The sequence below is a fragment of the Myxine glutinosa genome, chromosome 13 (genome assembly GCF_964187855.1).
Source record: "Myxine glutinosa chromosome 13, kmMyxGlut1.1, whole genome shotgun sequence".
NCBI classification, from domain to species: domain Eukaryota; kingdom Metazoa; phylum Chordata; class Myxini; order Myxiniformes; family Myxinidae; genus Myxine; species Myxine glutinosa.
In genome coordinates, this window is record NC_136273.1 from 59,804,274 (window position 1) to 59,948,452 (window position 144,179).

The 144,179-nt window shown below is 47.8% G+C and overlaps 2 protein-coding genes across 6 annotated transcripts; both read right to left on the bottom strand.

Annotated features, from left to right (window-relative positions):
- Positions 1-5,980: 5,980 nt before the first annotated feature.
- On the bottom strand, positions 5,981-46,686 carry LOC137438936 (uncharacterized). 4 transcript variants are annotated; one of them, XM_078767567.1, is made up of 8 exons: positions 12,937-13,115; positions 10,952-11,398; positions 10,671-10,863; positions 10,261-10,405; positions 8,019-8,161; positions 7,028-7,183; positions 6,649-6,869; positions 5,981-6,516 (listed from the first exon to the last, which is right to left on the bottom strand). In XM_078767567.1, exons 2-8 carry the CDS (start codon positions 11,371-11,373, stop codon positions 6,129-6,131), a joined length of 1,668 nt encoding a protein of 555 aa, XP_078623693.1. In that variant the 5' UTR covers positions 11,374-11,398; positions 12,937-13,115; the 3' UTR covers positions 5,981-6,128. The 4 variants fall into 4 exon arrangements, with proteins under 4 accessions (XP_078623693.1, XP_067990523.2, XP_067990524.2 ...); XM_068134422.2 differs by lacking the exon at positions 12,937-13,115 and adding an exon at positions 46,567-46,686 and having other exon boundaries at positions 5,990-6,516; positions 8,019-8,164; XM_068134423.2 differs by lacking the exon at positions 12,937-13,115 and adding an exon at positions 46,567-46,683 and having other exon boundaries at positions 5,990-6,516.
- A 1,228-nt stretch (positions 46,687-47,914) lies between these two features.
- Positions 47,915-98,640, bottom strand: LOC137438940 (uncharacterized). Of its 2 annotated transcripts, none has more exons than XM_068134432.2 (4): positions 98,507-98,640; positions 88,387-88,439; positions 74,974-75,085; positions 47,915-49,629 (listed from the first exon to the last, which is right to left on the bottom strand). In XM_068134432.2, exons 1-4 carry the CDS (start codon positions 98,520-98,522, stop codon positions 49,013-49,015), a joined length of 798 nt encoding a protein of 265 aa, XP_067990533.2. In that variant the 5' UTR covers positions 98,523-98,640; the 3' UTR covers positions 47,915-49,012. The 2 variants fall into 2 exon arrangements, with proteins under 2 accessions (XP_067990533.2, XP_067990532.2); XM_068134431.2 differs by having other exon boundaries at positions 98,501-98,618.
- Positions 98,641-144,179: the final 45,539 nt, after the last annotated feature.

Below are 144,179 nucleotides of genomic sequence, written 5' to 3' on the forward strand. Positions count from 1 at the left end.
ACGTCACTACGCCGCATATTGCACAAGGATTTAAACTTTTATCCCAATAAAATTCAAACTGTCCAGGAATTAAGCCAAGATGATGATTGCCCGCAATAATTTTTGTGAGGGAATGCTTTCATTTATGGACGGAAATGAAAACCAAAACATTGCTAACAATTTGTTCATGTCTGATGAAGCACATTTTCATTTGTGTGGCTTTGTCAACAAGCAGAAAACTCGTTTTTAGGCAGCCGAAAACCCAAGAGAAATGCACACGAAACCGTTACACAGTCCCAAAGTCAGTGTGGTGTGCACTTTCGTCGTTCGGCATCATAGGGCCTTACTTCTTTGAGAACGATAACGAAATGCCGTCACTGTTACTGCAGCTCGATATACCGACATGGTTTTTAACTTCCTCTCCAGAGAATTAAACAGATTAGCATAAGTGAGCCCAATGACGTGGTTTCAGCAAGATGGTGCAACCTCCCACACCGCCACAGTGTCCATGACTACTGTAAGGGCGCTCTTTCCAAAGCATGTCATTTCCAGAAACGGCGATATTCCATGGCCAGCGAGGTCACCCGATGTGACTGCATGTGATTATTTATTCTGGTCATATCTAAAGGACAAAGTGTATGTTGATTAACAGTCCACAAACTCTTCATGAACTTAAGGAAAACATCAGACGCGAAATCAATGGTATCAACGTGGCCATGTTGCAGAACATCATGAATAATTGGCATCCAAGATTGGAGGAATGTGTCAGACGAAATGGTGCGCATCTCCTAGATGTTATTGTCCCCCGTCGCACCGCGGAGCGAAAGGGGGACTATGGTTTTCCCCTCCGTCCGTGTGTCCGTCCATCCGTCCATCCGTGCGTGCGTGCATCCGGGTGTGCGTGCGTACGTGCGTGCGTGCGTAAGCAAAGGACCGAATTCTAATTTGGTGTGTGGGTGCAACCCACGTCAAAATCGAAGATGGCCACCGCCATGTATGTCTGATGCCATGAATGTCTGAACCTTGTGAGCGGAATATCTTGAAAAATAAGCGAAGTACCAACTTCTAATCTGGTGTGTGGGTGTATCTAGGCATAAGGAAGAAAGCTATTGAAAATTGGGTCGCCACGTCAAAATCCAAGATGGCCGCCGCCATGTATGTCTGAACCTTGTGAGTGGAATATCTTGAAAAATAAGCGAGGTACCAACTTCTAATTTGGTGGGTGGGTGTATCTAGGCATAAGGAAGAATGCTATTGAAAATTGGGTCACCACGTCAAAATCCAAGATGGCCGCCGCCATGTATGTCTGAACCTTGTGAGCGAAATATCTTGAAAAATAAACGAACTACTAACTTCTAATCTAGTGTGTCATTGTAAAACTACCAACATTGTAAAAACTACCAAGTCAACAGTTAAAAGGATTTTGAGCCGATAGGTGTTACGGCCTCTGAAAGATCGATGGAGACAGCGATCTGTTGGCTTATACACCGCCCAAATAGCTATGTGGAATTCTCTCATGTAGGGATTAAACCCACGTCGTTTGAACTTTGGCCAAGGTCATTATTTACTTTTAATGATGTTTATATACGAATCAAAAAGAAGATAATTTGTTTTGGGTCATCCTTTCCGCATATCTCGTGGGATTGTGAGTTGGAGAGACGGCCGTGATGGCGGGGAGGAGGTTGGCATTCTCTCAGGCAGGGATTCAACCCATGTCCTTCCAAAAGGTCTTTGTCCAAGGTCACCGAGTCCGATCGGTGCAGCCGTTTGTGCGGGACCCGGGAAAATAACGTTATGCGGGAGTCCAAACCTGAAAATGCTGGAGGCCAAAGCTGAAATTGGAAAAACAATATAGCCTATTGTACTCCAGGCGATCCCAGGATTACCCACCCAAAATATTGTTGCGATCGGTTCAGCCGTTTTTGCGGTACCTTCGAACGGACGGACGGACAGAGACAGACGGACAGACATTTGGTGAATTATAGTAAGATAAAATTATATTTAAAATTATCCCTCAATCATAGACTGACAACTGTAGACAGACAGACCGAAAAAGGTGACCCAATTGCTTAACCTCACTTTTAACTTCACGTGCCCTCGGGGTAAAAAAAGAATCCTTTATACCACGTTGTTGCTGCTGCTGCTGTTTTCCTGGGTGCGGTGCACCGGTGGTGGTTGTTTTTGTTTGTGTGTGCCTTCCGTGTACTATTATATATATTTCTCTTTGAGAAGTATTACGATAAATAATTTTGTGTGCTTCTTCCGTATCCATCACACTTTATTGTAAAGCGTTCGTGCTATCTTATTGTTAGAACCGAGCTACATTAAAGCTACAGGTCCGGCTTCTTCTTCTTCAATCATGGAAAGATGGGCTTTTAAGACCAGCACCCCTGTGATTAAACGGACACAAATTATTGTTCAAAGTCCAACTTTTGTCGAAAACTCTTCCCAGTAAGCTGGTACTCATTGTGCCTACCTCAGAAGGATGACAGGCTGAGTCAACCCACCTGGTGTTAATTCAACGGCTGACAGGGGCTCAAACTCAAGACCTTAAGATCTCCAAACCAGCTTCCTTATCTGTTAAGCAAACACCAGGCTTCATACAGTGCGTTCAGGAAGTATTCAAACCCCTTCACTTTTTTCACATTTTGTTATGTTGCAGCCTTATGCTGAAATCGTTTAAATTCATTTTTTCCCTCATCAATCTGCACTCAATACCCCATAATGACAGAGAAAACAGGATTTTAGAAAGTTTTACCAATTTATTAAAAAGAAAAAACTGAAATATCACATTGACATAAGTATTCATACCCTTTGCTATGACACTTGAAATTTAGCTCAGATGCCTCCCATTTCTCTTGATCATCTTTGAGATGTTTCTCCACCTTGATTGGAGTCCACCTGTGGTAAATTCAATTGATTGGACATGATTTGGAAAGGCACACACCTGTCTATATAAGGTCTGACAGCTGACAATGCATCTCAGAGCAAAAACCAAGCCATGAGGTCGAAGGAACTGCCTGCAGAGCTCAGAGACAGGATTTTGTCGAGGCACAGATCTGGGGAAGCCTACAAAAAATTTTCTGCTGCATTGAAGGTTCCCAAGAGCACAGTGGCCTCCATAGTTCTTAAATGGAAGAAGTTTGGAACAACCAGGACTCTTCCTAGAGCTGGCCACCTGGCCAAACTGAGCAATCGGGGGAGAAGGGCCTTGGAAATAGAGGTGACCAAGAACCCGATGGTCACTCTGGCTGAGCTCCAGAGGTCCTGTGTGGAGATAGGAGAAACTTCCAGAAGGACAACCATCACTGCAACACTCCACCGATCTGGGCTTTATGACAGAGTGGCCAGACAGAAGCGTCTCCTCAGTGAAAGACACATGAAAGCCCGCTTGGAGTTTGCAAAAAAGCACCCAAAGGACTCTCTGACTGTGAGAGACAAGATTCTGTCTGATGAAACCAAGATTGAACTGTTTGGCCTCAATTCTAAACGTCATGTCTGGAGAAAACCAGGCACCGCTCATCACCTGCCCAATACCATCCCAACGGTGAAGCATGGTGGTGGCAGCATCATGCTGTGGGGGTGTTTTTCAGCAGCAGGGACTGGGGGACTGGTCAGGGTTGAGGGAACAATGAACGGAGCAAAGTGCAGAGATATCCTTAATGAAAACCTGAAACTGAGCGCTCAGGACCCCAGACTGTGGCGAAGGTTCACCTTCCAATCGGACAATGACCCGAAGCACACAGCCAAGACAACGCAGGAGTGGCTTAGGGACAACTCTGTGAAGGAAGGTCCTTGAGTGGCCCAGCCAGAGCCCTGACTTGAACCCAATCGAACATCTCTGGAGAGACCTGAAAATGGCTGTCCACCGATGGTCCCCATCCAACCTGACAGAGCTTCAGCGGATCTGCAGAGAAGAATGGCGGAAAATCCCGAAATCCAGGTGTGCAAAGCTTGTCGCGTCATACCCAAGAAGACTCGAGGCTGTAATCGCTGTCAAAGGTGCTTCAACTAAGTACTGAGTTAAGGGTCTGAATAGTTATGTCAATGTGATATTTCAGTTTTTTGTTTTTAATACATTTGCAAAACTTTCTAAAATCCTGTTTTCTCTTTGTCATTATGGGGTATTGAGTGTAGATTGATGAGGGAAAAAATGAATTTAAACGATTTCAGCATAAGGCTGCAACATAACAAAATGTGAAAAAAGTGAAGGGGTCTGAATACTTTCTGAATGCACTGTATATGCAAGGAGTGAACCTAATCCGTAATTGAATCCTGGCTGAATATGCGTTTGATAGATAGACTACTAAGTTCAATTACTTCACAATTAAAAGTTCATCATCTGGAAGGAAGAACAAGTAATACTAGTGAAGAACGGTCCTTTCTCCCAAAGTGACATTAGAAAGAAGAAGAAGCTTTTGCCAAGCATGAATGTGAGGTGTACTCACTTGATCAAGGTGACCTTTTTGAGATGCTTGCAGTAAATATTCACCACCTAAAGCAAGTGAGTACACTATCAAGAGACTGCACGACACAAGTTTGACTGTATTTAGCAAAACATTAAGGGCTCGTCAAAATTTTGGCTTTAAATGAAGGCCTTCACCAAGGCCAGGCATGGGTAGGGAAACGGATTTAATTTTACCAACAATGTCGACTACGTATGTGATAGCGTATCAACATTGATCGTAAAAAATAACACACAATCAATGTTAAAGATCCCACGGTGTCTTTTTTTGAAGAGTAGGTGAGCTACCACTGGCACCCTCAACAACCGCTGGGAAGGCAAACTTCTTGAATAACCAAACCGCCCGGCATAACCCTCACCGAGAGAGTCTGGTACATTGACGATAGTCATAACAGAAGTTTGGATAGGCCTATAAAAAGCAAGCTGCTTCAATGAAGATAGGTCCAGCTTTTTAAATATCGAAAAGTAGGCAACACATTGAACCGGATAAAGGTTTACTCAGAGACAATGTCTCAACTATATATTTAATGACAGAGAAGGAAAGATACTGTTACGATGGTTGCAACTTGCTCAAGCAAGTAACAGCAAATGAAAATTTCAACATCTAATTTCAGCAGTGATGTAAAAACTTAACAGCGCAGGTATTTTTCCAACACAGATAGGAAACATCAATAAATACTTCAACGTAGATAAGAAGAGATATACATGTTCAGGGTCGTCATCGGTCGACATCTGAAGGTTAAATTAGCAACGAGGCGCAGCCTCGGTACGGAGAGCTCAAAATGAGGCACAAGATTGAAAAAAGCGACAAAATACTGAGCCGAAGTGCAAGGTGCATGTGGTTTAGGTGACGCAAGAGTGAGCGAGAGGTCACCGAGGTCGAAGAACGCGGAGCTGTTTTGCAACTGAAAAAGCACAACGAACACTGAACGGTTTAAAAATTCGCATTCGTAAAACAAAAAAAATGTACATCAAACACTTCCGAACAGGAAAAGTTCTTCCTCCTGGATTCATCAAATCCTGATGCACTGCTATGCTGAAAGCAAAGCGATGGATGTGAGCATGGCTATGCATAATTTTCCCATTTAAGATAATAATAATAATAATAATAATAATAATAATAATAAACAATTTTCAAACATTAAATACGTAACACTGCCCTTTGTGACATCAATGTCAAAAAATCGGAACACATCCTCCGCTTTGATGTCATAGGTCAATCGGATGCATTGTTCGGGCCTAGATGCCAAAACAGAAATCGTCACCAACATCAGTTACATCCACTGATGGGGTCGAAGCAATTTCCAACCTAGAGGTTTCTACATAGACGTAGTTACAATTCTCCACTTGGATGTAGCCGGAGAACCGCACCAACATCCCCCAATGATTTTCTGTAAAGGTGGCTGTAAAAGCATTCTTCTCTAAAGACACTCGTTCTATGCAACAAGACAATCGTTTGTATAATTTAAGATGAAAAACTTCCTTATTAATGAGGAGCCTGCTCCATATTCAGTCTCAATTCTATTAAAACTTCACAATAGCTCTTCTAAATCGAATCCTCACTACAATCCTACAATTATACCCTCAACTATCCTCGTCTTTTATGATAACCTGACCAAATTTTCTTGTTAATCTTTCCATCCTTGTCCACTTCCACAGTTCCAACGCTCGGCCATCGCACCAATCAAATGAGTATCTCCACACCAACCCCGACACGGCGTGCGCTACGAGTGCTTGAGGCCGCAGAACTGAGCTCCGACGTCATATCTGTCTGCGTTACTCCATCCTTCAGCTCGCTCGAGGTGCTGTCCCTCTCATCGGTCACCTCCTCTCCAACCAAAATGCCGGAATCTCGGGAAGGCTCACGACCGACAAGGTGCCATCGGCCACAGTGATCAACTTTGGGTGCACGGCCTGGTGCAGCCCTCAGCCAATTTTTACAATCGGGTTCCTTATGTACAGATGATGTGTGAGTGGTTGTAGAGCGATGAGAAAGACAAGCGGTTGTAGATCGAGGAAGGACATGGAAATTCTCTTGCTCCTTCTGTAGCTGGCTTTTTGGGGCCTCAAGTCTGTCACGGTTAAGAAAAAGAAAATAAAGGCCATGGTAAGAAAATAAGATAACAATAGGATGAAATCTTTACATTACTTGCTTAAACAGGTAAAATATTTCAAATGTATCAAGTTTACTGTGAAGATCTCACCTTTGTTCCCTCATTGCTTTGGCCTCAACTTCTTGTCTTACACTCTCTTCATGGAACTTGAGCTTCCAAAGCACAGCTTCATTACTATTATGTGCCGATTGACTTTTGCTCTGTACTAGGTGCCGGCATACGTCTTCTGTCTCAGACTCAACATCTCTTGTTATGCCTTCGGCCTCTTTGCCCCGACACCATGCCTGAGCCATTTCCCTCAATGCTTGTTGCTATACCGACACAAAGGGAACAATTTAGTACTGCAAACAATACTGCAAGACATAATCAATCAGCCAATTAAACAGAAGTGTAACTACAGATGACCACCTCTGTTGTGGAGTTCAGCAAATACATATTTTGTATTCCCAAAGAATGGTGGGCGTCCCACCTTTGCCTCTTGCCGTGCAGCATTTCCGGCATTTTGCTCCAGCTGCTGCTGAAGTCTGCACTCCAGATGCGCTCGACGTTCACTCTTCTCCTTCAGCTTCATGAGCACTGCCTGTAGGGCTTCTACTCTTTTCTCACAATCTTCCCGACGTTCTACCTGTCACGTGACACATGACGTCACTTCCTACCATATATAAAAACGCTTTACTGTCTATAAAATAAACACATTTGATGATCACATCGTTATTCTGTAATCTTTTGCACCTTGATGAAAATTGCATTATTTTGTCCAATCTTTTGAGCGTTTAGATTTCATTATCTGCTCTCCATCATATTGTCCTTTAAGCCTGGTGTTGGCTTAGCAGTTAGGGTGCGGCTTGGGATCCTGGGTTCGAATCTCAGTTCGATCGCTGAATTAACACCAGGGGGGGGGGGGGGGGGTTGACTCAGCCTGTCATCCTTCCGAAGTTGGCAAATTGAGTCCCAGTTCACTGGTAATTCCCTGTGTGTCGCAAGAGGCGGCCAACAGGGTTGGTGGCAGGAAGGGCATCCGGCCATAAAACATTGCTTAAAAAAGGGGACCAAGGTGCCCAAAAAAGGCCAACCCCTGCTCTGCGGGGAAAAATGGCCTCGAAAGGTGGTTTTTTTCTTTCCTCATATTGTCCTTTCGTGGTGTTTTCAAGTCCTGGCAGATCAAAGTAATAATTTAATGCCTTAACACCAGCGTTTATCTCACGCCATCTGATTGTACAATGCATTCCACGTCAGTCACGTATTGATAATCGCACAAAAAGTTATTCACAGTGAGATCTATCTATGATAGACAATGAGGAATGCAAAGAAACAACTTGTTCCTGCTTCTGTTATCACTGGAAAATAAAGGATGGTTCAAAACTAGAGTCAGAACAAACAGAAAAAAGACTAAAATAAAAACGACTGAAAAGCAAACTCAGCTCTCCAATTGAAAAATAACTAACTTTTGTCCAAACTACCTCGACTTGCAGACGAGCAATCTTCTCTTGTGACCGTGCCAGAGCTGTTTCCAATATCTGGTTTAGTTTTGATTGCTCCAAGTCTTTTGCCCTCAGTTCCGCCACCTCTTTCTCAAGTGCATCTCGATCTTCCATCACGCCTTCTGCTGAGGCAATGTGTAAAATGTCAACATGGCCATCAAAACCACCAGTCCATCGCTATGCCTGTAGTCACTGCTAACGATTACATGACTTTTATTACGACGTCACTTGACTTGTTCAGCCAAAATGCACCACAAGTATCACAGTGTCAACGAGAACAGCACTCGGTAGAGCGCATACCTCCGCCAGGCTGAACAGTTAACATTTTGTATCCCACTGACAGGTAAGATCTGGATCTGGACCTGAACCAAAATCTGATCGGCTTGTTCCTGTGATCTAACCAACTCATCCACCTAGTTTTGTCATAAGTCATCCACAACAGTTTGAGATGTCCTGCTCACAGGCAGACAGACAAACAGACAGGGGTGAAAACACAACCTCCATCCATCTTCGACAACGGAGGTAACTATTATTCATTTACTGTGACCCGTCTTCTGTGGATACTTTGAGAAAAGGACGTTCCATTAATAAAGTTAATGGGCAAAGTTAAAACAAAGTTTTAATCTCATTAAAACGAATTAGTTGAATCGGTGGTATAATGGTTAGAGCATACGGGAGGTAAGTGGTCTGGGACGTAAGTGGTTCGAACCCCACCCCACTATCATGCACCGAGTCGTAGCTAATACGTTAAAAATGTTATGTGCTGCTTCCTTGCTCGACACTCAGCATTTAGAGGTTAGAGAATGGACAAATCCAGTCGGCGGAGGAGGGGGGATTTTGGGGGGGAAGGGGTGGGAGGGGATTTCCACTTGATTGCCACACTGACTGCAGAGAGAGAAAAGTGGTATCAGAAACATAGTGTCGCCAGGGAAGGCACTTGCTCGTGTTCCACAGGAAGTTACATCACTTCCCCCAATTCCAGCCACTGTGTTTGTCTTGAGTGAAGTGTCTTTGTCTGCGAGTCGTGTTACAGATCTCAAATGATCCTTAGACTCTATATATATATATATATATATATATATATATATATATATATATATATATATATATATATATATATATATATATATATATATATATATATATATATATATATATATGTATATATATATATATATATATACATATATATATATATATATATATATACATACATATATAAATAAATGCCATTCGAGATGAATTTTGATTAAAAAAAAAAGGCAAAACAGAAATAAGCAAAAGTAACTTCGTTATCATTTTAAAAAACTCATCTCCGAAAATTTGTTTCTTAAAACCAATATACGGGAGAACAGATAACAACAACCACAATAGATTCCTTCACTTTAGATTAGGTTTAACAAAGCAATAATTACAAAGACTGCAAAGCCAATCTGGTTCATGTTTAGAATCCAAAGTTTAATCAGACTCAGTGGCCCCAAGTCTGGAAGGTCGGTGGTTCAAATCCCATCCGAGTCTTTAATAAATCCCAAAGATCATAGGTTGGCACCAAAGACCAAAGTCTTTAATCCCAAAGACTTTAATAAATGGTATGTGTAGCTTCCTTACTTGACGCTCAGCATTTAAAAAGGATAGAGCATGGACAAAGAGCCATAGGTTGGCAACTATTGCACAGACCTGATGGGCCTAATGGACTTCTACGTCAAAGTTAGGTAGGTGGGTCATGTTAATGTATTTATTTTTACTAGCACCATAGCAGAGTGCCCATCTTGTTCCAAGCGTGCAACACATTTTTCTGACAAGGCCCTTTATCTGGGTGGTGTATAGGCAACACACCGCTGCCTCAATCGCTCTCGAAAATAAAATTAGCCGGGTTACGTATATGAAGCAAAAACATGCATATTGCTCATGTGCATATACAATACATTGTGGTTAGATAGCTCGGATAATTCCAATTGCACGCACTCTGCGCCCTCCCCCATCCACCACCCAAAGGAAACAAAGAATGTCAAGATGGGATAAAACATTTTTTCCAAAACTTGATGGAATCAAACAAAACTCGCACATGCAGAACTTCAGGGTGCCCACATTAATCCCTTAGAGTTTCAGCTTCCAGGTCAAATCCATAGAATATATACATGTTATGTGACACTTTGCATGATAAGTCCAATTAGCAATGAAATCTCTTTTAGCACAAATAGAGACTATTTAGATTGCAAACCTTGCAAACATTTGTTGTATTCGACCTGCTGCCTCAGCTGCGCTTCCAGTTTTTCCCTCATCGACTTCTCCAGAGCTTCTCGCTTCGTTGATGTCGTGACCAGACCTCTGTAGGCCTCAGCCAATTGAAACAGCTGCACCTCACACTGCACAGGAAGAGAGGTGGGTAGGGAGAGGGACACCATTTTACCTCTCTACTGCCTGATCATATCAGTCATGGGGAATGTAACTACACACATTTTATTGCATTTATACAGTTTATGAAAAAATGTGGCCGCTCTTGCATAAATACATGAGAGGCAGTTCATGGGTATAAATACAAATCACGTTTTAGTACCAATTTATGATGGTAGTGGCAACATTTATGATGGTAATCACAACTGGCTAGTGGTGACACTTCATACTACTGACCTTTCCCAGTCTTATGGACTTTCCTCGTTGCCGTTCCAGCTCCTGTAGAAGAGAAATATTCTCCAAAAGTAGCCTCTCCGTTTCTTCCTGTCCAGTAGCCTGCCAGCTGAACCCCCCTGAAGCACTGCACTGATTTGGGATCCCGGTGCTGGAAAACCGCCTGGCAGGCTGCACGTATTCTGTTTCTTGAAACCTGCAGATCGTGGCCTCGCATTATAAGAATGCACACATTGAACAATATCGAGATTTAAAGGGGGCACGATAAACAAAAAGCACTTTACCTCCCAGCAAGCACCTCTGGTTTTGAAAGCTGGCTGTGATTTTTCCACATTGTGGGATCACTGTAGTAAGGCCTGTGGCCGAGCGAAGCTTCATTCGGAACCTGCGGTCCCATCACCATCGAAAGAGCGAACCCTTCATGTTCGTTCCAAGAGTGGCCACCTTTCCCTCCATTCGATGCTCCGATTGATCGGGGACTACAGTATGGCGGTGGTGGCTCGCTTACAAGTATGCCTTCCTCCTCCTGACCCTGTGGCTCTTCCCGTGAGGTCTGCTCTTTAGCTGGTATAAAGTCTTTTGGTAAGGGGGCAAGTGCCTTGCCAGAAGCTTGTTCCTGCAAGGCAAGCAGAGTGGCCGTGGCAGCAGGATCACCTTGTCTCAGAGAATCCTTGATGAGGCGACAAATGAACGAGTTGTTTTCCATCTTCACTCGAACTCCAGCCGCCCCTCTGTGGAAGCGACATTGTTTACTGCTGTTAATGTCATTATGAAAATTTACCCAGCTTCAAATGTCAGACAACTGTTGTTTATCTTCGATAATTGTCTCCATCTGCTCCTGTCCTGCTGAACTAGCCATCTGTCGCCCGTGCATTCAAACTCGATTACCCGCAGCTGAAGCCACCAGGCTTTCCTGCTTCACCACATCGACGGAATATTTTTGAACAAATATTTCTACCATCTATCATTGCACTGAAGAATCCAAGACTCGTAATTAGAGCTACACGTCAGCTGACAATTCATGACAACATCATACCTGAGGCTTGGCAACATTTAAATTTCAACATGTGCAATCCGGATGCCATTATCTCTACGCCAACCGAGAGGCATTCAGTTAATCCTGAACATGAACTAACTCACGTACACCGCATGTGGTGTCAGACTGGATTTCACCACCATACCGTAGGCCTAAGGATAGCCCTGTGGATGGCGAGCTCTCCAAAAGGAGTTCCCAGATACATTTCCATGAGACACACATAGTTGCTTACATCAAATCGACTGTCCGAAGGTTTTTTTTTTCCATTGCGATTTGAAGAGTAACCAAAACACTCAACTCCTTACTTTATCGGTCTTCCTCATTCCAACCAAATATGCCAAAGAAGTCACAACATTCCATGCACCAAGCTCACCGGAGTGATACAGTGGTTCAAATTGGGAGTAGGACGAGTCAAGTTTACCGCCCGTTCGACATCCTTGAAAGGAATAATGTGTCCACATTTAATTGAAATCCCAATTTCAATAATTTGATTGAAAATCGAATCAATCTTTCAAGTTACCTTCATGAAAAAAAATTGACAAAACAACACATGGTATTCATGTCACGAAGAGCAACTAACTGAGTGTGTAGTATTCAAGATTTACAGTAAATACCACAAAAGGCCATTATGTTCACATCGTAGCTTACACAGGCACAGATGGTCGCACAAAGGAAGTGGCACGCCCATCGAGCTTTGTAGAGCCGATGTCACATCCAAAAGATGCCTCATGTGAGCAAGCCTTCAATGTACATTTAACGTCAACCTTCCGACGTGTGCATTTGGAGCTGAGGTACCTCATACAAAGAGCTGAGGTACCTCAAAGTACCATGTTTGTAGCGCATGAGTAACACCGGAAAATGTGACAGAGCAGAGCGTACCGGTAGGCAGGAAGATAATGGCAGTGTAATAAAGGTCTAACTGCGAATGTTTCAAGCCATTTTAAGCATCCTTTGATTGTTAGAATCCGAGCACAAACTTAAAAAGGAAACGTGTCGAAATAAAAACTTCCACCTCGAGGAGCTTCACCATTACAGTTGGACCATGCCCTAAATTCAGGGCAATTTAATTGGTCCAAAACAAATCGGGCTAGAGAGGACACAAAGTTAGCCAGGAGGAGATTGCTTTTAAACTTACAAAAGAACCACAACACAGGAAATGGGACGGTAGGGAGAACTAGACAAGACGAGGAGAGGCCAGGGTGAAGAATGTCAAAAAATGATTGTCTCTCTTACCTGATGTTATTGGAGTCAAAGATGTAAAGACAGACGAAGAAAACTCAAAATCTCAACAGCTTTTGTGTTGAGAAAGAGGAAGTGAGAGAGAGAGAGAGAGAGAGAGAGAGAGAGAGAGAGAGAGAGAGAGAGAGAGATGCGAGTGGAACGCTCACTCAAGCACACAAACACGCGCGAGTACACGCATCGCCGTTTCTATCCGCTGGAAAGGAACGCGAGGAATTCCCTCCACCCGCTCCCCAACCGCCGACTTCTGAATCAGGTCCAAAGGGCAGGGGGTTTGGCTAAGCAGATGGACACATTCCAGCTTTTGCTTTTTCGGCTAAAGGGGTATCATTGCTTTTGGGAAATTTTATCGGTTCGATTCCAACATCACCTGACTTCAAATAATCTCAGAAAGTTTGATCTGAATACACTGGGTTATAGATATAGAGACAGAGACAGACAAACATATTTAGAATGGATGCTTATTAGAAACAAACTTCCCATGAAATTGAGGGACCAATCCCCTTCTTCTTCCTCCCCAACCCCCAACTTCCAACAAGACATGTGTGACACATCATGGACCTCAGATCATCACATCAGGGGCCGTTAAAAGTTAAAATAAAGAGATAATTTGCTGCTCATCCTACAAAAAGATACATTGAGATATCTTAACAAACACCTGGTCATTTGCACCACCATCTCTTATCTTCCCCCATCCAAAACCTTGATCTTTTCTACCCCTGCTAATTTCACCCCAATTCCACTTTTTTGAAATACCAACTTCTGTCCTGGAAGTCCTTGGTGTCCTTGTGTTTTATACTTCTCCCTCCCCCCCCCCCCCTTCCCACACCTCCTCCCCCCAAGCCCTCTCCCTTCCACACATCTCCCTGCTCTCAAATGTTGTGTTTGTGTGCTTCCCCTTCTCTCCCCATCTTGTTTTCCGCTCCCTCTTTTTATATATTTTGTTTGTGAAGTAAATGTTAGCTCTTTCACGAGCCTCGATTCAGTATACAAAACAAAAAAAAAATTGATCCAAAATATCAAACACTTGTTCGTGGTTCAGATCTTTCAGTTACTGATGCTTCCTCGGTCATGTGCACGAGCTAGCTGTGTGCACGATCATCCGGTTTTGTCTAAGAGTGTCAGGAAGCCTGGGTTTTATTACCAAGAGTCGAATCAGATTAACACTGTTGCCATTTATGATGCCAGTAAAGATTTCTGCACCATAGACCACACATTTCTTCAAATGTGGTGTTAAGCAGGCTGTCCTTTTTGCAATCATGTGCATGCAATTCTGCGAAACATGATGTTTACATCCTTTGGTCTGGTTCCTTGGCCACCTTGATCCGAATGATGGAATCAATAAGTGTGTGTATATAGATATATACATATACGTATACAGTCACGTGAAAAAGTAAGTACACCCCATGTAAAGTTTTGACTTTTTCAACATATTTCAACATACAGCTATTTGATCTTCATTTCAACAATATTGATATATAACGGTGATATAATACAACAAATATCATGAAATATTTACATTTTGTAGTCCATTGTATAATTTAAATCTATCTATAATTCCAGTAATCTCTGTACGTTTGTACGTTTGTCTGTGACCGCTGTTTCTCGACAACCACGGGTCCGATATACTTTTAACTTGCCAGGTATATTGCTGGGGACCCGAGGATGTGCCTTTTCAAGGTTTCATATTAATCGGACAATTACTTACCGAGCTATGTCCAAAAAACGATTCAACCAATCAGAGAGCAGCGAACTATCGCGTGTGCCGAACGTGGCGGACACACTCTGCCTCGGATGGCACATTTGACAGCGTATTCATTTATTTCACGTTTGCAAACTATGTTGGCGTTAAACTATGTTTTAAAACTAATAATAAAACTAATAAAAACGAATTTGCGATTCATTCGCTTTCCTGCGCGTTTGTGCACGCGATGGCGATTTCTTTACCAAACTCCGGAAGCCGTTCGCTTTGGACCAAACCATTTCATGTAAATAGAGGGGGGGGGTTCTGTGGTCGTTGCGAATGGACCAAACCATTCATGTAAATAGAGGGGGGGGTTCTGTGGTCGTTACTGCCACGTGGTTTCAAAGTTTTTTTTTGTTGTTGTTGTTTGCACGCATGTTTTTTTGCACCCACGTACGGGCACGCCCTAGGATGTTTACACACACACACCCCTACACAAATTTTTTTTTTTTTTTTTTTTTGGCAAGGAACGGGCACCCACGTACGGGCACGTCCTAGCTTATATATAGTACGGGCATGCCCTAGTAATTTAAATAAACATAAATGCAAATTTCGCATGTGGAAAAAGTAAGTGCACCCCTACATTTATCACTACTTCAAATACCTAAAATTAGAATCACGTGCACCAGCTCAGGTGCAAATGATTAGAACATCGTTAGAGAGGATCTTGGAGGAACCTGCCTTATTTAAACCTCAGACATTTAATTTGGTTTGCTCTTTGTTGTTGAAGTGTGCGGCGTCACCATTCCGAGATCAAAAGAGCTCTCTAGAGGCCTTCAGAAAGAAGGTTATAGATGCCTACGAGTCTGGGAAGGGATTTAAAAAGATCTCCAAACAATTCGAAATCAATCATTCGACTGTCCGGAAGATCATCGACAAGTAGAGAAGATTCCAAACAACTGCCAACTTGTTCAGGCTAGGCCGCCCGAGCAAGTTCAGCCCGAGAGCAGACCGCAAGATGCTGAAAGAAGTCTCTAAGAACCCCAGAATGTCATCACGGGACCTACATGTAGCTCTTGCCACTGTTGATGTCAAAGTGCACGAGTCTACCATTAGAAAGAGGCTGCACAAATTTGATCTACATGGGAGGTGTGCCAGGAGGAAACCTTTGCTGTCCAGAAAGAACATGAGGGCAAGACTAAAGTTTGCCAATGAACACCTGGGCAAAGACCAGCACTTCTGGAACAATGTGCTCTGGACAGATGAGTCAAAGGTAGAGCTATTTGGCCACAGTACCAGAAGACATGTTTGGCGAAAACCAAAGACAGCATTTGACCACAAGAACCTGATACCAACTGTAAAGCATGGTGGTGGAAATATTATGGTTTGGGGCAGCTTTGCTGCATCAGGGCCTGGGCAGCTCACCATCATATAATCCACTATGAAAGAGGGTGCTTGTACCAGAGGGTGCTGGCCATCTGTCATAATGTGAGGCCATCTGTCGGAAAGTTGAAGCTCAACCGAAGGTGGACCTTGCAACATGACAATGACCCCAAACATACCAGTAAATCCACCAAGGAATGGCTGAAAAGAAAGAAACGGAGGGTTCTGGAATGGCCAGGTCAAAGCCCGGATCTAAATCCCATCGAGATGTTGTGGGGGGATTTGAAACAAGCTGTTTTTTTGCAATCGTGCATGCTGTGCAACAATTTTTTGTTGAATATATTATTGCAAAGTCAATTTGTCATTGTTTTTTGTTCAATTAGATCACCTTTATCGATAGATACTGTTTAAATGAAGATCAAATATTGATATGTCCACATATACAACACAACAACAACATGCATTTTAAAGGCCATTTTCCCTGCTAGAGCGGGGGTTAGCCTTGCAGTCCCCATGACAATCTTCTCCATTTTGCCCTATTTTCTGCATCTCTCCTTGTTAACCCCCTTGCCCGCATTTCTTCTTCCACCATCTTTAGCCAAGTCTTTCTCGGTCTTCCCCGTCTTCTACTTCCTTCTACATTCATTTCCATCACTCTTCTCAACCAGTCACTTTCATCCTTCCTCAACACATGACCAAACCATCTCAACCTGTTCCTCTTCACAGCATCAATCATAGGCTCTATTCCCATCATCTTTCGCAATTCATCATTTGTCTTCCTCTCTCTCAACGATACTCCGCACATCCGTCGAACCATTCGCATTTCCACCCTTTCCAACCTTCGTTGCTGCTCTACGTTCATTACCCATGTCTCGCTCCCATAAATCATAACACTTCTCACACATGCAGCATACACCTTTCCCTTCAGCTTCAACGACACTCCCCTCATCATCAGCACGCCACTCAATTCCCGAAACTTCTTCCATGCACATCTCACTCGAGCAACCGTTGCCGAGTCTGATCCACCTTCTCCATTCAGCATGTCTCCGAGGTAGCAAAATGTTTTCACACCTTCCAGCTTCACACAATCTCCAAGATCCAACTCAACATTTCCTCCATCTGCAGCTCCCTCTGTGCACACCTTACATTTGAATGTAGCTGCCACACTGGTTAATGACCCTCTCAGACCACTACATTTTTGATGAACCCACTCAGCGCACATTGTACACTGAATGGAGTTCACTCCGACACCCTTCCTACACACAGCACAGGGCCACTTCCCAGTTCTTTCCACCTCACCACATGCTTTACCACTTGCCATCACCTTCGTCTTTCCGATATTCACCTTCAGACCTTTTGTCTCCATACATTCCTTCCATGTGTTCATCTTTTCCTTCAGTCCATCCATACTTTCCGCAATCAACACCAGATCATCTGCATACAACAACTCCCCACGGTAAACCCTCCTTTACGTTCTGAGCCAGCACCTCCATCACAGCTACAAATAGTAGTGGACTTAGTACCGACCCCTGATGCACTCCCACCTTCACCTCAAACTCACCACTGTTCCCGTCCTTCGTCCTTACAGCTGTGCGCGCTCTTTTGTACATTGCCATCACTACTCTGATCAACCATTCCTCCACTCCTAACTTCCTCAATGCCCATGTCAATACTTTGCGTGGAACCCGATCGAATGCTTTCTCCAGATCAACAAACCCAAGAAACAACTTCTTCCTCTTCTCCATGTACTTCTCCTGCAACTGCCTCACAATGAAAAGTGCGTCTGTCGTTCCTCTTCCTGGCATAAATCCAAACTGCATTTCGTCGATCTTCACTTTCTTCCTTATCCTCCTCTCCAACACCCTTTCCAATACCTTCATTCCATGCTCCAATAACTTTATCGCTCGGTACGAGCCACACTCCAGAGGGTCACCTTTCCCCTTGTATAGAGGGACGAGGGTACTCAGTTCCCAATCCACTGGAATGCGGCCTTCTTTCACCACCAGATTACAGATCTCTGTCATTCTCGTCACACCCCAACTTCCTGCTGCCTTCAACATATCTCCCACAACTCCCGTCGGCCCTCCCGCTTTTCTACCCTTCATTGCTTTTATCGCTTCCTCAACTTCCTTCTCAGTTATCTTCTCTGCCGGTCCTAAAACTGGGTTACTCTCTATGTTGCCATCCCATTCATTCTCTGTATTCAACAGCATTTCCATATATCTTTTCCATCTTCCTTTAATTCCATCTGGGTCGACAACGATTTGTCCCACTTCATCCTTCAAGCAGCTCACCCCCATCACATCACACCTCTCTTTCGCGATCTGCTTTGCAATCCTGAATACCGCTCTCTGACCCTCTTCCGAATCAAAGCGTTCTCCGAACATTTTCCTACATGCCTCCTGCGCCTTTGCTACCTCTTTCTTTGCAGCCTTCCTGGCTGCCTTAAAACTTTCATGCTCTGCTGTTTCTGCTCCCGTACCCTTCGCCTTCTGCCACTCCTTGAACTTCTTCCTCTTCTCGTCAATCCTCTTTCCAACTTCATCATCCCACCACCATGTTTCCGAGTGCCTCGGTGGTCCTTTTGTCCATCCACATACCTCACCAACGGCTCCCAACAGACTAGCTTTCATTGACATCCAACCACTTTCAAGCTCAACCACATCATCCTCGACCCTACTCAGCCTCTCTTTTAATGCCTCCCTTACTGTCACCTCTTTCAACCTCCACACCTTCATTCTCGGTTGGTACTTCACCCGCCGAGCTCTCCTCGCACCTTTCATCCTTACGTCGCAGACAACCAAGTGGTGCTGTGAAACAGCCTCCTCCCCCGGGATTACCTTTGTGTCTCGGAGGTGCCCCCTATCTCGCCTACGCACCATCAGGTAGTCAACGGTTGTCGTCGACCCACTTGACGTGTATGTAACAAGCTTATTATCCTCTTTCTGGAACTGAGTATTACAAATCAACAAATCAGCTCCATCAGCAAACTCCAAAATCCTTTCACCTTCTCCATTTCTCACACCATATCCGTAACCCCCATGAACTCCGTCAAAACCATTCATACTCCTTCCCACATGTCCATTTAGGTCTCCTCCTACCACAACAACTTCCTCATCTTTCACGTTTTCCATCAGCTTCTCTATCGCACACCAGAACTTGTCCTTCTCTTCATCGCTCCGACCAACCTGCGGAGCATATCCCGAGATGACGTTCACCAAGAGCTTTCCAATCATCATTTTCACCATCATCAACCTATCACTCACTCTAGTCACACTCACCACACTGTCTACAAACTCCTCAGAAAACAGGACACCAACACCATTCACGCCCTCCAGGCACCCTTGCCACACTAACTTGTATTTCTGTCCCTGCCTACCCTTCACCATTCTCACACCACTTCCCTTCCATCTCGTCTCTTGCACACAACATATGTCCACTCTTCTTCTGACCAATACTTCCACCACTTCTCCTGATCTCCCTGTCATTGTCCCTACATTCCATGTCCCAAACCTCAGAAACCGATCTCCACTTCGGGCTGTACCCTGCCCACATGTAGTTGTAATTGTCATGGTTCTCTTTTTGAGGCAATGTTTTTTTTATGGCCGGATGCCCTTCCTGACGCCAACCCTCTTAGTCGCCTCCTACGACACGCAGGGATACGGCGTACCTATTCTTATCCAGGGTACACACTGGGAAACGTTTAAAACATGGAAATCCTGGGGCGGGGGGGGGGGAGGGGGAGGGGGGATCACCGCTGCGGTTTAAACATATTTAAATAAATATTTAAACAAAACCATGAAAACAATCTGGGAAAAGTCTCTAAGTGAGAACGTGGATTTGAGAAAGCAGGAGCAGAGGTGAAAGAACAAATGAGAATATAGGGGGCGGGGCACAAGTCGAGACGAGGAGGCCGCACGAGACACCAGGCCGCACGAGGCGCGGACAAAGAAACGACTAATTACACACAAATTTGCAACAACTACAAAACCAAAACCAAATAGAAACACACAATAACACATACACAACAAAATACGCAGCGGAAATTTGACAAAGAAACGAACGGGAAAACACTCAAACTTTGATGTCGTGGAGAGATCAAAGCAAGCCCCGTCGCTCGAGGGACCGGAAGCGGAAACTTCATGTCCACATATGTCCACATATGTTTAAAATATTTTTAAAAACATTTCATGGGGTGTACTTACTTTTTCCACATGCGAAATTTGCATTTATGTTTATTTAAATTATACAATGGACTACAAAATGTAAATGTTTCATGATATTTGTTATATTATATCACCTTTATCGATCAATATTGTTGAAATGAAGATCAAATAGCTGTATGTTGAAATATGTTGAAAAAGTCGAAACTTTACATGGGGGGTACTCACTTTTTTACGTGACTGTATATATATATATTATATATATATACACACAAAAAATATATATATATTGTTGCGGATCTCCCGAAGCCCGTTACACGTTACAAAGGGGGGATTAAACCCCTTTTTTCCCCCTGGGTCTTCATGTCCAAGAGGCCGAATAGCCACTTCCGCAGCAAGCGCGAAAAAGGGTATCGGGTCGACGCCGCACGTACCTTTAACCCACGCTGCCACGAAAGCGGGGACCGGACCTCGCACAAGCCATGCTTAATCGAGTACGCCCAAGCGGTATGCGTATCACGTGACTCATGCCGTTACTTTTATGGAACCCGATTCGAGCGGTTCTATTCGTACCATGCGAGGCCAATTAATGGAAGGGACGGGAACGGTCAAATAAGAGGAATAACACAATTTATTATTTATGTACAGGATTCGAAGAGACACAGAGCAGGCACTTAAACAATGTTAACTTATCCCCAGACAAAGGGCCCACTCACTCACACGGGGAGAAGAAGAAAAGAAGTTCGCATGCCAAACTCGCTTTGCCGTCGGTCGCTCCGGGACAGCTCGCCCGGCGTGGCCCTCTGGCGGTCACGGCAAGTATGCAGGAAAAGGCAGGCACGAGGAGATCGTGCGTCTGTGGCCCGGAACGGGTCGTCTTCTCGAACGCGTGATTAATACAGCGCAGAGCGCAGGGCACGGAGCACGGGGGATTCGTGTACCGTGCGGCTATTTCAGTGATTCAAGTCCAACACCGGACTCGTTCTCTTGCGCGTTCTCTCTCTCTCTCTCTCTGACTCGCCCTCCAGCTCAACTCCTTGCGTTCTCCTGGATTCTGACTTGCACTCCTCGAATGAACGGAACTCCAACTCCGACTGAGGCAGGGGGCTCGGAGCAGGGTTTTATGGCTCCGCCCCGGCCTTACTCGAATGTTCCAATCCCCACCTCTCGTCGCCGTGGTAAGCCACTCCCCTTGAGCCCTGATTGGCGGCTCGTTGCTTACCGGACACTCCCCCTGCAGCTCCTCCCTTTGGCCTTGCCAGACTTGTTCAGGCCTGCCACGTGGCATTTCAGCACCAAAAGCCACCCTACTCACGGGCCTGCTCAACGCAAAACTAACACAGGAAAGGACTACGCTTACATTCACAAAGAAATAACTGAACTATCGCGAGGCTTCATGTTGTGGTGCGTCTACCTATGAGGGGATTATCCTTTATTCCAAAACCGTAACACTACACCCCTCTCTCACGGAAGACAAACGGTTCAATCTTGGTTTCATCAGACCACAGAATCTTATTTCTCACAGTCTGAGAGTCCTTTCGGTGCTTTTTTGCAAACTCCAAGCGGGCTTTCATGTGTCTTTCACTGGGGAGAGGCTTCCGTCTGGCACTCTGCCATAAAGCCCAGATCGGTGGAGTGTTGCAGTGATGGTTGTCCTTCTGGAAGTTTCTACCATCTCCACACAGGATCTCTGGAGCTCAGCCAGAGTAGCCATCGTGTTCTTAGTCACCTCTCTTACCAAGGCCCTTCTCCCCCGATTGCTCAGTTTGGCCGGGCGGCTAGTTCGAAGAAGAGTCCTGATTGCTCCAAACTTCTTCCATTTAAGAATTATGGAGGCCACTGTGCTCTTGGGAACCTTCAATGCAGCAGAATGTTTTTGGTAGGCTTCCCCAGATCTGTGCCTCGACACAATCCTGTCTCTGAGCTCTGCAGGCAGTTCCTTCGACCTCATGGCTTAGTTTTTTCTCTGATATGCATTGTCAACTGTGAGACCTTATACAGGTGTGTGCCTTTCCAAATCATGTCCAATCAATTGAATTTACCACAGGTGGACTCCAATCAAGGTGTGGAAGCATCTCAAAGATGATCAAGATAAATGGGAGGCACCTGAGCTAAATTTCAAGTGTCATAGCAAAGGGTATGAATACTTATGTCAATGTGATATTTAAGTTTTTTTATTTCAATAAATTTGCAAAACGTTCTAAAATCCTGTTTTCTCTTCGTCATTATGGGGTATTGAGTTCAAATAGACGAGGGAAAAAATGAATTTAAACGATTTCAGCATAAGCTGCAACAAAACAAAATGTGAACAAGCGTTACGCCTAGGTCCCCCGTCGGTGAAGTGATGCGAGTTGACAAAGTGGAAGACGCAAGGCGGCCATCTTGGATTTTGACGTGGCGACCCAATTTTCAATAGCGTTCTCCCTTATGCGTAGATACATCCACACACCAGATTAGAAGTTAGTAGTTCGTTTATTTTTCAAGATATTTCACTCACAAGTTTCAGACATATATATATGGTGGCGGCCATCTAGGATTTTGACGTGGCGATCCAATTTTCAATAGCGTTCTTCCTTATGCCTAGATACACCCACACACCAGATTAGAAGTTGGTACTTCGCTTGTTTTTCAAGATATTCCGCTCACAAGGTTCAGACATACATGGCGGTGGCCATCTTGGATTTTGACGTGGCGACCCAATTTTCAATAGGGTTCTTCCTTATGCCGAGATACACCCACACACCAGATTAGAAGTTGGTACTTCGCTTATTTTTCAAGATATTCCGCTCACAAGGTTCAGACATACATGGCGTCAGACATACATGGCGGCGGCCATCTTGGATTTTGACGTGGGTTGCACCCACACACCAAATTCGAATGCGGTCCTTCGCTTACGCACGCACGCACGTATGCACGCACGCACGCACGCACGCACGGACGGAGGGGAAAACCATAGTCCCCCTTTCGCTCTGTGGTGCGACGGGGGACAAAAAAGTGAAGGGGTCTGAATACTTTCTGAATGCACTGTACAATCATTCAAACTCCTGGTTCTCACTATCAGCCATGATCTTTCTTGGGCAACCCACATTTCAACGTTTGCCTCCAAAGCCAGCTGCCGACTGGACATCCTCCATCATTCAAAGTCCTTTTTTGTATACAAGATCGAGGCTCGTGAAAGAGCTAACATTAATCACACAAAAAGTCAAACCGACACATAAAACCCAAAATAAGGGGAGCGGAACACAAGATGGGGAGAGAGGGGGAAGGACACAAACACAACATTTCACACACACACACACAACACACAACACTTTCCTGGCTCACCTGAACTCCTATCCACGTACAAGGCCTTTGTCCGCAGCTTGATGAGTACTACTCTCCAAACTGAGCTCGCTCCTCTGCTTCACATCTTGCTCAACTTGACGCCTTGAAAACGAAATCCTTCAAGATCAATGGAATCTCACGCACTGAAGTGTAGTCTATGGGCTTATGGCTTTGCCATCGCAAACAGGTCAGTGGTCTCTCTGACTTCTACCTCCTCCTTTCTGGCCTTGCACCCTCTGCTCTTTCTGTGCTTTGTCCCTTCTTCCTCCCCTCAGATTTCTACAGGGCTCCCAAGGTCCACCAGCAATCCCTTTCTGGTGAAACTACCCAAATCCAGGATCACTGCTCACCTCCACTGATCTGTTCCTCTTTTCCCCCACCTGTGGAATCAACTTCCACATTCCTCGTCAATCTCATTCCTCCATCCAGGTCTTCCAGACAGCTGTTAACCACCATCTCAAATCGTCCCAATCACTCCTCCTTCTAACTTTCCAGTTTTTCCACCTGAAAATTCCCTTCTATATTAATGTTGTCAATGCCATGAATACATCCTCTCCTGCCCCCCATTCCTCCCCACACCAATTGGTTGTCTGCCTCCCTGTGTCTTGGTCTTTGGCTCTGTTGTTGGTGTTTCCCCCCTCCCCCTTCCTCTTCCTCTCTCTCTCTCTCTCTGCTGTTCCTTTTGTCCTCCTGCCTACTGATCGATTCAGTGTACGAGTACTAGCTCTTACACGAGCCTAGACTATGTATACAAAAAAAAAGAAAGAAAAACCTTTCACCATAACCATCCTAACCCATAACGTTTTAATGAGAGTTTGCTAGAGGTACAAAAAGTAAGTAAATGTTATACTGACGAAATTAAAAACTATTTTCGTGTAACTAGATGTTGATAATGTATCGGAAAATGAGGTGAAAAGCATCTCATAGTTAAAATCTTTTTTTTAAGCTCAAAGACAAGTTATGGAATGTAAACATATTAGAGGGTCACAAGGTGCTGCAATAGGTTCTGATGGGACAAGATCATGGAGAGGGCGGAAGTGAATTCCAGAAGGAACATAGGAAAGAGACAAAGAATGTGGGCGATTTGAGAGAGGAAACCATTGAGGACAAAGGGTGCGGGGAGGGGGGGGGGGGGTAAGCCAGACTAGAGGGGTGGTATTTCACACAGCTAGCAGCAGACAGTGGACAAATGATGCTCAGTAATCAAGGTGTCGAGCAACACAAAATAAAATCTGTACATTGAAAATCCAATTTAAAGTTGTCAAAACCTCAGGTGGGCATAATTAAAGCTCAAAGCATGAGCAAGGCCATGTTACATGTGTTGAAACGCAAACGAGTAAACACAAGAGCACAGGATATTCCCAAACAATGAAATCTAAAATGAACGTAATGGTTCCATTTTGGTGTTCGACGTGTACTTACATTCTTTTTCAGATTATACCATTGCATACACGATATAAAGATATATTTGAGTGTTGAGAAACATCCTGTTACTTTCATGATGACCTTTTCCGGTATGCAACGGCTTTAAGCAATCATCTCTCAGCTCGGGTCTCTCATGAGACTGCTATGTGATTCTGTTTGTGGTTTTAAAAACTTATTTCATGATATGATGAGTCATTTCAATACATGTCATTTCATCATATTACCAGTCTACACCCCCTTTCAATTTTTTCATCTTTTGTTGCCTTATATAATTATGAATGAATGAATGATCGTTTTAAGGCCATTTTCCCCGCTAGAGCGGGGGTTAGCCTTGCGGGCCCCATGACAATCATGGTTCCCTGTTTGAGGCAATGTTTTTATGGCCGGATGCCCTTCCTGACGCCAACCCTTGGTCGCCTCTTACGATGCGCAGGGATACGGTGTACCTATTCTAAATCGGGGTACTCACCGGGATCATTCATCCCAGCAAGCTGGTACTCAATTTGCCGACCTCGGAAGGACGACAGGCTGAGTCAACCCCCCTGGCGTTAATACAGCGATCGACCGGGATTCGAACCCAGGATCCTAGGATCCCAAGCCGGCACCCTAACCGCTAAGCCAACACCTGTTGCCTTATAGACAGGAATTAAATTGCATGAAATCAGACTTTTTACACATTTATTTACACATTGTAACCCACAACTTCCAAGTGAAAACAAATTCTACAAATTTCAGAAATTTAATTAAAAATACAAAACTACAATATCTTGGTTGGATAAGTTAATACACGCGGGGGTGGAGAAGGGGGCGGAGGATGCCAAAGAGCTTACCTTCACGGATCCCCCAATGTCCTCGACCCTGCAATAAATTAACTCAAACAACACAAGTTTAAAATGCACAAAAATAAACTAGATTTATTAAAGAAAATGCCGGTAACAAAGAAATGCACGATAAAACTAGATTCCTAAATTGAGGGACCCTCCACACAGACAAAGGGAAATATAAAAGAACAAAAAAAATGTGTGCGATTTATTGTGGGGACTTAGCTCAACTCGGCTGGTATGTCTCGCCAGGAATCGCCAAAGATCGTCTCAGTCTTTGGTGGGAAAGTGCACTCGTTCACGCGGGTTAGGCCTCACTGCGCGTCTTTTCACTCCGGGCCTCGCGCGTGAATCGAACAGGCCGGGCCTGTCCACTCGCCGTTCCCACTTGGAAACCTGCGGTTCCCAGTCCGTGGCTCGTCCTCCTCACGACCACCAGCAAGTTCTCCTAACACGGCCGCTCATGTTGGTGTCCAAATCATAAGGGGCGAGAAGATGTTGGCACACAATCGTCCGCTATGGCATCCATAACGAGAAGGCAGATGTCCGCCGCTCCAATTATTTTGTAACCGTGGCTCTGACATCTTCTGTCCTGCTTCACCAATCAGCGAGTCCCTTCTTACTAGTGCTTTCTGTCAATCAAAACGCCGACCATTCACTGCTCTTCGGGGCGTGGCTCTCGGCCTGCCCATCCTGTGTCCTCTTAACAAGTCGGGATAATCAGCGGTAGTACTTCATGCCTGGCTTCTGGTGATTTTTATTACCTTCGCAAAAGCGGAAGGTTATGTTTTGATCGCTGTGTATTTATTTGTATGTCTGTGTGTGTGTATGTTAATCGCATAACTCAAAAAGTATTCAACCGAATTGCATGAAATTTGGTGGGATGATTGGTTATTATACGGGACACATTTGATTAGATTTTGGGAAACAGATTTGCTCAAATTCTGACTATTTTTAACTCGATCGTATTTCACTCAAAGTTATGAGCGACTGAAGAAGAAGATGTCCATCCAGGACGTCATCACTATAACGCGATCTCCCGCGATCATTTCAACCTCAAAAAAAATTATAATTGCAGATTTGACAATAGATGAGGCATATTAACAAACGAATGAAACAGATTTGCTCAAATTCTGACTATTTTTAACTCGATCGTATTTCACTCAAAGTTATGCGCGACTGAAGAAGAAGATGTCCATCCAGGACGTCATCACTATAACGCAATGTCCCGCGATCATTTCAACCTCAAAAAAAATTATAATTGCAGATTTGTCAAGAGATGAGGCATATTAACAAACGAATGAAACAGATTTGCTCAAATTCTGACTATTTTTAACTCGATCGTATTTCACTCAAAGTTATGATTTGTATGTCTGTGTGTGTGTGTGTGTGTGTGTGTATGTTATTCGCATAACTCAAAAAGTATTCAACCGAATTGCATGAAATTTGGTGGGATGATTGGTTATTATACGGGACACATTTGATTAGATTTTGGGAGCAATCGGGTCAAAGGTCAAGGTCAAGGGCAAGTACAGAACAGTAGCTGCGGCGAAGGTATGCGCTCTACCGAGTGCCCGTTCTAGTTAATTAGTGCGTTTAAATCCGGGATTCTGGCAAGGTGTCTAGTGCAGTGTCATAAGGAACAAAGGAATAGATTACAGAGGTAACAGACACACAGGGGATTAATTTACCCATAATCCCTCGCTAATTAACAAGTCCCACCCCTCGTGATGGGGACGGAGATACAAGCTTACCCGACATCCATTCTACACAAATTTGACCTACTTATGGTACATCAAGGTTTCTTCTTATTCACGACAGTCGGAGCACATTACCTATGCACTCTACCTGAACTAAGGTGCCATTACCACCACCCCACCCCCCCCACAAACGCAACAATATATATATATATATATATATATATATATATATACACACATATATATATATATATATATATATATATATATATATATATATATATATATATATATATATATATATATATATATATATATATATATACACAGTCACGTGAAAAAGTAAGTACACCCCATGTAAAGTTTTGACTTTTTCAACATATTTCAACATACAGCTATTTTATCTTCCTTTCAACAATATTGATAGATAAAGGTGATATAATATAACAAATATCATGAAATATTTACATTTTGTAGTCCATTGTATAATTTAAATAAACATAAATGCAAATTTCGCATGTGGAAAAAGTAAGTACACCGTTGGCTCTAATAGGTGGTATTGCCCCCTTTGGCAGAAACAACCTCAAGTCCGCGTTTCTTATAACTGTCTACCAGTCTCTGAAATCGACTGTGAGAATTTTTTGCCCACTCGTCCATGCATAATTCTTTCAGCTGTGCGATGTTTGAGGGGTTTCTTGCATCCACAGCTTGTTTCAAATCCCCCCCACAACATCTCGATGGGATTTAGATCCGGGCTTTGACTTGGCCATTCCCGAACCCTCCATTTCTTTCTTTTCAGCCATTCCTTGGTGGATTTACTGGTATGTTTAGGGTCATTGTCATGTTGCAAGGTCCACCTTCAGTTGAGCTTCAACTTCCCGACAGATGGCCTCACATTATTCTGAAGCACCCTCTGGTACAATGAAGAATTCATAGTGGATTATATGATGGTGAGCTGCCCAGGCCCTGATGCAGCAAAGCTGCCCCAAACCATAATATTTCAACCACCATGCTTTACAGTTGGTATCAGGTTCTTGTGGTCAAATGCTGTCCTTGGTTTTCGCCAAACATGTCTTCTGGTACTGTGGCCAAATAGCTCTACCTTTGACTCATCTGTCCAGAGCACATTGTTCCAGAAGTGCTGGTCTTTGCCTAGGTGTTCATTGGCAAACTTTAGTCTTGCCCTGATGCTCTTTCTGGAAATCAAAGGTTTCCTCCTGGCACACCTCCCATGTAGATCAAATTTGTGCAGCCTCTTTCTAATGGTATACTCGTGCACTTTTACATCAACAGTCGCAAGAGCTACCTGGAGGTCCCATGATGACATTCTGGGGTTCTTCGAGACTTATTTCAGCATCTTGCGGTCTGCTCTCGGGCTGAACTTGCTGGGGCGGCCTGGCCTGAACAAGTTGGCAGTTGTTTGGCATCTTCTCCACTTGTAGATGATCTTCCGGACAGTCGAATGATTCATTTCAAAATGTTTGGAGATCTTGTTAAATCCCTTCCCAGACTCGTAGGCATCTATAACCTTCTTTCTGAAGGCCTCAGAGAGCTCTTTTGATCTTGGCATGGTGACGCCGCACACTTCAACAACAAAGAGCAAACCAAACTAAATGTCTGAGGTTTAAATAAGACAGGTTCCTCCAAGATCCTCTCTAACGATGTTCTAATCATTTGCACCTGAGCTGGTGCACCTGATTCTAATTTTAGGTATTTGAAGTAGTGATAAATGTAGGGTGTACTTACTTTTTCCACATGCAAAATTTGCATTTATGTTTATTTAAATTATACAATCGACTACAAAATGTAAATGTTTCATGATATTTGTTATATTATATCACCTTTATCTATCAATATTGTTCAAATGAAGATCAAATCGCTGCATGTTGAAATATGTTGAAAAAGTCAAAACTTTACATGGGGTGTACTGACTTTTTCACGTGACTGTATATACGTATATTTTGCCATTTTTAAATTTTGTTGGTTAAAAATAGAGAACACCCCAAGGGCTCTCCGAGAGGTGGGGCTGAAGATGGGCCCAAACGGACAGATAAAACGGATAAAGACCCCTATACTGATGTTGACAAACTAGAACGGATTGTGGATGCAAGTCTGGTAAGGTGTCAATGTGGACGTGAGTTCAGATCCATCAGAGGGTTGAGGATCCATCAGGCCAGGAAAGGGTGTGGGAGTGATCGTGTGGGAGATGTATATCTATGGGGTGATGGTGTGCATGTGGAGGCAGGGCAGGTTCGAGAGAAGTGTGGGTGTGGATGTGAGTTTGAGTCGGTGAGAGCATTGCATGTCCATCAGAGCCGAATGGAGTGTGTGCGTAAGGTGGGTGAGGAGGAGGTACAGCAACGCAGTGCCTTTGAAAAGGGGACACGTAAGACGGCCGGGAGAAACAGCCAGGTAGCAAGCCACAGTGTTGTATGTCCAGGGGTTGTACTTCAACAGGGAAAGGATATGAGGAGGAGAGTGAAATGGCCAGGTATGGGAGAAAGGGAAGTATGGGAGAGAATGGATGGAGTGATGTGTGGGGCGCTTAATAGGTTGAAAGGAAGGGTGGAAGATAGATTGAGAAAGATGAATGAGATTGTGTTTGAGTATGCATGTGTCACGTTTGGAGTGAAAGAGTGTGTAGAGAGGGGTGAGAAGGAGGCATGTTTGAGCAGGTGGCAGAGGGAGATCCATGAATTGAGGAGTTTGAATGGAATATGGAAGAGGGCAGTGGAAGGGGAGAGGAATGGGCTTGAGGTGTTGACGAAGCAGGTGATGATGAGGTTGGTGAAGTTGAAGAGAGTGGAAAGGATGAAGAGGCGAAGAAAGGAGAGGCAGAGGAAGAGAAAGAGGTTCTTTGAGAAGCCTTTTCAGTTTATGAAGGATCTGTTGGAGCCGTCTCGAGGTGGTGTACTGAAGGTACCAAAGGAAGAGTTGGAAGGTCACCTGCGTGTCACCTATGCAGACACAAGGAGGAACGAAGTGGTGGAGGACATCGAAGGATTGATGAGACCGACAGAGCCAGGTGTTCCATTTGATTTGTCAGAGCCAAAGATGTCTGAGATTGAGGCAGTTTTGAGGAAGGCACGGGCGGCATCGGGGCTCCAGGACCAAGTGTAGTGCCATACAAGGTGTTTAAGAGTTGTGAAGGCATCAGGCAGTATCTGTGGAAGGCTCTGAAGGTGGTATGGAGGCAAGGAGTGGTGCCCAGTCAATGGACTAGGGCGGAAGGAGTTTATATTCCAAAGCAGGAGGAGGCTGTGACACTGGAGCAGTTTAGACCAATATCATTGCTCGATGTAGATGGGAAGATATTGATGAGTGTCTTTGCGGCACAGCTCTCAGGCTTCATCAGAGGGAATGGTGTTGTGGATGGTTCTGTGCAGAAGGCAGGAATACCAGGATCACCAGGATGCATTGAACACTAGGCAATGGTCTGGCAAGTGTTACAGGAGGCAAAGAGGCAAAGGAAGGATGTGGCGGTGGTATGGCTGGATTTGGAGAATGCATATGGGTCAGTGCCGCATGCCTTGATCAGGTATGCCATGGATTTCTTTCGGGTGCCACGGAGATTTAGGGATTTTTTGATGGCATATTATGATCAGTTTTGGATGCGGTTTGCGACACAGTCCTATGTAACAGAGTAGCAGAAGTTGGAAGTGGGGATCCCGATGGGATGTACCATCTCCCCGATTTTGTTTGTGCTGGTTATGGAGTTGTTGATACGTGCGGTGAGTGGACATGGGAAAGAAGTGGAGCTAGCCCCTGGCCAGAGGTTGCCAGCAATGTTTGCTTTCATGGATGACCTGACAGTTGTCCAACAGTCCGCTGATGCAGCAGTAGAGGTACTGGGACGACTGGAAAGGTTGATGCGGTGGGCAAGAATGGGATTTAAAGCAAGAAAGTCGAGGAGTGTGGTAGTGAGACGAGGAGTGGTGGATAACATGCATAGGTTTGAGCTGGGAGGGGAGGTGGTTCCATCATTGGTAGAGGCCCATGTGGAGTTTGGGAAGATGGTATACAGTGGAGTTGAATGATGTGGGAAGAGTGGAGGAGGTCAGAAACAAGCTTTTGAGAGGTTTGAAGAGGATTGATGGATGTGGTTTGCCAGGTAAGTTGAAGGTATGGTGTTTGAAGTATGGATTGATGCCACGAGTATTGTGGCCATTGATGATGTATGATATTGCAATTGGGCATGTGGAGAGGATGGAGGTTGTGGTGAGCGGGTTTGTGAGGAGGTGGTTGGGAGTGCCACACTGTTTGACAAACATTGCCTTTTATGGTCAGGGTGGAAAACTCCAGTTTCCCTTGACATCATTAACCGAGGAGTTTAAGGTGGAGAGGGTGCGGGAGTTCATGATGTTGCGGGATTCAAGTGATGCAGTGGTAAAGAATGCTCTCCCAGAGAAGAAGGGAAGTCGGAAGTGGAATGCAAGAGCAGAGGTGGAGGAGATGGAGGAGCGGTTGCAACAGGAGGTCATGGGGATGGTACAGCATGGGAAGCATGGCTTGGGGTGGATGAAGCATGAGCGATGGGGAAAGGCATGTGTGAAAGAGGCGGAAGATGGTTGAGAGGGAGGTGAGAAGAAAGGAAGAGGAGGGGAGATATGTGAAAGCAGTCGGTCAGGCACAGCAAGGTGCTTGGACAAAGTGGGAAGGTGTGCGGATGAGGATATTGAAGTGGCAAGAGATTTGGAGGATGGAGCCAATATTGTTGAATTTCCTGTTGCGGGCAATGTATGATGTGCTACCATCACCAGTAAACTTGAGATTGTGGGGGTTGTTGCAGGAGGAGAGATGTTATTTGTGTGGAGGTGTGGGAACAGTGCAGCATGCACGACAATACAGGTGGCGACATGATCAGGTGCTGGCAGTGGTGGTGCAGATGGTGCAACAAGAGGTGCCGAGGTCGAGAGAAAGAAGAGTGGAGAAGGAGACTGATGGGGGAGAGGTGTGGTTTATCAAAGAGGGCCAGGTGGTAAGAGGTGGAAAGAGGAGGAGGTGGAAAGCAAGAGGGCTGTCAGATGCTTGTGATTGGCAGGTGGTGGCAGACCTAAAGCCACAATTGGTATTCCCAGAGGAGATCTGTGTGATGAGGTTGCGGCCTGACATTGTCATTTGGTCAGGTGCAACAAGACAGGTCATCTTAGGGGAATTGTCGGTACCTTGGGAAGAGAACATGGAGGAGGTGCATGAGAGGAAGAGTGAAAGTACAGTGAGCTGGAGGCAGAGTGCCGGGAGAAGGGTTGGCGAGTTTCGTGTCAGCCATTTGAGGTGGGGTGTAGAGGGTATATTGGCAATTCCTTTTCTGCATTTCTTGCTCGGCTTGGAGTGTGTGGGACAGAAAGAAGGAGGATGTGTGACAAGGTGGCCCAGGTTGCCTTGAAAGGCTCATTTTGGATATGGAGGAAGTTTATGGAGGCATGTCGAACGGTGTAGGTTGGTTGTGTGGTTTTTTTATTTTTTATTTTTTTGTTACTATTATTATTTCTTATTTTGTGTATATGAGTCAGTGGGTGAGGGTGTGTTTTTGCATGAATTAATTTTTGCATGAGTGTGTGTTTTTGTATGTTGAGTGGTGTATGTTGTAAGGGTAGGTGGTTGGTTGTGTGTGTGTGTGTGTGTGTGTGTGTGTGTGTGTGTGTGTGTGTGTGTATGATCTGGTGTGTTTTGTTGGTGAGTGGTGAAGGGTATAAAGGTGGGTGTTTGAGTGTTCCACCATGTTTGTTTGGTGCTGTGGATTCTGGATGCGGAGGTGTTGTTGTTGTAGTCTGTGTTCGCACTGGCTGGGGGTGGGGGTATGTACGCATCCAGGTGTAGTTGCTGCATGTGGATGTGTATGTGCCCCTGCTGGCCCACCTTGGCTGACCGTATCGAGGTTGAAGGGCCGAAACGGGATGATGCTGAGGACCTCGACTGAGGACCCGGTCAGTGCAGCACACTTGTGACCAGGTGTGTTTTGAACTTATATATATATATATATATATATATATATATATATATATATATATATATATATATATATATATAAAAATATAGTCGTGGCCAAAAATATTGGCACCCTTGCACCTTTTTCAAATAACTCACAATTTTCTCGAAAAATAAGTTGAAATTGACAAAAGTATTTGGTCTCCAAAATTCTTTATTTCACTGTTAATACTACAGAATCTTTGTTTTTGATTCAGAACTTAATATATCTATCTATAATTCCAGTAATCTCTGTGTGTTTGTTTGTTTGTCTGTGACCGCTGTTTCTCGACAACCACGGGTCCGATATACTTTAAACTTGCCAGGTATATTGCTGGGGACCCGAGGATGTGCCTTTTCAAGGTTTCATATTAATCGGACAATTACTTACCGAGCTATGTCCAAAAAACGATTCAACCAATCAGAGAGCAGCGAGCTATCGCGTGTGCCGAACATGGCGAACACACTCTGCCTCGGATGGCACATTTGAGAGCGTATTCATTTATTTCACGTTTGCAAACTATGTTGGCGCTATGTTGGCGTTAAACTATGTTTTAAAACTAATAATAAAACTAATAAAAACTAATTTGCGATTCATCGTAACTGCGATATACGACCTTCCGGAGCTCCTGTGAGAGCGTGCGCCATTACGGATAGTACGGGTACGTGCATGCCATATGTTGGCGTTAAACTATGTTTTAAAACTAATTAAACGGACAAATTTCATGTCATGTTTCATGTAAATAGAGGGGGGGGGGATTGTCACTGTACTCGCAAGCCGTTCGCCGTTCGCTTTGGCGTTGCGAATGGACCAAAACATTTCATGGACCAAATCATTTCATGTAAAGCGTTCGCCGTTCGCTTTGGCGTTGCGAATGGACCAAAACATTTCATGGACCAAACCATTTCATGTAAATAGAGGGGGGGATATAATTTTAGATATAGATATAGTACGGGCATGCCCTAGTCCTTTTAAATGAGATAATTTTTTTTTTTAATTGCATTGACAAAATTATTGACACCCTCGACTTAATACTTGGTAACACGGCCTTTGGACAAAATAACTTCAGTCAAGCGCTTATAATAGCCATGAATGAGCTTCCTACACCTCTCTACTGGCAGTTTGGCCACTCTTCTTGTGCAAACTGCTCCAGTTCTCCCAGATTTAAAGGGTGCCTTCTCCCAACTGCTGTTTTCAGATCTCCCCACAGGTGTTCAATAGTATTAAGATCTGGACTCATTGATGGCCACTTCAGAACAGTCCAGCATTTTGTCTTTAACCATTCCTGGGTGCTTTTTGAAGTGTGTTTGGGGTCATTGTCCTGCTGCAAGACCCATGACCTTCGACGGAGACCCAGCTTTCTGACACTGGGCTGAACATTGTGCTCCAAAATGCCTTGGTAATCTCCTGATTCCATGATGCTATGCACACATCAAGGCACCCATTGCTCGAGGCAGCACAGCAACCCCAAAACATCACTGAACCTCCTCCATGTTTGACTGTAGGGAAGGTGTTCTTTTCATTGAAGGCTTCATTTTGTTTTCTGTCAATAGAGATGATGTGTTTTACCAAAAGGCTCTAACTTGGTCTCATCTGTCCATATGACATTCTCCCAGAAGTATATTGGCTTGTTCAGGCGTTTTGGAAATTCCAGTCGGGCTTTCTTATGTCTCTCTCTCTCAGCAGTGGTGTCCTCATGGGTCTCCTACCATAGAACCCCTTTCATCGAGTTGGTGACGGATGGTGCGAGTTGAAACTGTCGTACCTTGTGTCTGAAGGTCAGCTTGAGTCTGTTTGGCAGTTGATCAAGGTGCTTTCTCCACCATTCGGACAAGGCTTCGCTGCAATCTTTGATCAAGTTTTCTCTTGCGGCCAAGTCCAGGGGGGTTGGCTACAGTGCCATGGGCCTTAAACTTCCTGATAACATTGCGTACAGTGGACACAGGAACATCAAGGTCTCTGGAGATGGACTTGTAGCCTTGAGATTGTCCATGCTTGGCTACAATCTTGTGTCTGACCTCCTCAGACAATTCTCTGGTTTTCTTTCTTTTCTCCATGCTCATTGCAGTACACACAGTGACACAAAACAGCAGAATGACTCCTTTTCTCCATTCAAACTGGTTGAATGAGTGATTTTTATATTGCAGCACCTGCAACTCACCATAGGTGAGTTCAATTCCAAAATAAAGGAGAATCATCTGCTTGAAATCTAATTATTTCTAACTTCTAAAAGGTGGCAATAATATTGTCTGGCCCATTTTCGGATTTCTGTGTGGAATTAAGCTAAAATTTATTAATCTTTTCAGCTTTTTTTGTTTTGTTCCACTGTAAACCAAAGAAATACATATGTGGATACCAAATTATTTTAATTTCAACAATTTTCTGGAAGAAATGGTGCATTATTTGAAAAAGATGCAAGGTTGCCAACATTTTTGCCAATATTTGTGCAAGGCAATCTCGATGTATGCAAGTGGAAAAACTGTGAGCTTCCGGTTGTTTATGTGTTCTCCACACGGGGGATGGGGGGGTGGGGGGGGTGGTGGGAAGCCATGCTAATTAGCTCCAGGGTTTAAAATTAATCTACCCAGTATGTGATTGCCTCCTGTGATTTCCCCTATGTTCTTACAATTATAACAAGCTGGCCATAAAAGCCCACATCGTTAAAAAAAAAACAAAGAAAAACAACAAGACAACAAAATTACTACTACTTCTTCTTCTTCTGCTTCTTCTTCCATAAATGCCGACAGAAACCCAAACATTCCCGATCAGGCTAAGCCCCACCATCGCCGACAGTTCCCGGACATTACGATCTGCAAGTAAACCCCACCTCCAAAGAATCGTAAGAGACGATTAACCCCTCCCCACCAACCGACTAAGGAAAAAGGCCCCACCCAATGGAGTTGGAGAATCGATGGGCGGTCAAGCGGGCCGAGGCCCCGCCCCCGAAGTGCATGATTGGGGGTGATTTCATCAAGAGACTTCGAGAACGGAGGAGGAAGAATCTGTCCTCTGTCTCTGTCTCTGTCTCTGTCTCTGTCTCTGTCTCTCTCTCTCTCTCTCTCTTTTGTGCTGGCGGTTCCTGGCTCGTGTGCGAGCGTGAGAACTTTGTGAAGCTCGTGTGGACTTTTGCGATCGTGAGGAGGAGGTGTTAGTGGCGGTTTGTGGGTCCGCGATGTGCTTCCCCGGACAGCAGAGGGACCCGAGGGAGGACTGCCCTCAAAAAGGGCCTCACGTTCATGGTGCCGAGGAGCGGCCATCTTGTGCACTTCCCGCCTGTGGGGCTTTGAGCTTCACCGACCAGCAAGCTCCTAAAAAGCCTCATTGAGCAAGCTGCGTGCCGGCCGTCTTAAAACGAAAAAAAAAAAATTATTTAATCTTCCCTCATGTCTGTATTTGTGTCTGAATGGAGACGTCTCAAAGTAGGATTTATTTTACCTCAACATTCTTTTTATCGTATTGCATTTAGTTTCATTAAATTCTCGTGTTGCATTCTATTTATTGTGTCGTGTTTCTCTGTTTGTGGGTCCAAGGATAACCCATGTGGCGGCCGTTGAAGGAAAGCACTTTGGTTCTGTCCTGCACGCGCCATAAAAGTACCGCCAATTTTCGGCTTGATCACCTTCGGTAAGACCGATCGGCTATCCGTCATCCTGTGGTGTTAATCACGGGTGACACAACAATATGTATATTGATAGCATTTGAAAATTGTAATTTGTATAACTGCAAAATGTGATTTTAAAATCTCGATGAAAATTTACGTAAAAACTGTAAATGCATCAGTAAAATAAATAATAATAAAAAACCGAAATTGATATCCAGCAGCAGGTCGGTGATGCTTGTCTATATAATCATAAAGCTTCCATTTATTATGTACCTACGTACAAGCATGGTTTGTTATTGCTTACACAATGTGTAAGCATACCCCACTAGTGTGTGTGTATATATATTATATATATATATATATATATATACAGTCACGTGAAAAAGTAAGTACTGTCGGGGTCCCCCCTCTCCCCCCCCCCCCCCCCCCCCCCCCGCCTTACCCCTGGGCTCGGTGGACCTCCGGACCCTCAGGGGAGATGTTTTTATCCCTCACTGGAACCAGCAAATGAAAGTCGAGTCAAATGATGCAACCACACCCGGTTATAAGCAAACCATAATATATTATAAATCCCACACAAAGAGCCATACCGCAATGGGGCAAGCCATACAGCAATGGGGCAATCACCCCTACTTTCCAATCCTACGATAATATCCTTATCAAGCCCCTCAACCCCACACTCACGGCACCTCCCCCAATGTCTCTGCTCCACTCCCAGGCGAAGTCCCAATGTCTCTGTGCGCTCCCGCGATCAGGGAGTCGAGGCCCGATGGCCAATTGGGGCGTCGATGAGCGAGACGACCCCGAGGTCGCATGCTCAGCCCCCAGCAGCACAGCGGTGGAGAGGAACCTCAAAAAGATTCGAATTGAGGCGTCGACGAGTGAGACGACCCCGAGGTCACGTGCTCAGCCCCCAGCAACACAGCGGTGGAGAGGAACCTCACAAAGATTCGCTCCGATGTACACGTTGCGGTTCAACCCGCGAACCTCCGTAGAATTTGCACGTGACCCTCTCTGGCACGGCCGTTCCCGGCAATCCACCAGGGAATAATGCCCAGCCGACACGACGAAAGCCTGTTCCCTGCAGGGTGCTCGCGTGGCCAGAATGGCGGGCGGCTTTCACTCCAACCCGGGTTCTCAAGGTCTGGATCCTCCGGAACCTTGCTGAGAATACCCGGCGACACCGGCTCCCCGCACTCCAGCGATATTTCTTATCGACCGAACACCCTTTAAAGGACGCAAGGTTCCCTCGCACTGTACGTCGAGCGCTCGGCCCGGAGCCTCCACCACCACCTCTTTCCGGTCTCCTCCCACCTCCTTTTCTTCGCTCCACCTCTTCCTGTCTCGATCCGGATTTTTTTCACATTGTACCAGGAGTGCTTGTAAATCTTTTACTCACAACAACCCGTTCCCTTAAGTCACCAAAAGCATAATATCTAGAATACTTCGAACCAACAGCAATACTCATAACCACAATCATTAATCCGTAACACTTCCCCCCCTCAAGAAAGAAAGTTTGACCACCGCAAAAACTTTCTTTGCAGGCCAACTTGCCAACAAACCACTTATTGCCTCCTGATAGCACTTTTCCCCAGGAGGCCGAGTTGAGTATTCCCTACATGGACGCCTTTAGGAATGTGAAGTTCACGGTTAGTCCGTGCAGGAATGGTTACTACATGGACGCCTTTAGGAACGTGGCGTTCACGGTTAATCCGTGTAGGAAAGTTCACTACCTGGACACCTTTAGGAACGTGGCATTCACGGTTGATCCGTGTAGGAATTTTGGCTCGGCTGCTCCGCAGCATTCAGTGCTTCACCTCTTTCCAACTTCCCTAAGATTCATGGTTGGACCACCTGTCACTGTAGTCACGTGAATAACGGTCTCCTTCTCGGCCGCTATCCTGATAGTCGTCCTTTCGGGAGCTGCCGTAACTCTGGGAGCCTCCATAGCAATATCGGCTGCGGCCACCACCAACACTACCGCCAAGTTGTCCTCTTCTGTAGCCTACTCGACGCCGACGAAATGCCTTCCCTACTGTTATGGTCTGACCCTCCAACTCCTGGTTATTCATATCCTTTTCTGCATTTCTGGCGTCCTTCGAGTTTTCAAATGTGACAAAGCCAAACCCTCTTGACTTTTGGCTCTCCCTGTCTTTTATCAGCAGCACTTCCAAAAGCAGTCCATATTTGTTGAAGGTAGACTCCAGAACCTCTTCCTTTGTTTTGAAGTTCAGTCCACCTACAAAAAGCTTGCCAACTTTGCCTCCATCCCTGACTGGTGTGGTGGTATTTCCCATATCGGACTTTTTCACAACCATCAGGTTACTAGAAACTTGACCCCCGGCCAAATCATTCCCAACCACAACTGATACTCCCTCTACAGGAAGAGTGGCTTGTAACCCCACGGTGACCGGTCCTGACACCAAATCAGACTCTAGATTGATGACATGAAGGGGAGCGCTAACCCAGCCACCGATCCCTTGTAACTGAACACTATCACCAGTTGCTGTACTCTCCGACAATGGCAAAGTGCCGTCAAGCATTAAGGATTGATGTGCTCCTGTGTCCCTGAATACCCTAACAGGTCTTGGGTTAGTCGCGTCTCCCTCCAGTGAGACAAACCCCTCATAAATAAATGGTTGGTAACTCTTCTGCGGGCGATTTCTCACGTTTGCCATCGCATTCGGAGTTGTACTAGTCAGACTCCGCTCCTGATTTTCCTTTCCCAAAGCATGACAGTGGGACATCAAGTGTCCTGGTTTATGGCAAAAAGCGCAAGTAGGCCCGGAGGAGAACCTCGTGGTCTGCCTCGAGGCCCACGGAGGATACGTCTGCCTTGAAACCGTTGACTTCGGACCTCTAGAAGTCATGCTATCAGAGTGGTCTTCCTCTCGAGGCCGCCCCCATGAAATTTCGTTCTCCGCCCCTGCCGTACCATAGCTCCCCTGGCTAAGTCTAGGCGAGAAGTTGGGGTTGCGGAACCGCATCCTGTGGGATAAGGCATAGTCATCTGCCATGGTCGCTGCTTCATACAACTTTGGTACTTTCCTTTCCTCCAGGTGTATTTTAATGTCCTCGTGGACACACTGTTGGAATTCCTCCACCAGGATCAATTGTCGCAATAGTTTGAAGTCTTCCCCAACTCCTTTCGAATCGCACCACCTATCAAACATGGTTTCTTTCAATCTGGCAAACTCCACGTGGGTCTCACTCTCCCTCCTCCTGGCATTCCGGAATTTCTGCCGGTAAGCTTCCGGGACCAATTAATAGGCTTTGAGAATGTGTTTCTTCAATACCTCATAATCTGCACATTGGTCAATCGGTAAAGCCGAATAAATCTCTTGAGCTTTACCCACCAGAACACTTTGCACTAGTATGGACCAGTACTCCTCAGGCCAGTTTAACTGTCGAGCCACTTTCTCAAAGTGTGGAAAGAACTTGGCTACCTCCTTCTCATTGAAGGGTGGGACCAGCCTCACGTCTGCCAATATCCCAGGTGTTCTGACTAGGTGTCGAACCAGTCAGCAGGGATGATACCTCTCCCCGTTCTCTTATTAACTCCAGCTCCTTGACTTTAATTTCCTGCTGACGCGCCAATTCACAGTCCTTTAACTCCCTTTCGGCTCTTCTCTCCTCTGCTTCGAGGTCTCTTTCCACTCTCCTTTCCTCTCTTTTTTTGTCTTCTAACCTCTCCTGGAGTTCTCTTTCCAGTACTTTTAACCTTTCCTGGAATTCTCTTTCCAGTGCTTTTTCCCTTTCCTGGCTCCGTAATTGCATCTCCAGTTTCCGGAGCTCCACATTGTCTTGTTCTTCTGGTAACCAATCCCAGGCTACCTCTTCCCATGCTTTTAATCCCACCATAGATTGTATCACCACTGTCTGCAACTCTGCCTTCCTCATATTAGTTCGGACCTCCAAGCTAAAATGTTTGGCCAATTTCCAGAGGTCCGATTTTACTAACGCTCTGAACTGTGTGTGCTTCACTCGGGGTCACCGTAAACTTGTCTGCGTCAAACGCCATAGTGACTACTGGTAACACCTGTTAACCTTCACACAAAAAATTTCTAACAAACAAAAACAAAAGTATCTATATATATTTTTGTTGTTGTTGTTTGTTTTTGGAAAAAACTTGGGAATGTTAGAAAAAGTTCCAAACTTGGGAATTCTTTCCCGGACTAAATTTAGGAATTTTTTTAGATCCTGGACGCAGGCCCAATTTCGAGTCCACAAATATCAATTTGGACGAGCCCCCAATTTCTGTTACGGGGTCCGCCCCCGCCTTACCCTGGTCTCGGTGGACCTCCGGACCCCGAGAGGGTCCCTGGCAGAAATATGTTTTTATCCTTCACTGGAACCAGCAAATGAAACAGTCGAGTCAAATGATGCAACCACACCCGGTTATAAGCAAACCATAATATATTATAAATCCTACACAAAGAGCCATACCACAATGGGGCAAGCCATACAGCAATGGGACAATCACCCCTACTTTCCAATCCTACGATAATATCCTTATCAAGCCCCTCAACCCCACACTCACGGCACCTCCCCCAATTGTCTGTGCGCTCCCGCGATCGGGGAGTCGAGGTCCGATGGCCAATTGGGGCGTCGACGAGCGAGACGACCCCGAGGTCGCGTGCTCAGCCCCCAGCAGCACAGCGGTGGAGAGGAACCTCACAAAGATTCGAATTGAGGCGTCGACGAGCGAGACGACCCCGAGGTCACATGCTCAGCCCCCAGCAACACAGCGGTGGAGAGGAACCTCACAAAGATTCGCTCCGATGTACACGTTGCAGTTCAACCCGCGAGCCTCCGTAGAATTCGCACGGGCCCCTCTCTGGCACGGCCGTTCCCAGCAATCCACCAGGGAATAATGCCCAGCCGACACGACGAAAGCCTGTTCCCTGCAGGGTGCTCGCGTGGCCAGAATGGCAGGCAGCTTTCGCTCCAACCCGGGTTCTCGAGGTCTGGATCCTCCAGAACCTTGCTGAGAATACCCGGTGACACTGGCTCCCCGCACTCCAGCGATATTTCTTATCGACCGAACTCCCTTTTAAGGACGCAAGGTTCCCTCACAATGTACATCGAGCGCTCGGCCCGGAGCCTCCACCACCACCTCTTTCCGGTCTCCTCCCACCTCCTTTTCTTCGCTCCACCTCTTCCGGTCTCGATCCGGATTTTTTTCACATTGTACCAGGAGCGCTTTTAAATCTTTTACTCACAACAACCCGTTTCCTTAAGTCACCATAAGCATAATATCTAGAATACTTCGAACCAACAGCAATACTCATAACCACAATCATTAATCCATAACAGTACACCCCATGTAAAGTTTTGACTTTTTCAACACATTTCAACATACAGCTATTTGATCTTCATTTCAACAATATTGATAGATAAAGGTGATATAAGATAACAAATATCATGAAAGATTTACATTTTGTAGTCGATTGTAGAATTTAAATAAACATAAATGCAAATTTCGCATGTGGAAAAGGTAAGTACACCCCTACATTTATCACTACTTCAAATACCTAAAATTAGAATCAGGTGCACCAGCTCAGGTGCAAATGATTAGAACATCGTTAGAGAGGATCTTGGAGGAACCTGTCTTATTTAAAGCTGACATTTAGTTTGGTTTGCTCTTTGTTGTTGAAGTGTGCGGCATCACCATGCCTAGATCAAAAGAGCTCTCTGAGGCCTTCAGAAAGAAGGTTAAAGATGCCTACGAGTCTGGGAAGGGATTTAAAAAGATCTCCAAACAATTTGAAATCAATCATTCGACTGTCCGGAAGATCATCTACAAGTGCAGAAGATTCCAAACAACTGCCAACTTGTTCAGGCCAGGCCGCCCTAGAAAGTTCAGCCCGAGAGCAGACCACAAGATGCTGAAAGAAGTCTCTAAGAACCCCAGAATGTCATCACGGGACCTACAGGTAGCTCATGCCACTGTTGATGTCAAAGTGCACGAGTCTACCATTAGAAAGAGGCTGCACAAATTTGATATACATGGGAGGTGTGCCAGGAGGAAACTTTTGCTGTCCAGAAAGAACATCAGGGCAAGACTAAAGTTTGCCAATGAACACCTAGGCAAAGACCAGCACTTCTGGAACAATGTGCGCTGGACAGATGAGTCAAAGGTAGAGCTATTTGGCCACAGTACCAGAAGACATGTTTGGCGAAAACCAAAGACAGCATTTGACCACAACAACCTGATACCAACTGTAAAGCATGGTGGTGGAAATATTATGGTATGGGGCAGTTTTGCTGCATCAGGGCCTGGGCAGTTCACCATCATCAAATCCACGATGAATTCTTCATTGTACCAGAGGGTGCTTGAGGATAACGTGAGGCCATCTGTCAGAAAGTTGTAGCTCAACCGAAGGTGGACCTTGCAACATGACAATGACCCTAAACATACCAGTAAATCCACCAAAGAATGGCTGAAAAGAAAGAAATGGAGGGTTCTGGAATGGCCAAGTCAAAGCCCGGATCTGCATCCCATCGAGATGTTGTGGGGGGATTTGAAACGAGCTGTGCATGCAAGAAACCCCTCAAACATCGCACAGCTGAAAGAATTCTGCATGGAGGAGTGGGCAAAAAATTCTCCCAGTCGATGTCAGAGACTGGTAGACAGTCATAAGAAACGCCTACTTGAGGATGTTTCTGCCAAAGGGGGCAATACCACCTATTAGAGCCAAGGGTACTTACTTTTTCCTCGTGCGAAATTTGCATTTATGTTCATTTAAATTATACAATGGACTACAAAATGTAAATGTTTCATGATATTTGTTATATTATATCACCTTTATCTATCAATATTGTTGGAATGAAGATCAAATAGCTGTATGTTGAAATATGTTGAAAAAGTCAAAACTTTACATGGGGTGTGCTTACTTTTTCACGTGACTGTATATATATATATATATGTATATACAGACTTGGCATTTAATATGGAATTTTTTTTTTCTTGACTTGGATTTACTTTCTTAACTCGGTATATCAATCTGGTGAGTTTCTTTTACACTTTGGTGATTTATTTGTTAAAAGAACCATGTCACTGATTGTCTGTCGCAGCAAGAACTCAACAACAGGATTATATCACAGGTGGCGTGGCAAAATGTACGGACAGGTGCATTTGATGATTGGCTTCACAGTCGGGCATACAAGGGTTGTTGCGTTCTGCATTAGTGGAAAACAACTGCTGCACGTCTCCAAAAGTTATTGCTGCTTCCTCTGGAGATGGTCCGTCAACTCGACAATGCTGTTTGTCATGGAGTGGTGGCTTTACGAAATTACGGCATGAAACAGCGTGCTATTGCTCGGCAGTATGGCATCACTCAAGGTCAGGTGTCAAAGATCCTGAAACGAAATGCTCAGAAGGGTGTCCCTACTCCAATACCGAGGCCAGGACCTCCCCGCAGTACCACAAGGAGGGATGATCGCCAGCTGCACCGGTTAATCCGCAATGGCCGTACCAAGTCAGCTAATCAGCTTAAGGCTGAGTGGCAGCAACTGACAAATGTGCCTGTATCCAGAAGGCGAGTCAACCAACGACTGGTTCAAGCAGGCTATCGTGCCAGGCGTCCCCTGAGAAAGCCACGCCTGACAAGACAACACCACCAGCGCCGATTGCAGTCGGCCAGAGAGCACCGTCAATGGCAGCCAGGACACTGGAATCACGTGATCTTCAGTGACGAGTCCAGATTTCTGGTCTATCGTCAAGATGGCCGTGTTCGAGTGCGCAGACAAGTGCATGAAGCCTACAACAAAGATTGTATAGTGCCAAGAGTCCAAGCTGGAGGTGGAGGGGTGACCGTTTGGGCTGTTTTTCATGCAGGGGGCAAAACTGACCTGGTTGTTCTGAATGGAAACCTGAACCAGTTCAAGTACAGGGCCATTCTGGAAGAAACATTGCTTCCATTTGCTCGTGCAGCCTTTCGAGGAAACTTTGTCTTCCAAGATGACAATGCACGGCCTCATCGTGCTCGCATGATCCAACACTTTCTTGCTGACCGTGGTGTGGAGCATATTGAGTGGCCTGCCATGTCCCTCAATATGAATCCGAGAGAGAACTTTTGGGCAGAATTAACGCGTCAAATCGACCACTTGGACCAGCAGCCGACCTCTGTGCGTGAATTGCAGCAGGCTATTGTAACTGCATGGCAAGCGATTCCTGTCCAAACCTTGGCAAATCTTGTGAACAGCATGCCTCAACGTGTACGTGCTCTCCTGAATGCTCGTGGGGGTTACACGAAGTACTGAACTGTAATTTTACTGTCCGTAATCCCAGTCGTAATTTAACTTTTGTTTTTGTTAAAAAAAATTTTGACTAATGTGCAAAATAAAGAGATACTTCTGGAAAACGTACAGAAGTTTAACACAGTACTGTCCATGAATTGAGTTCGATATCAGTTTCCATCAATTTCAAGGATCAATTTATTTTTCGGAATGTCAAATGTGGTTTTTGTTTCTTTTAAAGGTCACATTAACAAAATCTAGAATAATTTCAACATAATTACAATGAACTTTTGGTTCTAAGACAACTTGAAAAGTAAGTTAACCCCCACAAAAAAAATATTCCATATTAAATGCCAAGTCTGTGTGTGTGTATATATATATATATATATATATATATATATATATATATATATATACAAATAACTTTTACTTTTTAAGGAAGTCAAAAGCCAAGTTTTTGAATGATACACCTGCATTGCAAGGTCAGAACTGATAACCTTCAGGACTTGGTTATCATCTGACTTCTCAACCTCTTTGGACTTGGATCTTTGTACGAACAGTACACAAAGTCAGAAAACGACTTATCAGCCAAGACTGTGGTCTGCAGTTATGGCTGCTATGCCAAGAATGCCACTAGCAGCTTGAGTGTGATGGTTAAAATGGCTGCTTGCCAAATCTTTAGAATAGCTTCTTTATTTCAATGCAACAGCACCCTTGTGCAAGTCACAGCCCTTGCCCCCTCCCCCCTTAACATGCCTTAAGGTGTGTGCAGAGTGCCTTTTACCTCCTGACCCCCTCCCTCCCAAACTCCAAGCCAAAACAGTGGCATCCACTCAAGTGTTAAGTTATTGTTTACCGACATATTATCAAAATGTTTTCCTACCAAGAGAACTTGGTTATAGTCAAAAAAACAAAACTCTCCATGGCACAGGAATCAGCAGGGTTCCGCTCCCAAGCTCATTTTTCCCACTGCCTGGCTTGTCCTGGCAATGTCTGTTTGGATAAAGAGTTCTCTTGGGATTGAGTGTTATTCTAGGAATGGCTGTGCGGGAGGGTTTTTTTTTTTTTTCGCTTCTTGACATTGATGGAGAACATTCCATTCCAACATGCAATGCTTAACACTTGAAATCTTTTCAAGAAGTTTTTGACAATTTATGGGGAAAATATTTACAATGTGTTGCAGCAACGACATTATTGGGCCAAGTTATTGCAACTATGACTGGAAAAAGGAAAACGTTTATTGGAATAACCACTTCGGTAATGTTTTAGACAGCACCTCCATCCTCGAATCGAAAGGAACAATAAAGCACTTACTTGATCACTATAGACTTTGATGCCAGGAAAGACCACTTCTCACTTTGTAGCATCACCAAGGCTCTTGGCTCTTACAAAAGTTGGAAAAGGAAGGCGTGGGGGTAAATTTGAGAGAGAGAACAAAGTGGGGAGAGGGAGGAGGAAGGGGGGGGGGGAGAGGGAGGAGGAAGGGGGAGGTAGAGGGGGAGTGAGGTTAATGTCAACCCAGGCCAACTGAAGAATAAGTTACATCCACCCCTGGAATCATCTCCACCACTGGAACAAACTCCACCACTGGAACAAACTCCACCACTGGAACTAATAATCGGGACCAGAAAAGACAGATACACATTACATTAACATTTATGAGTTTAAAAAGGTCAGAACAAAATAAACAAGAAAGAGCAATCAGAGATTGCAGACCCTCGCCAGGACATGTTTGTGTGGTGTTCATTAGCTGCTGTGTTTCTGTGATTTACTGACGACATAAGTTTATGTACATCCAAGATGGCTGGCAAACCACGTGACCGATGCTGTCGTCATTTTAATTCTCCTGTACAATCTTTGTGTAGATCATGCTCAAGAAATTTCAAACTGATCGGATCAAGCATTCTACTTGTCTAATTATGACGTCATAAAGAAGACACCTATGACATCATTATAAATATATATATATATTGTTCCCCATGGGGAATACTTGACAATGAGCCATGTTTCAATTTTCCCCATCGAGCTGTTTCGGAGATATAGAGGTGCAATGTTTCTCGGTTTTTCCAAGATGCCATTTTGTGCGCCCGTACCACGTGATATGACATCATAATTATCATTTTAAAAATCTCCAGGAGGCATCTCTGGAGAGAAAATTTCTGGTCAAAAGCACTCACATTCTGTGCGGACAAACAAACACACAGACAGACAAACGGACCCAAATGCAATACCCTCTCCTCTGGCGAGGGTAATAAACTTTCGTGCAAACAACAGTATATTACCGGTAGTGCAGCGGATGCAATGCGACTCTGACTCGTCCCCCATCCAAAACCATCTTTTCTACCCTTGTTAACCCCCCCCCCCCCCCCCCCCCACACTACACCCTCCCGACACCCCAGCCCTCCTCCTTGCAAATTTCCAATTTTTCCTTCCTGAGAGTTCTTCTGCATCCATCTTGTACACCCCCTGCATTCTCTCCTGTCCCCCAATCTTCCCCACACCCATTGTGTTTATCCAAGTCTCCCTCTATTTTGTCCTTCGACCCTGCTGTTGGTGTCCACCCTCTCCGCACTGTTCCTTTTGTCCTGATCCGTTCAGTGTTCCAGCTCTTCCGCGAGCCTCGACTATATACCCAAAATAAAAACACAAAGAAAACCCTGAGTAATAGGAAGATTCCATTTATTCTTTAAAATAAGTCGTTCTCATTATTGCCATATAACTTGTGTTTATTCTTTCACTAACAGTACATAAGGCTCGTGGAGGAGCATGACCATCACTCGCAAGACAAGGACATTAGGAGTGCATGGATAAACCAAAAGACTATCATGGGATGTGGAACTAGTGTTGCTCTTGAAGTCAAGTGTCGGCGGACAGGTAGAACAACTGATGAAATCCACCGGACGTTGCTCAAGGTGTGCTATCCGCCGTGTGAAGAGAGGGAAAGCCGACGTTTCGGGCGTTAACCCTTCATCCTGCTTTTTTGCTCTGACGAAGGGTTAATACCCAAAATGTCGACTTCTCCTCGCCCCCCATGGGGGTTAGCATCCCGCAATCAACCTCCTGTCGGTTTCATCCATTATTATGGGATGTGATCACAAGATAAGTGTTCAGAAGGAAGTGCGAGATATTTTGTGACTTGGAAAACAACTGGCAGCAAATATGAGAACAAAAAAATGAATGAGTTGATGAAAAGATCGACGAGCAAAAGTAAATACAAGAGGAAAGACGAGAGGATGACGTCACACTTCTTACCTTTACCTTCCATTTGGATTTGTAATGCTAGAGCATGAGACCTAATGACATTGTTTGACCATTGCGAGTTCACTTATTCCTCAACGTGATTTAATCGATCTGCAAAATGACAAGTTATAGAGATTCAGGTCATTCATAGAACACGTCACCATTTAATAACACAAATCGACATTTGGAACAAATGTCTAGCGGCCATCTTTATCCGTTTTCAAGTGTTATGGCTTGACCATCAATAATTTACAATTCCGCACAATGCATCAGGCCAACTAGGCGGATTGCATTATCCTGCAATCAAGAGTTGGATTTTCTACGACGGGTGGCAGGTGACTCAATTCGATTAAAAACACGACATTGACGCAATCTGGTCACCCCAATGCAGTCCGTCTATAAAATCTACATTTGACTGGAATCTATTTTACCAATTTGTTTGACGAGTGGAACTGTTACTAAAGAGCACCTACACCACTGATGAAGTGACTCCATCATTTATAACAGGAACGTAGGATGTTCAAAACTTTGTTCCCTCATGATCCAACACAACAAATCCTTGAGTGTCCTCAAATAAGTCTGGGATCTCAAAGCATTCCCTGCCAACCCATTGGGGAAGTGTCATAGTGACATCATTGTCCTGAGGTATTGCCAAATCCCCAATACCTGTCGTTTTGTTTTCGATACGAGGTGCCGTTATAGGATCAGCACCCTTCATCGCCGTATCTTGCCCACAGTCCTTTTCAGAGTTCTTTTGTTGCCAGTAGCCCTCTTCGTGCTGTACCCTCTCCTTGGCCCAAGGTCTAGGCACGACGGTAAGTTGCCTCTTTACCTTAGGTGGATGTACCGGTAAGTCACAAAAGCAGGTCGTCCCGCTTGAAGGGGATTGATAGGACTCGATGCTTTGTGGAAGCAGATTGCTGGAGAGAGATTCTCCGGCATTCTCACTAACAATCACAGGCTTCAAGATATTCCCTTCTGCCGGATCCTCAGCAGAGTTTTCCATCACAACTGTTTGGCGAGACACTGCTTGAACGCAAGAGTCCTGTGCGAGGAAACCTGGTGAAGCAGCTTCTTGCCAATGGCTTGGGTTGGTGCAGGTGTATTTCTCCTTCGATTCTTCCAGACTCTGTTTGCCTGGAAAATGTAACAGGAAAATGTAAAATGTAAAACTCAAAATTAACCCAACCAACCAGCACGTGCATACTTTCCCACAATGCAAGGCAGCACATGCTTAACAAAGTTGTTCAGCGGGTATTGAAACTCGGCTGTAATCAAGATGCCAAGAGGCAAAGAGCCAAATGACCTTCAACATGGAATGGTTATCGGGTGCCAGAGGTCCCCGACATTGCCATCACAACGGACCTTTCAAGGTCAACTTTGGGTAATGTCATTAGGAAATGGAGGATAACAGGTTGTGCCAAAGTTGGGTAAAACAGCCAGGCTACAATTGACAGATATGGCCAGGAGAACCTTGAAATGTTAAACACCAATATACATATCAACAGTTGCTACAAAGTGATAGTGACACCTCCTTCCTCTCACCTGATCACCGAGTATCTCCACCACTTTGTATTAACAGCATATTTGTACCTCCGCCAACGAAAGTGGGCAGGGGTTATGTTTTCACGACTGTCTGTGAACAGGATATCTCAAAACGTTACAGACGGATTCAGACGAAATTTGGTGGAGAGGTTGGGTACAGTCACGTGAAAAGGTAAGCACACCCCATGTAAAGTTTTGACTTTTTCAACATATTTCAACATACAGCTATTTGATCTTCATTTAAACAATACTGATAGATAAAGGTGATATAATATAACAAATATCATGAAACATTTACATTTTGTAGTCCATTGTATAATTTAAACTAGAGCTTCCAGGGAAGCAGAACATAACTAAACTGATTGGACAACTTTAAAGTAGGTCTGTTGTCTGTACTAGATTTGACTTAAGATAGCAACCTACCTTGTGTGGTAAGAGTCTCACACACAAAGTTTGATCAAAATCCATAAATATTTGTGGACGTTAAAGTCTTAACGTCGTTTTGGAGCTGAAAACAATATGGCGGCCTATGGCGGCCATTTTGTGATGGATCGGGTTGGAATGCAATAGCAACCTACCCTGTGTGGTAAGGGTTAAACATTCTTAGTTTGATCAAAATCTGTTAATATTTGTGGACGCTAGAGTGTTTACGTCGTTTTCATGACCAAAAACAAAATGGTCGCCTAAGTCCGCCATTTTTCAACGGATCGGGCTGAAATGTAATACCAACCTGGTCCTTGGGGAAAGGATGCTGCATGTCAAGTTTGATCAGAATCGGTTGATATTTGTGGACCCTGGAGTGTTAACGTCGAAAAGTTAACAGACGACAGACAGACGACGACGGACGCCAGAGGGTTTAGTATGTGATGAACTCAACTGGACAGTAGTCCAGTTGAGTTAATAAACATAAATGCAAATTTCGCATGTGGAAAAAGTAAGTACACCTTTTTTTTTTTTTTTTTTGTATACAAGATCGAGGCTCGTGAAAGAGCTAACATTAATCACACAGAAAGACAAACCGACACATAAAACATACAACATGGGGAGCGGTAGACAAGATGGGGCGAGAGGGGGAGGAACACAAACACAACATCTGAGAGCAGGGACATCGAGAGATCTGTGGGAGGGAGGGCTTTGGGGGGGGGAGGCATGGGAAGGGGGGGTGGGAGAGGTATAAAACATATGGACACTGCCGGGACTTCCAGGAAAGGAGTTGGAATCTCAAACAAGGTAGATCTGGGGTGAATTAGTGGGGGTAGACCAAAAGAAATAACCAAAACATAATAACCAAAACACAGCTAACAATAACAAACAAAACACAGCTAACAATAATAAACAAAACACAGCTAACAATAATAAACAAAACACAGCTAACAATAATAAACAAAACACAGCTAACAATAATAAACAAAAACAGCTAACAATAAGAAACAAAAACAGCTAACTAACAGCTAACAGATATTGCCCCCTTTGGCAGAAACAACCTCAAGTAGGCATTTCTTATAATTATAACTGTCTTCCAGTCTCTGACATCGACTGGGAGAAATTTTTGTCCACTCCTCCATGCAGAATTCTTTCAGCTGTGCGATGTTTGAGGGGTTTCTTGCATGCACAGCTCGTTTCAAATCCCCCCACAACATCTCGATGAGATTTAGATCCGGGCTTTGACTTGGCCATTCCAGAACCCTCCATTTCTTTCTTTTCAGCCATTCCTTGGTGGATTTACTGGTATGTTTAGGGTCATTACCATGTTGCAAGGTCCACCTTCGGTTGAGCTTCAACTTTCCGACAGATGACCTCACATTATCCTCAAGCACCCTCTGGTACAATGAAGAATTCATAGTGGATTAGATGATGGTGAGCTGCCCAGGCCCTGATGCAGCAAAGCTGCCCCAAACCATAATATTTCCACCACCATGCTTTCCAGTTGGTATCAGGTTCTTGTGGTCAAATGATGTCTTTGGTTTTCGCCAAACATGCCTTCTGGTACTGTGGCCAAATAGCTCTACCTTTGACTTATCTGTCCAGAGAACATTGTTCCAGAAGTGCTGGTCTTTGCCGAGGTGTTCATTGGCAAACTTTCGTCTTGCCCTGATGTTCTTTCTGGACAGCAAAGGTTTCCTCCTGGCACACCTCCCATGTAGATCAAATTTGTGCAGCCTCTTTCTAATGGTAGACTCATGCACTTTGACATCAACAGTGGTAAGAGCTACCTGTAGGTCCCGTGATGACAAGCTGGGGTTCTTAGAGACTTCTTTCAGCATCTTGTGGTCTGCTCTCGGGCTGAACTTGCTGGGGCAGCCTGGCCTGAACAAGTTGGCAGTTGTTTGGAATCTTCTCCACTTGTAGATGATCTTCCGGACAGTCGAATGATTGATTTCAAATTGTTTGGAGGTCTTTTTAAATCCCTCCCCAGACTCGTAGGCATCTATAACCTTCTTTATGAAAGCCTCAGAGAGCTCTTTTGATCTAGGCATGGTGACGCCGCACACTTCAACAACAAAGAGCAAACCAAACTAAATGTCTGAGGTTTAAATAAGATAGGTTCCTCCAAGATCCTCTCTATCAATATTCTAATCATTAGCACCTGGGCTGGTGCACCTGATTCTAATTTTAGGTATTTGAAGTACTGATAAATGTAGGGGTGTACTTACTTTTTCCACATGCGAAATTTGCATTTATGTTTATTAACTCAACTGGACTACCGTCCAGTTGAGTTCATCACATACTGAACCCTCCGGCGTCCGTCGTCTGTCGTCCGTTAACTTTGACGTTAACACTCCAGCGTCCACAAATATTAACAGATTTTGATCATATTTAGAATGTTTAACCCTTACCACACAAGGTAGGTTGCTATTGCATTCCAACCCGATCCGTCACAAAATGGCCGCCAAAGGCCGCTATATTGTTTTCAGCTCCGAAAGGACATTAAGACCTTAACGTGCACAAATATTTATGGATTTTGATCAAACTTGGTGTGTGAGACTCTTACCACACAAGGTAGGTTGCTATCGCATGTCAACCCGATCTGTCACAAAATGGCCGCCATAGGCCGGCATATTTTTTCAGCTCTGAAATGACGTTAGCAATCTAGCGTCCACATATTTTGACGAATTTTCATCAAACTTGGCATGTGAGACCCGACCTACTTTAAAGTTGTCCAGTCAGTTCAGTTGAGTTCTGCTTCCCTGGAAGCTCTAGTTTAAATTATACAATTGACGACAAAATGTAAATGTTTCATGATATTTGTTATATAATATCACCTTTATCTATCAATATTGTTGAAATGAAGATAAAATAGCTGTATCTTGAACTATGTTGAAAAAGTCAAAACTTTACATGGGGTGTACTTACTTTTTCACGTGACTGTATGTGACAAGGATAAAATTATTAGATTTTGGTGAAGATCCGGGTCCGGATACTAGAATTTTAAAGTGATTCTTCATAATTGAGTGATAGGGTTAAAAAGGAAATACCATATTGTAGCGGTTACCGCTGGATGCACACAATCGCCTTGCACCGGCCAGAACACGGCCAGAGGCGCCTCTCCCGGGCATGCCCGGACTCACTGTTCCCGGGCACGCCCGAACCTCCCGGGCACGCCCGGTCTCGTCTTTCCCGGGCATGCCCGCTCTCGCCTTTCCAGGGCTCGCCCAGAGCGTCCGGGCATGCCCGCTATCGCCTTTCCAGGGCTCGCCCAGAGCGTCCGGGCATGCCCGCTATCGCCTTTCCAGGGCTCGCCCAGAGCGTCCGGGCATGCCCGCTATCGCCTTTCCAGGGCTCGCCCAGAGCGTCCGGGCATGCCCGCTATCGCCTTTCCAGGGCTCGCCCAGAGCGTCCGGGCATGCCCGCTCTCGCCTTTCCAGTGATCGTCCAGAGCGCCCGGGCACGCCCAGCCTCGACTTGCCAGGCCGCAGCCAAACACGCCCGGGCAGGTCCAGACTCGCCTTTCCAAGGCTCGCCCTTGACACCCGGGCATGCCCGGTATAGCTTTTGCCGGGCAAACTTCCCGACATAAATGTGTATATATATTGCTGCCCGATAAACGGGCTTTTGGGGTCAGAATACCTGAGCTGTTTTGTTTCAATAAAGCAACTCGGACGAATTCCGTCTTTGGTCACGTCACTTCTTTCGACTCGCGTTGGAGCGCAGCTCCTTCACTGGTGACCTACCGACATGGACACGGCAGTGACTCTTAAACTGCCTACCTTCTGGGAGGCTCACGCGGCTGTTTGGTTCGCCCAGGCGGACTCCCAGTTCGCCCTGCGAGGCATCACCGCGGACGACACCCGCTTCCACCACGTCGTGGCAGCGCTCGGTTCTGCCACCGCGGCCCGCGCCCTGAGCCTCCTCGAGCACCCGCCGGCTGCCGACAAGTATGACGCGCTGAAGACGCTCCTCCTCGACGCTTTCGCCCTCTCACCAGCGGCACGCGCACGGCGCCTGCTCGACCTGCCCGAGCTCGGCGACACGCGCCCGTCCGAGCGCATGGACTATATGCTCTCGTTGCTCGGTGAGCACTCTCCGGATTTTCTGTTCCGCGAGTTGTTCCTTCGCCAGCTGCCTCACCCGGTACGCCTCGCCCTGGCTGGCACGTCGATCACCGATCCCCGCGCCCTCGCCAGGGAAGCCGATAAGATCTCCTCGGCGGGCCAACACATCGGCGCGGCTACCTGGAGCCTGCCGCCGTCCGAGGCGACGCCCACGACGCCCGAGCGCCCTGCGCGGTTGGAGGCCGAACTGCCGGTGAAACTGGCGGCCGCCATGCCGCACCGACCGCTTCCGACACGACGGCCGGGGCCTCCACCTGACCAGGCGTGGTGTTATTACCACGCCAGGTTCGGACACAAGGCTCGGACGTGCCGACCCCCGTGCACTTTCGGCAAGTCAGGAAACGGCCGGGCCGGCGTTCATTCCCAGCCATGAGCGCCGGCCACTCGGGCAACTTGCTTTTTATTCGGGACAAAGCGTCCGGGCGGCGTTTCCTTTGTGACACCGGCGCCCAACTGAGCGTCATACCCGCCTCCGAGCAGGACAGGCCCCTCTTTGGCTCGGCCATACGCACTTTCGGCCCGCGCAACGTCACCCTCTGCTTCGGCAGCCAGCGCTTTCAGTGGACCTTTGTGACCGCCTGCGTCCCCATGGCTTTGCTGGGCGCCGACTTCCTCTGCGCGCACGGGCTGCTGGTCGACGTCAAACGTCGTCGCCTTGTCAACGCCGAGACCTTCAGCTCCCTGGCGTGCACGATGAGAAGCTCCGCGCCGACCGAACTGGCGTGCGCCCTCCCGACGGCGAACGAGTTCGCTCGCCTGCTCGCGGAATTCCCGGCCCTCACACGGCCGACGTTTTCGGCCGTCGCAGTGCGGCATGGGATCGAGCACCACAGACCCACTACAGGCCCGCCGGTCTACGCCAGAGCCCGCCGCCTCGACCCGGCCAAGCTCGCCGTGGCGAAGGCCGAGTTTGACGCGTTGGAGCACCTCGGCATCGTGCAGCGCTCCAATAGCGCGTGGGCCTCACCACTGCACATCGTGCCAAAGCCGGGGGGCGGATGGCGCCCGTGTGGCGACTACCGCCGCCTCAACGACGCTACCACCCCCGACAGGTACCCGATCCCGCACATCCAGGACTTTTCCGCCCGTTTGGCGGGACGGGTCATATTTTCCAAAATTGACCTGATACGGGGATACCACCAGGTACCTGTCCGAGCGGCCGACGTCCCGAAGACGGCCGTCATCACGCCGTTCGGCCTGTTCGAATTTTTGAGGATGCTGTTTGGCCTCAAGAACGCGGCCCAGGCGTTCCAGCGCTTAATGGACGGCGTGCTGCGCGACCTGCCATTTCTTTTCGTCTATCTGGACGACATCCTCGTCGCCAGCACGTCCCGCGCCGAGCACCTCCTCCACCTCCGAACACTGTTCGGTCGCCTCAGCGAGCACGGCTTAATTGTCAACCCGGCCAAATGCCACTTCGGCACGACGACCGTTGACTTTTTGGGCCACCGCATCACCAAGACCGGGGCCGTGCCGCTGCCGACCAAGGTCGAGGCCATCACCACGTTCCCGCGTCCCCGTTTCATCAAGGCCCTACAAGAGTTCCTCGGCATGGTGAATTTTTATCACCGATTTGTGCCCCGCGCTGCTCAGCTCATGCGGCCCCTTTACGAGGCCCTCCGGGGCAAGCCGGCCAAGCATGACATCGTTTGGTCCGCGGCCATGGACGCGGCCTTCGCGAGCGCAAAACGGGCCCTCGCCGACGCAACGCTGCTGGCTCACCCGGTGCTCAACGCGCCCATCGCCCTCACTACGGATGCCTCCAACTACGCGGTGGGCGCCGTCCATGAACAATGGGTGGACGGGGCTTGGCAGCCACTCGCTTTTTTCAGCCGGCAGCTCCGGCCGAACGAGTTAAAATACAGCATGTTCGACCGCGAGCTGCTCGGTCTATTCCTGGCCGTTCGCCATTTCCGACACCTCCTGCGCAGGGCCGCCCGTTCACGGCTTTCGTCGACCACAAGCCGTTGGTCTACGCAATGGCCAAAGTCACGGAGCCGTGGTCGGCCCGCCAGCATCGCCACCTCTCCGCCGTGTCGGAATTCACCACGGACATCCGGCACGTCGCCGGCAAAGACAACGCTGTGGCCGACTGTCTTTCTTGGGCCAGCGCGAACGCGGTTCACCTCGGCGTGGACTTCGCGCTCATGGCGGCCGACCAGACCACCGACACCTCGGTGCAGGCCCTCCGGGCGGCGGACACGGGCCTCCGCCTGGCCGACATCCCCTTCGCGGGCACCGTCCTGCTCTGCGACGTCTCCCAGGGCCAGCCTCGCCCCATCGTGCCCGTTTCCTGGCAGCGCCGCATCTTCGCCTCCATCCACGGTCTTTCTCACCCAGGCCGGAAAGCTTCTCAGAAGCTGGTGTCGGCGCGTTTCGTCTGGCATGGCCTTCGACGGAACGTCCGCGACTGGGCCAACGCCTGCACGGCCTGCCAGCGGGCCAAGGTCCACCGCCACACCCAGGCCCCGCTGGCACCTTTCACCGTGCCTGCACGGCGTTTCGACCACGTCCACGTGGACCTGGTGGGTCCCCTGCCCCCATCGCAGGGGTTCACCCACCTGCTCACCATGGTGGACAGGACCACCAGGTGGCCGGAGGCCGTGCCCCTCACCTCCACCACCACCGCCGACGTGGCGCAGGCGTTCATCGGCACCTGGGTCGCGCGCTTCGGCGCACCGGCGGACATCTCGTCCGACCGCGGCCCACAGTTCACGTCCGAACTTTGGGGTGCGGTCGCCCGCTCGTTGGGGGTCACGCTGCACCGCACCACGGCCTACCACCCCCAAGCCAACGGGTTGTGCGAGCGGTTTCACCGCTCCATGAAGGCCGCACTCATGGCCGGCCTTCAGGACGACGGTTGGACCGACCGGCTGCCGTGGGTCCTTTTGGGCCTCCGCACGGCCCCCAAGGAGGACCTCCGGGCGTCCGCCGCCGAGCTCGTCTACGGCCAGCCGCTCCGCGTCCCGGGCGAGTTCGTGCCCGACGCTACCAGTCCCTGGTCCGCCGCACACCAGCGCTCGGACCTCCAGGAGGCCGCCCGCCGATTTGCCCCCGTGCCAACGTCCCGCCACGGTGGCCCCCAGTCCTCCGTCCCCCCGGCGCTTCGCACAGCGGAGTACGTCTTTGTGCGTCATGACGCGCACCGGGGGCCACTCCGGCCGCCGTACGACGGGCCTTTCCGGGTCCTGCGACGGGTCGACAAGTCCTTTGTCGTCGACGTTGGCGGCCGGTCGGACCGGATCTCTGTGGACCGCCTCAAACCGGCGCACATGGACGTCGACCGACCACCACGGTTGGCCCTTCCTCCGCGGCGAGGCCGCCCCCCGTCCACAGTTCCCCCCGCTCGACCACCCACCACCACGTCGGACCCCTCCCCACGACCCTCCAGGGGTCGCTGCGGCCGGGTCATCCGGACCCCCCTTAAATTGACCCTGCCGGTGCAGGTCGATTCTGGAGGGGCGTGTGTAGCGGTTACCGCTGGATGCACACAATCGCCTTGCACCGGCCAGAACACGGCCAGACGCGCCTCTCCCGGGCATGCCCGGACTCACTGTTCCCGGGCACGCCCGAACCTCCCGGGCACGCCCGGTCTCGTCTTTCCCGGGCTCGCCCAGAGCGTCCGGGCATGCCCGCTATCGCCTTTCCAGGGCTCGCCCAGAGCGTCCGGGCATGCCCGCTATCGCCTTTCCAGGGCTCGCCCAGAGCGTCCGGGCATGCCCGCTATCGCCTTTCCAGGGCTCGCCCAGAGCGTCCGGGCATGCCCGCTCTCGCCTTTCCAGTGCTCGTCCAGAGCGCCCGGGCACGCCCAGCCTCGACTTGCCAGGCCGCAGCCAAACACGCCCGGGCAGGTCCAGACTCGCCTTTCCAAGGCTCGCCCTTGACACCCGGGCATGCCCGGTATAGCTTTTGCCGGGCAAACTTCCCGACATAAATGTGTATATATATTGCTGCCCGATAAACGGGCTTTTGGGGTCAGAATACCTGAGCTGTTTTGTTTCAATAAAGCAACTCGGACGAATTCCGTCTTTGGTCGCGTCACTTCTTTCGACTCGCGTTGGAGCGCAGCTCCTTCAATATAGCACTATATTTCAAAAAGTTGTGGACGGATTCGGACGAAAGTAGGTGGATGATTTGGTTAGGTGACAAGAACAAGCCGATTCGATTTTGGTTCATGTCCGGATTGACAGCTTGTTCAGACTGATTGACAAATTGACAGGCAAATCCCCTTCTGTATCTTCAATTCAAAATAAGTGAAAGTCCAAACCGTGTTTGTTGCCAGAGATGGAGCGATGCCCTTTGAGAAATTAAATAATATGGCACATATTATTAGACTTTTGGTAATATCATGCATGTAGATACAGGAGTGGCTCAATTAGTACGATTTCTCTCGATGAAAGGCCTCCCCACTACCTGATGCAACACTCAGGCAACTGTAGCCCGGAAACTGGCACAAATGCTGAAAGCGATACAATCATGACGGAATGACAGGATTATTGAGGTGCAGCGGTACCAAGTTTACAAAAGCAATATATTACTAAAAGGAGACGTGTGCATGTGTCTTATGTGAAGAAAGAGAGGAAGAAGAAGAAGACGAAAATAATAAGAAGAAGAAGATTAAGAAAAAAAGCACACGACCTCGAGCTTTAGTGGTTCCAACTGTCATATAATAATCAATTTACTTGGTTTGAAAGGTAATAATCAATTTACTTGGTTGGAAAGGTAATAATTTATTTAATTGGTTGGAAAGGTAATAATTTATTGACTTGGTTGGAAAGATAATAATCTTCTTACTTGGTTAGAAATGTAATAATTTATTGACTTGGTTGGAAAGGTAATAATTTATTTAATTGGTTGGAAAAGTAATAATTTATTTACTTGGTTGGAAAGGTAATAATCTTCTTACTTGGTTAGAAAGGTAATAATTTATTGACTTGGTTGGAAAGATAATAATCTTCTTACTTGGTTAGAAATGTAATAATTTATTGACTTGGTTGGAAAGGTAATAATTTATTTAATTGGTTGGAAAAGTAATAATTTATTTACTTGGTTGGAAAGGTAATAATCTTCTTACTTGGTTAGAAAGGTAATAATTTATTGACTTGGTTGGAAAGGTAATAATTTATTGACTTGGTTGGAAAGGTAATAATCTTCTTACTTGGTTAGAAAGGTAATAATTTATTTACTTGGTTGGAAAGGTAATAATCTTCTTACTTGGTTAGAAAGGTAATAATTTATTTACTTGGTTGGAAAGGTAATAATCTTATTACTTGGTTGGAAAGCTATTACCGTTGTGCCATGTGGTGATAATAACTACTGAGTTTGAGGAATTTCTGCACAACCATTTAGGAGATAGCATGATGGATGGACAGACAGACAGATGGAGCCAATAACAATATCCACCTGTTTGTTTTTCAAAAACCATGGGGATAAATATATAAAAGTACACAAAAGGAGCACACAAACAACAACAACAACCACACCAATAACTACGTTATAAAACTAGATGGTATTCATAGAATACTTACCCCGTGCAGTTAACTTGATACGAGCCAACTGTTTTTGAAGGGTTTTTTTTTCTTTCTTTGATCCAATATGGCTGCCAGATCACATGAGCGATGACATCATACGTTTATATTCTCTAACATAATTGTTGCGTAGATCACGCTCAATAAATTTCAAACTGATCAGACCAAGCATTGTCCCTGTCAAATTATGACGTTATAATTAAGGCATCAATGACGTCATCGTTAGCAACACTTGTTCCCCATGCGGAGCTCATTACAATGAGCCACATTTCAATTTTTCCCATGGGGCGGTTTCGGAGACATCGAGGTGCAACTTTTTCGGTTTTTCGAAGATGGTGCTTGTAACACATGACCAATAACATCATAATTATCATTGAAAAAATTATGAGGAAGGTGAAGAAGGTGCTCCTATGGTGAAGATTGCATGTCCATCTGACTAACAGTTGCAGAGAAATTTTTTTGATGACTGATGACATTTGAAAAACTGATGACATCATTAACATATCTTATTCCCCATGGGATGTACTTGATAATGAGGCATGTTTCATCTTTTTTCATCGAGTGGTTTTGGAGATATAGAGATGCAACTTTTTTCCAAGATGGCATCTGTACCAAGTGACCTATGACATCATAATTATGAGTAAAAAAAAATGTTGAGGCGCTCCTCTGGTAAACTTTCGTGTCAATTGGACCAACAGTTGCCGATAAAATGCATTTTAAAAATTCAGACATGCACATATGTACGTACAACGTACGCCACACATACGCACGCCACACATACGCACGCACGCAACCGATCACTCAACCCTGCTTCTCACTTCGCGAGCGCAAGGTAAAAACATTTTCATGTGTTTCAATTAATGTTACATCCTCAAACACCCACAGATAGACATGCAATGTGTTTGTTAAGTACAACATGCAGTACTTTGATTAAATCCATCAGCGCAGAAACGGGTAGGCCCAGCTAGGATAATTGAAACAGATGAAAAGCCATAAAAGCTACAGCCATGAGGAAAGGAATTACTTTGAAGTCAAACTGAGTTCTCACAATCACACAGAACAGTCTTCTTCTTACAATGACTTTGATCATAACAATAAGCTTCTGCAGCAAGCCTCAAGTATACGATTAATTAAAATACCAGAGCAGCAACAGTCGACTTTGAGAACAGCAAGCTGAGAAAAACAAGTTTAACATTACAATTGATACAAGCAAAGGGGACTTCCATGTAAGGAAAATAAAGACAACCCATCGATGTAAGGGGAAGTTTTTGATTAAAAAGTGAATGTTCTATAAAGATTAGCACCAAAAGGTTTTGTCATGATATAACGCGGAAATTGCATCATCTGCAGCACGACACCAGATGCCCTTGGACAAAAATTTAATTCAGAGTATTTCCTTACACCCATCCCTGCGGCCCCCATCAACTCCCAACCGTTTCCCCACAAGTTAATTCCATGAAGTGCATTTTATTTGGTGTAAATGTTTTGAGCTTTTGGTGCAATGCACCATGACAGCATAAAATTATTGGCTGACGCAGAAAGGGAAAGGCTCAGAGGAAGCAGACCAAGCATGAGTCGTAACAGTTGAGTTTATAACTTATCTTAAGAGAGATATGTCTGGTCTTGAACCTTGTTTTGAGTATCTCTCACCATCTCCTCTCCCAAACTCCTTTTACCCTACTCCTGTCCATTGCAGGACAAATGCTTCCGTAAAGTCATGTTAAAGCATGGTAGTAGTGTGAGGAGGGAGGAGGGGAATATGTTTGGCATTCTCACCATGCTTGCCAAGTGTGGATTGGCTAGAGATCAATGGTGCCACATACACCCACAACATGGCACTCACACCACAACAGCACTCACACGCACCCCCACCCGCACCTGGAACTCTCATCCGCACCGCATCGAGGCACTCACACCACGAAACTCACACCCTGGGCCATACAGTGGAAAAAAGAAATGTCTTTCAGCATTCATCCAATCAGTGATCTCAATTATTGTTTTGTTTCTTAATAGCCCTGTCTAACATAATCGATGTACAACCCCCCTCCTCCCATCTTCTCCCCTACCCCACTCTCCTCCCCAATCACCCTTCCTCCTCCCTCTTATCCAAAGATGGCAACTGAAATCGGCCATTTTATAAAGGGACATTGAGTAAAAAAGTACTTAAACTTGTAAGTACATGCAGTGCCTTTATAAAGTATTCACACCCCTTGACTTTTTCACATTTTGATGTGTTACATGCTGAATTAAAAATTGATTAAATTGACATTTTTTGTCACTGATCTCCACATCATACTCCATATGTCAGTCGAATTAAAAAAAAAATTTTTTTTATTTTTACAAAATAATTTAAAATGAAATACAGAAATATCTAATTTATATAAGTATTCAACCCTCTTACTGAATACTTTTCTACCATTCTTCCTTACAGATTTACTCATGCTCTGTCAAGTTGATGGGGAGTGTCGATGAATCACAATCTCCATGTCTTTCCACAGATTATCAATGGAATTCAAGTCTGGACTTTGGCTGGGCCACTCAAGGACTTCCACGTTCTTGATCTTGATCTGAAGCCATTCCAATGTTGCTTTGACTGTATGATTGGGGTCATTGTCCTATTGGAACGTAAATCTTCACCAAAACCTAAGGTCTTTTGTACTCTGAAGCAGGTTCTCCTCAAAAATTTGCCTGTAGTTGGCTCCATTCATTCGTTCCGCTATCCTTACAAGTCTCCCGGTCCATACCTGCTGAAAAGCATCCCCATAGCATGATGCTGGATCTGGATACAGACCTGAACCAAAACCTAATCGGCTTGATCTTGTCACCTATCCAACTCATCCATCAAGTTTTGTCATAATCCATCCACAACATTTTAGAGTACTAGGGCATGCCCGTACTATATATAAGCTAGGACGTGCCCGTACGTGGGTGCCCGTTCCTTGCCAAAAAAAAAAAAAAAAAAAAAATTTTGTGTAGGGGTGTGTGTGTGTAAACATCCTAGGGCGTGCCCGTACGTGGGTGCAAAAAAACATGCGTGCAAACAACAACAAAAAAAAACTTTGAAACCACGTGGCAGTAACGACCACAGAACCCCCCCCCCCCCCTCTATTTACATGAATGGTTTGGTCCATTTGCAACGACCACAGAACCCCCCCCCCTCTATTTACATGCAATGGTTTGGTCCATTCGCAACGCCAAAGCGAACGGCGAACGGCTAAATCGCCATAGCTCGGTAAGTACTTGTCCGATTAATTTCAAACCTTGAAAAGGCACATCCTCGGGTCCCCAGCAATATACCTGGCAAGTTTCAAGTATATCGGACCGGTAGTTGTCGAGAAATCGTTGTCGCATACACACACACACACATACACACACACATACACACAGAGATTAATGGAATTATAGATAGATTATGCCATATATCATTTTGGGACCAATCTCTTAATGAAGAATCACTTAAGAATTAAACAAAACGGCACTCTTTGACGTCGCGGCGTTGACCGATATGCCTCCATCCACATTACTATATAATTATACATGCTTGCATCAAGTTTGATGAAAATCCCTTCAGCTGTTTTCAAGTATCCTAACATGACTTTTGACACCAAAATCTGATCGGTTCATCTTTGCATCATAATATATATTTTTACCAAGTTTGGTCAAAATCCCATCACTGGTTCACAAGTCATCTCCAGAACAGAATTTTTACCTGACGGGACATCTGACCTCTTGACCCCATAATCTAATCAGTTCACCTTCACATCATTCATTATACATGCCTGTACCAAGTTTGACTTGGATCCCTTCAGCTGTTATCAAGTTATCGCGGTATCAAGTTATCAAGTTATCTTCTCTTCTGGACTTGGTTATGACTAACTTCCCTGAAAATGTCTGCTGCTCTTCTTCTGCTCCGATCGGATCATCTGATCATGTCCTTGTTAAAGTGGACATCTCTCTGACCATCCTCAGGGAGCCTGCTCAGCGTCGACGAGTCTGGCATTTCACTCAGGCCAACTGGCACGGTCTTCAAGCAGCCATCAATCATCTGGACTGGTCTCCCATCTCTACCACCTCTGACATCAACTCATCCTGGGAATTCTTCCAAAGTAAATTGCTCTCTCTCATGCACAGATTTATCCCATCTCGTCTTCAGTTGTCATACCCTTCCTCCCGTCCATGGTACACGGAATCTTGTGGTGAGGCTGTTGCCCAGAAACAACTTGCCTTCGTCTCCTGGAAAGCAAATCCAACGGAAGGAAATCTCATTTCCTTTCACAAAGCCCGAAACAAGTGTGTGTCCACCCTCAGGAGAGCCAGGAAACAATATCTCTCCGTTCTCAAGACCGAACTCTCTTATCTGTCTCCCTCTTCCAAATCCTGGTGGCGTCTGGTCAAATCCGTTTCTGGTGTTTGTTCCCCATCCATCCCCTCCCTTACCTCAAACGGCTACACAGCTGACTCCGCACGTGAAAAAGCTGAATGCCTCAACTCTGTGTTTGCCTCTAAATCTTGTGTCCCAAACCCATCCCTCTCTGTACCCACCATACCCAGTCGTACCCTGCTGCTCCTGGACTCCATGTCCTTTCCTCCTGACAAGGTGGAAAAGTTTCTGTCAACCCTCGACTCTGATTCTGCAACTGGACCCGACGGCATCAGCCCACGGGTCCTAAAATCCTGCTCTGCTGCTCTATCTCAACCTCTCTCTGTTCTCTTCACCCTCTCTTTTGCTCAAGGTCAACTGCCATCTGCTTGGAAATCAGCCAACATCACCGCTTTGCACAAAAAAGGTGCAAAAACAGATCCTAGCAACTACAGACCAATCAGCCTTCTCCCAATTATCAGCAAAGTCATGGAATCCATCATTGCTTCGGATATGAAATCTTTCCTCTTCTCCAATGGCTTGATCTCTGATCATCAATTTGGTTTCAGACCAGGTCACTCTACTCTGGACATGCTGCTTCTGCTGTCTCAACAATGGATGGAGGTCCTCAATGCCAAACAGGAAATTAGAGCTGTCTCCCTCGACATATCACGTGCCTTCGACACGGTCTGGCACCCCGCTCTGCTCACCAAACTCTCCTCCTTTGGTATCCATGGAAATCTCCACGCATGGCTGGCGGACTTCCTCTCTAGTCGTCGTCAACGTGTGGCCCTGAATGGGTTTCTCTCATCTCCTCTTCCTGTTCAGGCTGGAGTTCCCCAAGGCAGTGTTCTGGGCCCCGTGCTTTTTCTGGTCTTCATCAATGATCTCTCTGACTCTCTCGAAAATCCTCTCTATCTCTTTGCTGATGACTCCACTCTCTGCCGCTCCATTCCTCTTCCCTCAGATCGGCAGTCTGCTGCCTCCTCACTCTCTGAAGACCTGGACAAAATCACAGACTGGTCAAACAAGTGGAACATGTCTTTCAATCCTGACAAATCTCACACTCTTACTATGTCTCTCCGAAAAGATCGACTGGACAACCCTCCCATCTACTTTCTCAACAATCCTCTCCAAGAAGTTCTGTCGCTCAAGATTTTGGGTCTCACTATCTGCCATGATCTTTCTTGGGAAAACCACATTTCCAAGCTGGCCTCCAAAGCCAGTCGCCGACTGGGCATCCTCCGTCGTGCGAAGTCCTTCCTCGGCACACCTGAGCTCCTCACCACATACAAGGCTTTCATCCGCAGCTCAATGGAATACTGTTCTCCCCTATGGGCCGGTGCTCCTGCCTCACACCTAGCTCGGCTTCACGCTGTTGAAACCAAAGCTTTCAGAATTATTGGAATCTCCCGCGATGAAGCTATCTCCGAGGGCCTTTCACTCACTCACCGCAGGCAGGTAGGTGGTCTTTCTGTCTTCTACCGACTCCTCTCCGGCCTTGCACCCCCAGCTCTCTCTGTGCTCTGTCCCCCAAATATTCCTACAGGTCGCACAAGATCTGCCAGCAACCCTCTGATGGTTAAACTGCCGAAATCTCGGCTCTCTGCTCACCTTCACTCTTTCATTCCTCTTTTCTCCCGCCTCTGGAACAAACTCCCTCACTCCCTTCAATCCCACTCCTCCCTCCAGGTCTTTAAAACAGCTGTTCACCACCATCTTTTATCTTCCCCCATCCAAAACCTTGATCTTTTCTACCCCCGCTAATTCACCCCAGATCCACCTTGTTTGAAATTCCAACTTCTTTCCTGGAAGTCCTGGCAGTGTCCATATGTTTTATACCTCTCCCACCGCCCCCTTCCCATGCCCCCCCCCCCAAAGCCCTCGCCCTCTCTCAGATCTCTCGATGTCTCCATGTCTCTCGGTCCCTGCTCTCAAATGTTGTGTTTGTGTCCTTCCCCCTCTCTCCCCATCTTGTCTACCGCTCCCGATGTTATATGTTTTATGTGTCGGTTTGTCTTTCTGTGTGATTAATGTTCGCTCTTTCACGAGCCTCGATCTTGTATTATAAAAAAAAAAAAAAAAAAAAAAAAAAACACTCCCTTTACAAAATGTATTGTTTTAACAACTTTACAACTTGTATTGTTTTAGGTAGTAGGTTGTAGACAGCAACTGCCCAGGGTAGCAATATATATGGAAAGCTGAACTGACCTGACTTAGGAGAGTTAAAGTGGTGCCCCGAACAATCTTACACTCTCCGTGTCAGGATTGTTGTTGTTACTTTCTGTCTAACTTGCGATATCTCGCCAGATCTTGCCGACGAGGTTACGTTTTTTCGAAGCTGCCCACGCTCTCCACGCTATCGAAGTTAAGTAATTGTTCACATTTGTATTTTTGTCGAAACTGTATTTATCCTACGGTGCGTGTACCTACAGTGTGTCCCAAGGAAGATTCTCGGTGTTAATCTTTCATACCTGTATAAAATCGTCGGTTATTTTGTGCCATGTTATTTGTGGCCTAGTACTTTGTTTCTAACCTTGAGTCTTTGTTTTTCTCTCAGCAGTTGATTGTGGTCCATTTACTTTCGTTCTCTCAGTTTTTCCCAGTCTTTTCACCCCATACTTCCATGTTTAAAATCTTAACTTGGGGGGGGGGGGGGGGGGAATTCCCTTCTTTGTTCTTATTCGTTCGTTCGTTCTTCGACCACGTGTTTCACCCCCAATTCCCCAGATAGTTTTCACTGTTTAATTTTAAAATGTTTAACCTTTCCCCTGAAGTGCTGTATTCTGTCGTATATTATAACACTTTTTTCTTCTTCTGTAAAAGGGTGCTTTAGAATTGCTCACCAAATCTATTCATTTCAAAAAAAAAATCCATCTCTTACAGTTCCTCCTTCCAACATTCCCTAAATTCACCTGCACTCCACCCCTCTTCCAGTGTCTTCAAACGCATCTCTGACTCAAAGGTCACAAGAAACTCATTTTGGAATAAATGTTCGTTTCCCATTAATTGTACAACACTTTCAAAAATCCAAACTCACCCCTCCCGTCCTAATCTTCCCCATCACCCATCCCTTTCAAATCTCCCCCCTTGCCCCTTCCTTCCGAAACTCCCCCCTCCCCTCCAAATCTCCCCCATCCCTTTCAAATCCCCCCTCCCCCTTCCCTCCTAAACTCCCCCCAAACCCCTCCCCTCATAAACTCCCCCCTCACCCCCCAAACTCCCCCCTTGCTCCTCCCCTCCTAATCTCCAGCATTTCTCATTCCTTTCAAAACTCCCCCTTCCCTCCTAAACTCCCCCCTCACCCCTCCCCTCCTAAACTCCCTCCTCACCCCTCCCCAACTCCCCCCTCACCCCTCCCCTCCTAAACTCCCCCCTCAGCCCTCCCCTCCTAAACTCCCCCCTCACCCCTCCCCTCCTAAACTCCCCCCAAACCCATCCCCTCATAAACTCCCCCCTCACCCCCCAAGCTCCTCCCCTCCTAATCTCCCCCATTTCTCATTCCTTTCAAAACTCCCCCTTCCCTCCTAAACTCCCCCCTCACCCCTCCCAAACTCCCCCCTCCCATCCTAAACTCCCCCCTAGCCCCTCCCCTCCTAAACTCCCCCCTCCCCTCCTAAACTCCCCCTCACCCCTCCCTTTCCTAAACTACCCCCTCACTCCTCCCCTCCTAAACTCCCCCCTCAGCCCTCCCCTCATAAACTCCCCCCTCACCCCTCCCCTCCTAAACTCCCCCCTCACCCCTCCCCTCCTAAACTCCCCCCTCACCCCTCCCCTCCTAAACTCCCCCCTCGCTCCTCCCCTCCTAAACTCACCCCTCCCCCCCTCCCCTCCTAAACTCACCCCTCCCCCCTCCCCTCCTAAACTCCCCCCTCACCCCTCCCCTCCTAAACTCCCTCGTCACCCCTCCCCTCCTAAACTCCCCTCTCACCCCTCCCCTCCGAAACTCCCTACTCACCCCTCGCCTCCAAAACTCCCCCCTCACCCCTCCAAATCTCCGCATCCTCATTTTTTCTCCAATTCCCCCCTCCTCAAAGCGTCCTCCCGGCTTCTTCTCCCTTCCAACTCTCACCTCCATCGCCCACAACCTTCTTCGCTCTGCCCCCCCCCCATCCTAAACTCCCCCCTCGCCCCTCCCCTCCTCTCCTCCTAAACTCCCTCCCCACACCTCCCCTCCCAAACTCCCCCTCACCCCTCCAAATCTCCCCATCCTCATTTTTTCTCCAATTTCCCCCTCCTCAAAGTGTCCTCCCCGCTTCTTCTCCCTTCCAACACTCACCTCCATCTCCCCCAACCTTCCTCCTCGCTCTCCAACCCCCCCCCCCCCCCTCAAACAACAGCTCACTGTGCCTCAACCAATCACCATCAAACCTTTTGTCCGCCACATCCTTCCCTTTCTCCTAGCTATTCTGAAATCTCTGACACACTTTCAACAGCTCTCCCTACCTCTTCCTCCTCTTCCACATCTTACCCTAATCCTCCCCCCCCTGTACTGTATCTGATGCTCCCCATTCCACTTCATGAACGGGATGGACCTCAAACATCCGGGGGCCTTCGCTCAAACTTGACTGATCTCTCCATACAGGTTGCTTCTTACAAACCAGACTTGATCTGGTTAACAGAAACATTCCTCCTTCATGATGTCTCCGATTCCTTAATATCTCTCCCGGGTTACTCCGTCATCCGGTATGATAGACCTGAACCTCGTCCTGGAGGTGGGGTTGCTATCTTTATCAAAAACTCTCTTCCTCTCTCTCCCTGCACTGCCCTCTCTCCACCTCACCCCCGGGAGTACCTCTGGGAATGGCCTCCCCTTCGCTCCCACCTTTTGTTCACATGTGTGTTGTACCGTCCACCAAACAGTGATGACTCCATCTACATCTCGCTGTCTGATAATATGGACCAACTTCTATCTACTCATCCCAACTCTCTCTTCCTCGTGTGGTGATTTCAATTGTCACCATGCCAGTTGGCTGGGTGTGGGTACCTCTCTCACCAGCCATGGCTCCTCAGCAAAGGACTTCTGCGACTCATTTGGGACTGACACAATCTGTCAATTTCCCGACCCGGATCTCAGTCAACGGAGCATCTTCTCTTCTAGACTTGGTGATGCCGAACTTCCCTGCAAATGTCTGCTGCTCTTCTTCTGCTCCAATCGGCTCATCTGATCATGTGCTTGTTAAAGTGGACATCTCTCTGGCCATTCTCAGAGAGCCTCCTCAGCATCGACGAGTCTGGCATTTCACTCAGGCCGACTGGCACTGTCTTCAAGCAGCCATCAATCATCTGGACTGGTCTCCCATCTCCACCGCCTCTGACATCAACTCATCCTGGGAATTCTTCCAAAGTAAATTGCTCTCTCTCATGCACAGATTTATCCCAGCTCATCTTCAGTTGTCATACCCTTCCTCCCGTCCATGGTACATGGAATCTTGTGTTGAGGCAGTTGCCCAGAAACAACTTGCCTTCACCTCCTGGAAAGCAAATCCAACGGAAGGAAATCTCATTTCCTTTCACAAAGACCGAAACAAGTGTGTGTCCACCATCAGGAGAGCCAGGAAACAATATCTCCACAATCTCAAGACCGAACTCTCAAACCTGTCTCCCTCTTCCAAATTCTGGTGGCGTCTGGTCAAATCTGTTTGTGGTATTTGTTCCCCCTCCATCACCTCCCTTACCTCCCTTACCTCAAACGGCTACACAGCTGACTCTGCACATGAAAAAGCTGAATGACTCAACTCGGTGTTTGCCTCTAAATCTTGTGTCCCAAACCCATCCTTCTCTGTATCCACCGTACCCAGTCGTACCCAGCGGCTCCTGGACTCTGTCCTTTTCTCCTGAAAAGGTGGAGAAGTTTGTCAATCCTCAACTCTGATTCTGCAACTGGACCTGATGGCATCAGCCCACGGGTCCTAAAATCCTGCTCTGCCGCTCTTTCACTCACTCTCGTTTGCTCAAGGTCATCTGCCATCAGCTTGGAAATCATCCAACATCACCACTTTACACAAAAAAGGTGCAAAAACAGATCCTTGCAACTACAGACCAATCAGCCCTCTCCCAATTATCAGCAAAGTCATGGAATCCATCATTACTTCGGATATCAAATCTTTCCTCTTCTACAATGGCTTGATCTCTGATCATCATTTTGGTTTCATACCAGGTCATTCGACTCTGGATATGCTGCTTCTGCTGTGTCAACAATGGATGGAGGTCCTCAATGCCAAACAGGAAATTAGAGCCGTCTCCCTTGACATATCACATGCATTTGATACGGTCTGGCACCCCGCTCTGCTCACCAAAGTCTCCTCCTATGGTATCCATGGAAATCTCCATGCATGGCTTGCGGACTTCCTCTCTAGTCATAGTCAACGTGTGGCCCTGAATGGGTTTCTCTCATCTCCCCTTCCTGTTCAGGCTGGAGTTCCCCCAAGGCAGTGTTCTGGGTCCTTTGCTTTTTCTGGTCTTCATCAATGATCTCTCTGACTCTCTTGAAAATCCTCTCTATCTCTTTGCTGATGACTCAGCAAAGTCGGCTCGGCTTCACGCTGTTCCCCCAAGGCAGTGTTCTGGGCCCTGTGCTTTTTCTGGTCTTCATCAATGATCTCTCTGACTCTTGAAAATCCTCTCCATCTCTTTGCTGATGACTCCACTCTCTGCCTCATCCCTCAGATCGGCAGTCTGCAGCCTCCTTACTCTCTGCAGACCTGGACAAAATCACAGACTGGTCAAACAAGTGGAACAGGTCTTTCAATCCTGACAAATCTCACACTCTTACTATGTCTCTCCGAAAAGACCGAGTGGACAACCCTCCCATCTACTTTCTGAACAATCCTCTCCAAGAAGTTCTGTCACTCAAGCTTTTGGGTCTCACTATCTGCCATGATCTTTCCTGGGAAAACCACATTTCAAATCTGGCCTCCAAAGCCAGTCGCCGACTGGGCATCCTCCGTCGTGAAAAGTCCTTCCTTGGCACACCTGAGCTCCTCACCACATACAAGGCTTTAATCCGCAGCTCAATGGAATACAGTTCTCCCCTCTGGGCCGGTGCTTCTGTCTCACATCTAGCTCGGCTTCACGCTGTTGAAACCAAAGCCTTCAGAATCATTGGAATCTCCCGCGATGAAGCTAACTCCGAGGGCCTTTCACTTGCTCACCGCAGGCAGGTTTGGTGGTCTTTCTGTCTTCTACCGACTCCTCTCCGGCCTTGCTCCTCCAGCTCTCTCTGGGCTCTGTCCCCCAAATATTCCTACAGGTCGCACAAGATCTGCCTGCAACCCTCTTATGGTTAAACTGCCAAAATCAAGACTCTCTGCTCACCTTCACTCCTTCATTCCTCTTTTCTCCCGCCTCTGGAACAAACTCCCTCACTCTCTTCAATCCCACTCCTCCTTCCAGGTCTTTAAAACAGCTGTTCACCACCATCTCTTATCTTCCCCCATCCAAAACCTTGATCTTTTCTACTCCTGCTAATTTCACCCCAGATCCACTTTTTGGAAATACCACCTTCTTTCCTGGAAGTCCTTGCAGTGTCCTTGTGTTTTATACTTCTCCCATTCCCCCCACACCCCCCCCCCCCCTTCCCACGCCTCCTCCCCCCAAGCCCTCTCCCTCCCACAGATCTCCCGATGTCCCTGCTCTCAAATGTTGTGGTTGTGTGCTTCCCCTTCTCTCCCCATCTTGTATACCACTTCCCTTATTATACGTTTTATGTGTCTGAGTTTTTGTATGATAAATGTTAGCTCTTTCACGAGCCTCGATCATATATACAAAAAAAACCTCAAACTACAGCTACCGGGCTTGCTTTAATCTCTTTCTCACAAACAAACATCATACACTTTTATTCTCTTTTATTTAAAACCTGGCCTCGATGAGGGCTATGAAGTCCGTGCCTGGAGCCTTCAACATAAAAAAAAAGTAAATAAAAAAAATTAAAAATAACCTATCTAGAATGGACGGATGGACAACACGAAAACATAATACTCCCGGCGACTTCGTCGGCAGTCATAAACATTCTCATATCTGGATCCGGATCTTCGCCAAAATCAAATCAATTTGTCTTTGTAACACAAGCAACCTGTCCAACAAGTTTCGTCTGAATCTGTCCATAACTTTGGAGATATTCTTCTCACAGACAGACAAACAGACAGACAGGGGTGAAAACACAACCTCCATCCACCTTTGGTGATGGAGATAACCAGCGATATGATCGCCCTTGCAGCGCTACCGGGTAGAAAACCCCAATCACCTCGATCAAAAGCACTTCTTCTGTCAGCGGGGGTTTTTTTTCCTGCGGCACATGTTCCTATTAACTTTGGATTACAATTCAAATTCGGAAATACCTAAACACCCAAATACGACAGCCTGACACCGAGACCCCAAGTATGACAGCAAGCATTACAAATACAACTAATTTAAAGCTGACAGAATGTTGTTAACGTTTGAGTTTTTATTACTCAAAAGCAAGTCGTTTCCCTGGCCTTAGTGAGTAGTAACATTTACTACTATTAGTGTTAGAACAGTTGTAGTTTTTAGTAATTCTTGAAAGTGAACGTTGATGAGTCATATTCGTATATTATTTGAGTTTTATTAAAAACTAGCAGCGTTACCTGGACCTGTTCTAATCCTGTTGGCATTTCAAAGAAATATAATTGTTTTTTTCGAAAAAAAATTGTGAGAGCCGAAAACACTTCCCTATACCTTCCCTTCCCTTATGATCCCTGGTGTTGGGCTAGCGGCTAGGGTGCCGGCTTAGGATCCTAGGATCCTGGGTTCGAATCCCGGTCAATCGCTGAATTAACGCCAGGGGGGTTGACTCAGCCTGTCATCCTTCCGAGGTCGGCAAATTGAGTACCAGTTCACTGGTAATTCCCTGCTTGTCGTTAAAGGCGGCAAAAAGGGTTGGCGTCAGGAAGGGCATCCGGCCGTAAAACATTGCTTCAAAAAGGGGACCGAAAAACAACAACAACCACAGTTCCCGAAAAAGGCCAACCCCCGCTTGCGGGGAAAAATGGCCTCTAAAGGTGGTTTTATACCTACAAAGAAAGGGGGTCAGGCATCATTTAATATTACCTTTCACATACCTATAAAGGCTTAAGCACAATGGAGAATCCAATTTCGTTTTTGTTTTTTTCAGAGTTCTCCAAAAAAAAAAATCCTTTTACCAAAAACACTCCCCAGCACTCACTGATGAACATCTGAAAGTTTGATGAAGATCCATCCGTTCAGCCATCTCTGAGAACATGGTGATCCAGACAGACAGACAAACATCCCTCATTGTATTGATGCTCCCCCATTGTTCTTTTGTTTTTCCCCATTGGCATTTCAACTCGGGTTCTGCCATTGACTCACAGCTTAGAGAGAATACTGTTGTAGTTTGCCCGATTTCACTTTGTTGTTTACGTCTATCCAACTGCAGTAAAGTTTATGATATAGTACACCAGCATGAGGGAAACAAATGCTTTATCTAGATTATAGAGTAATTGCTCTTTGGATACCTATCAGACCAATGACGGTACCATGGTGGGTAAAAGGTTCAGGCAAGCTTCTTTAGGACACTTTTAAAATCCAAAGGGAAAGCTTTACAACACGTATTGTTTCAAGTTATCGATGATAACCCATTTTAATCAAGTAACTACTGAACCTTTTCTCCTTTCACTCACCAAAGTAATACTCGAATAGATCTAAAATACTAAAGTAGTATATCTAAAAGATATAAAATATAAAAAATATAAAAATTAATATAAAAATATAAAATATAAATATATAAATATAAATTAATATAAATATAAATATAAATAAATGTAATAAATATAAATAAATATAAAAATATATAAATATAAATAAATATAAATATATTAAAATATAAAATATATAAAAGATATAAAAAAGATAGAAAATACTAAAATAAAATACTCTAATAGCTATAAAATACTAATACTAAAGTAGACTCCAGATCACATGACCATTCATAGTTCAGTAAATTACGACAGTAAGGTTGTTTTTAACTCATTATTGTACTTTATTGGCATAGTAACTACTGTACCATTAAATAAATCCACAAGTGCCTCCCATAAATCATTTAAACCAGGTGTATTTAAAAATCAACCAGAGTGCCTCGTTTCCTCCACCACCACCAACACCGAGAACGACAACGAAGGTGGACAGAGGTTATGTTTTCACCCCTGTTTGTTTGTGACCAGAATATCTCAAAAAAGTTATGGATGGATTCAGAAGAAAATTGGCGAACGAGTTTGATAGGTGACAAGAACAAGCAGATTCAATTTTGGTTAAGGTCCAGATGCAGATCTGACCTATCCATGAGAGACAAAAGTAAACTGTTCAGCCTGGTGGAGGTATGCACTCTACCGAGTGCTGTTCTCATTGAAAATGATGTAATCTCAGCAATGTCCAAAAGTGGATTTGCCTCGAGCAAAACCACACGGCCATGGAACGGGCCTAACCAGATCACCTTTGCCTTATCGGTCACAATTCTTACCTTGCAACTGTTGTGGTTTGAAGAACATGGGGATGTGCGTTTGCCATTTCAGGGGTAGTAGGTTCTGCCGTCGAACCCCCTGTACCTGGCCAGGCCGGAGCTTATGAATTACCTGCAAATTACATTCATAAATGGTTAGGAATGATCGATTTCATTAATAAGAGCAATAGTGTCACGTGGTTTTCTTTTAATAAATACACCCATAGATAAATTGGTTATTCGCAAGCAACAAGTGACGGTCACACGTATATTACTAAAAACAAGGAGCAGATAACTGTTCCAAATCCAAGCTGGAAACAAGCTTTATATCCAAGCTTAAAAGCATTGTTTCACCAAACATTTTAATTATACAACGTTATAATTACAGTTGCACTCATGGAATGGAGAAATCGATGCAAGATAAAGAATTGCAAATTCCTCTCTGTGCATTTTATCTTTCGCCTGCATTTGCCCCCTGTGCAGTACCATGCATGTGATGAGCGGAGTTCTTATGCACATCAAATGGCATGAAATACCTTTTTGACATCGTTGGTTTATTGGAATCAATATAGTATGTTTATTGTTTATAAATGGTGTTCATCGTAATCTCTGTTTTAGAAGGTGAATCTGTGTTTTATAGATTTTACCTGTGATGTGATCGTAATACCTGTGATTGATGCTGTGAAGAGAAACACGTTGAGATGGTTTGGTCATGTGTTGAGGAAGGATGAAAGTGACTGGTTGAGAAGAGTGATGGAGATGAATGTAGAAGGAAGTAGAGGACGGGGAAGACCGAGAAAGACTTGGCTAAAGATGGTGGAAGAAGAAATGCGGACAAGGGGAGATGCAGAAAATAGGGCCAAATGAAGAAGATTGCCATGGGGCCCACAAGGCTAACCTCCGCTCTAGCAGGGAAAATGGCCATAAAATGCCTGTTGTTGTTGTTTTATAGATTATAGCAAAGTTTTCAATTGTGTTGATATGTCGATAGAAAGTACAGAGGACTTGATCAAACTGCTGCAGACAGTGAAGAAGGAAAGTGAAAAAGCTGGTTTTTATTTAAACCTAAAAAAGACTAAAATATTGTCAACTGAGAATATCGACATGTTCAGATTGGGAGATTATGACAAGAAAATAGTGGAAAGTTTTATCTTCCAGTGCTCTAAGATTCAAATGAAGAGAATAAATCGTGGAGTGAAAAATAAAAAAGGAAGAAATTGAGTTTTGAAATGTTTTGCAAGAAAGGAATGTTAAAAATTCCATGGAATGTAAGATGTGGACTGCAAGAAAAACAAACAAATCAGTGTTTGAAGAAACAAGACCACCATGTACATTAGAAGCACTGATAGTAAAACAGAAACTGTCATACTTTGGTTGGACACATCATGCATGCAGAAAACGAAAGTCTGAAGATGTCAACCATGTTGAGTAGGGATTAGGGAAGAAGAGGAAGAGGCAGAACTTGTATGTGCCTGATGGATGGGACATAGAATGGAACCAATCAGTCTCTGCCAGAGCTTCGTAGAGTATTGCAGGATAAGGATGTTTGGAGAAATCTGATCATGAATGTCACCAGAACATGGACATGATTTGACAGAACTAGCTTCATTGTAATAACACAACTTCCTACTGCTTTTTCAATGGCCCCAATAACCCCCACCTTTTGGGCTCGATCAGGAAAAGGCTTTGACCCAGCACAACTAACAACGTGAAGACAAACCCAGTTTGTCTTTGTTCTGTTCACTAGCAGAGTTTCTGCCAAAATGGTGGACTCTGCTTTGATAATGGAAGCGACAATATGTATCGAACATTCAAATGCTTGACCTAGGCATGTCAGAAAGCAAATGGACATGCCATCGAGATTACCACAATCGCTTATTATTGCTCGTCGTTTTATTATCCCATCATGATTTTGTCTGTACTTCCTTGACTAGAAGCACCCGCTCCCTTTGGGAGAATTGGCAAGTCATCACCCTCCACCCAAGTCGGGATTTTTTTTTTACTCTGGGTACTACAAACATGGATGCAAAATTTGGTGGAGATAGGGCCAGCCATGTTTTTTCTATGATTTTCAGATGTACATACTGTTACGGATTCGTAACCTCCGTTGTTGTGGTTTTCACCCACTTGACATATTTATGATATTATGTACTATTATTATTCTCAAAAGGTTTATTATTCATGAACAGTTATCTAAAGTTAAAAAGGCTAACTTTAAATGATACCGGAAACCGAACCGGAAGACGACGGAGAGAAGAGGAAGAGGCGTGGCGAGAAAAGTCAGAGAAGACGCGTGACGTCGAGGCTCCGTAGCGAGCGTGGTCTACCGAAAGTCACGAGGGAATTTTGAATTCCTTGAAAGGACATCCCGCGAGAGGAATTATCGCTGGAATTGAGAAATCTGTGTAGTCAGGTTTGGGCGCTGAGATTTCGACGAATCCTCGCCTAGTCGCATCGACTCAAGTAAGAGCCGTCGGCCATTTTGAACCTCGTGCTTCGGACACCTACAAAGGTTTTGCTTCGCGCCAGCTTTACCCCAACATCCTACCGTCTGTCAGGGATGTGTGTGTGCGACCGCTTCGTCTCCAATTACGTTGCGGTTTGCTGATTGAGTGGTGAAGGTGCTCCTCTGGAGGGCGCCTTGGTACAGTTTCGGCGGGTCGATTGCCATTGCCATCTGTACGCAATTCGGGTCTCGACTGGAGAGTGAGATTCGGGCTTCGACTGGATATCGTTCTAGCGACCGCTGGAGCGAATCACCTTCGCCTTGGAAAAGGTTATAGAGACATTGAGGAGTGTCCATTTCACTCGTTGGGAGCGCAGTGAGTTATCTGACTTTAGTGGATGGTACCATCCTAAGCGAGAAGGTATACAGAGTGCACTCTTAATTGCCATTTGTTGTACCGTTATTCTTGTGTGTGATGTTTAATACAATATCTGTTCATTTATAATCATTGGTGTGGTTTCACTATTGATTTCTAACACAGAATAACATATTTTTCTGCCGGGGCTCCTCTCGGGGTTCAGAGGTTTACCGAGACCAGGAGATCGTAGAGGAACCCGTAACAATTTACATACATACATACATACATACATACAGAGAATTTCCTTAATTAATATACAAGGATTATTTTACGATCCATTCCAAAATTCATTTGTACAAGCAGAAACGTTGCTTTGTTAAATTTTATGTACAACTACAAATTTGCATGGCATGGCGTGCACGAGAGCTTAAAGTACACAGATCGTAAAAGGGGTAAAATCTTACAGCTAAAAAGGTGCGTGACGTCACATGAATTCTGAGGCTGTGATTAGTTCACACCATTTCATCCCAGACTGCCATCAAGATAACCTAATGATTCAAATAAAAAAGTAGGTGCAAACCCAAGTGTGCACCAACTCTGACAACTAGCATTCCTGCCAGTCCAGAGGCCTTGGGATTGACAAAGAGACCAGCATTCCGATGGGAACGTATATTTGCTAACCAGCCCCTCAGGTACTCCAAAGGTTGGTCAAAGAGTTGTTATTTTTATTTTCTGTGTTGTTATCTGTGTTTATTTCTGAGTTGCAAGTCCAATAAACTAAAGTAACACTATGCAATAAATAATGGTGTTGTTGCAATTTTGCTAAAGTCTGCCAAGATTTTGCAGATGTAGCACAGTTACCTTTGAGATGTCTGGTCTGGGTTCGATTCCTGACGCAACCATAAACTGTCGGATTGGTGTTTCACAGATAGTGTTTTTACATCACAAAGTGCGCCATCCCTCGGATGTCCAGCAAGCCGTGTGTCCAGCCTTCTGACATACACTGCCTTCAGAAAGTATTCCCTCCCACCCCTTGACCATTTTCACATTTTGTTGTGTTATTTGTAAAATAGATTAAATTAAGATTATTTTGTCACTAATCTCCACAAAATACCCAATAACGTCAAAGTGGATTTTTTTTTTTAGACATTCTTGTAAAATAATTATATATGAAAAGCTGAAATGTCCAATTTACATAAGTATTTAAACCTCTGAGTCAATACTTCATAGAAGTGATGTTGGCAGCGATTACAGCTCCGAGTCTTCTTGGATATGTCTGTATCAGCTTTGCACATCTGGATTTGGGGAGTTTCTCCGATTCTTCCTTGCAGATTTGCTCAAGCTCTGTGAAGTTGGATGAGGAGCGTCGGTGAACAGCAATCTTGAAGGCTTTCCACAGATTCTTAATGGGATTCAAGTCTGAGTGTTGACTGGGCCACTTAAGGACTGTCACATTCTTGTACTGAAGCCATTCCAGTGTTGCTTTGGCTGTATGCTTGAGGTCATTGTCCTATTGGAATGTAAATCTTCACCACAATATAAGGCCTTTTGCACTCTGAAGCAGGTTCTCTTCAAGGATTTGGCTGTATTTGGCTCCATTCATTGTTTCCTCTATCCTTACAAGTCTCCCAATCACTGCTGCTGAGAAGCATCTCCATATCATGATTCTGCCACACCATGCTTCAGGGTAGTGAATGTTGTTAGATGGGTGATGAGCTGTACTTGGTTCACACCAGACATAGCGCTTTGCCTTCACATCAAAGAGTTAAAATTTCTTCTCATCAGACCACAGAATATTTTGCCTCATGCTCTCAGAGTCTTTCACATGCCTTTTTGCAAACTACATGCGTGCTGTCATGTGCCTTTTTCTCAGGAGTGGCTTCCTTCTGGCCACTCTCCCATTTCAGCCAAGGAACTCTGTAATTCTGTAAGAGTGGTCATTGGGTTCTTGGTCGCCTCCCTGGCCAAGGTCCTTCTTGCCCGGTTGCTTGGTTTGGTCATAAGGCCAGTTCTCGGGAGGGTTTGGATAATTCCATATTCTTTCCATGGAATGCTCTTGGGAACTTTCAACACTCTAGAAATTGTTTGATATCCTTCCCCCAATCTGTTCCTCCTCACAATTCTATCTCTGAGTTCTACAGACAGTTCCTTGGAACTCATGGTAGAGTTTCTGCTCTGACATGCACTGTCAACTGTGAAACCTTACATAGACAGGTGTGTGCCTTTCCAAATCATGTCCAATCAATTGAATTTACCACAGGTGGACTCCAATCAAGGCGTAGAAGCATCTCAAAGATGATCAAGAGAAATGGGAGGCACCTGAGCTAAATTTCAAGTGTCATAGCAAAGGGTATGAATACTTATGTCAATGTGATATTTCAGTTTTTTCTTTTTAATAAATTTGCAAAACTTTCTAAAATCCTGTTTTCTCTTTGTCATTATGGGGTATTGAGTGTAGATTGATGAGGGAAAAAATAAATTTAAACGATTTCAGCATAAGGATGCAACATAACAAAATGTGAAAAAAGTGAAGGGGTCTGAATACTTTCTGAATGCACTGTATCTGGCCAGATTACAAATTCCTATCCAAATCATCTTCAGTTGAACATCAGTCCTGGCTTGCCAGCTCAAAAATGGAAAACAAAATCTTACCCCAGTTGACCCCACAAGGTGAGAGTAATAGGAGGAGGAGGAGGAGGAGGAGGAGGAGGAGGAGGAGGAGGAGGAGGAGGAGGAGGAGGAGGAGTAATAGGAGGAGGAGGAGGAGTAATAGGAGGAGTAATAGGAGTAATAGGAGGAGTAATAGGAGGAGTAATAGGAGGAGTAATAGGAGGAGTAGTAGTAGTAGTAGTAGTAGAGTAGCAGTAGTAGCAGTAGTAGTAGTAGTAGTAGTAGCAGTAGTAGTAGTAGTAGTAGTATAATGTCACCAAAAAGTTAATATAACTCACCGATATATTTAAATAGTTTTTTTAAATGCCATCATATCATTAGGAGGATACATAATTTAATTCCATGAAAAACATTACCTTTTTCGTTGGGAGAAGTGAACTATATGATTAATCTGATAAACAACGGACTGCTGTACCCACAGTCCCGTACCTGTGTGTTTTAATGAAATCATGACAATACAAGACAATAAATAAATCAGTACATTTTTACGTGTTGGAGAGAGATCTGCAAGGACAAAATATCCATGAACAGGGTGATGACATCATAGTGGGGCTGCTTAACTGATGAATTGTGCCTTTTCCCTTAAAAGCATGAAACTTGGCACATGGCTAGAATACCCCAAAAGAAAGATTTTTAGTCCAGGGGGCATCTCCAATTTCACCCCATATGGCGGCCATCTTGAAATTCAGGATGGCCGTCATACAAGACCTGTTTTGATGAATATCTCCATAATTAGAACAGATATCAAAATGGCTGAAGTGCCTATACCTACATTTCTAGGGTCTAGGAATCCAATGGCAACATAAAATATTCAATAGTATATGGCAGCCATCTTGAAATCCAAGATGGCCGCCATAACAGACCTGTTTTGATGAATATCTCCATAATTAGAACAGCTATCTAAATGGTTGCAGTGCCTACACCTACATTTTTAGGGTCTAGGAATCCAATGGTAACATAAAATATTAAGCAGTCAAATGAAAATATTAATTTTGCATAGTATCATGCATACTGGGAATGCATATAAATACTCTTAACAGGTTGGCATTCTTCAGTGATTAAAAGTGTCTATGACATCGCAGACTGTAACTGTGCCATCTTGTGGTTTTCTAGTCTTTGCTGCATTCTCCATCACATGCGCAGAGAGAAGTACAGGGAAGTGCAGCTTTCTTACACCGGCAACGACCAGTACATCCTTTTTTGCACCCACACTTAACAAGTTCATTGCTGATATTTGCAGCCTCTGGAAGTGTTGTCCATATTGGTTTGAACTGGCCAGCAGACGTTTTTTGCCAACCCCATTCAGTGGGGCTTGGTAGATCAGGCTTAGCATGCAATGCTTGTCCCCAGCATAGTGCGCCTTGGTATACTGCCCGCTTTACGTGCTGCACAAGGGCATCATGTGTTGGTGGAATTGATTCCACAGGTCTGCCCTTCTTTGCAAACAGTTTCTTTCGTACAATGTTAATGTCAGTAGCAGTACTTGTGCGATCATACAACAGAATAACAAATCTCTCAATGACGTTCATGCAGGTTTCAGTTATCTCTGTGCTCTGGTGGCAAATTTCTGCTAGTACCTCTGTGAGCTCAGGGAATGATTCCCACACATTCCATGCAGTTACCTTTCCACGCCCATTAAACGCTGAAGAAGTGTCACACCCTGTTAGTGCATGAAACATGGGGAGGGCTTTAGATTTCTCAGGGCCAAGAGCTGTGGCTATATCATGTGCAGAGATAAATCGCATGTTCTCGCCTGTCCCAAATTGTAACCATATCATCACTGAAAGCTTCTGGGATGCTGTAACTGCAAGCACGATGACATCTGTGTCCACAGTTTGTATGAGGACCTTACTATGTCCTCTCTGTGTTGCATCAGCAGCATGTAGGAACATCCGACCATCTGCCTCTTCCTGAGTGCACGGGGAGAGTGATTCTAGATCAATGCGTGGTGGAGCAGTAAGAACCTCTGTATCAAGTGTGACAACTAGCTCCTTGCGCTTGTCTTCAAATGATTTAATTGTTTCATTGGAAAGGCTATTCCCTGGTGTTGGGCTAGCGGCTAGGGTGCCGGCTTAGGATCCTAGGATCCTGGGTTCGAATCCCGGTCAATCGCTGAATGCCAGGGGGGTTGACTCAGCCTGTCATCCTTCCGAGGTCGGCAAATTGAGTACCAGTTCACTGGTAATTCCCTGCTTGTCGTAAAAGGCGGCAAAAAGGGTTGGCATCAGGAAGGGCATCCGGCCGTAAAACATTGCTTCAAAAAGGGGACCGAAAATCAACAACAACCACAGTTCCCGAAAAAGGCCAACCCCCGCTTGCGGGGAAAAATGGCCTCTAAAGGTGTTTTTTTTTTTTTTTTTTTTGGAAAGGAAGCTGAAGAGTTCACGCTTGTTTTCATCAACTCGAAGAAAGTTCTGCCACTGTCCAGGAATTGCAACTGAGGTATCTACTCGTCGGCGAACCCCCTTGCCACGCTTTTCACGGGTCATGCTCTTAAGGCTGTCGGGTAGGTAACGGTCCCACACCAGATCAAGTCGGGTTGCAGATTTGTACTGTGAGAAAACAAATGGGATGAAGACCTTTTCGGCATATTCGCCAAATGTTTTGACTGTGCCAACATCGGGCTTTAGCTTTTGAACAATTACTGCCCCGTCAAGTATGACACATGTCACCTCTGGCATCTGTGTGCTTGATGGTGAAAGTTCCTCTAAGCAGTCCAAAAGGTCGCTCTTTGTACCAGGTCGAAGCTTCCCATCCCTGGACAGAGATGGAGGGAAAGATTGATTTTCATGACGGAAAAATTCATCCAGGTTTCCCTCGCGGGTTTGACAGGCAATATAGAGGCGAGAAAACAGTTGAACATCACTCTTCAATGAGTCTACCATGTGTTTATCTGTCAGCTGGTCTGTTACTGATGAGCTGCCAAACAGAGGTAACTTTTTGCGCGGGACAACATCATTCAAAGGCTTTGAGCGTTCAATCAGCCTCTCTTGCACAAATGACTCCAGAGCCTCCTTTCCCACTTTCTACACGTCTTTCACACTTTGTACGACTGATGCACTTGCTATATCCTTTGTGTCAAGGACCAAAAGGTCAGCGGTTTCTTCAAGAAATGGATTACCTAGCTCCTCGATAACTGATACAAGTGATCTGACATGTTTGTCAAAGGTCATCTGGGTGCTTTTATTCTGATCATGATGCAGTGATGGCGCTTTGCTTTCATGTTGCTCCTGTGCAGTCTCAAACTCATCAATCACCCTTGAGACCTCTGGACCTGCAACCATCCATCTTTGCAGAGCATGGGCATTGTCCAGCAGACCCACAGCTCCTCCATCTCCCTTGATACGTGCATTGTTCTGTTCATGTGCATGATCTGTAGCAATTGAAGAAAATTTGCGTTGGGTCTTTTGTACCGTGAACATGCCAGCTCGGAAATTATCCAGAACTTTAGGGTGTGTCTTGTGCAAGTCCATCATATCACGCAAATGGACTGTGGCCCATCTTGCATAGTGCGTATGATCAAGAGCAAAGAACCACGGAAGAAGCTCCCATAAAGCATCTAAGTACATTTCAAAGTCAGCCTCCCTCAATGAGCGCACAAAGGTCAGGATGCTGTTCTCCAATGCCATCGTGAGACTCCAGTATTGGAACTGTGGGTGTTCCAAGATGTTGCCATTGGATTTTATGTTGCCATTTGATTCCTAGACCCTAAAAATGTAGGTATAGGCACTTCAACCATTTTGATATCTGTTCTAATTATGGAGATATTCATCAAAATAGGTCTTGTATGACGGCCATCTTAGATTTCAAGATGGCCGCCATATGGGGTGAAATTGGGGATGCCCCCTGGACTAAAAATCTTTCTTTTCGGGTATTCTAGCCATGTGCCAAGTTTCATGCTTTTAAGGGAAAAGGCACAATCGATCCGAATTTTTTAGCTAAGCCGCCCAGCTATCACTAGTCTAGTTGACTGTTCCCATAACTGTGCTCAAGCTCTCATGCTCAGCACTGGTTGTCCCCTCATTGATTAATTTTGTGTGCAGCCTATGGTTGCTGGTTTGCATCATTGCTGGGAGCATCGCTGTGTCACTAATGCTGTGCCCCTTGTCGGTTAGGGCAGGAATTTGTAATTTGTTCATGGTGCCGGCGATAGCTCAACTCCTCTTTGTGAAGGACACTTTGGGATCTTTAACATCCACCAACTAATCCTGTTAAACGGGACACCGAGTTTAAGGTCCATCTGATGGACAGTAGACATGTTGATGAATAATCCTGCCTGTGAAAAACTAGGATGACATTTTATAGCTGGATCGGGATTTGAACCCAGGCTACACACCTTAGAGGTGAGCGTGCATACCTATATGCCATCCTGCCAGCCCGGTTGTCCCCTAATAACTCCAGTAGTTTATTTCTAGACGTTACTTTTGAATTATGGTTCCAAATCGTGTAGCTCTGTTCCCCCTTCAAACTCTCACCTCCATCTCCCCCAACCTTCTGCCTCGCTCTTCCCCCTCCTCAAATAACACCTCATTGTGGCTCACCCAATCACCATCAAACCTTTTGTCCGCCCCATCCTTCCCTTTCTCCGAGCTATTCTGAAATCTCTGACACACCTTCAACAGCTCTCCCTACCTCTTCCACCTCTTCCACATCTTACCCTACCCCTCCTCCCCCCTGTTCTGTATCTGATGCTCCCCCTTCCTCTTCATTAACGGTATGGACCTCAAACATCCGGGGCCTTCGTTCAAACTTAACCGATCTCTCCATACAGGTTGCTTCTGTCAAACCAGACGTGATCTGCTTAACAGAAACTTTCCTCCTTTATGATGTCTCTGATTCCATAGTATCTCTCCCGGGCTACTCCCTCCTCCGGTATGATAGACCTGAGCCTCGTCCTGGAGGCGGGGTTGCTATCTTTATCAAAAACTCTCTTCCTCACTCGCCCTGCACTGCACTCTCTCCACCTCACCCCCAGGAATACCTCTGGCTACGGCTTCCCCTTCGCTCCCACCTCTTGTTCATATGTGTGTTGTACCGTCCACCAAACAGTGATGACTCCATCTACATCTCGCTGTCTGATGATATGGACCAACTTCTATCTACTCATCCCAACTCTCTCTTCCTCATATGTGGTGATTTCAACTGTCATCATGCCAGTTGGCTGGGTGTGGGTACCTCTCTCACCAGCCATGGCTCCTCAGCAAAGGACTTCTGCGACTCACTGGGACTGACACAATCTGTCAATTTCCCGACCCGGATCTCAGTCAACGGAACATCTTCTCTTCTGGACTTGGTTATGACTAACTTCCCTGAAAATGTCTGCTGCTCTTCTTCTGCTCCGATCGGAACATCTGATCATGTCCTTGTTAAAGTGGACATCTCTCTGACCATCCTCAGGGAGCCTGCTCAGCGTCGACGAGTCTGGCATTTCACTCAGGCCAACTGGCACGGTCTTCAAGCAGCCATCAATCATCTGGACTGGTCTCCCATCTCTACCACCTCTGACATCAACTCATCCTGGGAATTCTTCCAAAGTAAATTGCTCTCTCTCATGCACAGATTTATCCCATCTCGTCTTCAGTTGTCATACCCTTCCTCCCGTCCATGGTACACGGAATCTTGTGGTGAGGCTGTTGCCCAGAAACAACTTGCCTTCGTCTCCTGGAAAGCAAATCCAACGGAAGGAAATCTCATTTCCTTTCACAAAGCCCGAAACAAGTGTGTGTCCACCCTCAGGAGAGCCAGGAAACAATATCTCTCCGTTCTCAAGACCGAACTCTCTTATCTGTCTCCCTCTTCCAAATCCTGGTGGCGTCTGGTCAAATCCGTTTCTGGTGTTTGTTCCCCCTCCATCCCCTCCCTTACCTCAAACGGCTACACAGCTGACTCCGCACGTGAAAAAGCTGAATGCCTCAACTCTGTGTTTGCCTCTAAATCTTGTGTCCCAAACCCATCCCTCTCTGTACCCACCATACCCAGTCGTACCCTGCTGCTCCTGGACTCCGTGTCCTTTCCTCCTGACAAGGTGGAAAAGTTTCTGTCAACCCTCGACTCTGATTCTGCAACTGGACCCGACGGCATCAGCCCACGGGTCCTAAAATCCTGCTCTGCTGCTCTATCTCACCCTCTCTCTGTTCTCTTCACCCTCTCTTTTGCTCAAGGTCAACTGCCATCTGCTTGGAAATCAGCCAACATCACCGCTTTGCACAAAAAAGGTGCAAAAACAGATCCTAGCAACTACAGACCAATCAGCCTTCTCCCAATTATCAGCAAAGTCATGGAATCCATCATTGCTTCTGATATGAAATCTTTCCTCTTCTCCAATGGCTTGATCTCTGATCATCAATTTGGTTTCAGACCAGGTCACTCTACTCTGGACATGCTGCTTCTGCTGTCTCAACAATGGATGGAGGTCCTCAATGCCAAACAGGAAATTAGAGCTGTCTCCCTCGACATATCACGTGCCTTCGACACGGTCTGGCACCCCGCTCTGCTCACCAAACTCTCCTCCTTTGGTATCCATGGAAATCTCCACGCATGGCTGGCGGACTTCCTCTCTAGTCGTCGTCAACGTGTGGCCCTGAATGGGTTTCTCTCATCTCCTCTTCCTGTTCAGGCTGGAGTTCCCCAAGGCAGTGTTCTGGGCCCCGTGCTTTTTCTGGTCTTCATCAATGATCTCTCTGACTCTCTCGAAAATCCTCTCTATCTCTTTGCTGATGACTCCACTCTCTGCCGCTCCATTCCTCTTCCCTCAGATCGGCAGTCTGCTGCCTCCTCACTCTCTGAAGACCTGGACAAAATCACAGACTGGTCAAACAAGTGGAACATGTCTTTCAATCCTGACAAATCTCACACTCTTACTATGTCTCTCCGAAAAGATCGACTGGACAACCCTCCCATCTACTTTCTCAACAATCCTCTCCAAGAAGTTCTGTCGCTCAAGATTTTGGGTCTCACTATCTGCCATGATCTTTCTTGGGAAAACCACATTTCCAAGCTGGCCTCCAAAGCCAGTCGCCGACTGGGCATCCTCCGTCGTGCGAAGTCCTTCCTCGGCACACCTGAGCTCCTCACCACATACAAGGCTTTCATCCGCAGCTCAATGGAATACTGTTCTCCCCTATGGGCCGGTGCTCCTGCCTCACACCTAGCTCGGCTTCACGCTGTTGAAACCAAAGCTTTCAGAATTATTGGAATCTCCCGCGATGAAGCTATCTCTGAGGGCCTTTCACTCACTCACCGCAGGCAGGTAGGTGGTCTTTCTGTCTTCTACCGACTCCTCTCCGGCCTTGCACCCCCAGCTCTCTCTGTGCTCTGTCCCCCAAATATTCCTACAGGTCGCACAAGATCTGCCAGCAACCCTCTGATGGTTAAACTGCCGAAATCTCGGCTCTCCGCTCACCTTCACTCTTTCATTCCTCTTTTCTCCCGCCTCTGGAACAAACTCCCTCACTCCCTTCAATCCCACTCCTCCCTCCAGGTCTTTAAAACAGCTGTTCACCACCATCTCTTATCTTCCCCCATCCAAAACCTTGATCTTTTCTACCCCCGCTAATTCACCCCAGATCCACCTTGTTTGAAATTCCAACTTCTTTCCTGGAAGTCCTGGCAGTGTCCATATGTTTTATACCTCTCCCACTGCCCCCTTCCCCCCCCCCCCCCAAAGCCCTCGCCCTCTCTCAGATCTCTCGATGTCTCCATGTCTCTCGGTCCCTGCTCTCAAATGTTGTGTTTGTGTCCTTCCCCCTCTCTCCCCATCTTGTCTACCGCTCCCTATGTTATATGTTTTATGTGTCGGTTTGTCTTTCTGTGTGATTAATGTTCGCTCTTTCACGAGCCTCGATATTGTATACAAAAAAAAAAAAAAAAAAAAAAAAAAAAAAAAAAAAAAGCTGTATTTTCAATGCATAAATGTTGTTGTTGTTGGTTTTCATAATGATGCATTGGAGCACTCTTGTACCTTGCTGTTGGATATCGGACGCTTTGCCGTATTAATCCACCCATCGCAGAGATCTTGGAAAGAAAAAAAAAAAAAAGATGCATTTTCAATTAGTGATCAACATTATATCTTCATACGATATTTAATCAGCAAATGAAAATTCAGTAATACAAGATAATATAAATACATCTGTGCATTTGGCCATTTGGCCCATCCTGCCAGTGGTAAATGATTGCTGGTAATACACAGGGTGTGCCTGCTCAACTTCATCCCCATTAACGTTTTTTCGTTATAACTTCGATACTAATTAGATACCAATGCTTCACAGAACGTCATGATTATTTACCCATAACTCGCTATTGCGTCGTCGATTATAGAAATGGCATAGAAAGTCTTTGGTGGTACTATGAAATTCATAAAGAAAAGAAGAGGCACAGCAGCAAGCAGTCAACCATTGATGCTTTTTTCAAGAGGGAGGAAAACGTTCATCCCATCAGCCAGCAGAAGCCTTCATTTTGTCACATGGGACATTAATAATAATGGTCCTAGTATTGACCCCTGAGGTACCTCACTGCCCACATCCTCCCACTCACAGCCACCCTTTGCTTCCTATCTCTAAGCCAGTTTTCAATCCAATAGGCTACCTGACCAGCCACTCCACAAGCTCTCACATTGGCTAACAACCTCCGATATGATACCTTATCAGATACCTTCTTATTAAAGTCTAGATATACCATATCCACTGCCACTCCCTCATCTGCCCAATCAAAAACTGTGTCAGAGAACTCTAAACGATTTGTCAGACATGATCTACCTTTGGTAACTCTATGCCGACTACCTTTAAGGCCAACATCCATGCAGTGCAAATTTCCTTGTTAAACAGATTTAAATCTAAATGTTAATATCCCCCTGCGTTAATCCCTTCTGGCATTTATAATTTATCCAGTTGGTCTGAATTCATAAACACCAGAGGCCTTTTCACAAGGGATTTGGATTAGCTCGTGGTTGGACTGATGATGCCTGTGGTCCGGATTTGGACTGAGGGCCATCTTTTGAGGACCCTTGGCACACTGATTACACATTCAATTCCGATGCAACAATGACTAAATAAACCTTTCTTTCCTGAAAATTCTGCTATGGGTGAACAAAGAAGCTCCTTTGGAAAAAAAAAATCTTGAAGCAACACAGCACTGCAGTAGAAATCAACATAGCCTGGTCATCAAGCTTATGGCACTGTTCGGAGCTGCCTGGTCATCAAGCTTATGGCACTGTTCGGAGCTGCTTGGTCGTCGAGCTTGTGGCGCTGTTCGGAGCTGCTTGGTCGTCGAGCTTGTGGCGCTGTTCAGAGCTGCCTGGTCATCAAGCTTGTGGCGCTGTTCAGAGCTGCCTGGTCATCAAGCTTATGGCACTGTTCGGAGCTGCTTGGTCATCAAGCTTATGGCACTGTTCGGAGCTGCTTGGTCGTCGAGCTTATGGCACTGTTCGGAGCTGCTTGGTCGTCGAGCTTGTGGCGCTGTTCAGAGCTGCCTGGTCATCAAGCTTATGGCACTGTTCGGAGCTGCTTGGTCGTCGAGCTTGTGGTGCTGTTCAGAGCTGCCTGGTCATCAAGCTTATGGCACTGTTCGGAGCTGCTTGGTCATCGAGCTTGTGGTGCTGTTCAGAGCTGCCTGGTCATCAAGCTTATGGCACTGTTCGGAGCTGCTTGGTCGTCGAGCTTATGGCACTGTTCGGAGCTGCTTGGTCGTCAAGCTTGTGGCGCTGTTCAGAGCTGCCTGGTCATCAAGCTTATGGCACTGTTCGGAGCTGCTTGGTCGTCGAGCTTGTGGTGCTGTTCAGAGCTGCCTGGTCATCAAGCTTATGGCACTGTTCGGAGCTGCTTGGTCGTCGAGCTTGTGGCACTGTTCAGAGCTGCCTAGTTGTCAAGCTTATGGCGCTGTTCGGAGCTGCTTGGTCGTCGAGCTTGTGGCACTGTTCAGAGCTGCCGAGTTGTCAAGCTTATGGCACTGTTCGGAGCTGCTTGGTCGTCGAGCTTGTGACGCTGTTCAGAGCTGCCTAGTTGTCAAGCTTATGGCACTGTTCGGAGCTGCTTGGTCGTCGAGCTTGTGGCGCTGTTCGGAGCTGCCTGGTCGTCGAGCTTATGGCACTGTTCGGAGCTGCTTGGTCGTCGAGCTTGTGGCGCTGTTCGGAGCTGCCTGGTCGTCGAGCTTATGGCGCTGTTCGGAACTGCCTGGTTTTGCCCCTTCTATGGGGTGATGAGGTGGGATTGCTACGGGCCGTGGGTGCCGTGTGATGGCGAGGTGAGACTTCGTTCATTGCCGTGAGCCTTTTGTCTATTCCACGTGATGGCGAAGTGAGGCTTCGTTCATTGTGGCGGATCGCGAGTTGTGCCTTGGGCGGGACATTGTGGAGCGATTTATTTATTGTTGGGGGCGCTGTTGAGCAGCAGCCGGGTTTCTTCTTTGGTTCTCTGCTTTTTTGATTTGCATAATATGTACATTAATAGTTATTTTATATGAGTATTATTATTTTTATATGCACTTGTAAGTTTCATGCAATATTGTTATTATAAACTCGACAAATTTCAGTCTTCGGACTGCCTTGTCCAGTGTTTGATGAGATCAATAAATCGAAATGAATGAATGAAAAAAATGTCTATCCGCATCACTTATCAGAACTCACCCACAAGTGATACATTTTCAGCACATACGCACAATGCACTACATGCTGATACCGGTCTCTTTTATTAAATACTGCTACCAACACGGAATTGATTTAAGAGATAACTTATTTGGGGAAAGTTCATATTGATTTATACATAATTTGATGATGCATTTGGGGAACATCTCGCATCCTGGCCTGTGTGAGTTGTACAGAGCAACACATTTTGTGTTAGGCAAAGCAAAATTAATCTTTAGTTTCTCGTCTCTGCCCACTTCCTTGTTGACAGCCGCCGACCTTTTTTGATATTTACTATTTTCTGTTCTGATCTAAAAAATAAAAAATAAAAAATGTATTCTATTATTTTTGTCGCAGGAGTCTCGAACTCATTCCAATAATTATTTTGCAGTCCCTATGGCTTAGCGCTCACGCAATGAAACCAATCTCGTCTGTAAGTATGCTTGCTCACACCGCACCTCACGCTCAGCGAATGAGATTTTTGAGACATGTACATGCATGTAAATACATACACAACATGTACAGTTAAGTTAACTAGCTAGCAAGCTCAAGCTTTAGTGTGTGCGTTAACAATCTCACTAACAAACTTTCTTGGTTGCTTCAATTGAGCTACTGATGTAGTACAGTAGACCTAGTTCTGAATATGGTCTACACTTGTGTATGCATTTGGAAGACTGGCAGAAAGTTTTTGAAGCCATGGTACACTCGAAGGGTGTTCGATAGAACCCAGACTCTGGGGGATATTTTCAATGAATTTGCAAATGGGGAGTTCAACCAGGGATGGCACATCGACGATATAAACTATCAGACAGCTCAGGTCAGTAGTGCATGTCCGCATATATCTAGTACAATTTCAGTACGTACAAGCTCACAGTACAGCAGATAGTGCTACTGCTGCAGTAGATGTTGATGAATCGGGTGTATGATCAATGGCGTTTTTAAAGGTATGTGGGATGTGGTTTGATGGTAGGGTAGTGCTTGTCTATGATCTGGTCAACTTCTCGATGTGGCAGGCATCTTGGAAAAAATATCAAAAATCTGGAAAATATCAAATAGATGCCTGTCCCTCCTATTTTGGGAAAGCCCCGACAAGAAACTAATAATTTATTTTACTTGGCCTGATACTATCGTTATATTCGAGCAAAAAGGTGTGAAAGGGGTGGGGTGTGGCGGGCACAAGGGACAATAATTCCGCGCACCAGTGGGTGGCGCGAGCGTCCAGGCGGGGAACGGAAATGCATGCCCCGCCTTTCGACCGATCGGCCACGCCCGGGGGCAAGGCGTGGCCTCGGGACATCTATGCGGGCTCGAAGTTCGAGCCCGCCCAGTGCTGAAGTGCGAGCTCTGAATAAAGACTCTTGTTGTATCAACGTGTTGTGGCCTACCTCTCTGGCAATCGAGTCGTGTGTGCACAGCACCACACTGGTGACCCCGATTGGTTCAGCCGTTGCTGACCCCCGAACGCGCCATGGCTACCAACGCCGTCGCAATCCAACTCCCGGAGTTTTGGGAAGCGCAAGTCGACGTTTGGTTTGTGCAAGCCCAAGCTCATTTCCAACTCCGGGGCATCACGGCGGAGGAGACCAGGTACTACCACGTGGTCGCCGCCCTCGGGCCCGGCACTGCCGCCCACGTCGTGTCCTTCCTTCGGCGCCCACCGGGCGACCACAAGTACGAGGCACTCAAACGTCTCCTCCTCGCCACGTTCGGACTCACTGTTACATATTTATGTGAATGGATGTGAATTACTATTCAGGGCTTTGCTTATCAATGTGTAGTCGATTAAAGGTTGTTGTGATTAAAGGGTCAGGAGCCCTTCTGAGAAAAAGGAGACCGGAAACGGAAGAAGAAAAGACACGAGGTCCTGGAGACGCGACGATTCTTCTTCTTCCTCGCCGAGCTCGGACGCGAGCGGTATCGATTGAGCAACGTAAGAGAATCGGCGTTTAAAAGCCCGTCTGGCGAGATGAGTTACCGGGACGTGTAACTACCCTTTGACACGTCAAGTCACTGTGGGTTCGTGCACGGAACCAAGCAGCTGGCACAGTTCGCCTCCCCGTCTACAAGGCCGCGTATGGGTCGCACCTTGGGCCGCGTGCGCTGGGCAAGCCGCGTGTCGCTTTGCCTGCTTTGCTTTACCCGCTTGGCTTGGCCAGGAGGTGCGCGCTGCAGCCGTTGTTCCCGGTACGGGACGTGCCCGGTGAAAGCACGTCAGGAAGGGTCCGTTCAACCGCCCACGTGCGGAGATCGAACTACAGGCGTACGGAGACATTGAGAGAGACATTGACCATGGAGGGAGTCGGGAGTGGGGCTCACGTGAGGAATGTATAACATGGCCATCTTAGAGTTATTATAGATGAGTTTACATCTTTGTACTATTGATTGCTGATTGTGGATGGTTGTTGATTGCTCGGGGAATATATCATCAATTATTCCGGATCCTTCGTGTGGGGTTTCATATTGATTGCGTTACGAAAGCGCAGAAATAATAGATCTTTCTGGCGGAGTTCCTCTCACGGTCCGGGGGTCACCGAGACCAGGTTGACACCGGGAGGACCACGTAACACTCACGGAGGTCGAACGTGCCGACCGCCTCCTGGACCTTCCCGCCCTCAGCGACACACAACCATCCGTCCGGATGGATTTCATGCTGTCCCTGCTTGGAGACCAGCGCCCGGATTTCTTATTCCGAGCACTTTTCCTACGCCAGCTACCTGCACAGGTGCGCCTCGCGCTGGCCGGTTCCAAAATAACGAAACCCCGCGCCCTGGCTGGAGAGGCCGACAAGTATTTCGCGGCCTGCGACGCGCGGTCGGTGTACGGTGCTGCCGTAGTGGATCCCGGCGCGGTGGCTCCAGCGCCCCCGGCTTCCCTCGTGGCCGCTGCTACGCTCCGCCCACTACCGCCGCCGCCACCACCACCGCCGCCGGCACGGCCGCCGCGGGGGCCACCGCCGCAAACCTGGTGCTACTACCATGCCAGGTTCGGCCGCCAGGCTAAAACGTGCCGCCCGCCATGTTCTTTTGACGGGTCGGGAAACGACCGGCGCTCACTTGCGGCCATGAGCGTCGGCCATTCCGGCAGCCTCCTGTTCATCACGGACACCTTGTCCGGGCGCCGTTTTCTTTGCGACACGGGAGCGCAGGTAAGCGTCCTCCCTGCCTCCACGTCCGACAAGCAAGCCACGGGCCGGGGCCCCGCTTTGCTTGCCGCCAACGGTACACCCATCCGTACATTCGGAAAGCGTTGCCTCTCACTGCGGTTCGGAGGGCAGCTCTTTCAATGGTCGTTCGTTACAGCCAGCGTGCCAATGGCCCTGCTCGGCACGGACTTCCTATGTGCGCATGGGCTGTTAGTCGACATTAAGCGCAGACGTCTCGTCCAGGCCGAAACCTTCAGCTCGCTCGCTTGTTCGCTGAGCAGCTCATTGAGCAGCTCGCTGAGCGGCTCACCGAGCGGCTTGCCAAGCGGCTTGCTGAAAGGTTCCCTCCCGGCGAGGTTAGTCTGCACGCTTCCGGCAGCGGACGAGTTTACCCGCCTCCTCGCCAGTTTCCCGGCCCTCACGCGGCCCACCTTCTCAGCGGTGGCCGTCAAACACGGGGTGGAGCGCCATATCCCCACGGTCGGGCCGCCGGTCTATGCCCCGGCACGCCGACTCAACCCCACGAAGCTCGCCGTGGCGAAAGCGGGGTTCGCCACGCTGGAACGGCTGGGGATCGTACGGCGCTCCAACAGCGCTTGGGCTTCTCCTCTGCACATCGTGCCGAAGCCCGGCGGAGGATGACGGCCGTGCGGTGACTACCGCCGGCTCAATGATGCCACCACCCCCGACCGCTACCCGGTCCCGCATATCCAGGACTTTTCCGCCCGGTTGGCAAACACGACCGTGTTCTCCAAGGTGGACCTCATCCGGGGCTACCACCACGTCCCCGTCCAACCGACGATGTCCCAAAGACGGCCGTCATCACCCCTTTCAGCCTCTTTGAGTTCCTGCGAATGCCTTTTGGGTTGAAGAATGCGGCCCAGGTGTTCCAACGGCTCATGGACAGCGTCTTGCACGACTTACCTTTCAGCTGTCTACCTGGACGACATCCTAGTCGCGAGCGCGTCCCGGGAGGAGCACCTGCTCCACCTCCGCACGCTTTTCGAACGCCTGGGCCAGCATGGCCTGATCATCAACCCCGCAAAGTGCCTTTTCGGCATCGCCGCCATCGACGTCTTGGGGCACCGCATCACCAGGTACGGGGCTGTCCCTTTACCGGCCAAGGTGGAGGTGGTCAGGGATTTCCCGCACCCCCGCACGATCAAGGGGCTCCAGGAGTTCCTGGGCATGGTAAATTTTTACCACCGCTTTGTGCCCCACGTCGCCCAGCTCCTCCGCCCCCTGCACGAGGCCCTCCGGGGCAAGCCGGGCAAAGGTGACATTGCCTGGTCGGAGCCGATGGCCGAGGCGTTTGCGGGCGCAAAGCTGGCCCTGGCCAACGCCACCATGCTGGCGCACCCAGCGCCCGATGCACCGATCGCCCTCACCACCGACGCGTCGGACTACGCGGTGGGCGCGGTGCACGAGCAGTGGGTGCGTGGTGCTTGGCAGCCGCTGGCATTTTTTAGCCGGCAGCTTCGCCCGCACGAACGCCGCTATAGCACCTTCAACCGCGAGCTGCTCGGGCTCCAGCTGGCGGTCCGACACTTCCGCCATCTGCTTGAGGGCCGCCCGTTCACGGCTTTCGTCGACCACAAGCCCCTTGTGTTCGCGATGGCCAAGGTCGCCGAGCCATGGTCGGCACGGCAGCAGCGTCACCTCTCTGCCGTGTCCGAGTACACGACGGACATCCGTCACGTCGCGGGTAAAGACAACCCGGTGGCGGATTGCCTTTCCCGGTCCGTCGCGCACGCGGTCCATCTCGGGATCGACTATGCCCGGACAGCTGAGGACCAGACCGCCGACCCCGGCGTCCAGGCCTTGCGGACCGCCGTCACGCGCCTCCACGTCACCGAGGTGCCGTTCGACGTCGCGGGCGCGGCCCTCCTGTGCGACGTCTCCCTCGGCTGGCCTCGCCCCATCGTGCCCGCTGGCTGGCAGCGCCCGGTTTTCGACGCCATCCACGGCCTGTCCCACCCGGACACGAAGGCCTCCCAGAAGCTCGTCGCGGTGAAATTCGTCTGGCATGGCCTCAAGAAGGACGTCCGCGACTGGGCCAGCACGTGCCTCGCGTGCCAGCGCGCAAAGGTCCACCGCCACACCCAGGCCCCGTTGGCCCCGTTTACGGTGCCCGAGCGTCGGTTCGACCACGTCCATGTCGACTTGGTGGGACCTCTGCCACCCTCGCGGGGGTTCACCCACCTCCTCACCATGGTGGACCGCACCACACGGTGGCCGGATGCCGTGCCATTGGCGGCGACGGCTGACGTCGCGCAAGCTTTCATCGCCACTTGGGTTGCCCGGTTCGGTGCCCCCTCGGACATCTCGTCCGACCGCGGCCCCCAGTTCACCTCGGAGCTCTGGGGCGCGGTGGCGCAAGGGCTCGGCGTCAAACTGCACCGCACCATGGCCTACCACCCCCAGGCCAATGGCCTGTGCGAGCACTTTCATCGCTCGATGAAGGCCGCGTTCCAGGCCAGCCTCCGCGACGGCAGCTGGGCCAACAGGCTCCCCTGGGTCCTGCTAGGCCTCAGGACGGCGCCCAAGAACGACCTGCGCGCATCCTCGGCGGAGCTTGTCTTCGGGCAACCACTGTGGGTACCGGGCGAATTTATCCCTGACTCCACGGCTCCTTGGTCCGCGGCGCAACAGCGCTCCACCCTGCAGGACACCGCCCGGAGGTTCGCCCCGGTGCCGACGGCACACCACGGTTGCCCGTCCTCCCACGTCGCCCCGGAGCTTCGCACGGCGGAGTACGTCTTCGTCCGGCACGACGCCCACCGGGCACCGCTACGGCCCCCGTACGACGGGCCCTTCCGCATGCTGGAGACCGGGGACAAATATTTCACCGTCGACATCGGCGGTGCCCCGGATCGTATCTCAGTGGACCGCCTCAAGCCGGCCCACCTCGATCTGGACCACCCCCCGCAAGCAGGTCTGCCTCCGTGTCGAGGCCGCCCCCCGGCGGTCAGACCCCCGGCACCCCCCAACCCCGCCGTCCCACTGCCCCCCAGCCCTGCACGTATCGCCAGGGGGTGTTTCGGCCGGGTCATCCGGCTTCCCCGCAAGCTCACCCTTCAGGTGTGCGGGAATTCTGGGGGGGCGCGTGTGGCGGGCACAAGAGACAATAATTCCGCGCACCAGTGGGTGGCGCGAGCGCCCAGGCGGGGAACGGAAATGCATGCCCCGCCTTTCGACCGATCGGCCACGCCCGGGGGCAAGGCGTGGCCTCGGGACATCTATGCGGGCTCTAAGCTCGAGCCCGCCCAGTGCTGGAGTGCGAGCTCTTGTTGTGTCAACGCATTGTGGCCTACCTCTCTGGCAATCGAGTCGTGGTTGCACAGCACCACAGGGGGTTGATATGTCACCCCTCACCCCCCCCCCCCCCCACCCCCCCCTAGTTTGAAATTTCCACTCTTTCGTCTAAATGCTGAAGATTATGTTAAAAAGACGATTGAAATTTCTGGAGTGTACAGATTTCCCCCTACATATGACCATTTTTGAGGTCATATATCAGAGCTTTTCGTGCCCGCTCGAAGGCCTGCCTTTTTTACGATGAAAAAAGGTTTAAAAAATCTAACATTTGAACAGCCTTGGACGTGCACCTTGACCCCACGGCCAAGCCACAACGTCTAACAAGGCTGTCCCAATAACATTACACATGCACCTCAGCCCAAAGGCTGAAGCACATGGTCATTCAAACACATGCATCCCGACCCCGAAGGGCCACAATGCATGGTCATACAATTGGACCACTCCTCTCAATAGGAGTGAGTCCCCATGATCCACTGACAAGGCATTACTCCTGTCAGCACCAACGCAGTATTTCTCCCGCGAGGTAAGTATATCAGAGAGTAAGGTAGTACTCTATGTAGGGATGGCGCGGATAAAAAACGTCGGCCCATCATAATATGCTTTGTCACCGTCACTGAAAACACACAGCGCATGCGCGAAACACCTCGTTCGCATTCACACGTCATTTGGAAAGTCTCGCATTGCACAGTGACATCAAAAAATGAATTGGCCACAGTACTGGCACCGGCATACAATGGTTTGGTCTTTTTTGAAAACTACCGTGGGCCTTTAAAATCTACTTCAGCGTCATCTATTTAATACGCAGGCAAAAACGGTGGGAGTTTCCCACGCAATTATACGCAACCGCCCAAACCTGCATACCTAATAAATCGATGCTCATCACATTCCCTGAGATACAGGTTACAGCACCCCCTACCGAGACTGTGGACGATCGAAATAAGGCAGGGTCAACTACACGAACTATATTACAACTAAACACTCAAAAATATTCATCTTCCCTACCTTTACGATTCTCTGTAGCCATGGTCGATGTCGGCGAGGTCGCAATTCAGAACTTAATCACATAACCACGTCCTGTACACTTAAACCGCGCTCCCCACACTCGGAACTCCCGCGTTACGGCGTCTTCTAAGGACCAATGTGTTTGGATTTAAAATCGCGTTTATAAAGCAGTTAAACCAACACGTGTGAACACCATCGTTTTATTGACTAATGGTCCCGTTGGTCCATTGGACCAACTTTTTATTGGTCTTCACGGCCTTGCAGCATACCTGTCTGCTGTCCTTGAGCATCAGTTTGCCTTTCACCAAACAGTAAACACGGATGTACTTCGTGCTGGGAAAAGGGTGGGGAGGGGATTATATTTATACGTTCGTTATCATTATTGCGAAATGCGATTAGTATTATTATTATTGTTGTAAATATTATTATTATTAATTAATATATGCTTTTTTATAATATTAGCATTCTATTTTGTTGTTTATTTTGCACTTAGAATGCTATGCTGCGGAAGGACATATTAAGCTTTTCTATACAGCTTAGTATGGCAATATGGCATGCATTTAAAGCATTGTGGTGCTGTGCGCACACGATTCGTTTGGCAAGAAGGTAGGCCACAACGCGTTGCACAAACTGAAATACTTTATTAACAGCTCGTACGTAAGCACTGGGCGAGCTCGACTATCGACTAACGAGCCCGCATATATGTCCCGAGGCCACGCCTTGCCCCCGGGCGTGGCCGGTCGGCCGAAAGGCGGGGCATGTCCTCAGTTCCACCCTGCGCCTCGTGACGCCTTCGCTCCGAGCGTGGCCCGAGCTGCGCTTCCACGCCCGGACGCTCGCGCCACCCACTGGTGCGCGGAATTATTGCCCACAGACAATGTGTCCGCCAGTGGTGTAGTCTACGTGATACGCAGGTATACGCCGTATACCCACTAGGGAAAGGTCCAGGATTTCCGTATACCCACTTAAAAATGCGCGAGGATACGTAACAACATAGTTTCGTGACAGAACTTTCACACTTTCATTCATAAAATGCGCTATATAAATAACTTTCATTCCTAAAATGCACTATATGAATAAAATTTGATTTGATTTGATAATTTCACCCCGTCTGTGTTAAGAAGCACTGACTAATGGCATTGGGGCTTCCGTGACCTGTGACCCGGATCTGACGTCACCTACTGTATGCATTAGTGAGTGTGGTGGTGCTTATGGGGTGTCGCTTCAGGCCAGGTGTCGCTCCGGGGCGCGTCGCTCTGGGACGGGTGACTATGAGGCTGGAAGGGAAAAATCACAGTATACCCACTACAAAAACCTAGACTACACCACTGGTGTCCGCCACACGCACCCCCCCCCCCCCCCCCCCCCCAGAATTCCCGCGCACCTGAAGGGCGAGCTTGCGGGGAAGCCGGATGACCCGGCCGAAATGCCCTCTGGCGATGCGTGCAGGGCTGGGGGGTAGCGGGACGGCGGAGCTGGGGGGGTGCCGGGGGTCTGACCGCCGGGGGGCGGCCTCGACGTGGAGGCAGAGCTGCTTGCGGGGGGGTGGTCCAGATCGAGGTGGGCTGGCTTGAGGCGGTCCACGGAGATACGATCTGGAGTACCGCCGATGTCCACGGTGAAATGTTTGTCCCCGGTCTCCAGCACGTGGAAGGGCCCGTTGTACGGGGGTCGCAGCGGTGCCCCGTGGGCATCGTGCCGGATGAAAACGTACTCCGCCGTGCGAAGCTCCGGGGCGACGTGGGAGGACGGGCAACCGTGGTGTGCTGTCGGCACAGGGGCGAACCTCCTGGCGGTCTCCTGCAGGGTGGAGCGCTGTTGCGCCGCAGACCAAGGAGCCGTGGAGTCGGGGATAAATTCGCCCGGTATCCGCAGCGGTTGTCCGAAGACCAGCTCTGCCGAGGACGCACGCAGGTCGTGCTTGGGCGCCGTCCTGAGGCCCAGCAGGACCCAGGGGAGCCTGTCGGCCCAGCTGCCGTCGCGGAGGCTGGCCCGGAGTGCGGCCTTCATTGAGCGATGAAAGCGCTCGCACACGCCGTTGGCCTGGGGGTGGTAGGCCGTGGTGCGGTGCAGCTTGACGCCGAGCCCTTGCGCCACCACTCCCCAGAGCTCCGAGGTGAACTGGGGGCCGCAGTCGGACGAGATGTCCGAGGGGGCACCGGACCGGGCAACCCACGTGGCGATGAAGGCTTGCGCAACGTCAGCCGCAGCCGTCGCCGCCAATGGCACGGCCTACGGCCACCGGGTGGTGCGGATCACCATGGTGAGGAGGTGGGTGAAACCCCGCGAGGGGGGCAGAGGTCCCACCAAGTCGACGTGGACGTGGTCGAACCGACGCTCGGGCACCGTAAACGGGCCCAACGGGGCCTGGGTGTGGCGGTGGACCTTTGTGCGCTGGCACGCGAGGCACGTCCTGGCCCAGTCGCGGACGTTCTTCCTGAGGCCATGCCAGACGAACTTCGCCGCGACGAGCTTCTGGGAGGCCTTCGTGCCCGGGTGGGACAGGCCGTGGATGGCGTCAAAAACCGGGCGCTGCCAACCAGTGGGCACGATGGGGCGAGGCCGGCCGAGGGAGACGTCGCACAAGAGGGCAGTGCCCGTGACGTCGAACGGCACCTTGGTGACTCGGAGGCCCGTGACGGCGGTCCGCAAGGCCTGGACGTCGGGGTCGGTGGTCTGGTCCTCCGCCATCCGGGCATAGTCGATCCCGAGGTGGAACGCGTGTGCGACGGACCGGGAAAGGCAATCCGCCACAGGGTTGTCCTTACCCGCGAAGTGACGGATGTCCGTCGTGTACTCGGAAACGGCAGAGAGGTGACGTTGCTGCCGGGCCGACCATGGCTCGGCGACCTTGGCCACCGCGAAAACAAGGGGCTTGTGATTGACGAAAGCCGTGAACGGGCGGCCCTCGAGCAGATGGCGGAAGTGCCGGACTGCCAGGTGGAGCCTGAGCAGCTCGTGGTCGAAGGTGCTGTAGCGGCGTTCGTGTGGGCGAAGCTGCCGGCTAAAAAACGCCAGCAGCTGCCAAGCACCACTCACCCACTGCTCGTACACCGCGCCCACCGCGTAGTCCGGCGCGTCGGTGGTGAGGGCGATTGGTGCATCGGACGCCGGGTGCGCCAGCATGGTGGCGTTGGCCAAGGCCAGCTTTGCGCCCGCAAATGCCGCGGCCATCGGCTCTGTCCAGGCGATGTCACTTTTGCCCGGCTTCCAAAGGAGGGCATCGTGCAGGGGGCGCAGGAGCTGGGCGACGCGGGGCATGAAGCGGTGATAAAAATTCACCATGCCCAGGAATTCCTGGAGCCCCTTGATTGTGCGGGGGTGCGGGAAACTCCTGACCACCTCCACCTTGGCCGGTAAAGGGATGGCCCCGTGCCTGGTGATGCGGTGCCCCAAGAGTCGATGGCGGTGATGCCGAAACGGCACTTTGAGGGGTTGATTATCAGGCCATGCTGGCCCAGGCGTTCGAAGAGCGTGCGGAGGTGGAGCAGGTGCTCCTCCTGGGATGCGCTCGTGACGAGGATGTCGTCCAGGTAGACGTAGATGAAAGGTAAGTCGCACAAAACGCTGTCCATGAGCCGCTGGAACGCCTGGGCCGCATTTTTCAACCCAAAAGGCATCCGCAGGAACTCAAAGAGGCCGAAAGGGGTGATAACGGCCGTCTTTGGTACATCGTCCGGTTGTACAGGGACCTGGTGGTAGCCCCGGATGAGGTCCACCTTGGAGAAAACGGTCGTGTTTGCCAACCGGGCGGAAAAGTCCTGAATATGCGGGACCGGGTAGCGGTCGGGGGTGGTGGCATCGTTGAGCCGGCGGTAGTCACCGCACGGCCGCCATCCGCCGCCGGGCTTGGGGACAATGTGCAGAGGAGAGGCCCATGCGCTGTTGGAGCGCCGCACGATGCCCAGCCACTCCAGCGTGGCAAAATCCGCTTTTGCCACTGCGAGCTTCGTGGGGTCGAGGCGGCGCGCCCGGGCGTAGACCGGTGGTCCGACAGTGGGGATATGGTGCATCACTCCGTGTTTGACGGCCACCGCTGAAAAGGTGGGCCGCGTGAGTGCCGCGAAACTGGCGAGGAGGCGGGTAAACTCGTCCGCTGCCGGAAGTGTACAGACTAACCTCGCCGGGACGGAACCGCTCAGCAAGCCTCTTGGTAAGCTGCTCAGTGAGCCGCTCAGCGAGCTGCTCAACGAGCCGCTCAGCGAACAAGCGAGCGAGCTGAAGGTTTCGGCCTGGACGAGACGTCGACGCTTAATGTCCACAAACAGCTCATGCGCACACAGGGAGTCCGCACCGAGCAGGGCCATTGGCACGCTGGCAGTGACAAAAGACCATTGGAAGCGCTGCCCTCCGAACCGCAGTGAGAGGCAACGCTTCCCGAATGTGCGGATGGGTGTTCCGTTGGCGGCGAGCAAGGCGGGGCCCCGGCACGCGGCTTGCTTGTCGGACGCGGAGGCAGGGAGGACGCTTACCTGCGCTCCCGTGTCACACAGAAAATGATGACCAGACGAGGTGTCCGTGATGAACAGGAGGCTGCCGGAATGGCCGACGCTCATGGCCGCAAGTGAGCGCCGGCCCGGTCGTTTCCCGACCCGTCGAAAGAACATGGCGGGCAGCACGCTCTAGCCTTGCGCCCGAACCTGGCATGATAGTAGCACCAGGTTTGCGGTGGTGGCTGCCGCGTCGGCCGTGCCGGCGGCGGTGGTGGTGGCGGTGGCGGCGGTAGTGGGCAGGGCGTAGCAGCGGCCACGAGGGAAGCAGGGGGCGCTGTAGCCTCGGCACCGGGATCCACTACGGCAGCACCGTACACCAACCGCGTGTCGCAGGCCACGAAAAATTTGTCGGCCTCTCCGGCCAGGGCGTGGGGTTCCGCTAATTTCGAACCGGCCAGCGCGAGCCGCACCTGCACAGGTAGCTGGCAGAGGAAAAGCTCTCGGAACAGGAAATCCGGGCGCTGGTCTCCAAGAAGGGACAGCATAAAATCCATCCGAACGGACGGTCGTGTGTCGCCGAGGGCGGGAAGGTCCAGGAGGCGGTCGGCACGTTCGACCTCCGTGAGCCCAAACATGGCGAGGAGGAGACGTTTGAGCACCGCGTACTTGTGGTCGCCCGGCGTGCGCCGAAGGATGGACACGACGCGGGCGGCAGTGCCGGGTCCGAGGGCAGCGACCACGTGGTAGTACATGGTCTCGTCCGCCGTGATACCCCAGAGCTGGAATTGAGCTTCAGCCTGCACAAACCAAATGTCGGCTTGCGCTTCCCAGAACTCCGGGAGTTTGACGGCGACAGCGTTGGTAGCCATGGCACGTTTAGGGGTCAGCTACGGCTGAACCAGTCGGGGTCACCAGTGTGGTGCTGTGCACACACGATTCGTTTGCCAAGAAGGAAGGCCACAACGTGTTGTACAAACTGAAATGCTTTATTAACAGCTCGCACGTAAGCACTGGGCGGGCTCGACTATCGAGCCCGCATATATGTCCCGAGGCCACGCCTTGCCCCCGGGCGTGGCCGGTCGGCCGAAAGGCGGGGCATGTCCTCAGTTTCACCCTGCGCCTCGTGACGCCTTCGCTCCGGGCGTGGCCCGAGCTGCGCTTCCACGCCCGGACGCTCGCACCACCCACTGGTGCGCCGAATTATTGCCCACTGACAATGTGTCCGCCACAGCATGGTAATTATTCAGGATTATTTGTATTTCATTAGCCTAATCAACTCAGAAGATCATAGCGATCATTTTGCTGCATCACATTCCACATCAGAATGCCCCAGGGGATCTCCACAAAAAGGCATCACACACACACACACACACACACACACACACACACACACACACACACACACACACACACACACACACAGGGACACACACATTCCTCGTCCATTTATAGTACATCCATTTATAGCAGATGCTTAAGAAACGTTATACAATACTCATATTTGAAGTAATGTAACCACTGAACTGGAAATACATAGAATGCTTGAAACAAGGGCCAGATCACGTGACCAGCGCCATCTTGGTTATTAACATTGTCGTGAAATTCTATCTAAGTCTGAACCCAGGTGTCATGGGACTTCTGTCCACTGCGCGGCAGTTATAAGAACTCGGACAGTTAGCGCTACGATCATTCCTGTGACATTTATCGTATGTTATGTGGTGCATACATAGATGGTATGTATTGTAGGAGTTGCGGATGATGAGAGGACGAGGCCATTTCTGGTTCAAAGCTCCTTTATTCCAACAGAACTCCTCACGCGAACGGATCTCATACAGCTTTTATATCGCCAAAACCCTCTTCGGAGGGCATGGCTCCAACAACCGCGCGCACGTCACGCCCACATCATCAAAAGCCCCACTGGCCCGTGCCCGTGGATTATGTCCCAATAAGGTAACCGCTACATGCGCCCCCCCAAAATGCACTCGCATGGGCAATGCCAGTCCTCGGGGGGCCTTAACCACCCGGCCGAAACGACTGATGACCCGAGCAGGGGCTGCGAGCGGCCCGGCGTTGGGCGGGCCAACCGGGGACTTACCCGATGGGGGACGGCCCCGCCGTGGGGTTGAACCGACCAAGGGGGCTGCACAAGGCCTCGGGGGAGGCTGCTGAGGTTCCTCACGGGCTTCGGGGGAGGTTGCTGAGGATCCTCATGGGCCTCCCGAGGCTGCAGAGTAGGAGTAGGAGTTGTAGTTGTGCGAGTTGTAGTTGTCTACACGTGAGTTGTAGTTGTAGTTGTAGAGTTTTCACGAGTTGTAGTTGTAGTATGTAGTTGCGCGAAGGTGACGAGCAGCAATGCTGCCCGGGTCAGTGCGCGTGAAGGTGACGAGCAGCAGTGCTGCCCGGGTCAGTGCGCGCGAAGGTTACGAGCAGCAGCGCACGTTGGAGAAGGCTCACCACTCTGGTCGCAGAGGAGGTGCTTGGCCGTAGTGCGCACGAAGGTTACGAGCAGCAGCGCAGGTTGGAGAAGACTCACCACTCTGGTCGCAGAGGTGCTTGGCTGTAGAGCGTGCGAAGGTTACGAGCAGCAGCGCACGTTAGAGAAGGCTCACCACTCTGGTCGCAGAGGATGTGCTTGGCCGTAGTGCGCGCGAAGGTTACGAGCAGCAGCGCACGTTGGAGCAGGCTCACCACTCTGGTTGCAGAGGAGGTGCTTGGCCGTAGTGCGCGTGAAGGTTACGAGCAGCAGCGCACGTTGGAGAAGGCTCACCACTCTGGTCGCAGAGGAGGTGCTTGGCCGTAGTGCGCGCGAAGGTTACGAGCAGCAGCACACGTTGGAGAAGGCTCACCACTCTGGTCGCAGAGGAGGTGCTTGGCCGTAGTGCGCGCGAAGGTTACGAGCAGCAGTGCTCGGCCTGTGTGCGCAAAGGTTACGAGCAACAGTGCTCGGCCTTTGTGCACGAAGGTTACGAGCAGCAGTGCTCGGCCTGTGTGCGCGAAGGTTACGAGCAGCAGTGCTCGGCCTGTGTGCGTGAAGGTTACGAGCAGCAGTGCTCGGCCTGTGTACGCGAAGGTTACGAGCAGCAGTACTCGGCCTGTGTGCGCGGAGGGTACGAGCAGCAGTGCTCGGCCTGTGTGAATGAAGGTTATGAGCAGCAGTGCTCGGCCTGTGTGCGCGGAGCAAACGGCCGCCTGTCGTTCCCAAAACTCCGGCAGTTCGATCGAAACTGCGCTTGCCATGTTCGTTTGAAGTCCCCGAAAACGTTCGGGAGCAGCCGGGGTCACCTGTTTAGGTGGCTTCCCTGGCCAGGGCGCACTTTCCATGATCGTTTGAAGCCCCCGAAAACGTTCGGGAGCAGCCGGGGTCACCAATGTAGGTGTAGCCATGCTCGTTGGAAGCCCCCAAAAACGATCGGGAGCAGCCGGGGTCACCAATGTAGGTGGCTTCCCTGGCCAGGGCACGCTTGTCATGTTCGTTTGAAGCCCCCAAAAACGTTCGGGAGCAGCCGGGGTCACCAATGTCGGAGTTGCGGATGACGAGAGGACGAGGCGATTTCTGGTTGTTCAAAGCTCCTTTATTCCAACAGAACTCCTCACGCAGACGGAACTCATACAGCTTTTATAACGCCAAAACCCTCTTCGTAGGGCGTGGCTCCAACAACTGCGCACACGTCACGCCCACATCATCAAAAGCCCCACTGGCCTGTGCCCATGGATTATGTCCCAATAAGGTAACCGCTACAGTATAACCATTTGTTCAAGGCTTGCTTGTGCTAGTATGCAAACCCATTACTGATTCCTATGAATGCTGAATATTGATATGATGTTTGCTGGTTTTCTTTACAAGTATTGCTAGAGATCGATTCAGAATTAAACTCACGATCTGAGACAATGTTGTAACTCTGGTTTTTACAACAATTAATTCTGAATCTGTCTCTTGTCCTGAACGAGAACGACATGACACATAAGCTGATACATGTCCCAATCTTCGGAGCGGATCCTCAGGCGCTGGACTCGCCTGGCCAGCTCAAGCACTGGCTAAGTCTGCTGGCAAGCTACCTGGGTGCCCAGGAGAACCTCACGGACGAGACCAAGCTCGCGGTTCTAAATTCCCATGTATCCCATACTGTTTTCGAGTACATATCTCAGTGCGGCACGTACGCCACTGCCGAGGCAGAACTACGTCGAATCTACATCAACACTCGGAGAGTGGTCTCCACCCGATACCTGCGCGTCATGCGTCATGGTGACAGGACCCGTCGGAGTCAATCGACCACTTCGTCCAAGACCTCCGTCGATTAGCAAAGGACTGCACGATGGAAGTATGGACACACGAACAAGTGTGTGACGATATGATATGTGACTCTTTTGTTTCGGGGCTTCACTCGCCTATAATACGACAAAGATTGCTGGAAACGACGGTTCTGACACTGAAAACGGCTCATTAATTATCACTCATGTACCACGAAACACAGGCACAAGCAGAAGCATACAATCGTCCATACGTCACTGCGGGTTTAACCAGCGTGACACGACCCGAGAGTGCTACAATCGCGGAGCAAATGAATGCTGAACCTCCGCTATAATCGGGGACAACGGACACTCTCGAGGCTTCCGGCACGAGCGTGGCAGCCGCTGCCGCTGCCGCTCCATCTGCCGGGAGTAACACTAAGTGCTTCTTCTGCGGGAACCGGACTCATTTAAGGTCAGTTTGTCCAGCCCGAGAAGCGACGTGTCACTCGTGCTCTCAGAAAGGTCATTTTGCCGGCAAACGGCAAAAACGGTATGTCGCTTGTCACGTGGCCGGCAAACTCGCACAACATTGTCTGTGATTCTCTCACCGCCCGAGAGACAATCAGCGCCCCACGCGGCCTTGGTTGGGATCACCTCCCCACGCGGGCTCGCGCGGCTCACGCGACCTTGACTCGGATCATCTCGCCGACCACGAGACAATTGGCGCCTCGCGCGGCTTGAACGCGCTTGACTGGGATCCTTTCATTGCCCGGGGCTCAATCGGCTCCACGTTCGACACTGGCTGGCGTTGGGCCCACGCGCGTGGTTCGATCACCCCCACTGGATGACACGACAACTACCGGGCAAATTGGACTGTCCAACGCTGTTATTTCAATTATGATTGAGGGACAGATGGCAAACGCCTTAAGCGACACGGGTTCCACTGATAGCTACTGTATGTCGATATGCGACTCGTTTGGAAGCATGGCTGGCCGATTCTCGGGACAACATGCCAACATTTCATGGCTTCCCAAGGTCTTTGGCTACGTACTCAAGGAGAATGACAGCTGAAGCTTGTGATCAATGGCTGAATGTTTCCTGATGTGCATTTAATGGTCTTACCAGCGTTATGTGCAGAAGTGTTGCTAGGACACGATTTTCTCCGTCGGCATGGTCGTTTAGAAATGGAATTTGGTGGTGATAATAATAATAATAATAATTCATTTATTTTGTATAGCGCTTTTCCAGAAGCCCAAAGGCGCTTTGACAGAGTGGCAAACATAATGCATAACAATACATGAAAACAACAATTTCAAAAAAGACAAGAATCAATAGGGAAATATTTAAAGCAAAAGGAGGGAGAAGGAGAAGAGATAGTCAGGGGTTAAATGCTGTGGGTTGAATGTTGAATGCAGTGTTGAACAGGTGGGTCTTTAGTGATGTTTTGAATGTGGTGAGTGAGGAGGAGTCTCTGATGGTGTGAGGTAGTGAGTTCCAGATGGTGGGCGCAGCGATGGAGAAGGCCCTGTCCCCCCAGGATCTGAATTTGGTCCGGATGGAGGGGGTCAGGAGGTTTGTACCAGCAGAGCAGAGGTTGCGGGTGGGAGTGTGTCTGGAGAGGAGGTCAGCCAGGTAGGATGGGGCCAGGTTATGGAGGGCTTTGTATGTCAAGAGGAGGATTTTGTACTGGATTCTCTTGGGGATGGGGAGCCAGATGAGTGATGATACTCTTGCTGTGTGTGCTCTGACAGGGATGGAAATTGAACCACTGTCGCTGTTTCCCAATTTGACTCCTGACTGTACCCCGGTTGCCATTAAATCGCGACGCTACTCACGGGCTGACACGCAATTCATTGCTGAGGAGACTAGGCGACTTCTAATGGAGGGCATAATCGAACCTAGTCGATCGCCTTGGAGAGCCCAAGTTTTGGTAGTTCAGACCGAAAATCATCGCAAACGCATGGTAATCGACTACTCGCAGACGATTAATCGGTTTACGCAATTGGACGCCTACCCACTCCTGGGATTAGATTCCCTGGTCCGACAGGTAGCACAGTACTCGGTATACAGTACTTTAGATCTCCGCAGCGCGTATCATCAGATTCCAATCACGGAGGCCGATCGTATCTACACCGGGTTTGAATCCAGACAGAGGTTGTACCAGTTCACTTCCCTGCCTTTTGGGGTAACGAATGGGGTTCATGCTTTCAAAGGGCCATAGATGACATGATTGCTAAGGAACACTTGACAGATGTCTTTGTCTACTTGGACAATCTAACGGTGTGTGGGTATGATAATGGTCATCATGATGCTAATCTGCAGCGCTTCCTCAAGGTTGCGCGCAAGTACTGACTGACTCTGAACGAGGCTAAATGTCACTATTCCACTCGAACGATAGATCTCATGGGGTACACCGTGACCCAGGGTACTATCACCCCAGACAAAGAGAGGCTGCGACCCTTGCTCAACATGGCCCCGCCACATGATCGTGCTTCTTTGAAGCGATCCCTTGGGCTATTTGCTCATTATTCGAAGTGGGTCCAAATTTTTTCTGAGAAGCTCCGTCCTCTTGTGGATTGCAAAGTGTTCCCCATGAGTCATACTGCCAAGGTCGCTTTCCATAGACTGAAGTCAGACATCGCTGGTGCCAGTGTCATCTATAGATGAAAACAAGCCCTTTGTTTTGGAAAGCGATGCGTCGGACCATGCGATAGCTGCCACGCTCTCTCAAGGAGGGCAACCTGTGGCCTTCTTTTCAAGGACTCTCTCCTCCGTGGAGAAACGCCACTCGTCTGTCGAGAAGGAAGTGTACGCCATCGTTGAGTCTATCAGGCGTTGGAGGCCCTATTTGCTTGGCAAACCTTTTGAGGTCGTTACTGATCAGCAAAGTGTTGCTTTCCTGTACGACACGCGTCATTCCCAGCGCATTAAAAACGAGAAAATCACTCGATGGAGGATTGAGTTAGCAGATTTTTGCTACACTATCAAGTATTGTCTGGGGCAGGACAATCTAGCTGCGGACGCACTCTCGCGACTAGCGGTGTGTGCGAGTCTCACCTCCTTTGAGGATCTGCGTGTTCTTCATGAAACATTGTGCCATCCCGGTGTGAAGCGTTTGGCTCATTATGTGCACAGTCGCAATTTGCCCTACTCAATTGAGGATGTTCGCCAGCTATGTCGCACTTGTTCCATTTGTGCTGAACTCAAACCACGTTTCTACAAACCGCCGATGGGTACGCTGATCCAGGCTACTCGACCATGGGAGAGATTGGCTATGGACTTCAAAGGGCCCCTGCCGGCTTTGTGTCTACCGGCTTGTCCTAGCATACCGGCTTCGGGTAGTTCTCGCTATCTCCTTACGATAGTTGACGAGTTCTCCATATTCCCTTTTGCTTTCCCATGTAGCGATATGACCGCTGGAACGGTTATCCGGTGTCTGCAGATTTTGTTTTCTATGTTTGGGAATCCGGCCTATGTACACACCGATCGAGGTGCGGTGTTTTTGTCCCAAGATGTGAAAACCTTCTTGCTCTAGCGCAATATCGCTTCTAGCTATACTACTCCGTACAGGCCACAGGCGAACAGACAGGTGGAACGATTTAATGGCATCATATGGAAGGCCATTACTCTGTACCTTAAGTCCCGCGGACTAGGACTGGACCGATGGACCGGGATGGTACATGGGGCGTTAAGCTCGATCAGGACTTTATTGTGCACAGCTACTAATCAAACTCCCCACGACTGTATGTTTCGTTACTCGCCCAATTCAGGTGGTATCCGTCCCTTGCCGGGCTGGCTTGCTGAGCCCGGACGGGCTTTCCTCAAACGCGTGGTTAGTTCAAGTAAATATGACCCGCTCGTCGACAAGGTTCATATTCTCCAAGCCAACCCCGAGCACGCTCGATTGCTGCTGCCAAATGGACGCGAGTCTACAGTCTCGGTGCGTCATCTTGCCCCGTGCGGGGATGCCGTTGGGCCGGAACTCAGCTCGGGGAATCCGTTGATGGGGAATTCACCGTCAACCCCACCTCCGCACGTGCCCGATCCGGACGGCCTTGTGGTGCCACCGCCGTCACCCGAGTTAGGCGGTTATCCCGACACGGGGGAATTTGGCCTCGCGGTTGAAACTCCTGACGTCTATCGAACGCCCGCCGGAAGAGAAATTCGCTGCCCCGATCGCTAAGGCTGGGACTGACATGGATTGCTGCTAACTGAAGTTTCTATACTGCTATGTAGCTTGCTAGCTTGGTTTTCACCACTAGGGGTAGTGTAGTTTTAACGCCGGGGAGAATGTCGTGAAATTGTGTCTAAGTCTGAACCCAGGTGTCATGCGACTTCTGTCCACTGCGCGGCAGTTATAAGAACTCGGACAGTTAGTGCTACGATCATTCCTGTGACATTTATTGTATGTTATGTGGTGCATACATAGATGGTATGTATAACCATTTGTTCAAGGCTTGCTTGTGCTAGATTGCAAACCCATCACTGATTCCTATCAATGCTGAATATTGATATGATGTTTGCTGGTTTTCTTTACAGGTATTGCTAGAGATCGATTCAGAATTAAACTCATGATCTGAGACAATGTTGTAACTCTGGTTTTTACAACAAACATGTCGCTGACTAGAGTTGCGTATCCAGTTCGTTTTGAATGCTTCCCAGATTTTGTGCGGCAAAAGACTGCTCCAATCGGTTACGGGAGTGTTGTGGAAAGACATTTTACATGTTCATGAACAGAAATAGTGTAATTTTACCTCTGCAATATCACAGCTTTTTATTTGGCGTTTTTAACGGCCACCATTAATCCCACCTACTCGTCGCGGCTGAGGGAAGTTTGACCCAAGTCTTTCATGAACCGGCTGGTGCCGGCGATAGCTACACAGCTAAGAGGTGAGTGTGCGACGGGACGTCCGGTTTAACGTCCATCCGAGGAATTTACTATTTTAAAATCGCGGTAGTAAGGTGTCCCTCCTTTTTTGGGAAAGCCCTGACAAGAAACTAATAATTTAAATAATAATAATATTTTATTATATGTTCTTTATAACCTTTTTATTAATGAAAATATATAGCAGAAAAGCAATGCACAAACATGCTATTTAATGGTACAACTATGAACTATCGCACAAAAGGTGAAGAAACGTGATCGTTTTTCGTTCTAAATTACATAGAAACGCATGACAGGAATCACCTTCACCCAACATCGAGTGCCTACCAAGATGGCGCCCGGTAGCTACACCGCGGTCTGTGTGTTGTGAATGATAATGAGCGTTGTATCTATTTTCAGTTCAGTGAATGTAACGACTCGTCTAAAAAGCAGTCGCCTTAATACACGTCATAAATATTTCCACGAAAAACGCAAAATAACATTTTCAAACGCTTTGTGAATCAGAATTAGGCTGGTGTACTGTGTACCTAAAATATAACCCCGTGTATCGTTTTTGGCAAACGTTTTTTTTATTTCTCTGCCCCCGAAGGCGGCCGGAAGCATTGTGTTTTGGAGTTGTCTGTCCGTCCGTCCGTATGGGCTAAACTTCGTTTTTCTCAGTAACCACATGTCCGACTAAGACAAAACGTTCAGGGTAGGAGCGACACCTCCCATGCAGCCATGCAGAATGTTTTTATGATAATTGTGACGACATATGTCACGCTGTATGGTAGCCATCTTGGATTATATACTAATAATTAAAAAATTATTTCTTGGAAACCGTTGAATGGAAAAAATTAATTATATCTCTGAAACCGCTTACCCTATTGATGCTAAAATTTACGAATGTGATCTAACACCATTGTTGCATGTAGTTTGAAAATGATCACGTCATAGGTCACGTGGTTTGGCAGCCATCTTGGATTGAAAAACAAACCTCTTCCGATCAACACGAAACTTCACAAACGTGATCCCCTACTCATACATATGCAGAGTGTACATTTTTTATGTTAAATGTCACGTGGTTTGGTAGCCATATTAGCTTGAATAGAGTTCAGGTTTAGCTTCTGGGTTTGGCAGAATATTAGCCCCGAGTGTTGCTGGGTAGCCCCTGCTAGTTTTTATTTATTTATATAAAGTGTCTATAATCAGCAAGGAAGACAATCCTAATTAATCCTCAATAATGCAGATATTCTGCATGCAAGGCGAAAAGCAGGGCTAAACAATTGGTTCATGTCTATCCATCTGTCCATCTTATGATCGAGGAACACCTTATTTAAATTGAATGTTATATTTTGAACACAAATCAGAACTTGAATGAGAAGTCAAATCTTTTGTTTTAGCCTTAGCTTCGCTATTAATTTGTCCTGATCACACATATGCAAAGATGAGTGAGATAATTTTTAGGCTATGGGCAATGCCGTCTAGAACAACATTTGTCTGTCCGTATTCCCCACTAACGTACACCAATCAGAGTTGAGGATCTGGTCACTTGATAGGGGGACAGTGTTTAGTAACCATTACAGTTGCATATTTTACTAAAATGAAATATAATAACCTTCTGTGGAACGTTTTGGGGTCCCACCTGGTGTCGTAAGGTAGGTAGGAGGTTTCAGAAATTCCTCAATATATATATATAAATAACCACCTTTAGAGGCCATTTTTCCCCCGCAAAGCGGGGGTTGGCCTTTTTCGGGAACCGTGGTTGTTGTTGTTTTTCCGTCCCCTTTTTGAAGCAATGTTTTACGGCCGGATGCCCTTCCTGACGCCAACCCTTTTTGCCGCCTTTAACGACAAACAGGTCAATACAATTATGATTTTGAAATGTGATCGACACGGACCTTGCTCCCGAATCCGGAAGTGAACAGATGACAACGGTTCGCTGGTTTGATATTTCAATACATTCATGATTTAACATTATATTATGATATATCAATACTATAGTATTAATTAGTGTTTGGAATGATGAATGATGCTGTTTCGAATGAAAATATAGAGATATTGAGTTTAAAGCAGAATGAGGAAATGACATTAGGGTTTCCATCCGTGACATTCGTGGATTCCCCATTTGCAGTTTCACCATTGACTGAATATAGCAACATTCAGACTGGGTACGTTTTTTTCCAAGTCCTTCTTGAACCTGCTGTCAATGCCTGATGTTCGACTGAAGGTGGCACAGGAATGTGGAATTTATTGGTTCATCGTTTGCCATTCTCCGTGTTTTTTTTACCCAAGTCATTCACGAACCAGCTGTCCATGTCTGAAGCCAAAAAAAATAATACTTACATTATTTGCCGGTTGCTAACTGGTATCACCACCCAGGTCATAATATCCTCTTAAACTAAAGGAGCAAACAAGTTTTTACTATCCGTCTTGTTTTACTCTGTTGTTACAGTCTGTGACCTTTCTTTTATTCTTCCTCCCTCCCCCCCCCCCCCCCCCCCCCCTGTGAGTTAGACCAAGTGGTTTGGTCCATGGGTATAAAGCCAATGATTGCCTGTGGGGCAAGGGAGGGGCCAGGACGGTGATTCAGAGGGGAGAGGAGAGAGGAGAGAGGAGAGAGGAGAGAGAGGAGAGGAGAGAGAGGAGAGACAGAGAGAGAGAGAGAGAGAGAGAGAGAGAGAGAGAGAGAGAGAGAGAGAGAGAGAGAGAGAGAGAGAGAGAGAGTGAGAGACACAGAGAGACATACACAGAGAGACACAGAGAGACACAGAGAGAGACAGAGAGAGAAGAGAAGAGAAGAGAAGAGAGAGAGAAGAGAGAGAGAAGAGAGAGGAGAGAGAGGAGGGAGAGGAGAGAGAGAAGAGAGACAGACAAAGAGAGAGGTGGGTGGTTTGAAGCTCACAGATGAGTCGATGTCTTAGAGACACAGACAGGGAGAGACAGAGATCATTTTGGAGGAGGGCTCATGGCAGAGTGCCTTTTCGTGTGTTTGCAGAGTTTTCAGCGGAAATCTCTCCACCTGAAGGTTGTGCCGGATCAACCCCTATGGACATCTCTGTACCTGAAGGTTGACTTTGATTAAACTCTTGCTACTGCTGGGGCCTGCATTGGGGCCTGCACTAGGGCCTACTGCTGGACCTGCATTGGGGCCTACTGTTGGGCCTGCATTGGGGCCTACTCTTGGGCCTGCCTGGGGCCCTATTGTGGGGCCTGCCTTGAATGCAGTACTTATTTCGAACTCTCGCTGCAGCTCCTCCAGTTCAGATCCCCCAACCTGGCCTTGAGTTGATACTGGAGGATCCAGTACCGCTCACCTCCGCATCGTCTGGGTCTCTCCTCTTCGGACCTCTTCAGGACCACCAGACTGTAGGTCCTCCCTTGGGACTGACTATACAAGCCGCACCCTACAGCCCTGGCTGCCTACTAGTACTCCTTCCCTTTCGTGCTGGTCTACTCTGGTTTTTCCCTCTTCTCCCTTCTTTGTTTCCTTTTTCTTTATGTGTAGGAATAGATTTTGAGTGTGATAACCTATAAATAAAGCCGGTGTGGTTGAAGGCTTGGCTTGGTGGGATTCAGGCCGTAACATCTGTTTACCTGCCTGGCAATCAAACAAAATTGAAAATCATTCCAAACGGGAAACTTACTGCTTTTACCCTTCCGTTAGTGCAGCGGGGTATCTCAAACCCCTTTTGCATGTTACTAACCATGCCCAAAGGCCCGTCACTCTAACAGAGGGTTAAGGATGTCATAATGGACACACACATTGGCTTCAGATCTTAGGGTCTTGAGTTCAACCTTGTCGTGCTGTTGAACAACACCAGTTGGGTTGCTTCATCCTGTCATCCTTCCAAGGTCGGCAAAATGAGTACCATCTTACTGGAAACAGGAGGCACTGCATCAGCGGCACAGCTGCGCTCCCATCATTGATGCAACTAGCAGCCACAGGCTGCATACAACACAACACAACAGGCATTTTAAGGCCATTTCCCCTGCTAGAGTGGGGGTTAGCCTTGCGGTCCCCATGACAATCTTCTCCACCTTTTTTAACCCCCTTGTTTTAAGTAAAAAGGCTAAAAAGTAAAAACGCTCAAAAAGTAAAAAGGCCTTGTTTAAAGTAAAAGGCTTTTTAACCCCCTTGCCCGCATTTCTTCTTCGACCATCTTTAGACAAGCCTTTCTCGGTCATCCCCATCCTCAACTTCCTTCTACATTCAATTCCATCACTCTTCTCAACCAGTCACTTTCATCCTTCCTCAACACATGACCAAACCATCTCAACCTGTTCCTCTTCACAGCACCAATCACAGGCTCTATTCCAATCATCTTTCGCAATTCATCATTTGTCTTCCTCTCTCTCAACGATACTCCGCACATCCACTGAACCATTCGCATTTTTTTTTTTTTTTTTTTTTGTATACAAGATCGAGGCTCGTGAAAGAGCGAACATTAATCACACAAAAAGACAAACCGACACACAAAAAACAAGGGGAGCGGCAGACAAGATGGGGAGAGAGGGGGAAGGACACAAAAGAGAGGGGGAAGGACACAAAAGAGAGGGGAAAGAGGGGGAAGGACACAAACACAACATTTGAGAGCAGGGACATCGGGAGGACTTGGGGGGAGGTGGGAGAGGAATAAAACATATGAACACTGCAAGGACTCTGGGGTGAATTACCGGGGGTAGAAAAGATCAAGGTTTTCGATGGGGGAAGATAAGAGATGGTGGTGAACAGCTGCTTTAAAGGCCTGGAGGGAGGAGTGGGATTGAACGGAGTGGGGGAGTTTGTTCCAGAGGCGGGAGAAAAGGGGCATGAAAGAGTGAAGGTGAGCAGAGAGCCTAGACTTTGGCAGTTTAACCATAACAGGGTTGCAGGCAGATCTTGTGCGACCTGAAGGAATATTGGGGGGACAGAGCACAGAGAGAGCTGGGGGAGCAAGGCCGGAGAGGAGTCGGTAGAAGACAGAAAGACCACCAACCTGCCTGCGGTGAGTGAGTGAAAGGCCCTCGGTGTTGACTACATCGCAGGAGATTCCAATGATTCTGAAAGCTTTGGCCTCAACAGCGTGAAGCCGAGCAAGGTGTGAGGCAGGAGCACCAGCCCAGAGGGGGGAACAGTATTCCATTGAGCTGCGGATGAAAGCCTTGTATGTGGTGAGGAGCTCAGGTGTGCCAAGGAAGGACTTCGCACGACGGAGGATGCCCAGTCGGCGACTGGCTTTGGAGGCCAGCTTGGAAATGTGATTTTCCCAAGAAAGATCATGGCAGATAGTGAGACCCAAAAGCTTGAGCGACAGAACTTCTTGGAGAGGATTGTTGAGAAAGTAGATGGGAGGGTTGTCCAGTCGGTACTTTCGGAGAGACATTGTAAGAGTGTGAGATTTGTCAGGATTGAAAGACATGTTCCACTTGTTTGACTTTCAAGATTTTCAAGAGAGTCAGAGAGATCATTGATGAAGACCAGAAAAAGCACAGGGCCCAGATCACTACCTTGGGGAACTCCAGCCTGAACAGGAAGAGGAGATGAGAGAAACCCATTCAGGGCCACACGTTGACTACGACCAGAGAGGAAGTCCGCCAGCCATGCGTGGAGATTTCCATGGATACCAAAGGAGGAGAGTTTGGTGAGCAGAGCAGGGTGCCAGACCGTATCGAAGGCACGTGAAATGTCAAGGGAGACAGCTCTAATTTCCTGTTTGGCGTTGAGGACCTCCATCCATTGTTGAGAAAGCAGAAGCAGCATGTCCAGAGTATAGTGACCAGGACTGAAACCAAATTGATGATCAGAGATCAAGCCATTGGAGAAGAGGAAAGATTTAATATCTGAAGCAATGATGGATTCCATGACTTTGCTGATAATTGGGAGAAGGCTGATTGGTCTGTAGTTGCTGGGATCTGTTTTTGCATCTTTTTTGTGCAAACCGGTGATGTTGGCTGATTTCCAAGCAGATGGCAGATGACCTTGAGCAAAAGAGAGGGTGAAGAGAACAGAAAGAGGGAGTGAAAGAGCAGAAGAACATGATTTTAGGACCCGTGGGCTGATGCCGTCAGGACCAGTTACAGAATCAGAGTCGAGGGTTGACAGAAACTTTTCCACCTTATCAGGAGGAAAGGACACAGAGTCCAGGAGCAGCTGGGTATGACTGGGTATGGTGGGTACAGAGAGGGATGGGTTTGGGACACAAGATTTAGAGGCAAACACAGAGTTGAGGCATTCAGCTTTTTCACGTGCGGAGTCAGCCGTTAAGCCGTTTGAGGTGAGGGAGGGGATGGAGGGGGAACAAACACCAGAAACAGATTTGACCAGACGCCACCAGGATTTGGAAGAGGGAGACAGATAAGAGAGTTCGGCCTTGAGAATGGTGAGATATTGTTTCCTGGCTCTCCTGGGGGTGGACACACACTTGTTTCGGGCTTTGTGAAAGGAAATGAGATTTCCTTCCGTTGGATTTGCTTTCCAGGAGACGAAAGCAAGTTGTTTCAGGGCAACAGCCTCACCACAAGATTCCGTGTACCATGGACGGGAGGAAGGGTATGACAACTGAAGACGAGATGGTATAAATCTGTGCATGAGAGAGAGCAATTTACTTTGAAAGAATTCCCAGGATGAGTTGATGTCAGAGGCGGTAGAGATGGGAGACCAGTCCAGATGATTGATGGCTGCTTGAAGACCGTGCCAGTTGGCCTGAGTGAAATGCCAGACTCGTCGACGCTGAGGAGGCTCTCTGAGAATGGTCAGAGAGATGTCCACTTTGACAAGCACATGATCAGATGAGCCGATTGGAGCAGAAGAAGAGCAGCAGACATTTTCAGGGAATTTCAGTGGAGGGCGAGTGAGGAAGAGAGTTTTTTATAAAGATAGCAACCCCATCTCCAGGACGAGGCTCAGCTCTATCATACCGGAGGAGGGAGTAACCTGGGAGAGATACCAAGGCATCAGAGACATCATGAAGGAGGAAAGTTTATGTTAAGCAGATCACATCTGGTTTGTCAGAAGCAACCTGTATGGAGAGGTCAGTCAAGTTTGAGTGAAGGCCCCGGATGTTTGAGGTCCATACCGTTAATGAAGAGGAAGGGGGAGCATCGGGTCCAGAACAGGGGGGGGGGGGGGTAGGGTAAGATGTGGAAGAGGAGGAAGAGGTAGGGAGAGCTGTTGAAGGTGTGTCAGAGATTTCAGAGATTTCAGAATAGCTTGGAGGAAGGGAAGAATGGGGCGGACAAAAGGTTTGATGGAGATTGGGTGAGGCACAGTGAGGTGTTATTTGAGGAGGGGGAAGAGCGAGGCAGAAGGTTTGGGGAGATGAAGGTGAAAGTTGGAAGGGGGAAGAAGCAGGGAGGATGCTTTGAGGAGGAGGGGTGAGAGGGGAGTCGAGGAGGGGAGGAGCGAGGGAGAGTCTCGGAGGGGAGGGGTGTGGGGGGAGTTTAGGAGGGAGGGGAGGGAAGGGGCAAGGGGGGAGATTTGAAAGGGATGGGTGATGGGGAGGATTTGGAGGGGAGGGGTGAGATTGGATTTTGAAAAGTGTACGATTCATGGGAAACGAACATTTTTTGCAAATTGAGTTTGAGACCTTCGGGTCAAAAATCCGTTTGAGGACACTGAAGGAGGGGTGGAGTTCTGGATAGTTTAGGGAATTTAGAAAGGAGGAACTGTAAGAGATGGTATTATATATATTTTTTGGAATGAATAGATTTGGTGAGCAAGACGAAAGCATCCTTTTGTAGAAAAGAAGAAAAGGGTGTTATAATATATGAGAGAAAATAGTTGTTCAGGGGAGAGATTATACATTTCTAACCACGTGATCGCGAACGAAGAACGAACGAACAAAAAGAACAACAAATAAACGAATAAGACCTGGGAAGGAAATATTTTTTTGGGGTTTTTTTTTTTTGTGAGTACAGATATTAAACAAGGAGGTACGGGGTGAACGACTGATACGAAACAGAGAACGAAAATAATTTCAGCGCATTCGACGAATCGCTGAGAGAAAAACGAAACCACAAGGTCGGAGACGGTACGGTAGTCTAAGCCTACGAGTACTAGGCCGCAGAATACTCGATACCATTAACCGACGATTGTGTATACATGTACGAAAAATTAGCACCGAAAATTTTCCAAAAGATACGCTATAGGTACACACACCGAAAGATAGATACAGTCTCGACAAAAACACGATTGTGATAGATCACTTAGCTTCGAGAGCGTGAGCGCATGGAGCAGCTTCGAAAAGACGTGACCTCACGGTGATCTCGCGAGATCTCCCAAAGATCGCGAGATCTCCCATTTCCACCCTTTCCAACCTTCGTTGCTGCTCTACGTTCATTACCCATGTCTCGCTCCCATAAATCATAACACTTCTCACACATGCAGCATACACCTTTCCCTTCAGCTTCAACGACACTCCCCTCCTCATCAGAACGCCACTCAGTTCCCGAAACTTCTTCCATGCACATCTCACTCTTGCAACCGTTGCAGAGTCTGAACCACCTTCTCCATTCAGCATGTCTCCTAGGTAGCAAAATGTTTTCACATACAAAATATAATATAATAATAATAATAATAAAATAATAAAATTAAAAATAATAACATACAAAATATAAAATAATAATAATTATAAAATAATTTAAAAAATAATTTAAAAATAATAATAAAAAGGCTGCATACAAAATAATAATATTTTATTTTACGTTCTTTATAACCTTTTCATTAATGAAAATATATAGCAGAAAAACAATGCACAATCATGCTATTTAAGGGTACAGTTTTGATAAATTTTAAAGTTGAAGTCCCTAACACTATTTCCCCATCACCCCACAAGTTTGTGGATTTGCGGTTCATAGGGATTTTCAAGAATGTAACTCCACGAACAGCAAGGCCCTCCTGTATATACTTGAACACTGCGTGGGGTATAGTGTTCTTTGAACTCTAGTTTTTAAAAGTGATTCTTCACCATTGAGAAATTGGGCCAAAAATTATATATAGCACGATATCTCAAAAGGTTGTGGACGGATTATGACAAAACTTGTTGGATGAGTTGGTTAAGTGACAAGAACAAGCCAATTAGATTTTGGTTCATTTTGGTTCACTCCCCCCAAGCCCTCTCCCTCCCACACATCTCCCTGCTCTCAAATGTTGTGTTTGTGTGCTTCCCCTTCTCTCCCCATCTTGTTTTCCGCTCCCTCTTTTTATATATTTTGTTTGTCTGGTTGATTTGTTTGTGAAGTAAATGTTAGCTCTTTCACGAGCCTCGATTCAGTATACAAAAAAAAAAAATGTCTGGATGTAGATCCGGCCTATCAGTGGGATAAAATGTAAACTGTTCAGCCTGGCAGAGGTATGTGCTCCACCGCATGCTGCTCTAGGCAGCACAGTACTTGATTTATTGGCACACTAAGCATTGTAAAGACTAATATTGAAAAAGCCTGCTGGTCATCCTTGGTCGCTGTGAAACCATTCATACTGTCAATGGGTGATTAAAAGCAGACTGTATACGTCTATACGACTCGAAGAAAAGTTCACATGAGTTATTGCAAACTTGTTCTGAGATTTTAACAGATCTGTTTGCTCCAGGCTGTAGCTAACAGGATAGGCCAAAGATCAACATTTTAAGCCTAAGTACAAAAAATTGTCCGCTATTAAAAAGCTTCCTTGTTCAAACACTAGGGCATGCCCGTACTATATCTATATCTAAAATTATATCCCCCCCCCTCTATTTACATGAAATGGTTTGGTCCAAAGCGAACGGCTTGCGAGTACGGTGACAATCCCCCCCCCCCCCCTCTATTTACATGAAATGGTTTGGTCCAAAGCGAACGGCTTGCGGAGTTTGGTAAAGAAATCGCCATAGCGTGGCCAAACGCGCAGGAAAGCGAAAGAATCGCAAATTTAAGGAAATGCCCGTACTTCCGTAAGGAAGAGAAAAAAAATGAAAAGGAAAAACATTCCAAACCGCGAGGGAAAACAACACGGCACGTCGACACAACAACGTGTCCTGTGATTGGCCGTACGTGGCTGCCAGTAGCTGCCCCCCAAAAAAAGCTTTCACCGTCCGGCGACTGAATTTAAGGGGAAAAATAAAACGCTCTTCGCTTAAAACAACGCCCTTCGCTCTGACTGAATTGGGACAATGTTTTTATGTTTTTAATTGAATTACTATCCATAATGGCGCACGCTCTCACGGGAGCTCCGGAAGGTCGTATATCGCAGTTACGATGAATCGCAAATTAGTTTTTATTAGTTTTATATTAGTTTTAAAACATAGTTTAACGCCAACATAGCGCCAACATAGTTTGCCAACGTGAAATAAATGAATACGCTCTCAAATGTGCCATCCGAGGCAGAGTGTGTTCGCCACGTTCGGCACACGTGATAGCTCGCTGCTCTCTGATTGGTTGAATCGTTTTTTGGACATAGCTCGGTAAGTAATTGTCCGATTAATATGAAACCTTGAAAAGGCACATCCTCGGGTCCCCAGCAATATACCTGGCAAGTTTAAAGTATATCGGACCCGTGGTTGTCGAGAAACAGCGGTCACAGACAAACGTACAAACAAACACACAGAGATTACTGGAATTATAGATAGATAATACCATTCATCGGAACCTGTTTGATGTTAGCTGGCTATTTTTGATTGAGTGGTTAAACTCCTTTCTTGACTGCATTGTGTGGGTTTGAGTGACATGGCTGCTCAGTGGAAATTCCCACACCTTGCAATGGGGTTGTGACTTGTCCAGGAAAGGTTTGTAGCGACGGAAACATTCAAAACTTGTTGTGAATGCAATGACGCTCTTTCAAGGGATGGGACCTCAACCACCACCACCTGGCAAGCATGGTGAGGTTGCCAAACACCCCTCAACATGAGTGAAGGGAGGCGATTGTGCTCGTTTGGACCCGCTGGAAAGGGCTGAGTTATGGTTTTTATGTTTAATTTCGCCATTAGCTGAAGCAAAGCATCCAATTAGTGTTGTCTATTGAAGGTTTAATGGGAATGGTTGAAATTTGGGACCAAACCCTATTGGGGTTATTTTTCATTATAATTACGAGTTGCCTGAGTGTGAGCTCATTTGAGACTCATGGCTGCAGTGATGTTCTAATTATACTGCAAAATGTGTCAGTTTCCATAAGATTCAGAGTATTCCTTTGATGTAAGAAATCTCTAAGAGACTAATTTTTTGCCATATTGTTTTGGGAATTCATTGCAATGACTCGCTGTTGCAAAATAATAAATTGTAGTTGGAATTCCAATGTGACAATTACATTCCAACTTAAAACCTATTACTCTCTTTGCTCTCGAACATGAGAGGGTCGGGTGGGGACAACACATATCTTGTGCGTATATATATATATATATATTGTTGCGGATATGGGATTTGGATCCATCCATATCCGCTTGTAAATATTCCCCTATTTCCCCAATACTTCCCAACTATCCCCAATCCCCCATTCCCTAGTCCCATTGTCTGTAAACAACACTCTGTAGACCCGATCTTCCCCTATTTCCCCCATTAAATGTCGCATCCAGGTCCACCGCATCTCACGTAGACAACTAAAGGACATCTTGCTAGTTATTCTTAGTCTATGTCAGTTAAGGACTCGTTTCCATTAATTCTGACTCTTCGTTGCACCAGAATGTGATTGTATGGCACCGTTAGAAAGTTTAGGACCTCCCAATACCTCCCCGCAGCTCTTCCTCATGGTACAACAACAACAACAACAACAACAGCGGCGGCGGCGCGGGGAGTGTGCGTCCTCACTCCGGCTTGGTTAGCCGCCATTGAACATGTGCCACGCAGGGCCACGGGGTTACCACGCAGGGGCTCGCTGTCAGCTCCTCGTCAAGGGCGGAGCCCGGTAACCCCCCGTACCCAATAGAAGCGGCGGACCGATTCCATCTGGGGCGGGGCCAACGAGCCGAGGGCATGTCACTCCCCGATGAGCATGCGCAGAAAGAGGGAGGTGACGTCAGATGCGCCCTCAGCTTGGAGAGAGAAGTCGCCACCTCCGAGCACTGAAATACCTCCCCGCATCTCTGGACCGGACCGTGCTGTATCCTGTCCCTGAGCCAAGGTGCACCTTGTGCTATCGACTGCCTGTCCTTCCCCGCCATCAATCCCCGTGTAAGTCAGTCTTGTCCCGTTTGTCTGTGGTCTGTCGGGGATAGATAAGACTGTGTCTAAGTGCCCATCTTTCTGTGCTTTACCTCTTACCGTGTAATCTACCCGTTTCTGCATCACCAATTATATCCTCCTCCGGAGGTCTTGAGAACTGTACCCCTTGTGTCGTTGCATTAATCCCAGCCGTTGTGTCCTTTCCTTCATTGATTTAGCATAGCGCGATTCGGCCAACGTTCGAGTGGAATCGGGTGAGCTGGGGAAGAATCGGGTAAACTGTGCGAACACGGCGGCCATTCCGCTCGGTCAAGCAACATCTTAAGTCGTGTCCGTAACAATTGGTGTCGAGGAGTGAGATCGGATCCGAAGCGCGCTTCACGCGCTTGAAATTATTAACGGCGAAATTTGATTTTGTTTTACAAAAATAAAAACCCGAATTTTGAAAGTCGCGCTATGGCGGATCAAGACGGCTGGGTTCCGGTAGAGGAGAGTGAGGCAGGGTCGATCCAGGACCAAATTGAGGGACATGAGGAGAGCGAAGCAGTGAGGGTGGCAGGCGTGCAAAATGGCGCCTCGCACATGGCCACAGCGACCGCGCCCGCGACCGTAGCAGCGCCGTTGGTGGATTCAAACCTTTTTTTCCTGCAAATGAGGGCCCTTATGGGACAAATGGGAGACCAAATTGGAGGTTTGAAAAACAGTATAGAAGCTCAGGGTGAGCGATTGGAGGGCCAAATGGGGGGTAATGAGGGACGAAGCGAGGGGTACCGGTGAGGGATTAAAACATGGGTTAATGGGGGTAGAAAACAGAATGGCTGCTCAAGAGAATCAAATGGAAGGGATGCAAAAGGGGTTAGAGGGGTTAGAAAACAGTATGGAAGGCAAATTGAGGGACATGAGGGACCAAGCGGAAAGGGAAGTTAAACAAATGGGGCAGCAGATAGAGGGGGTCAGAATGGGGGTAGAAACTAAATTGGATGCTCACAGGGAGGAAATAGAGCAGATGAGGGTGGCATCTGGGCAGGAGATGCAAGTGATGGGAGAAGAGATCAGAAGAGGGGTGAGTGAGGAGGTCGGAGGAGTGCGCGAGGAGGTGAGGCACTGTAAGGAGCGCATGGAGAAGGAGGTGAGAAAGGGGACTGTAAAATTGCAAGGTGGTATAGAGGAGTTGACGCTGGGAGTAGAGCAACTGACAGTGGGACAAAAGGAGTTGGGGGACCAGGTAAAGAAGAACACAGCGGTAATAGAGGGTTTAAAATCGACACAGAAGGAGATGAAAAAGGACGTAGGGGTAATTAAAAAAGAGTGTCAGACGGTACATGAGGACCTGACGAGGAAAATGAACAAGGTGGTAGAGGTAATGGAGGTTAAAGAGCGGGAGGTGCGGGAGCACATAGAAAAAAATAAGGTGGAGTTAGAGGAAGAACTTAAGGGGGCGCACGAGGAGATGAAGGAGGTGAAGCAGAAATTAGAAGAAGTGGAAGAAGGGGTGAGCGAAATTAAGAAGCGACGGAGAGAGGATAAGAAAGAGATAAAGGAGGAAGTAAAAGAATTGGTCCAAAGTCTGTGTTCGGATCGTGATGATGTGCTCATTAACCGGATGAGGGATTCGCAGGTGATGGAGGAGAAGCGAAGAGAAAGAGGACCCGGTGTAAGTGGTGACCAATATGGTCGTGTGTATGATGCGCCAGGTGATTTAATAAGCTTGGGGGTCGAGATGGACCCGGATGTTCGTGAGAGGCCAAGAGTGAGGTGTATGGCTGGTCCGGAGGGTATGGAACGAGGGTGCGAGCGAGAGGGTCCGGTGATGGGAGAGGTGCGAGGTGTGAGTGAGCAAGGTTGTGGTGGTATGGAATGGGTAGCAGGTTGCGGAAGTGTGACCCATGCATCGACACCAACAGGGGTAGTTGTTAGAGGGACAGGGGAGGCACGAGAGCCCCTTGGGGGTAATGTACTGTGGGGGCCCGGCCGGTTCGGCCCCGCGCTGACCCCGCAAGGGGCGACGCACGGGGTCCGGCAGGCGGGCAACGACTCGCATACGAGGTGGTCCCACAAGGTCCCACTCGCGCCGTATGACGGTGGATAAGGGTGGCATCCCTGCCACCCTTCCCATGTAGGGGGCAAAGGAGCTATAGTTTATGGGGTGTATGGCAGTGAAAACTAGCCCGGGTGGGTTAGGATATATTGTGTGTAGGGATCTAGAAGAGATTGACATTAGGTAACGTTCAGGTTTAGTTAGTGACTGATACCTGTAGTGGGGACGCAGGTAGATTAGTATGGATGATAATGACGAGGGAGCGCAATAGTTTAAAGGGACGACTGGGAAGCGCAAGTTTCAGAGGGGAGTAGTTAGATGAGATGATGCTGTGTGAGAACTGGGCAGGTGTGTGGAGCAGTGAGTGTTGTGGATCAGCGCGAATGCGCTTGGGGAGAGAAGGGTGCAGGTGGCACCAGGTGTGAGAGCACAGGTGTGCAAGTACAGGTGTGTGGAATACATGGAGTATTGGAATGAGTGCTGTGCATGGTGCGAAGGTGTGGATGGGGGAAGAGTGGACCCCTTTCATGAGTACCCGGGGCGGGTAGTGTAAGTGTTAGGTAGAGGGTATAGGTAAATTGTGGTTGGATATTGGCATTTGTGGTGCGGTTGCAGAATGGTATTGTGGATGGGTGCATTAGTGTTGTGGAAATGGCTGGGCGTGTAGCCTGTTAGTGTGTGTAGTTGGTTTGGGCACTCCACCACTGTGAGGATGTCGGCCAGGTGAGGCCGCAGGTGGGCTCTGGGAGCCGTTAGTGTCAGTGGGTGCCTGAGGATCCCGGGTGTGGATCGGGCAGCCCGTGCCAGAGAGGGCACTGAGGGGGTGAGAGTGCGAGAGGGCCTTCCCCAGTTAGTTAGGTTAGGGTGAGGAGCAGGTAAGCTCGGGTGGCAACTACAGTGGTGGAGGTGTGCAGGTGGGTAGACCTGCTGGGAGAGCTACACGTCACAGCCCAGAAATTGTGCGAGAGCACCGAGTGTTGAATCGGGGGAGTGAGACCCCAAATTGAGAAGCACCACAGTTTGGTCAATGGGAATTGGTTTTTAGAACCCATAGTGTAAGTTGGCCAATGGATTGGCAGGGAAAGACCCCGGGTAATGTAAAGTTGTTAAAGTCATTTAGGAAATAGTTAGGATTGATGAACCTGTCGCACCATACGCAGCCACTTACCTGAGGTGGGGATGATGACTCCACACCTATGTTTTCTTTGTTCTGTGTGCAGGAAATGAGAATTGCTGTTGGATTTGTGAGACGCATCATGACGTGGATAAGACATTGGGGTGATTCCATCTCTCCCTCCTTAGGAGGGACTGATGATGAATTGGTGATGGCAAATTTTGATGTTGAGTTGGAGATGGCAAATTTTGATGAGAGTTGGAAATGGCAAATTTGATTGGTTAGGAGGGAGAGAAGACGAATTTGGTTTATGGGAGGAACGGGGAAGACAGTAGGGACGTTTGTTGATGTGTAAAGTAGATGTTTATGGGTAGTGTTGTGTTTTGTGGATACAGTAAGGGGTAAGGGAGGGGCAATGTAGGTTACCTGGTGGGGGGGGGGCGTACGGTAGGAACGTACCTGTCTCACCTGGTTCCCATGTGCCCCCAGTGTGCATCACCTTGTATTGCGTGCACTTTTGCGCCCTTACCACCTTACTCACTTGTCTTCTTCTTTTGTCTCCCACCTCCGAGGTTCTGGCTTTGGGGCAGAGAGAGAGGAGAGAGAGGTGCTGGCTCCGCAGTTGTGGGCCTGTACTTTCGCTGCTTGCTGCCTGGATCGATACACCATATGGACCACAATTTTTGTGGCCGCCCACCATGGACCGCAGTTCTTTTGCGGCCAAGCACCACCCGTTGATGGACCTCTGGGTCAACGTGGCACCTATGCCATAGAGGTGAACCACTAGAGTTGGCCCCCTGATGGCCACAATTTAGAAATGGACGCGGTTGGCGCCTTTCTTTATTTCTAGGGAAGCCAGAACACCAAGTGGGCTCCAAGGCAAGACCAGCCGCAGAACATCGGCCGGCTGCGACACCAGCGGTGACTATGAACACTTTATTGGTGCACCGGATGGTGCTGACTGTATGTATGGGGTGGTGCTTTTGGTGCTTGGATGGGGTGCTCTGCACATTATTAAAGGCCGTAGGGCCACAGGGCACTCGTGGGTTGGTGTATCGATGCTGGCATGCGTGCTCTCTCTCTATGCATAACATCTGCATGTGTTCCTCCAAAAACAGGTCCTGGATCGTAGTGTAAATATCAGTGTAGTCTTGTATAAATGATGCTCCCTACCGGCTGTATGTTTAGTTTGAGGATTCTTTCCGCGATTCGGTTATCCTGTGGGTGTGTTTCTGTGAGGAGAAGGGTGCAACGTCGCAGGGGGACATATTTACTCATTTGTGAACATCTGTAAAACTGTCGCACTCAGGGTTGAGTTAATAGTAGAGGGAACTACATCTGAGTGCCACACTAAAGTAAGTAAAAATTTATCGGGTCGGGACGCCCCGAGGTAGAGAAGGGTGCAATGTTGCGGATATGGGATTTGGATCCATCCATATCCGCTTGTAAATATTCCCCTATTTCCCCAATACTTCCCAACTATCCCCAATCCCCCATTCCCCAGTCCCATTGTCTGTAAACAACACTCTGTAGACCCGATCTTCCCCTATTTTCCCCATTAAATGACGCATCCAGGTCCACCGCATCTCACGTAGACAACTATAGGACATCTTGCTAGTTATTCTTAGTCTATGTCAGTTAAGGACTCGTTTCCATTAATTCTGACTCTTCGTTGCACCAGAATGTGATTGTATGGCACCGTTAGAAAGTTTAGGACCTCCCAATACCTCCCCGCAGCTCTTCCTCATGGTACAACAACAACAACAACAACAACAGCGGCGGCGGCGCGGGGAGTGTGCGTCCTCACTCCGGCTTGGTTAGCCGCCATTGAACATGTGCTCCGACAGGGTTACCACGCAGGGGCTCGCTGTCAGCTCCTCGTCAAGGGCGGAGCCCGGTAACCCCCCGTACCCAATAGAAGCGGCGGACCGATTCCATCTGGGGCGGGGCCAACGAGCCGAGGGCGTGTCACTCCCCGCTGAGCATGCGCAGAAAGAGGGAGGTGACGTCAGATGTGCCCTCAGCTTGGAGAGAGAAGTCGCCACCTCTGAGCGCTGAAATACTTCCCTGCATCTCTGGACCGGACCGTGCTGTATCCTGTCCCTGAGCCAAGGTGCACCTTGTGCTATCGACTGCCTGTCCTTCCCCGCCATCAATCCCCGTGTAAGTCAGTCTTGTCCCGTTTGTCTGTGGTCTGTCGGGGATAGATAAGACTGTGTCTAAGTGCCCATCTTTCTGTGCTTTACCTCTTACCGTGTAATCTACCCGTTTCTGCATCACCAATTATATCCTCCTCCGGAGGTCTTGAGAACTGTACCCCTTGTGTCGTTGCATTAATCCCAGCCGTTGTGTCCTTTCCTTCATTGATTTAGCATAGCGCGATTCGGCCAACGTTCGAGTGGAATCGGGTGAGCTGGGGAAGAATCGGGTAAACTGTGCGAACACAGCGGCCATTCCGCTCGGTCAAGCAACATCTTAAGTCGTGTCCGTAACAATATATATATATATATATATATATATATATATATATATATATATATATATATATATATATATATATATATATACATACATACATACATACATACATACATACATACATACATACATATATATATATATATATATATATATATATATATATACACACAGACTTGGCATTTAATATGGAATATTTTTTTTTTCTTGACTTGGGTTTACTTTCTTAACTCAGTATATCAATCTGGTGAGTTTCTTTTACACTTTGGTGATTTATTTGTTAAAAGAACCATGTCACTGATTGTCTGTCGCAGCAAGAAGTCAACAACAGGATTATATCACAGGTGGCTGGCAAAATGTACGGAGAGGTGCATTTGATGATTGGCTTCACAGTCGGGTATACAAGGGTTGTTGCATTTTGTATTAGTGGAAAACAACTGCTGCACGTCTCCAAAAGTTATTGCCGCTTCCTCTGGAGATGGTCCGTCACCTCGACAATGCTGTTTGTCATGGAGTGGTGATTTACGAAATTACGGCATGAAACAGCGTGCTATTGCTCGGCAGTATGGCGTCACTCAAGGTCAGGTGTCAAAGATCCTGAAACGAAATGCTCAGAGGGGTGTCCCTACTCCAATACCGAGGCCAGGACGTGCCAGCAGAACCACAAGGAGGGATGATCGCCAGCTGCACCGGTTAATCCGCAATGGCCGTACCAAGTCAGCTAATCGGCTTAGGGCTGAGTGGCAGCAACTGACAAATGTGCCTGTATCCAGAGGGCTAGTCAACCAACGACTGGTTCAAGCAGGCTATCGTGCCAGGTGTCCCCTGAGAAAGCCACGCATGACCAGACAACAACACCAGCGCCGATTGCAGTGGGACAGAGAGCACCGTCAATGGCAGCCAGGACACTGGAATCACGTGATCTTCATTGACGAGGCTAGATTTCTGGTCTATCGTCAAGATGGCCACGTCCGAGTGCGCAGACAAGTGCATGAAGCCTACAACAAAGATTGTATAGTGCCAAGAGTCCAAGCTGGAGGTGATGGGGTGACCGTTTGGGCTGCTTTTCATGCAGGGGGCAAAACTGACCTGGTTGTTCTGAATGGAAACCTGAACCAGTTCAAGTACAGGGCCATTCTGGAAGAAACATTGCTTCCATTTGCTCGTGCAGCCTTTCGAGGAAACTTTGTCTTCCAAGATGACAATGCATGGCCTCATCCTGCTCGCATGATCCAACATTTTCTTCCTGACCATGGTGTAGAGCATATGGATTGGCCTGCCATGTCCCCGGATATGAATCCGATAGAGAACTTGAGGGCAGAATTAATTCGTCAAATCGACCACTTGGACCAGCAGCCGACCTCTGTGCGTGAATTGCAGCAGGCTATTGTCACTACATGGCAAGTGATTCCTGTCCAAACCTTGGCAAATCTCGTGAACAGCATGCCTCGACGTGTACGTGCTCTCCTGAATGCTCGTGGGGGTTACACGAAGGACTGAACTGTAATTTTACGGTGCGTAATCCCAGTCGTAATTTAACTTTTGTTTTTGTTAAAAAAAAATTGGCTAATGTGCAAAATAAAGAGATACTTCTGGAAAACGTACAGAAGTTTAACACAGTACTGTCCATGAATTGAGTTCGATATCAGTTTACATCACTTTCAAGGATCAATTTATTTGTTTCGAAATGTCAAATGTGGTTTTTGTTTCTTTTAAAGGTCACATTAACAAAATCTAGAATAATTTCAACATAATTCCAATGAACTTTTGGTTCTAAGACATCTTGAGAAGTAAGTTCACCCCCACAAAAAAAAGATTCCATATTAAATGCCAAGTCTGTATATATATTGTTGCGGTTCTGAGAATGTACATATTGATTGATAAAGGTTAAAGGTTTTGCCCCCATAGTTAGTCCACATGCAACACGTGGGCCACCTTAGAACTTTATTTATGTCATAGTATATGTGAGAATAAGGCCATTTCCAATAGTGATACCTGCGTTGTGTAAAAGAAACAAGCATTCTGAGTATTGCGCTGCAATACATGTCCCCTACCAGCAGTCTGTCATCCAGAAAACTGTTGGGGAAATTACCAAGGGTTATTTACCCACAGGTTCTGAATTGTTCCCAATCGCTAATTACCTCAGGACGGGCTCACCTGTGATTCGCACTCGGGACTTCGATTTATACACCTTGCAGACAGGTCAGCAGAAGCACGAGAAAATAAGTTGTTGATAAAGAACCTTTCGAGTCGCTAAATATCAGTAATTTATTATATTTTCCGGTTCACGATCAATGATCGATGTGTATATATAAATGTTGCTCGGCTTGACTCCGCCCCTTCCCGAAAGCGCGCGCTGTGTCACGCTGTTGACGTTCGCGAGACGAGGCTGAGGGCACGTGGTGCGGCTTGAGGAGAACTCTCGAATAAACAAGAGATATCCATTTTTTAAATTATTTTAATTTAATTAACGATATCTGCCAAACCACGTGCCCTATCGCAAATTCCAAAAAGACATTTTAGTAGACTGACATGCTGAACAGATCTGTGAAGTTTCCCCTCGATTGGATCAAAAATGACAGAGGAGCTCGGTTTTAAATGTTCATGCTTAAAAACGTCATAACTCTGAAACCATGTGACGCATGACGTCATGCTCGCTGACTTTTTTGTTCGTCATGGGTATGCGATTTTGCCTGCAAAGGTTGGCGTCGATCTGTTCAGCCGTTGCAGAGAAAAAGTGGTTTTCATGTTTTCACGAAAAACAATATTGCGGCCGAACCACGTGACCTGTGACGTCATAATTACCATTAAAATATTCTACAGACCGAGTCCCTCCTATCCTGAAAATTTGATCTCAATCGGTCCAATTATTGCAGAGAAATTGGTTTTGAAAGGAAATTAAAACTTAAAATGGCACTGAGTTAAGGATCATCAGAATTATCAGAATTCCCAAAGTTCAAATTGCCATAACTTTGTCAAAAATGATCGAAACGTCGTGAAGTTCGAACTTGTTCTGTAACTTATCATGAGGAAACCATGTGCCAAGTTTGAAATCATTAGCATTAAGCGTTTAGAAAGAAAGTCCGGAAAACTGTTCTTTGCGTGACGGACTGACGGACTGACAGACGGAGGGACGGCGTGAAAACCTATAGTCTCCTCCGGTGTACACCGGTAGGGGACTAATAAGAGTAGGTCCCATTCATTTTGCGGCCCACCCTCCAAATCTACATCGTTGGGCAGCATCCAGTCTGCACCCCATTTTTGCTATTGCCCCTCGCATTAGGATGCTCAAACCAGCCAAATGCCACGATGTAGGCCTGGAAAAGGGGGAGGAGCGTGAGGGCGGGGTGTGGCCACGTCAAGCAGCACGTCAATGGCGGAGCCGGTAAGAGCCAACAACCAACCAGGGCTCGATGGGCATGGCTTAAGGGGCGTGGTAGAGCGTGGCTGGCAAATTCGGGAGGGTTCCCTGGGCGGCGCTATATAAACGTGCGTAAAAAGCCGTTACACAGGACTGGCCAGAAGGAGTATATGCGCTTTACCAAAGAGGACTATTGGGAGAGGCGCTTTGTTGGAAGGACTTGAACGAAGGACTGGCTGGTGTTAAAAGTTATAAGCAAGAACTTGCTGGGAAAGCGCATTAAGGAATCGCATCAGTGGCGCCTTGGAGAGGACCTCGGCGGGAAAGGCGCTTTGGATTGAACTGGATCGAGAGCGCATACAGCGCCGGTTCGGCTATTACATACGCGGCTGAGACCACAAGTATAACCGCCAAGCCGGTTCGTTTATTACGTACGCGGCTAAGCCGCAAAGTAACCGCTCAGCCTAGCTTACCTTTCGCCGATAATTGTCCGATCCGTGCCAACGACACGCAGGGAGCTTTCTGCCATCCTTCCATCTTCTTCACGGCGAGTCGGGGGCCCGGAGAACGAGCTGTGGACATCATCCCTGGACCATCAACCCCAACCTTCTACATCCCCGTGTGAGTGTGGCTGTGTGTGCCGGCCCGTTTGTCCAGGGATAATTTAAGACTGTAATAAGGCTGCACTGTGTATTCTGCTTCTTCTTCTCCACTGTACATTGTGTAATAAATTGCTTGTTATTCCTTTTCCTCTTAATTCGACCGTATCAGTCTTTTCCTCCATTGGGTAAGCATGGCACGATTCGGAACCGCTTGGATTGGGTTTAGTACCTGTTAACAGCCCAGATCACGACTCGCTATCGCTCGGCGTTTCCACCTAAAACCGTGGTTCGGGCGGGGTTATTTCCTTGCTTCCTGGGAGGCGCTGGTAATTAGCTAATAGGAATAATTCGGCCTACCACCCTATTCAGCGTTGACCGGAAGGAACGGCATAGCCCCGGATCGCGTCGGCTAGATAAAAGACAATGGGGATTAATCCCCCCCTTGATAAGGGGGAAGGTCGACGTTGAGATCCGCAACAATATATATATATTGATGTACATATTGATATATACTGTATATGTCATTCAAAGCGAACACATTTAAAGCGAGGGGTGTGTGTGTGTGTGTGTGTGTGTGCGTGCGTGTGTGTGTGTGTGTGTGTGTGTATGTACTGTATGTATATATATATATATATATATATATATATATATATATATATATATATATATGTATAATATATATTGTTGCGGTTATGAGAATAAAGGATAACCCCCCTCGTAGGTAGACGCACCACAACATGTAGCCTCGCTGTAGTGCAGTTATTTCTTAGTAAATGTAAGGTAGTCTCCTTTCCTGTGTTAGTTTTGCGTTGAGTAGGCCAGTGAGTAGGCCTCTTTTGCGCTGGAATGCCACGTGCTCGGCCTGAACAAGTCTGGCAAGGCCGAAGGGAGGAGCTGCAGGAGGGAGTGGCCGGTAAGCAACGAGCCACCAATCAGAGCTCGAGGGGAGTGGCTAACCACGGCAACGGGAGGCGGAGCATGGAACATTCGGGTAGGGCCGGGGCGGAGTCATAAAACCCTGCTCCGAGCCCCCTGCCTCAGTTGGAGTTCAGTTCTGAGTCAAGAGTTGAGCTCAGTCAGTCGCCCAGCCCATGTGTCGAGTCGAGGCATTGAGTTGAGTTGAGTTGAACCGCAGCAGAACGCGTGGATTGAACCATTGCAATAGTCTGGTTGTACACGAACTTTCCCCGTGCCCTGTGCCCTGCGCTCTGCTGCGCTGTATTAATCGTGCTTGTGAAGACGACCCGTTCCGGGCCACAGACGCGCGATCCCCTCCTGCCTGGGTTTTCCCTGTACGTGCCGTGACCACCAGAGGGCCACGCCGGGCGTGCTGTCCCAGAGCGGCCAACGGCAAGGCGCGTTTGGCGCGCGAACTTCCTTCCTTCTTTTTCCCCGCATGAGTGAGAGGGCCCTGTGTCTAGGTATAAGTTAGCATTGCTTAAGTGCTTGCTCTGTGTTTCCTGATCCTTGTACATTATAATAAATTGTGTTCTTCCTCTGATTTGACTGTTCCCGTCCCTTCCATCCATTGGCCTAGCATAGTACGAATAAAACCACTCGAATCGGGTTCCATAAAAGTAACGGCACGAGTCACATGATACGTACACCGCTCGGGCGTACTCGATTAGCGTGGCTTGTGTGAGGTCCGGTCCCCATTTTTGTGGCAGCGTGGGTCAAAGGTACGTGCGGCGTCTACCCGATACCCTTTTTCACGCTCGCTGCGGAAGTGGCGATTCGGCCTGGTGGACACGAAGACCCAAGGGGAAAAAAGGGGTTAATCCCCCCTTTGTAACGTGGAACGGGCTTCGGAAGATCTGCAACAAATTGGTGTCTGGGAGTGGGATAATTGGACCTAGAGTGCGCTTCACGCACTCAAAATTACGAGCGCACGAAATTTAGTTTGTAACATCAAATTTATATTCATACCATGGCTGGCCAAGGCGGTCAAATGCCGGTGGGAATAATAGATGAAGAGGAATAAGTAATCACCCAGGACCAGCAGGGACAGTTGGTAGAGGAGGAAATTGATGAGGGTGCAGCAGTTGGCAAAGGAAGTGGCGGCGCCTTGCACTTGGCGGTGGCGGCCGGGCCCGCTGTGCGGGCCAGGTTCGACATTGAGTTATAACTGGCCCAAATAATTGCAAAAATGGATGCCCAAGAGGATGATATGAAGGCTCAGGGTGAGCAATTGGCAAAACAGATGGGAGAAATGCACCAAATGGGGGATCGAATGGCTAATCAAATGAAAGAAATGAAGGACGAAGCAAGGTGTAACATGGAAGGGTTGGAAAACAAAATGGACACCCAGAGGGACGAAGCCAGGTGCGAAATGGAAAAGATGAGGGCAGCGTCGAAGAAAGAAATTTTTAAAAATAGGGGAGGACATTGGGCGCAAGTTGAGCGGAAAGGTCACGGTGGTACGCGATGAGGTGACCCGGTGCGGAGAACGCATGGAGAGCGAGGTAGAGCGAAGGGCAGCCAAGTTGACCAGGGCTATGGGAGTCACGACACGGGGTGTAGAGGAGCCGGCGATCATCGCATTGGAAAACCAAATTTTAGGGGCGCCGGCGAAGGCCGAGTTGGAAAAGAAAATTTCAGGGGCGCCGACAATCGTCGAGGTCGAAAAAGAAATAATTGGAATTAGAGAGATGGGAGAGAAAGTAAATAAGTCACAGAAGGAAGTAATGGAGCCTGAACAAAGTCTGTATTTGCACCGTGATGCCGTGCTTGCTGACTCAATAAAAAGTTTGCAGGTGCTGGCGGAGAAGGAGGGCCCCGCGGTGTGTAGAGAAAATGGCGCGAATGTGTTTGGCGCGAACGGGTGTTCGGCGCGCTTGGGAGAAAGGCGAGACCTGGGCGTTCGCGATGGGCCCATTGTGTGGTGTACGAGGGCGACTGGTACGGAGTGTGAGAGAGAGTGCGTACCCGAGTGTGTGGAGAGCGAGTGTGTACCGGAGTGTGCGAGGGCCGAGTGTGCACCGGAGTGTGCGAGGGCCGAGTGTGTGAGAGAGACGAGTGTGCACCGGAGTGTACGAGTACAAAGTGTGAGGGAGAATGCACACCAGAGAGTGTGTAGGTAGAGTGTGCGATGGCCGAGTGTGCACCGGAGTGTGCGAGGGCCGAGTGTGTGGAAGAAAGGTGTGCACCGGAGTGTGCGACACCGGATTGTTTGGAAGGTGCGAGTGTGCCTGGGTGGTGTGCACCGGAGTGTGCAATAACAGAATGTGAGGGAGAATGCACACAGGACTGTGTGTGGGAAGAGTGTGTAACGGAGTGTGTGGAAGGTGCGAGTGCGCCTGGGTGGTGTGCACCCGAGTGTGCAATAACAGAGTGTGAGGGAGAATGCACATCGGACTGTGTGTGGGAAGAGTGTGTAACAGAGTGTGTGGGAGGCGCGGCGTGGGCGCCTGGGTGTGCGAGTGTGGAGTGGGTCGCGAGGTGTGAAGACACGGCTCATGCATCGACACCGACCAGGGGGGTAGAGCTTAGCGGGACGAGTAGCGAACGTCATCCCCCCCCCCCGGTGAGTTGTGTGCTGCAGGGACTGGAGAGGATCGGTGCCGCGTCGGTCTCACAAGGACCGGCGTGCACAATTCGTGCCTCCGGCCTCCGCACTGTATGGTTGGTGCCATGCCGTGGCGGCAAAGGCGATCGGCGAGGTTCAAGGGGAGGTAGGAGTTTTCGGAGCCACGCACGCTGTCGGGTGCGGTGCTCGGACTGTGGCCGGCTGGGTCATCATGCGTGGGACCGCGAGGCTCCGCGAGGGGATGGAGCCCGGCACCTGGGCCGATCAATCCCCCCGCCCCTTGGATTGAAAATGCCGGACGGACACCCCATACAGGCGACCAACCACCCGCATGGATCGCTCGGCCCTTCGCGGCCGAGCTGCGATGACGTACATCCACTTGGAGAGGCTCGTAGTGTAGCGGACTGGTGAGAGTAGTGTACCCCCCGTAGGGGAATGGTAGTGTCACCATTCCTCCCACGGGGGGCCCATGAGCATTAGTTTAGGGGGATGGCAGTGATAGGCACATGGGGGTGCCAGCAATGGTTGCCTCCATGGGGCACTGAAGCTAGCCGAGGGAGGGCTAGGATAATGTTAGGGAACTAGAAGACCTTAGGGACAAGATTTAAGTGGTGACACCTGACCTATAGAGGGGAAATAGAGAGGTTAGGTGGTTGATAAAGAACAGGGTGTGCATAATTTAAAGGGATGACGAGGGAAACACGAGTTTTCGGGGAAATCAGTTAGATAGATGATGCTGTGTGTTTGATGATGAATTGTGAGTGAGAAATAAGTGGTGTGCGAGATAAATGGTGTGGAAGTAAAAGGTGTGGAATGCATGGTGCGAAGGAGTGAATGGGGGGAGTGGAACCCATTCACAAAGGCCCGGGGGGGGGGGGGGGTAGTGTAAAGCCAGGTGAAGGGCATAGGTAAATTGTATACCCGTTTTCATGCTCGCTGCGGAAGTGGCAATTCGGCCTCGTGGACACGAAGACCCAAGGGGAAAAAGGGGTTTAATCCCCCCTTTCTAACGTGGACAGGCTTCGGGAGATCCCAACAATATATATGTATAATATATATATATATATATCTACCTATCTATATATATATATCTATATATATATATATATATATATATATATATATATATATATATATATATATATATATATATATATATATATATATATATATATATATATATATATATATATATACAAATATATATATACTAGGGCATGCCCGTACTATATATATATCTAAAAGTATATCCCCCCCCTCTATTTACATGCAATGGTTTGGTCCAAAGCGAACGGCTTGCGAGTACGGTGACAATCCCCCCCCTCTATTTACATGAAATGGTTTGGTCCAAAGCGAACGGCTTGCGAGTACGGTGACAATCCCCCCCCCCCCCTCTATTTACATGAAATGGTTTGGTCCAAAGCGAACGGCTTGCGAGTACGGTGACAATCCCCCCCTCTATTTACATGAAATGGTTTGGTCCAAAGCTAACGGCTTGCGGAGTTTGGTAAAGAAATCGCCATCGCGTGCACAAATGCGCAGGAAAGCGAATGAATCGCAAATTAGTTTTAATCTATCTATAATTCCAGTAATCTCTGTGTGTATGTTTGTATGTTTGTATGTATGTATGTATGTATGTATGTATGTATGTATGTTTGTATGTTTGTCTGTGACCGCTGTTTCTCGACAACTACCGGTCCGATATACTTGAAACTTGCCAGGTATATTGCTGGGGACCCGAGGATGTGCCTTTTCAAGGTTTCATATTAATCGGAGAAGTAGTTACCGAGCTATGTCCAAAAAACGATTCAACCAATCAGAGAGCAGCGAGCTATCACGTGTGCCGAATGTGGCGAACAGACTCTGCCTCGGACGGCACATTTGAGAGCGTATTCATTTATTTCCCGTCGGCAAACTATGTTGGCGCTATGTTGGCGTTAAACTATGTTTTAAAACTAATTAAAACTAATTTGCGATTCTTTCGCTTTGCGATGCGATTTGCGATTGCGTTAAACTCGCTCGGGCGTTAAACTATGTTTTAAAACTAATTAAAACTAATTTGCGATTCATTCGCTTTCCTGCGCGTTTGTGCACGCGATGGCGATTTCTTTACCAAACTCCGCAAGCCGTTAGCTTTGGACCAAACCATTTCATGTAAATAGAGGGGGGGGATTGTCACCATACTCGCAAGCCGTTCGCTTTGGACCAAACCATTTCATGTAAATAGAGGGGGGGGGGGGGATTGTCACCGTACTCGCAAGCCGTTCGCTTTGGACCAAACCATTTCATGTAAATAGAGGGGGGGGATTGTCACCGTACTCGCAAGCCGTTCGCTTTGGACCAAACCATTGCATGTAAATAGAGGGGGGGGATATACGTTTAGATATATATATAGTACGGGCATGCCCTAGTTAGTTTTAAAACATAGTTTAACGCCCGAGCGAGTTTAACGCAATCGCAAATCGCATCGCAAAGCGAAAGAATCGCAAATTAGTTTTAATTAGTTTTAAAACATAGTTTAACGCCAACATAGCGCCAACATAGTTTGCCGACGGGAAATAAATGAATACGCTCTAAAATGTGCCGTCCGAGGCAGAGTCTGTTCGCCACATTCGGCACACGTGATAGCTCGCTGCTCTCTGATTGGTTGAATCGTTTTTTGGACATAGCTCGGTAACTACTTCTCCGATTAATATGAAACCTTGAAAAGGCACATCCTCGGGTCCCCAGCAATATACCTGGCAAGTTTCAAGTATATCGGCCCGGTAGTTGTCGAGAAACAGCGGTCACAGACAAACATACATACATACATACATACATACATACATACAAACATAAAAACATACACACAGAGATTACTGGAATTATAGATATAGATATATATATATATATATATATATATATATATATATATATATATATACAAATATATATATATATATATATAATTCCAGTAATCTCTGTGTGTATGTATGTATGTATGTATGTATGTATGTATGTATGTATGTCTGTTTGTCTGTGACCGCTGTTTCTCGACAACTACCGGTCCGATATACTTTAAACTTGCCAGGTATATTGCTGGGGACCCGAGGATGTGCCTTTTCAAGGTTTCATATTAATCGGAGAAGTAGTTACCGAGCTATGTCCAAAAAACGATTCAACCAATCAGAGAGCAGCGAGCTATCACGTGTGCCGAACGTGGCGAACAGACTCTGCCTCGGACGGCACATTTGAGAGCGTATTCATTTATTTCACGTTGGCAAACTATGTTGGCGTTCAACTATGTTTTAAAACTAATTAAAACTAATTTGCGATTCATCGTAACTGCGATATGCGACCTTCCGGACAGTGAAGACTGCACTTCCGGCAGCCAATCACAGAACGCGTTGTTGCGTAGGCGTGGCCGATGTGAGAGCGAGCCGAGCCGAGCGCGTGCGCCATTACGGTTCGTAATTCGATTTCTTCCGGAGAAAATAATAATTTCTCGATTTCTTATGCGCATTATTTCTCCCAATTCAGTCAGAGCGAAGGGCGGAAGCGAAGAGCGTTGTTTTTTTTGTTTACGGGCGTACGGGCGTACGGGCGGGGTAGAGCGTACGGGTAGCGTTTTTTTTTTTTTTTGGCAAGGAACGGGCACCCACGTACGGGCATGCCCTAGTATATATATATATATATACATACATATATATATATATATATATATATATTGTTACGGACATGACTTAGATGTTATGATGGGCCGAGCGGAATGGCCGCCGTGTTCGCACAAGTTACCCGATTACACTCGAACGTTGGCCGAATCGCGCTATGCTAAATCAATGAAGGAAAAGGACACAACGGCTGGGATTAAGGCAACGACACAAGGGGTACAGTTCTCAAGACCTCCGGAGGAGGATATAATATTGGTTATGCAGAACGGTTAGATTACACGACAAGAGGTACAGCACAGAAAGATAAGCACTTAGACACAGTCTTATCTTATTCCCGACAGACCACAGACAAACGGGACAAGACTGACTTACACGGGGATTGATGGCAGGGGAGGGCAGGCAGTCGATAGCTCAAGGTGCACCTTGGCTCAGGGGCAGAATCGACCCGGTCCGGTCCAGAGAGGCGGGGAGGTATTTCTCAGCGCTGGAGGTGGCGTCCGTTTCTCTTCAAGCTGAGGTGCATCTGACGTCACCTCCGTCTTCCTGCGCATGTCCAGCGGGGAGTGACACGCCCACGGCTCGTTAGCTCCGCCCCAGATGGAATCGGTCCGCCGCTTCTTATTGGGTGCGGGGGGTTACCGGGCTCCGCCCTTGATGAGGAGCTGACAGTGAGCCCCTGCGTGGTAACCCCGTCGGAGCACATGCTCAATGGCGGCTAACCAAGCCGGAGTGAGGACGCACACTCCCCGCGCCGCCGCCGCGCCGCCGCCGCTATTGTTGTTGTTGGTGTTGTTGTTCCATGAGGAAGAGATGCGGGGAGGTATTGGGAGGTCCTAAACTTACTAACGGTGCCATACAATCACATTCTGGTGCAACGAAGAGTCAGAATTAATGGAAACGAGTCCTTAACTGACATAGACTAAGAATAACTAGCAAGATGTCCTATAGTTGTCTACGTGAGATGCGGTGAACCTGGGCACGACATTTAATGGGGGAAAAAGGGGAAGGTCGGGGCTACAGAGTGTTGTTTACAGACAATGGGACTAGGGAATGGGGGATTGGGGATAGTTGGGGAGTATTGGGGAAATAGGGGAATATTTACAAGCGGATATGGATGGAGGCCAAATCCCATATCCGCAACATTGCACCCTTATCTACCTCGGGGCGTCCCGACCCGATAAATTTTTACCTACGTTAGTGTGGCACTCAGATGTAGTTCCCTCTACTATTAACTCAACCCTGAGTGCGACAGTTTTACAGATGTTCACAAATGAGTAAATATGTCCCCCTGCGACGTTGCACCCTTCTCCTCACAGAAACACACCCACAGGATAACCGAATCGCGGAAAGAATCCTCAAACTAAACATACAGCCGGTAGGGAGCATTATTTACACAAGACTACACTGATATTTACACTACGATCCAGGACCTGTTTTTGGAGGAACACATGCAGATGTTATGCATAGAGAGAGAGCACGCATGCCAGCATCGATACACCAACCCACGAGTGCTCTGTGGCCTCATGGCCTTTAATAATGTGCAGAGCACCCCTTCCAAGCATCAAAAGCACCACCCCATCATGTACAGTCAGCACCATCCGGTGCACCAATAAAGTGTTCAACATCACCGGTGGTGTCGCAGCCGGCCGATGTTCTGCCGCTGGTCTTGCCTTCCTGAAGTGCACTTGGCCTTCTGGCTTCTTTCAAAAATAAAGAAAGGCGCCAACCGCGTCCATTTCTGTATTGTGGTGTCCGGGGGCCAACTAAAAGTGGTTCACCTGTATGGCATAGGTGCCACGTTGACCCATAGGTCCATCAACGGGTGGTGCTTGCCCGCAAGAGAACTGCGGTCCATGGTGGGCGGCCACAAAAATTGCGGTCCATATGGTGTATCGAACCAGGCAGCAAGCAGCGAAAGTACAGGCCCACAACTGCGGAGCCAGCACCTCTCTCTCCTCTCTCTCTGCCCCAAAGCCAGATCCTCGGAGGTGGGAGACAAAAGAAGAAGACAAGTGAGTAAGGTGGTAAGGGCGCAAAAGTGCACGCAATACCAGGTGATGCACACTGGGGGCACATGGGAACCAGGTGAGACAGGTACGTTCCTACCGTACGCCCCCCCCCTCCCCCCCCCCACCAGGTAACCTACATTGCCCCTCCCTTACCCCTTACTGTATCCACAAAACACAACACTACCCATAAACATCTACTTTACAAATCAACAAACGTCCCTACTGTCTTCCCCGTTCCTCCCATAAACCAAATTCGTCTTCTCTCCCTCCTAACCAATCAAATTTGCCATTTCCAACTCTCATCACAATTTGCCATCTCCAACTCAACATCAAAATTTGCCATCACCAATTCATCATCAGTCCCTCCTAAGGAGGGAGAGATGGAATCACCCCAATGTCTTATCCACGTCGTGATGCGTCTCACAAATCCAACAGCAATTCTCATTTCCTGCAACACAGAACAAAAGAACACAGGTGTGGAGTCATCATCATCCCCTCAGGTAAGTGGCTGTGTATGGTGCGACAGGTTCATCAATCCTAACTATTTCCTAAATGACTTTAACAACTTTACATTACCCGGGGTCTTTCCCTGCCAATCCATTGGCCAACTTACACTATGGGTTCTAAAAACCAATTCCCATTGACCAAGCTGTGGTGCCTCTCAATTTGGGGTCTCACTCCCCCGATTCATCTCCCGGTGCCTCGCACAATTTCTGGGCTGCGATGTGTAGCTCTCCCAGCAGGTCTACCCACCTGCACACCTCCACCACTGCAGTTGCCTCCGAGCTTACCTGCTCCTTACCCTAACCTAACTACCTGGGGAAGGCCCTCTGGCGCTCTCCCCACTCGGTGCCCTCTCTGGCACTGGGCTACCCGGGTCCGTCCTCCGGATCCTCGGGCCCCACTGACACTAACGGCTCCCAGAGCCCACCTGCGGCCTCACCTGGCCGACATCCTTACAGTGGTGGAGTGCCCAACCAACTACACACACTAACAGGCTACACGCCCAGCCATTTCCACAACACTAATGCACCCATCCACAATACCATTCTGCAACCGCACCACAAATGCCAATATCCAACCACAATTTACCTATACCCTCTACCTAACACTTACACTACCCGCCCCGGGTACTCGTGAAAGGGGTCCACTCTTCCCCCATCCACACCTTCGCACCATGCACACCACTCCGTACCACTTACTCCATGTGTTCCACACACCTGTACTTGCACACCTGTGCTCTCACACCAGGTGCCACCTGCACCCTTC

Coding starts and splice junctions, on each gene's coding strand:
- LOC137438936 (XM_068134422.2), bottom strand. CDS start 46,619: ATGCTACAAAGTGAGAAGTGGTCTTTCCTGGCATCAAAGTCTATAGTG. Junction 11,399..46,566: donor TCAAAGTCTATAGTGATCAA/GTAAGTGCTTTA, acceptor TCGCTTCCACAG/AGGGGCGGCTGGAGTTCGAG. Junction 6,517..6,648: donor AAAGCAATGAGGGAACAAAG/GTGAGATCTTCA, acceptor TAACCGTGACAG/ACTTGAGGCCCCAAAAAGCC.
- LOC137438940 (XM_068134431.2), bottom strand. CDS start 98,522: ATGGCTACAGAGAATCGTAAAG. Junction 88,440..98,500: donor GGCTACAGAGAATCGTAAAG/GTAGGGAAGATG, acceptor TTTCTTTCCAAG/ATCTCTGCGATGGGTGGATT. Junction 75,086..88,386: donor GTCCGATATCCAACAGCAAG/GTACAAGAGTGC, acceptor TGTAATTTGCAG/GTAATTCATAAGCTCCGGCC.